The following is a 120,054-nucleotide window of genomic DNA, read 5'->3' on the forward strand; positions in this document are numbered from 1 at the left end:
ACCATGACAACTAGATGACAGATGCCCTGTGAAGACCTTGTCAAATAGATAGCCATCGGCACAAATCCTCAGCAAAGACCATGAGATAAGTCCAGATAAGTCCTCTGCCTAGACCCTGTGGCCAACTTCGACTCCTTCACTATGTGATGTAGTCAATCATCAAACAGAAGGAACTGGATGGATGTTCTGAGTATTGCCAGCCTACAGTCTGACTTGTGACAGCCTGGAATTTAACTACATTGTGTTGGTTCACCTGGTCAGAGGAAAACTGGTCTCCTGACTGAGCCTGGTTTCTCCCAAGGTCTTTTTCTTCATTCAGTCACCAGAGTCTGGGTTCCTTGCCACTATCACCTTTTGACTTGCTTTCTTGGGGAAACTTAATATTTGACAGTATTATGGACTCGACTGTACAGAGACTATTTGAAGAGAACTGAGCTGGATGATGCTATCACTGAATCAACGATGAACTGACTTTAACTGGAAAATTGACTGTTTACTATTGTCCTCTTTTTAGAGCTGCTTTACAGCAGATTTATTTTATTTTATTTTTTTTGCTGCTTTGACACAATCTATTGTATAAAGCGCTATAGAAATAAAGTTGACTTGACTTGAGAGTACAGATACCTACAAGTCAACAATTCCAATACAACTTGTGAAAAAGTCTTAAGAGTATCGGATTTTAACAACACATAAGACTAGGGATGCAGCGATTAACCGGTTCCGCGATTAACCGCACTTTAAAACGTCACGGTTAATTAATCGTAAAGGTTCCACAAAACCGAGTGTTTTTGTTGCACGGAGCTGAACTGTTGCAGCTTGTGCAAAATGAAAACAAAGTCACACCAGTGGTGCACCAGTTTAAAATTACGTGCTTATCAGAGACACGAAGGCTACTACACGCATTAGATTAGTGACAGAGGGACTAAACAACGAAGCTTTATTTCCACCAGAGAAATGCCTGTCGAAAGTGTGGGACCATTTTGGGTACACCAAGAAGTCATTTAAATATTGCCGTAAAAAACTAATGCTAAAGAGCGAATACATATGGGATAATGCACGGCTAGCTGTACATTGAATGATTTTAATGCACGACATGAAGGCAAGAACCACCTGACGCGAAGCTACGGCTCGTTAGCTCAGCATTCTGCCCGCTTCAGATCAGAAAGAGATTAAATAGTGCGGTAAGATCACATTTATTTGAATTAATTAATTATATTTAGCTACTTGAATTAATTATTCGAGAGAGAAGGAGAGAGAAGTGACAGTTGCCTGTGTGAATTAGCCTACCTGTGTCTGTGGCTGTTTCTCAATTCCAAGAACGCAAAGAACGGACTTGGGTTCTCGTGGAGATTGGTCTTGCCAAGCTTCCTTGGAAGATCGAACTCAGAAGGACGTGAGAACACAGAACGCACACTTATGAGAACTGAGATGTACTGCGTTCTTGCTTAACTGACCGCATAGTCTCAGCATAAGCAGCGGCCAATGAACAATATTACAAAATGTCATAACTTATTAAAACATTTCATACTATTATATATATATTACTTTCATATAATTGTATTGTGTTTTATTTTACAGCATTATAGGTTTTATTGTTAAGATTAATTTGAATATGCCAATAAAAATACAGACTTTCTCCGGGTCTTATAACTTTATTAAAATTAACCAAAACAAAACGATAAATGTTTACTTTCAACTTCAAGAGCCGTCAAGTATTTGCGAGAGCGAGTTTAAAGCTTACAGGCTTCCGTACACCGGCCGCCCACAACGTCTTCTGGGATTTCTAACGGCTCGATTCCCTCTGCACTCGATGCATCCTCAATTTCAAGAACATATCTGGGCACTTTCATGCATCATCTATACTTGCGTTCTTGAGAATTGGAACTGAACTTCGGCAGTTAATGATGACGTAGAACGAGAACACAAGGACGCAAGATCGCTGAAGAACGCATATTGAGAAACAAGGTGTTTCTCAATGTCAAGGATACGTCTTTGGCAGGACTGGTCCTTCCAAGTCACTTCCTTCAGAGGCTAGGCGAGGCTCCTCTTAAGCATTCGGAGAACATGTAAATGGAACAGGCTAGCAAGTGCACGTTATTGCGTCATTACGTCAGTGAAACGGTCCGCTTTTGGCGCTGAAAAATGGAAGTGCAAACATTACTGGTTTGGTTGCTGTACAGCATTTTTTCAGATATGGAAATGGAGATGGTGAGGCAGCATCGGCGTCAGGCTCGAAGGAGGAGAATTTTAATTTGTCGCCACCTCTGCCGACGTGGGATGGTAAGTAACGTTAACGCTCTTATCATTCATTTAAAAATAATTACATCCATTATGTCAAATTGACCCGCACTGGTTAAACACACTTGACAGTCAAAGAATCAACATGATTAAAAGGAGTTTATTGATTTAAAACGATTACATTGCCTGAGTGAACAGAACTGCGTAATATTTAAAAATATTTATAATTTCACAACTATTTGTTAAAGACTTGTCCTATCTCACAAACAAGTTGTGCAAATCAGTTGAGCTGATATGTTTAATAGTTTAATAAACATTAAATAAATGGCAAAACTGAAATTATACTTAAACCTTCCTCTCTTCTACATGTTGTACAGGCTCGGCACTACTGTGTACTCAATACGGTAGTAATACTTTTTAATACAAAAATGTTTTTTAAGTAATTTGTAATTTGTAAATATACTTACATTTGAACGCATATTGCCCCGTTGGCGCTCCGACTCCGCTAACGTCCGACATTTAGAATTTTTGAGCAAGATAGCAAAGCTGCGCGCATAGGATTGTGGGTGATTTTAGCGCGCGAAGAGCGCGAAGGCTACACTTATGCATCCTTTCCTGTGTATGGGATATTTTTCGAACGAAGGACTCAGTCCTTGGTTGAAATTACGAGGATCCTCGACATTGGAACAGTCCTTCGACGGATGTCGATGACGTAGCATCCTCAAAATTCTGGCTTCCGAGGATCCTTCCTTGACATTGAGAAACGCCTACAGTCTCTCCACTAGGCTATTTCATTTATTTAATTAATAAAAGTCACGGGCAGCGTTCTCAAGACATCTGTGTCCTCCTGAATGAATCTCCGATCTCACAAACCAAAACAATAGACATGATTTTCTCAGGCTACATGTAAAATCATATGAATTATTATAAAGATTATTAAAATGAATACGTATGGATGACAGTTGATTACAATAATATTTCACTTTATTTCCATCATTAGTAACAGATTCCCCTGTGGGATAAATAAAGTTAATATTAGTTGTATATTAATAATACTTCATTAAATTTATTTACTATTCCTGTTGTAGTATTATTCATAAGTAAAAACCAACAAGATTTTTTTTTCACCATGTTTCCAAATTCTCTACCCCAGGTACAAAAGAAATGTAAAGAATGTACAAACTGAAAACATTAAATACTTTTGTGATCTATTTCCATTTCTTATTTTCAAAAGAGAAATACTGTCATGGATGTTTACAGAGCAGCGGTCACCTTTTTTAATTCTAATGGGAGAGATGGACTTTTGTTTGTTGTTTGTTTATTATTATTTTGTGCTGTATTGTTGGTTACTGTGTTATTTCTGTTTCAAAAGCCAGTAATCAATAACACTTTAACATCTAAAGAGTGTTCATGTGATTTTATACATTATTAAATGTTAGGAAATGAATAAATGCATAATAATTGTCATAATCGTAAAACCGTGATTATTCATCAGACAATAATCGTACCAGCAAAATCTATAATCGTTGCATCCCTACATAAGACTGTACTTGTACTGAATGTAGGCTCAGAGATACACTAGTCCTCAACACCTAAGAGACATTTCTAGGCAATGCCTTTCACTCACTGATTTAGCTGTTATCAGTTTCATAAATAAAGTAAAGATGACTAAAAGAAGGTGGTTTATGGAAGGTAGGTATTAGAAACACTAAATGCCATGAGTGATGGAGAATCTGATGGTGAAGTTATGCGTCTGGGTCGGCTTAACATCTGATGTCTCATCTGACAGTGATCCAGACATCATATTTAGATGTTTTAGCCTAAGGTTCCTCATAATTGGTCAAACTTTGGTTTTATTATTTAATTTTTGTCTTGCCATATCGTTTATTGTTTGCTACTGTGTTGCTATTTATTCTAGTCTGGCCATTTCCTGAATAAAAAAAATGAAAAAATCTGATCTATGATGTAATGAATAAGACTTTTTTTTTTTTTTTGATTACCTTAAGTTTATTGGTGTTGTTCTCTTTTTTCAAATTATAAATGATATAACTAAACAAATTAATAATTGGGCCTAGGTGAAGCTGTGCACTTGAGTTTGTCACAGCATCATCATATACAGTGTGGTGAATTATTATTGCTCATTATTGTCTATTAAGGAGACTGAATACTATGTAATGAATATCTACAGGCTCTCAGGACACACAACAGAGCGATTTCTTTTAATTGAAAGTGATTTGCATATTAGTCTGCTTTATTCTAAGCGTGTATAAGATGTTTTTTAAAAAAATATTAATGTAAAACGGTCTGCTTTTTCTTTGGTGATTAGCGTTTGTTTACACTGTGTGCTCCAGACATGTCCTAAAACATGGTGGCGTGACGTAGATTCCCATTCTCTATATTTAAGGTTAAATGTTTACAAACCTATTTTTACATCCTACATTTAACAGTAACCTTTGGTTGTGGTATACTAGTTTGTATCTATTTTTCTTAACAAATATATTCCCCGCCTCTTGTAATGTTGTTTCAGATAACTTATATGAAATTGAAACATACTAAGATACTGTCTCTGTGTGTGTGTGTGTGTGTGTGTGTGTGTGTGTGTTTGTGTGTGTGTGCGTGTTCTGTTGCAGCTTTACAGCTCATTCAAGTGCTCCAGTCTGGTTTTTGATTCTACATCATCCTTTGATTTTCTACTTCATCTTTAAAAGTAAGATTAAATAGTTTTAAACTTGATTTAACCAACTATTTTGTCAAATACTGACAATGAGCCACACTTCAACTGTGCAGTGTCAAAAGATTCATATCTATATTTACAAACCTACTTTTACATCCTACATTTAACAGTAATCTTTGCTATGAGATGTCATGAAATTTGTATGAAGCTGTGCTTGTGTGATTACAGGTGCTGTGAGAAAAAGCCAACACCAATACTTGTTACTTATTTCAATGTTTTTGTCTCACTCTTGTTTCACTAAGTTTATCATAGTCAGCCGGATCCGGCCGTATCCAGACCAGATGATGGACCTGCACCCAGAGATGGCCACAACACAGCCCTGAATGTCAGCGAAGACCACGACAAGTGAACATCATGACTGGACAGACATCAGCACAGATCCTCAGCAAAGACCACGAGAAACAGACAAGACCCCTACAGCCAGCAGTGAACGTGTCTGGAGCCAGGAGCTGCTAGGACTACAGTGCAGTTTTATCATGCTTACAGTCACTGTTAAACCAGTCGTCCACTACTGGCTAAACGGCAGCCCTGCTGGAAAGACTACAACTTCTCCTCTGACCAAATGACAGCGTGACGTATTCTGATCTTCCAGCAGTAGGAGCTGGATGAAATATTGTGAATGACATCAGTCCACAATCTCACTAGTGATGCAGCCTGAAATCATAATCACACCATCTGTGTTCATTTAGCCAGAGGAGAGCTGAGCTGACTGCTCCTGGTTTCTCTCAAGGTGTTTTTTCTTAGTTTCAGTCACGTCTGGATTGCTTAGCTGGGGTTTAAAAGACACTTAATATTCAGGAATAATACTGATTTAATTGTATTGCATGATGACAAAACTTGAACTGAATTGTTGGATTATGATATCACTGTTTTCTCCAGAGCTGCTTTATTGCCGAATCCACTTTGTTTCATAATGTATTAATTTTGCAACATTTTTACTTGATATTGAGTTTTATTAAATCAACATCAAGCTGACACAAGGTGAATAATGAAACTTTTGTATGCTATAAAATTCCTTATAGCTGAATTGATCTAATTCATTCGTAAAGATTAACTTTACCAAGTTATTGAATTGAACAGATAAAACATGAATTAAATAAAACAATGTTTTTGTACAATTTGTGGTTGCATTTTATGTTTTATTTATCTTCGTGTAATACCTACATTCTATAGAGCGTTTCATTGTTATTGGCCAAGGAAAGTTTAGATTTTTTCAAGTTTTGAACAATTTTCTGGTTTATTAATATTAATAAAGGGAGACAAATGGAATATTTAAGCTTTTATAGAGCATTCAGTACATTCAGAACATTTGTTAGCTCTATTGTAGGTATTTCCATAGTTTTGGCCAGATTACCCATTTAAAAAGCCCACTTAATGAACAGATCCAGTTCAGATCTGGGGTGGGGTGGGGGTGGGGGCGAGGGTCTCAAATTAGACGCTCAGGCCCTAGCCCGGCCCGTGTCCGAGAGCTTGACAGAATTACCAGCCCGAGTCCGACCCGAGCCTGTCTTCTTTCCAATTCTCCCAAATCAGATTATACTGTTTCAGCTATTAAAATAGTTCAGTTTTGTATGTAATGGCAAAGTGATTAGCCTATATTTCGTTTCTTTTTTTAGAAGTTTTTTTTTTTTTTTTTCGTTAAATAAGCTTTTTTCTTTCTTAAAGTAACGACCAAGCGGCCAGCGGCAGACCAGCAGGCTGATCGTAGCCATGTTTGATCAATTTAGCCTTCTCAAATCATCACGACTTGCCTAAAATAAAATCTATAGATATACTTAAATAGTTCAAGCATATAACAATGTTTAAACGTTAAACCTAGATAAATGTGCGCTGCATCCTAGTTTGTGTGGAGAGTGGAAGCTAAAGCGCAGGACATGGAGGCACCAGCACAATCAATTGCATTTTTTTCAATGGAAACAACTTAAGCCGTAATTTTTGCTCATAAAAGTAAGAGTAATACATCATTCGGAAATGTAAATGGTCTACTTTTATTTGTGCACTCACAATATCAACAAAACTTTTTATAAAATATATAAAATAATTTTATAAAATAAAGAAAACGATGCGCTTTCTGCCATCTCGTCTTGAACAGGAGCGCTTCACAAAAATGAACCGAAAGTCACCAAATACATGCCTCACAGACATGATAAATATATCTATAGAAAGCTTTAAATTACTACTTAATGAAATAAATCAAATCAAAAACAAAAACTCTTTCATTATAATCCGTGAAGATGTGCTTCTCTCCAGGGCTGGACTGGGGTTAAAATTCGGCCCTGGACAAATCTGGCCCATCCGGCCCACGAGTTCCTCGTGAATTATTTTCTGGGTTATAGGGCCTTAAATTGGAGTAAATAAATGAATAAATAAAACAGGACAGAAACAAATAATGACAGATATTAATGAATTCTTAATAATGAACTTAATAATGCATTTTTGTCACATAGAAAGGAACTTGACAGTAAAGCAATGATTTTGAGCTAAAATGCAGAAAATGTACTGCTATTAAATTCTGTCATAATTTCCTCACTCTCACGCTGTTCCAAACATGTATGACTTACTTTCTTCTGTGGAACACAAAAGAAGATAATTTGTAGAATATTATCAAACCACTTTGGTTACCCTTGATTTTTACTGTATTATACTGTTTGTATACTGTACAGAAATTTGAATGACATGATGATGAGTAAATGATGAGCATTTAATTTTTTTGGGGGGTGAACTATCCCTTTAAGAACTTTAACATTAGTAAATAGTTAACACCTAATTTATATAAGACACCATTTAAACATTTAAAAAGAAAGAAGCTATTAAAGCTATTCTGTTAAATTATCCTTTGCCCTAATGAAATTTAATATAGTTCATAAAATCCAGAATTTAACTGACTCTATTAGTAAGATGGTGGTCACAACAATTAAAACCATGGTCCTCATTACCATATGGTTTTTAAAATAAATAAATAATAATAACAAACTATGGAATTTGTCATAAAAAAAAAAAAAACTAAACATGTAGAAACTACAAAAACAATTTCTCCAATTCCCCAATATTTAATATAACAACATCAGCTAAAACACAGTAGGCTATTTGTACAGCGTTAATGTCTGCAAGTTAAATAGTGCTGTATTGACAAGTAATTATGAATCGGCGTTTTACCGGTTCTACTTCGCCTCGCTCCGAGCGGGATTGGAACCGCAGTCTCCGGCGCGGGAGGCGGGCGCTCTAACGAGGAGGCTAAAGGCCACGGCCTTTTTAAGGGTTCTTTTGATTGAACCCTTAAAAAGGGTTCTATATAGAACCTTTTAGGGGTTCCAAATATGTAGCGCTTGATAGAACCTTTTAAGGAGAAGTGAGGGGCTGTATCCGAAATCGCCCCCTATACCCTCATTCACTATTCCCTACATTAGTCCACTCATACAGTTCACTTGAAGGAGTGAATGAAAACGAGTGAGTGAATTCGGACACTGTGCACCGGAAGGACTGCCGTGTTTGCATAGTTTGCTTGCTGTTTAATAATAATTTGATACGGGTAGCTCCAGTAGTAATATTGAAGGATTTATCTTGAACTCTGTCACGGAAATTATGTATAAACCCTAATAGTCAATTTACAATTAATTTGTACCTGTGCAATGGATGGATTATTCAGCTGCGGGCGCCATCTTCTGGCGAGACGCGGGATTTCATTCGGCGTGCGACTCTCACAGTGCATTCTGGGGATTCTCTAACCGTTGAGTGTACATCGGTTGTACACTCGTTTTTGCGGTGCATTGTGAGATTGAATGAGTGCACTCAAGAACATCCACTATGGTTTCGAACACCACTTAAAATGGCTGTCCCCTCAAATAGTGCACTATTTGAGGGTATAGGGGGCGATTTCGGATACAGCCAGGGATCGCCCCGATCGAGCGGGACCCGAACCGCGGTCTCCGGCGCGGGAGGCGGGCGCTCCAACGAGGAGGCTAAAGGCCACGGCCTGTAGCGTCAGTCGCCAGAGCGCCTCTTTTTGAGATCAGGGGAGTGAGGTTTACACACACCAGCACACTTGCCTACGTCTGTTACACTGTATTGACAAGTAATTATGAATCAGCGTTTTTTGGCAGTTTACATAGGCCGTTTCTCAATACCAAGTTCGCAGAGTCTGGACTTCCGTCCTTTCGAGTTTGGACTTGCCAAGTTCGACTCAGAAGAACGAACTCTCGAGGACGAACTGAATTCTGGGTTATGGCCCGTATCAAGTCCGCACAAGTCACCTCTCGATGCATCCTCGGTAAAAGGGGCGGATCAAGAACACATCCGGGGATTTGAACTGGACTTGGCTAGATGTGAACTTTGAATTGGAACAGTACTTCGGCAGCGACTGATGACGTTTCACAAGTCCACAAGAACACAAGTACAGACAAGTACGCATATTGAGAAACGGCCATAGTCGTGGCTGTTTTCAGCCAGCATCACTACAGAACCTTTAATGTTCTCATATCACTCGACTATAACAATTTGATGTCACATCTGATCTGAATGGATCAAGCGACTTGTGCCATTTATCATTTTACATTCGGAAGCGCAGCGCACATGCTTTTAAGCACTGCTGCCGGATGCATTGCGTAATTAAATATTAAGGCTTAAACAGCTCATATACCTAATTTATCACTATAAAAACTGAAATATCCATAAGCATAACACATCAAGGTTTTGTGTGATCATTTAAGACATTTTTATTAGCATTTACTGTGACAAGCAATATATAACACAGCAATTCATAGTGCAACAGTTACAGAGATTAACATAAATCTATGTTTCTTTATTTATTCATACTTAAAAACAATTTTTTTTACTTGTCTAAATAGCACTCTCCATTTTAGAAATGTTGTTTTTTCAACAACCTCCACCTTACTCACCCATCCAACATGCCAGTCACAAATATATGTTGATTGCTAAGAAACAAAAAAAAAAAAAAAAAAACAACAACAACTGAATGGAATGTTAACTTGCACAAATAAATAAACTTAAAGTTAACTGGTAAAACTAAGTCTTTGAACACATTGCCAAAGCTCCACACGATGGCGCTAAGAATTCACTTATTCACGACTATATCTATATATTGAAGCACTGAATATTACACACAAATTAGTTTATTAAGAATGACTAGGATAAACTACAACTGGTTTAGTTTATTAAGTATTTCCTTAAGAGTTCACTGAGTGTCTGAGCTGAGGCAGCCACTCACACTAGCTCGATCCTCGAGCACATGACGTCACGTGAACTTGGGAGCTCTTTGCCCTGCCAAACCTCCACTTTACTGCACTACTGAAGTCTCGAGCTGAACACACACGACTGCAAGACCGCAAAAGTGGTTTTTGGAGTTTAGAGCATTTTAATTTTAATTTTTCGAGGGAAAAAAGACCACGCTGGAATTATGCAGTCAGGAAAACAAGAGTAGAGAGCAGGATTATAGTTAATCTTCACAAAGAGGTATGCTGCATTTCTTTATAAATCTTTTAAAGTTTAGGTTCGAGCACTTGCTATTCCCACTAGAGAGTTACGGTAACGATAGCGCGCGTGATGAATCTTGTGTACACGATGACGGGTGTTTGTTTTCACTATTTTTCCAAATACTTAGCAGACTTATGCATCCACCAGCAATACTCAGCAATGTTCATTATTCAACGAAGTTAAAACCACATTAACCTGTACATTTATAATCGTGGATGATAAAACTGTGCATCCTCGCGCACAATTTATATTTCACCATAAAGTAAAAATACTGTCAAAGAAAAAAACAAAAACAACAACAAAACATACGTTTTCCAAACTTGTATGACTTTCTTCTATGGAACGGATACATGCTATGCTAAATGCTAGTGATTGACAGCTTATCACTAAAGTCTTTTTTTTATTAAATACGATGAAAGCGAATGCAACTGGGACTAATCTAATGTTCTTTTTTTAAGTAAAGAAAGTCACAAAGAAAGTTTGGAAATACATGAGAGTGAGTATATGTTTATTTTTTAGAGTGAACTATCCTTATAAGTCTCTTTTTTAAAGTTGATGTTATTAAGTGATCTGTATAGTTTCAGGGCACAGTTCAACTTGCAATCATGTAACATTTTCCTCTCCCTTTCGGTTCAGACAAGGGTCATAATGATTGCTGAGTGACATGAATGGACTTATTATGGATCTTGGCAATGAAGTGGACCTGTCTAATAACAATATCACTCCTCTCTGGAAAAGGCGGAATGAAAATGACATGAAGCCCAAGCCCAGACCGCTCAGTTACCAAATAGATGGAGTTCTCATGACAGACTTTCCTGTGGATGATAGGTGTACTTTCACTCTCACTCAGCCGGCTGAGAAGATTAGCACCACTGCGCCAAACACTACAGTGCTGAAACACACTCTCAACAAACCCATGAGAAAGACTAGGGTTGTTCGGAGCATCAGTTTTGGATATTTATCGAATGGACGGTTTTCGCTGTCTAAGTTCTCGAAATCGCATGATGAAAAGGATGAGGAGGCTACTTCTTCCCCTAAAACAACAATATTGCCCACCAAGAATGGGAATGGCCTCAGTGTTTGGCATGACATAACAGAGCCTTTCAAACGTCTCTCCAGTCAGTTCACTCTCACCTCTCAAAGAGATCAGATTGTTTTTGGGAATGCATCTCCATCGCCAGACACTGTTTCACCAAAACATATTGTATCACCTCAGAACTTCACATGTTCACCTCCACTCCAGTCGCAGGATGCCCATGGGTTTCCCATCGACCTTCGCAGCTCCCCATCTCACAGTTCCACCTCCAGCATCCCCTCCATCTCCTCCAACCTCAGCCTCCCCTCAGACCCCCCCACACCCCGCACCCCATCCCCTGCTGAGAGGCCAGTGGGCATCTTGTTGCAAAGGCAGAGTTCAGAGTCCCCTCAGGGTCTAGAGGGCAAGCAGCCCTCTTCCCCAATCATACTGAGCACCCATAGTACTGCAGCGCAGAAGATCGGCACCCAGCAGATCATACCCAGGGGTCTGGTCTCCGACACACGCCTCAGCAAGCCCTCTCAGAAGTTTTTGGACACTGGTAAAAATGCCTTCCGACCGCGAAGCATGTTTGAGACTGGGTCTTCTTTCTCCACCAGTAAGGAGAATGAGCTGGATGGAGATGAGAACGCAGGACTGCTGACAAGAGGCCAGCGCTCCAAATCGTATCGCCGAGCAATGGTCAGTGGCGTAGATATAGATGTGCCATCTTTAGACTTAAAGGCTAAACGATTGTCCCAGCCTGTGCTGAAAGGAGTCGCTGAGGAGAGACTGTTTTGTGTGAGTCCATCCAAGAGCAAAGTGAGTTGAACACTAAATGTTGAGTAAAAGTTATTTTACTTCTTCCTGCCACTGGCTAATGGCTATGATGTCTCTGTAGTGGTTAAACTTGAGATAACAGGCTAAAAGTATTGTGTGATATTGACAAACAAATGATATTGAGATTTTGTTTACTAATACTAATTAATTTACTTGTTGCTGAGAAGGTAGACTTTATGGAGGGCTGTCATGAAATCATTGTTAGAGAATTAGATCAGTGCATTAGTTATCCAAGACCATATGATAATTTATTTTTTGAGTTATTAGAATAGGCACTGCATTCCCTGGGAAACATAATAATGCGTTCCTTGTGTGCCATATAAATCTGGAGAACACAGGACACTGCGAACATAGTAGCAGTTTAACGGATCATAGTTGATCCACAATCCATACAAATCAGGGACCTGTACCTTGAATTCGGTTTTTGTTGGCTAGCCAGATAATTTTCAGTTTAGTTTGCGCCAACTCTGGGTTTTAGGCACCATGAAAGTGGTTTGGCTTTTAGTTGTGTTCATTGCCATAGCAGCTTAAGCCTGGACTACACTACATGATTTTTGCCCCGATTTCCGCTGATTTACAGTCTAGGGAAGTCGACACTAGTTGCCAAAAGTCAGAGTCAGTCTGCAGATTTGAGTTGACAGATTCCATAGAAAACCGCGTAGTGTATGAAAGCTTCAGACTTTGAATCCATCCATTCAGAGGATATCAAACATGTTAGATTTTTTCAGCTGATTTTAGAACACATATTGTTTTCATGTGTCAAGCATTCTCCTAGCAACAAGGTGCACATTTCTGCGTAAGTTTGTTGTGATCAGAACGACTTCAAAGTCTGCTAGTGTATCATCCTCAGTCATGTAGTGTGTGATGGCCAATTTTCCTCTACGCTATTCGTTAAGTGTATGATGCGTAGTGTTTTAAAAATCTGTTCAGATTTTAAAAGTTTTGTAATGCATTCCAGCCTTTACACTCAGTAGCTAAGCTGCATATTCTGGCTTAGAGATCTTAAACTGAATTTTGACAGCTTTGAGCAGAGTGACGCATCTCTGACACAAAGTCACTCCCCCAGTTTCTGTTGCTCCAAATTAAAGGACACGATAATTAAAACAATTTTTACAGATAAAATTGTCTTTTAATGATAATTAATTATTATAATTATTTTATATGACTTATACTCTTGATCCATTAGACAAGCCATTTTAGATTAATAATAATTAAGCTTTTATCTGAAATGAATATAAATATATACAGATAATATGCAATACAAATAAACTTTAGCATCAATAGATAAAGTTTTAAATATTACTACATATGACTTTGTCGTGAGAAGTGAATCACACTTTCAAGGCATGTGATTGGCTGTTCATTACTGATGTCACACTTTCATGTGCACACACTCAATGAGCTCAGGATCAAAGCCTGAGTTGACAGAGGAAGTTGATGATCAGTGTCATCGTACAAACAAAGCCGGATTGGAATGGTTTAGTTTGTCAACTCAAAACTAATACTGTAACCCTGTAGTTTCTTCAGCCACCATCATGGTACAAGCCCCAGGCCCCATGGATTTGTAGATTAGTTGCAAACTTTAACCATCATAGAGATAAAGTTTATAACTTGCATGTGTTTTTAAGTCTTGCCATTTTTAACGTTCACGTGATTTTAAACTATTCAAGAACAAAGAGTCTCCGTGCACCTGAATGGATAGATGCATTCAAAATACCTGTCACAATAACCCATGCATACTTGTAAACACAGTCGGTTATATCTTAGGTGAAGTGAAAATTAACAAAAAGTAATCAGATGTGTAAAACTGTGTTCGGTCTTAAAGTGACAGCAGCATAATTTTAAAAATAAATTAGCTAAAAATATGAAAAGTCACGAGTCATTATGCAGCTGCTTTTTTTTCAAACTACTAATTCATTCATGAAGCAAGTAACTGTCTTATGTATTGGTCAGTTGTTCTCTAATGTATGGACGAAAATAATGACAAATGTCTTTGAAACAAAACAGCACGTTGAATTGCACTAACTGAAAAAATTATGCATTGCATTAACAGTGCTTGCATTTTAATGCCTTGTATTTTCAGGGCTTGCATTTTTATGGATTAAAATCCAACATAGTTGTATATTTAAGGTGTGAATATTTCAATTCAAAACATCTCACACACATTTTCATGATTAAAAATTCAATAATTGTTATTCACCTTCTAGAGTTCACTTCCAAAATATTCAATCTGTTTAAAAATGTGATGTATAATATTTGATTATTTTGATATAATACTTTTTTTTTTTTTTTTATTGTTGCAATTTTCGGTCCATTTTATTTCACTTTACAAATTCACTTCCACAAATTCATTGGTTCACATTCGCCAGAAAATTTGGCATTGCACATCTGGGAAGTAATACACATTGACCACAATTAATCATTTTTCATTAATCATCACCTTTTATTCAATACTTTTTGCAACCTCTAATTCCTGATGAGTTTGGAGAAGACAAGAGTTCAGAGACCATTCCTTTATCCAGAATCTCTCCAGACCCTTCAGAGCAACCCATTTTTGTTTTGATTTTGATGTTTTTAGATCATTGTCCTGTTGGAAGATCCAGCCTCGATCCATTATATGATGTCTAGCAGGGACAGTCAGGCTTTGATTTATTTATTTTATATCTGTTTGATTTTACACATGGTGTACTTTTTTATCTCTGTGTGCACCATCCCAACTTGAGTGTTTGCTGCCAAAAAGCTATTTTTTTTTTTTTAGATCCATCTGACCGTAGAACCTGTACTTACCTGACATGAGTGGCACCCGTTGTGGTCTTCTGTTGCTGTAGCAGCCCATCTTCTTCAAAGTTCAACATGTTGTAACTTCTTGTGCATTCATCGATTGTAATGAGTTGTTAATTGAGTAACTGGTGCCTTTCTATCAGCTCAAAGCAGTCTGACCTTTGGCATGCACAAGACATTTTTTGCCCCCACAGAACTGCCGCTCTCTGCGTATTGTCGTCTCTTTGGACCATTCTTTGTAAACCTGTTTGTTGTGCGTGAAAATCTGAATAGATCAATACTTAAACCAGCCCTTCTGGCACCAACAACCATGCCATGTTCAAAATCACTTAAATCACCTTTTTTTTGCCATTCTGATGCTCGGTTTGAACTTTGAAGCAGTTTGTCTTTAACATGTCTACATGCCTAAATGCATTGCTGCTGCCATGTGATTGGCTGATTAGAGATTTGCATTAACAAGCAGATGAACAGGTGTACCTAAAAGGGTGTATACTGTATACTTTATTTAATTAATTAATTAATTAATACATTTTTAATTAAAGTGTGTTTTAAGGACCACTGTTTCCTATAAAATCCCATTTGTCAGTCCCAACTAATCAATCACCTGTGTTTCCTGCAGAATGTGGAGAGAAAGAAAGGCCTCCCGACTCAGTGGACATTTGACAGTGAGGGTAAGCATTGATCATCCTCCAGACCTTTCTGTGTGTTATTTATACAGAGTACACTCAACAGAGACTTAGGTGAACATCCTCAAAAAAAAAAGTTCAGTAGTTCAGACTGTCCCACAAGGTGACCGTTTCCATGGATGTTTTCATAGTCACAGTTTCACTGTGTTTCATTTTTTTAGAGGAAGAAGTTCTGTACCAGAATTACCAAGAGAAAGCCCTTCACAACGATTCCGATGAGGACGCTGAACATAAAGAACCTCAGCCAGATGAAAGCATTGTGGTCCAGTACAAACCCATCCGTACTTCTTGGAGTCAACTCAGTGTGGTGAGGAACTATAGAGGCACATAGGCACTTTTTTTGAGTTTTGATAGACACAATGTTGTTTTTGAATTTCAACACACCCTTTCAGCGTTCAGCAATGCTGATATCGTAAGGAATGTCATACAATTCTGTTTTGCTGAGTGTCCCAGCCCCGGTTTTGCTTCACACAGTATGAGAGAATGAAAGCAGGTGGTTTTTATCCAAATGTGGGAGGGAAAGAGAAAGAGTGGGCTGGGATAAGCTCATCTTTTGGGAAATGGTCAGGCAGTGTGCCAGTTCCTTGGCAAATACTGGAGAATTCTTCCCTATGGAAAAATTTTATATGTAGATGGAAATGTAGAGTGACTCCAGTTATGGAATTATGTAATCCAGTCTGGATAGCTTTAATGCTATTTTCCATTTAGGAATTCAGTTCCCCAGTGCATTTGTTTACTAACATCCTGGTATTTTATATCAGAAATGTTCTGATGCAGCTAAGATTAAGAGGGAAGCTAACTGGATCACTCTAGATTGCCATGAACCAAGAACCACCAGCAGAAAGAGAGAGCAAAAGAATGAGGGATGCTAGAAAGAAAGAAGTAAACATAAAAAGTGTGGGAGGCAAAGCAGAAAAATATATTTCTAGGGAAACGATAATAAAAACAAAAAACTGAAATATTGTGGAGTGACATAAAAAAGAGGACAAAGTGTACAAACGGAAGAAGGGAAAGTGTATGAGACTGGAGTAGAGGGTTGTATGGTGGACTGCTGGCTTTGGCAGGAGGACATGCACTTTTAAAGTATGGTGATGCATATGTATCCATCTGTAAAATAGGGCTGACATGCACTTTTAAAGTATGGTGATCATATGTATCCATCTGTAAAATAGGGCTGTGCAAATAATCAAATGTGATTATCATGCGCTAGGGCTGGGTAAAAAATATCCATTCTCCGATTTTAATCGATCTTCAGTTTAACGCAACGATATCGATTCGGGAAATCCCCGAATCGATTCTTAATGCGCGTGCTTCACGTAAGAGGATATGAATATTCACCTCTCGTCCTGAAGGTGTCACCATCTATAGATATACTTACCTGGCAGGGGAAACACCATGATCAAGAAGGCGGTTCACCCTGTGTGCACCCTATTATTAATGTAGATGTGTATTTCAGTAAAAAACTTAAGTAGGAGAGTTTCAGTTACCAGCATTTATATCAAAATATGGATCCCATGTCTGCAAAACTAACATTTTAAATGAAATATTGATAGCTAATCGATATCGAATCGAATCGAATCGAAACCATAAAAATAAGAATCGAATCGAATCACAGAATTGGTCACAATACCCAGCCCTATCATGCACATCTCGTCAGTGAAGCCAGTTTTGTGATTAGTAGTAAATCTCCATCACATGCTTTCAGATGGAGCAGCATTTAATACACAGAGCCGTAGTTCACTGACAAGCTACGCAATATCGCGTTCATTATCGCAGGTGATATATTTACTGACGAGATGCGAATGATAATCGCATTCAATTATTTGCACAGCCCTACTGTAAAACCACCATCACATACATAAACACATACAAGTGCAGATAAGAATTTAGATGCATACTAACATTAGTACAACTATAAATAGTTGAGCTATTATGCGATTTTATTTTTAATTATTGCAAATTATTGCAAATTATTAATTATTAAACCTGTAACTGTCATCCCTGTTACTTTTCAGGGTAACAGGTTTTGACATTTGGGTAACAGGGATTACATAGATTAGGTGTCACACTCTTTTTAAAGATTGTCTGTATAAAATGCAAACATTTTTAAAGGTCACCCTGGATATAAAGGTCACAACTTAAAGAGATACTCCACCCCAAAATGAAAATTTTGTCATTAATCACTTACCCCCATGTCGGTCCAAACTCGTAAAAGCTTCATTCGTCTTCGGAACACGATTTAAGATATTTTGGATGAAAACCGGGAGGCATGTGACTGTCCCATTGACTGCATAGTAAATTGCACTGTCAAGGTCCATAAAGGTATTAAAGCATCGTCAGAATAGTCCATCTGCCATCAGTGGTTCAATCTGAATTTAATGAAGCAACAATTCGTCTCCTCTGCTTCAGCGTAGCACCATTTTAGAGAATATCCACTGTACGCAAGCAGTGTACATTCTTGATTAATGTGATTTAATGACAACATTTTCATTTTGGGGTGAAGTATCCCTTTAAGCTAATGCATATATCATTCAGTGGCATATGAGCATGAGTTACGTTTTAGTTAGTATTATTAGGGGCCAAGCACCGAAGGTGCGTAGGCACCTATTGTATCTGTTAGCGTTCTTTTTATTTTTCTTCTGCTGTGGAAGTCTATGGCAACCCATAGACCGATTGCGGTAAAGTTGTAAAATTTGGCACACTGATAGAAGACAGTCTCAATACTAACTACAGCAAATTTGGAGTCTCTAACTAAAACTCGGTAGCGCCACCACTTGTCCAAAGTTTCACTCATGTTATGCTAATAACTTTTGAACCGTAAACCACAAAATTAAACTTTTTTTCCTCTGAATCCTTGGCTCAAGCAGGGTCGAATGAAATTCAAAAATCGCTAAGTTTAGTTTTTGCGCTATTTTCAATTGTTCGTGAAACCTACTTTTTAGAACTAACTTCGTCCGATTTTCACCTAAATTGGCTCAGATCATCTCAGATCAATGCTGGTAAAAATTTATGGATTTCAAGATGATTCGCTTAGCAGTTTTCAAATAATGCGCGTACAAATTCTACGAAAAGCACGCAAAAATGGATGCGAGGTGATATCACCGCAACAGTTTGACGTATTGAGACCAAACTTGGTGTGTGTTATAACAACCATGACCTGAGGCTACCTGCAGTGTTTCGGCATAGTGCCACCTAGTGGTCAGCAGATACGAAAAATGGCTATTTTTGCTTATAACTTCTCAGTGGTTTGACCAAAAATTCCCAGTTGCCAAAATTTTTATAGTAAGTGGCACAAAAATGCAAACAAATTTGACAGTCAGTAATTTTTCATCTACTTGCATACAAATGTCCATAACTCCAAAACAAAATGAGATATGTTCACCAAATTTGACACACATATCTATGGGCACACTCTAAGCACACATAAAACATTTGGTAGGATTGTGCCTCTTGGTGGCGCTATAATTGAACAAAACATGAAATTGCCATTGACTACAATAGAGTTTTATGATATAAAATTATATATTTTACAAATGTATTGGTGTACCATTACGAAACTTTATTTGTACCATGGAGACCATGACCTGAAAGTACTCAAAAAGTTTTGAGATAGTGTCACCTTGTGGTCAAAAGTTACAATGAGATGTCAAATAAATGCTCATAGATTTTTGTGAATTTTGCCTATTGTAATGAGACTGATATTAATAGATTCCTTGGGTCATGCTGAGAACAGTATGAATGAATTAATGAATGAATGAATGAATGATGCATTTATATAGCGCATGTATTGTGTATTGCCGTACACCCAAAGCGCTTTACAATCATGTGGGGGTCTCTCCTCAACCACCACCAGTGTGCAGCATCCACTTGGATGATGTGACGGCAGCCACAGTACAACGGCGCCAGTGCGCTCACCACACACCAGCTACAGGTGGAGAGGAGAGAGGGTCATAGAGCCAATCAAGTGAATGGGGATTACTAGGAGGCCATGATTGATAAGGGCCAGTGGAGGGAATTTGGCCAGGGCAGTAATACCAATGTTGCCATAGTCAGCCAAACTTCCTCTCTGCCCTTTTGATTTTCTTTAAAAACCTGCTTTTCAAACTCCTCTTAGACCGTTGGTCCGTTTTTCACCAAAATCGAATCATACCATCTTCAGACCATTCTGAAAAAAGTTATGGATTTTGTGTTGATAGACAAAACAGTTTTCACATACCACAACAACGAATTTGAGGCATGATGCCAAAACGACACCAAACTTTCTGTGTGCCATTGTCACCTCACACAGAACACACCACATCGATTTGATAACGGTGCCAACTGTTGGTCAAACGTGATAAGCCAATAAATCATATTACCAGAGGTTTATGATTTTTCAGCCGTTTTGAAGAAAATAATCCTAAATGGCTTCAATTACACATTTCTGCAGTTGGTCTGATGCTCCATGCTATGCTTAGCTCCTCATTTTGCCGCTAGAGTGCTTGGCCCCGTCATTGCTGCTTGCAGCTATATTTACTATTGCTGTTGTTGTTAATGACCAGGATAGGATGATCAATCTCAATAAAACAAATTTTTTTTTTCTCAATAATTCATTGTCAATAATGTATCCATGTAAATTAGGGATGTAACGATTAACAGCGAGCCGGTTGAAAATCGATTCAAATATGTGACGATTCATTGGTTGAGATGCTAAACAAATCACGATACAATTAGAAGTAGGAGTTTATATGAATGTATGTACGAGGGGAACTTACTGTCTTTAGAAAAGTTTAGATGGTATTTTTTCTTTTCATCTTGCCTCTGTATAATGCATATTACAGCTAATAAGTGCAGTCCTGCTTTGTTTACAGCGGAAACCAAGGAAACACTTTAAGTGCTACGTGCTGGCAGAGAGTGAATCTGCGTTTCATTCAGCTCGTCTGCTGTTTCTTATGCAGATATTTTTTTTATGTATAGTTTCACAAAACTGAAGTCAGACCATTCTGTTTTTGCTTCAAATTTCAAAATTATACAATCTAATTTAGATTAAAAACTGCTCATGTTGAATGTGTGTAGCATCTTTGTTTGGATCATGATTAAAATCACAGTCTCTTTAAGACAAGTCATGTCACTCTGCGGCCATCTTTGAAACGCCTCTCAGGCATCCAAGAGCAGCTCCTATCACTTTGTATGGGGAAACATCAGAGCGTTGACTGTTTCTATAGCAACCGGGATTTCTAACTAGTGATCGACCGATATTGATTTTTTATTACGATACCAATTATTTGCATGTTTATGTGCCCGATAAGCGATATGCAGAACCGATATTTATTTACTGTTATAAAGTAAATAAATGACTGCATGAAGTAAGTCCATACTTCACTTTGGTTTTTCCTCCTGTCAGTCATCTTAACAAAAAATGTTTTGAAAATTAGCAGTCTTTCATTCAGGGCTCTAGACTCATTCTTCCCACTGATCTCACTTTTGCGACTAACTTTCTCAGTTGGTCGCATGAGCACATAATTTGGTTGCAATTTGTTTTTTTGGGGGGGGTTATTTTTTTGCTACAACATTTGATTAACCAATGCATGCTGATGAACTTTTATCATAGTTTATTTATATGGTAATGAAAGTGTTCAACATTCAACTCGTTCTTTTTTTATCAGTATTATTTGTAATTTAAATTTTGTGAACAGGAATTCCTTTTTTCGTGCGCTTTCACTTTCAAATTTGCGATCTTGGTGTCACATTTTACAAGAAAAGATAATTGTCTGTTTTGCTTATCTACACACCTTTCACTTTTTAAGACTAAAACAAAAGATGGATTCATTGTTATTCTTAATTAAAAAGCACAACAACAATAAAACAGTAGGTTACAATGACAAACTAGCTTACATAACATTTATCAACAAAAACTAATAAGACCAGGCATGGCAGGACACATCACATGCTGTATTATATACATCTAATAAATTACAGAATGTTTAGCAAACACTGAGGAATCAAATAATAAAAATATAAAAAAATTAAGGAAAGCCTCCATAGCGTAACGTGGGGTAAACAGAAAAGATAACAAGCTTCTCAAAACGAAAACAAAAAGAAAAGTAAAACTAAACTGGCTGTCTCTGACTTGCATGTTTTTTTTTATACAAGAACACCAGCATGTTCACCTTCTCTGGTTTAAGAAGTGGTCTTTTACTTTAGTTTGAAAACCGTCCGTTGCGCTCCGTCCGCGACGCGCACCTTCACGCTTGTGCTGACGCGGCGAGTATAAACCAGGCTCTACCCACGAAGCGCTCGCGCTGAAAGCACCTCTCTTCATGTGATCAGTGTAATCTGACTCCTGCTATTATGTGCTGCGGCTGGCAGCGCGCACTGTATGAAGCAGACGCTTTGGAGCAGCGCAGACCATGCACTCGTACAAATGCGACCACGTCAAATTTTAACTCGCAAAAAATTACCATTTTGGTCGCAGTCTAGAGCCCTGTCATGTTAAATTTAATCTTCGTATTACAATAATAAAAAACATTTTATTTATAAAAAGCTTTAGCAGCAACACTAATATTAGCAGTAAGCAAAATAAACGTAGAATGTCTAATGTTTTGAAATGGAGAAAATAAATAAAGGACAGGAGTCATATCAACTTCATTTTTAACTACAGTTTTAGTAGGTTTATAAGCTGTTTAATAGGCTAAAGAGTGAAGAATAATTCACTGGATAATGTTAATTCACGGAATAATATTCTCTGGAATATTAGAATATAACAAGCATTGTATTTTATTGCATTTCTCAACTGGCATGCTCTAGTCTAAATTATGCTGCTGACAACGTGGTTTATCTGTGCATTTACACAGAACTATAGGCTACTCAAACTGCGATCGATTGCAGAGAATTTCCATAGAGTTGTATTAATTTAGATGTTTATAAACAAAATAATGGTTATATTGTAAGTGTTAATACAATTTAGGGTGCTTCAAAAAAGTGAATCTTGTTAAAAGTTACATGCAGTGGCCGTGCTGGAGCATTGAGCATCAGCCCACTGAGTGAACTGCAATATAAAAGCAGCTTCACGAGACTAATGATGAGCATATACAACAGAGAGAGAATTAAATTCAGCGTTTTTATTTCCAACATGCAATCATTCATGGCTGTATTATTTAATTCATGCAAAGTTACGTCTTTATTGGGAGAGGACTTGACTGATTATCTACGTGACTCCGACTTCACGAGACTAATAGACCACAGAGAGAGAATTAAATTCAGCGCTTTTATTTCCAACATGCGCTAATTCATGGCTATGTTATTTCAGGCAAAGTTATATCTTTATAGGGACAGGGCTTGACAGAGTATCTTATTTATCGTATTTCTTAGAGCCAAGTTGCATAAACTACATATCAGGCATTTATGTAATACATCTAATTTGTGCATTAATGACTGTAATATTAAATGGTTTACTAACTACAGCAAATCAAGTACCTGCACGCTGTTGTTGTTGTCTCGTCTCCCCTCAGATTCGCTGCAATTGCGATCCTGCGCGCAATTCTCAAAACGGTGTTTAGCGGTGAATCCATTATTTCAAAACCGATATCCGACCATGGAAAAATACTTAAATATCGGGAAAATATCGGTAAATCGATATATCGGTCGATCTCTACTTCTGACAGCAGCTGCAGTGACGCGCTGACTTTACCGATTAGCAATTGGCTCTTTCATTCAGAAGGCGGGGCTTCCTGCGATTGAGCGGCCATATTAATTGTTGCATTTTTCCCCATTCAAATCTATACGAGTGACACGTCTTGTGTATTCTATAGTCTTTGTTAAAATGCAGTGGTTGCCTCTAATTTTAAATGGAAAGAGCACAGACAAAGCCTTTGTTTATATGAAGAGATTTCCTTTATTTGTGTTATTTATTTAATTTGGGGTTTGTTTTAAAATTTCAATTTAGTTTTGTTATTTACATTTACATTATATCTACGTTGTGTTATTTAGCAGACACTTTTATCCAAAGCAACTTACAATTTGAGGACAATAGAAGCAATCAAAACCAAAAAAAGAGCAATAATATGCACGTGCTATATTAGTATATTATTATAGTGTTATATTTCAGTTTCACAAAGAAACGTGCAGCATTTTGTTCAAGCAATAATAAAAGGACACATTTCATTTATAATTTGTCTTAAATCTCATTTTGTAAAAAAAAAATTGTGAATCGAATCGTGAGTTGAGTGAATCGTTACATCCCTAATGTAAATTAAATTGCAGACCCTCACCCCAGTCTTGCAATGTTTAAGAAAGTCAAAATCTAGGTCTGGTTTCAGATGATCACAGAAAGACCAAGATCTGATCATCTTCCTTGCCTAATAATTGAACCAGATCAGTATATTTTAACCCTTTTAGTGGTAAGTTTAAAATATTCTAGCAGTCCCCTCAGAGTGAGTTTTTTTTTTTAAGGCGACCGTTGTTTTAGAACGTTTCCCCTTACTGTTTCCATGGCGACGCATCATGCTTGTCACGTGACACACCGTGGCCACAGTAACACTGTATGACAGATGGATCGCTTTTATTTCGTTTTTCCTTTTTTATTTAATATATTCGCAGACTTGCTAACCATGTCGTGGACAATCCGATATTCCGGTTCACATATGTTTAAATGAGTGTGTTTTGTCATTTAAACACCTTTATAAATGATCTTGATCGTTATCTGTAACGTGAGATGGGCGCCACCATGTTTGTTCGCGCTGCAGTTCAGAGAGTCCTATCAGTCGCATTTACAGCACGTGAGTTACATGTAAGTAAGTGGCCGGAGAACTGGGAGAAGAATAGAGTAAACTTTATAGTTACTTGCACTGTGTATCTGATATGAATAAAAGACATCGGCAAATTAAATTTGAATGGATTGTTATTGTTACTTCCATAGACATCTATGTGCATTTTACAAGCTCTAAATGTATTGTTTTACTAGTACTTATGTGTATTTAAATGTCTGAAACCTAAAATATGTACTATGTGGTTAAGAACACTGTATAGTTGTGATAATATGACAAGCACAGTGCACGTCTCTCTCTGGCTTAGCGTCATCAAGGCATCAAGTAGGGTTGTGACAGTGAGGAAATTTTCCCACTGGTTAATCGGCGTGTGTCAACACCTTACCGGTATCACCTCGGTGTATGGGGGGTGGACGTCGTTTGAGTCTTCTCTCTTTTCCTCGCTTTCCTTTGCTTTTAAATAGCTTGTAAAAGAACTGTGCGCATTTTATTTTCACTTTTAAATTAACGGCAATTCGGCATCAATTGCTTGAATTCAATTCAAGCACCAACAAAATACAACATAGAACATATAGCTTACTTTTATTAACAAAACGAATAAAAATACACCATGCTATATGCCTAATATAAAATAACAGATAACTTACAAATTTTAAATATGGTAGGCCTATACAAAACTGAAAATCAGTAAAGACATAATTATAAATAATAATTATAAGAACAAATAATTATAAAACGTAGAACGTTTATTAGTGAGATGGAAAGTTGAGGCACGGACTGCATACACCTTGATGTAAAATAATGGGAAAAATATCACAGTTTAAATAAAATGAAAATCAGCAAATACTGTGGAACCAAATAGGCTAAATGAGAAACGAATGTTTAAAAAATAATCCAATATCACCTTAGATAAATGGCAGGTCAACAGGCTTTTCAAAATCCAAAAATATTTTTAAAACAGGTGCTTTTACATTTCGTTTTGAAACACTTCTGCCATCGTCTTGTCTTTTTTGACTCACTCTCCTCAGGTGATAAATGAAATCTGATCTGTGATGCACGACTGTTGTTCGTTCACAAAAATGAACCGAAATACTTGCCTCACAGACATGATAAATATAACTAAAGAAAGCTTTAAATTGCTACTTAACGAAATAAATAAAAACAAAAACTATTTAATACAATCGTTATCCGTGAAGATTCACTTCTCTCTAAAGGCACGTCTAACGAGGAGATGGCGAATCCTTACTATTTCCCCCGGACACATTCATGGTAATTACTTTTGCTGGGGCTTTTGCTTTATTGCATGTATTTGAAGCAGAACTCTTCGGCTGTGCTGACGGCTCGCTGCTGCTGCGGGACACTAAACACCGTCGAGTCGCTCTTGACAGTCGCGGCAGCACGGACTCATGTTGTTTCCACCAGCGCGGCAATTTTTTTTCCATCAATAATTGATGGATGTCTAAAATATAAAGATAAGGAGAAGCCTAAAACAGGCCCGAGGCCCGGCCCGCGTCTGAACTATGATGTTAATATTGGCCCGAAGCCCGGCCCTAGGGACATAAAAAAGTAGGAGCCCAACTTTAAATTAAATAAAAAAAAATTATAATAATAATTGGGGGCTAAAAGTGTGTTGTAATGCAAGCCTTACTGAACATGTACCGAGTAAAATATTACTGAAAATTGATTAGTAATGCCTTACACTACTGCGTTACAGCAAAAAGTAATACGTTACTGTAATGCATTACTTTTGTAACGCCTTACTCCCAACACTGCTTAAAGACTATATAACTTTCTCATCCTCGTGCACTAAAAACGTTGAATAGATGCATTTCTTTATGCATGAAATATTTGAATATAAATTTGTTGTTAATGAGTTGTTAATTGCAGTTAAACCATAGTTCTGTCATAATTCTGTTAAACCATTTCTGTTACAAAGTGTTGTGGTGCCTTACACAAAAAATAAAAAACATTTGAAGAGTCAGGACTGATGTTTGCTATAGTTAGGCCAGAGCTACTAAAATATCAGTTTAATCAGTGAATCTTAGATTTTGTATTCTCCCGGGTGCACAAACTGCAGATTATATGAAAATTATAATATAAAAATATGAATTTATCGGCCATGAGAAGGACTTAATTATCGGTTATCGGTATCGGTTAAAATTTTTCATATCGTGCATCCCTAATATATATATAAAAATCTGAAATTTGAAACAATCACAGTTAAAAGAGGCACTGAAATGCTGCTCATATATGTGAAAAGTATCACATACTTCTAATAAAACTATAGTATCTATTAACGCTTGTTATTGTTATGTTAAAATTTTAAAAAAAATGTTGATTAAACTTATTTTATTTTTTAATTTTTCCAATTGGAAAAGGCACCGATTTTGTGGAATGACCCTTATGCTTTTAATCACATATAAACATTGATCAATGGATCATGAAATATGGTAAGCTCAATGTTTACTCAACCCTCTACAGTGTGATCAGTGCTGGGTAGCACTGTTACAAATTACAAATTGCAAATCAATTATAAATTGTATGGCGACAAATTTATAGGGACAAGATTATTGTAAAGATACCAGAGTCAATACTAATATTTGTAGAGAGGGTTTTAGTTTACAGAATAAAGCCATAGTGTCAGCAGTATTCTTGGAGTGTTTAAAGAGTTATGGTGGCATGGGATTGTGAAATTACAAAATGTGTTAAGACTTGTTGACTTGGCTGGATTCCTTTTGTAATGCACAGGTGTTTACAATAATAAGAGCATTTTATCATAAATTATGTAACAGTCATGAGACTTCTTTGCTGCTCTCTTCCATCCATATTCCCTGGAAAACTGGTGGTAAAACCTTAGTCCTCTGCTGCTTTTCATTTCGGTTTTCCTTGGTTTCTCAGAAATATTTCAATTCCTTACAGCAATTCAGAGAGGTGTTTAGAGATGGGAAGGTACATATTCTGAGGTCATGTTACATCACGTCATCTACTTATTTTAGTGCCTCTGGCAGCTTTGTACAGGAACCTGGACGAGAGAAGTCCAGGTGGAGTTGTTATCAGACATTTCACCACTCCTAGTTCTGTCTCTCACTGTCACATTTGTCCTTCAAGTTTGCTCACTACTCTCAAAATGCTTTCCTTTTGTGTGGCAGAAATATATATATATATATATATATACACACACACACACACACACACACAGTGGTGTGAAAAAGTGTCGGCCCCCTTCCTGATTTTTTATTTTATTGCATGTTTGTTACACTTTAATGTTTCAGATCATCAAACAAATTTAAATATTAATCAAAGATAACACAACATGCAGTTTTTAAATGAAGGGTTTTTTTTAATGAAGGGGAAACAAATCCAAATCCACATGGCCCTGTGTGAAAAAGTGCTTGCCCCCCGTTAAAACATAACTGCGGTTTATCACATCTGAGTTCAGTTTCTCTAGCCACACCCAGGCCTGATTACTGCCACACCTGTTCGCAATCAAGAAATCACTTAAAAAGGACCTGCCTGACAAAGAGAAGTAGACCAAAAGATCCTGCATGGCAGAGTTCCAAGACGAAAACCGCTGCTGAGCAAAAAGAACATAAAGGCTCATCTCAGTTTTGCCAGAAAACATCTTGATGAACCCATTACTTTTGGGAAAATACTCTGTGGACTGACGAGACAAAAGTTTAACTTTTTGGAAGGTATGTGTCCCATTACATCTGGCGTAAAAGTAACACAGCATTTCAGAAAAAGAACATCATACCAACAGTAAAATATGGTGGTGGTAGTGTGATGGTCTGGGGCTGTTTTGCTGCTTCAGGACCTGGAAGACTTGCTGTGATAAATGGAACCATGAATTCAGCTGTCTACCAAAAAATCCTGAAGGACCATGTCCGGACATCTGTTTGTGACCTCAAGCTGAAGCGAACTTGGGTTCTGCAGCAGGACAATGATCCAAAACACACCAGCAAATCCACCTCTGAATGGCTGAAGAAAAACTAAATGAAGACTTTGGAGTGGCCTAGTCAAAGTCCAGACCTGAATCCTATTGAGATGCTGTGGCATGACCTTTAAAAGGCGGTTCATGCTCGAAAACCCTCCAATGTGGCTGAATTACAACAATTCTGCCAAGACGAGTGGGCCAAAATTCCTCCACAGCGCTGTAACAGACTCATTGCAAGTTATCGCAAATGCTTGATTGCAGTTGTTGCTGCTAAGGGTGGCCCAACCAGTTATTAGGTTTAGGGGGCAAGCACTTTTTCACACAGGGACATGTGGGTTTGGATTTTGTTTTCCCTTCATAATAAAAAACTTCATTCAAAAACTGCATCTTGTATTTATCTTTGATTAATATTTAAATTTGTTTGATCTGAAACAAAGTGTGACAAACATGCAAAAAAAAATAAAAAATCAGGAAGGGGGCCAACACTTTTTCACACCACTGTGTGTGTGTGTGTATATATATATATATATATATATATATATATATATATATATATATATATATATTAGTAGTTTCTGTAATCTCTGATAGAAGGGTAAACTGTGCCAAATGGCTATGTGGATAATTCTTCAGTGGCGACCCCTGATGGTAGCAGCTGAGAGAGGATGTGGGATAGAAGGGTCAATATTAGTGTGAAATAAATTGCGCTACAATGCTTTTATTACCTTTTTTTTTTCCTGACCTGAGTAAGAATTATCAGATTGTGCCTCAGGTGTTTGTGGTCTTGCTGGAGGAAATGCAATAAAGTCAACTGGTTTAACTGTAATCGACAGTGTCCTCGAGCAAGACTCAGGACACTTTTACTTTACAGCTTTTCGTCCCGACATTAGTCCATTTGATGTATCAAGATTTATCCAAGATGTATTCAGCCTCGAAAAGTTGGTCTGTGGGTGACAGGGCCGAATCTGTGTGACAATGTAATTGGTCACAATGCTTACCAGAGCTGAGTAGATTACTTACAAACTGTAGTTCATTACTGATTACAGGTTACATGATGAAAGCTGTAGTTAGTAACCTACAGTAATCAAGATTACTCATTTTAGGTAATATAATCTGACTACTTTTTTTAGATAACTTTGTATTAAACCTTACCATTAAACATACCATATTGATATTAAAAAGAAAAGAGAAAGAAAATACATTCCATTTTTTTGATATCAGCATCATATTAGCATTAAACCTTACATTACATCAGGGTTTCCCAAACTGGGCTTAATTGGACTGGAACTATAGTGGGTTTGTAAGTTAATAAAAAAAACAACACAACTAATAATTAATAAAATAATAAAATAAAATATATAATAATAAATAAAAAAAATTAAACACTTGAACACTAAAAATATAAATATTTGATTTGTTTACCTGCATGTCAATATGACCATTAACCAACATCAGAGAACTGTAAACATTGAGAATGTGATGATAAATCATTTGAAATATTAACTTCCTCAGAGATATTTGACTTAAATATTTTATTTTAAGAGGTTTGGCTGACGAAAATGTTTGGGAATCACTGTTTTATATGAACAAACAACAATGACATTACATGCCCAAAGTTTTCTAGGTTTGAAATATTTTTGTCCAGACTTCATCATATCCAGTGACCTTCAGTAACTGTTGATTCTGGATATGATGAAGACATTTCACAGCTATAGTTAACCAGTGTTTGGTAACTTGAATAATTATTTGTTTCATACATGGTCTAATTGCTTGAGAGGTGCGTTTCCCCCCTAAAGTTCAGAAGCATAGTTTGCATACATACTCTCTCTGCACTTAGTTACAAAACATTTAAAGCTGTTGTTGGATATTTTAAATTTAAATAAACTCAGGGTTCGGTTTGATTCATTTATTAAATAACATGCTGTCAGTTGAAACAAAAGTTGCTGGACCATCTTTTATTCTGTTGCTATGGTTACCTGAGTACAGTTGTGACTTCAGCAGTTGAACAAAACATTGAAACACTCACACCTGTAAGCAAATGCTGTTTTCAGTCTGAAACAGTGACTGTGAACTCAGCCACGTTTTTTGCAGTTGTTATAAAAGCAATCTGTCCTAACCACTGGAAGAAGATTAACCTTGACTCTCATGCTTAGGACCAGATTTACTATCAATTTGCCCCAGCACAAACCCTCTGTTGATGTTAAAATACTATTGTCAGGATTTGCTAATGACATGCATGTAGGACTTTCAGACACAAATTTTACGGGAAGAGAGTTTTTAAACAAATTATGCAAAGTCATTTACTAAGGTTTGTGGTAATTTTCAGGTATTTGCACCATTATTTAATGCCCAAAAATCATGTTGTCTTAATCATTTTTGTGCCTGTGTTGTTCGTAGATTACCAGCACAGATTGTTATCAGATTTGCTTGTTTGAGACCCTACGCTAATTTGTTTTGCTCTTGGTATATTGGTGTTGTTCATTATATCTGGCAGGCTCTGTGTTCTTTAACTTACGCTTTGTCAGTAGATCACTCGCAGAACTTTCCACTACCATCTGCACTATTGTGGAACTGCATTAATTTGCCCTTTTTAGTAAATCTGGCCATTAGTGTAATGCATTCTGAAAGGTGTTTTTTGTGTATAATTAATACATTATATCCTCAACTCTGTATTCCAGGTTAAAAAAAGTGGAAAGTTTGAGACGTTAAGTCAAGAAGAACGAAAGAGACAAGAGGTAAGGTTCCACATGTCAGCCTTCTTGACTTTTTCATTCTCTCTTTTTTAATCTTGCTCGTATTAAATAAGATACATATTATTTTGGATGGAATTCTCTGCTGCTTCTCTGGAGCCTGTCACTTGCCAGTTTGAATAAACCATTGAAATATGACCTTGCACAGGTGTATCCCTGAACTTTTTCTGTTGGTTTTTCATTAAATTCCACAAGTCATATTTGTTCCAAACACATTGGGCTGATAAAGGTTGAACATAAAGGAACTTGGACAAAAAAGACATTTAAAAGAAAAACAAAACAAAAACATTATTCTACAAAGTGAGATTTCATTTAGATTTTTCTTTTATTAGAAATTAATACTTTCATTCAGCAAGGATGCATGAAATTGATGAAAAGTGACAGCAAAATACATTGTTACAGAACATATCTTCTTATTGCTGTTTATGCTGGTTAAATGTTGTTCTTCTGAATTTGTATTAGTCACAAGAATAAATTAAATTTTAAAATATATTAAAATAGAAAACAGTTATCTTAAATTGTAATGTTGTGTTTCCCAATATTACCGTTTTTACTGTATTTTTGCAAATACATGTTTGTTATAGTAAATGTTCATTGGCAAGTACAGTTTAGATATGTAAAAAAAAGTTCCAGATATGTAAAAGGTACTGAGAATTTGACAGTTCCTTTCACTTCTGTGTCAGCTGTCACCTGTTATTATCCTGCTTTTTGTCAGCTAGGAGAGATCCTCAGGAATATGAGCGTGATATGTGTAATAATTGAAACTGGACAGTTGTAATGCAATGCCTAAATGACGTTTCTATCCCTCAGGCCATATTTGAGGTCATTTCATCAGAGCACAGTTACTTACACAGTCTGGAGATCCTTGTCCGTCTCTTCAAGAACTCAAACGAGCTCAGCGAGATCATTAACAAAACGGACCATCACCACCTCTTCTCCAACATTGTTGATGTCTGTGAGGCCAGCAAAAAGTAAGAGATTCTCTTGACTGACCTAACCTGAGATAAATTTGTGAAGTTTGTTGATGGACATCTCTTTTAGCTCTGACAGTTTTCTGATATGGTGCTGCTGTTATAGGGCCTTGGAAGATTAAAGTTGCCATTTTCTCAATGAATATTGGGAACCTGAGTGTGCTGACATCATATACTGACATGAGTTGATAATTTTGCCTAGTTAGGTATTAAGTCTTGTCCTGGCATGTTAGGTTACCTCACAATTTACTGGAGTTTCTCGAAGTGCTCAAGAGAAATTGAAGATTGCCGGTGCATGTTTAATATATGAAAGTTTTGATATGTGAAATGCTCAAAACTGTTCTCACTGAGTTTGTAAGAACCTGAACTAGGTTGCTGGTTTTATTGGAGTGGTTTAACATCAGTGCAAAATGTTAGTATTAATTATTTCCAACACCTGCTTGTAAATCGGAGCGACATCCTGTCCACCTGATGCTTCAGGTAATGAAGGAAGCTGAAACAGAGACCGATGTTATTTGCTGGGCCAAGAGTCTTATGCTCTGAATGCATCTCCTGGGAGCCTCTTACTTTATCTCGCTCATGGCCATTTTCTATTGGTTTACTTTAAAGGCATAACGGCTGCCTAATGTTATCGTTGCTCAAATGTTTTGGGCCACATTTAAGATTGTTGATCGAAAAGTTGGATTTTGGGTTTTTGTGCAGGAAGCTTTTGGCTGAGAGCTTTGATGATTAATGCAAACTGTTTAAACTTTTATGTTAACATTGATTGAATTGAGCGGTAAGTAGCGCTGACCAAAGTTCAATTTATATGGTGATATAACTCCGCAAAGTGCTGATAAAAGAAACACAGGCAGCCACCGATAGAAGTTTGTATTTCTGTTGCCCATTCAGTTTGCCTTTTGGTAGTTTATTTTATTTAGTTTACTTATCGTCTGTTAATACATAAAATTTTATGAGCTATCTAGTATCCTGTGAACTTTTTCAGCACTTGGGTTATTGTTTGTGGCATCTAGTGGCATTTTCATGTTTAATGCCATTAAGCTTTCCCCTGTACCAAAAATTAAACTTAATTTGTAGATTGGCTTTTCTCTTAATTTCTCGGTTTTAACTTTTTCACTTTCAGATATGTCACATTACTGATAATTCTTAACTAGATGCACATCCAAGATTGGAAACCTCCATTTACCATAGATCCAGCATCGTATAATCATAGTTCCACAAGGGAACATTAAGCCCGACCCCTGTCTTTCTTTCTTTGGGACCGTTGTTTTTTTTTATGTAGACATTGTCTCAGCACTTCACCCATCCAGTCAGTGTGGAGGAAGAGGAATAAAATGATAAAACTTGTGTTTGTCTGTGTATTCTGTTTGAGTGCATATGTTCTTCCCATCAGTGTTGTCCATGTCACATTCCGACACTCATAAGGCCCTGATCCCTGGTGCTCTCACTCATGAACAAATGTTCTGTTGAGCCGTAATGCCCTGCAGACAGAATGACCCCGCTGATCCCTGGCGAGGAGCACAGAGCTGTATTATAAGAAATGGTTTCATTTACTGAGTTTAGCGTGCTCTCCATCTGTGAGGAACGGTCCAGCTGGAGAGTCTCATTTACGAGAACACACACTCATTCCATGCTAATACTGCTCAGTTTTCCTTTTTCATATAGAATGGGGAAAAATTGTGGATTCTGGGACCATATTTATCAAGCCTCTAAGAATTACTCTCAAGAACACTGCTAAGAATTGACTTAAGTGAAAAAAAAATTATTGGCTCAAAGCTGCGGTTAAAAGTTAGTTATCAATAATCTCAGTTGTAATTTAAGCGAAGTGTAGGACTAAATCGGAAGTGTCAGTCTTAGAGATGATTGACAACACTTTGCTGTGCCACAAACGGGATTTTGGATGACGACATACGCATGGACCAATCACTGAATAGATTTCCTTAATTAAAAATATTCTTAGATAAATTCACATTGAACGGTTAAATTCCTAATAGGAGTTTACATTCAACACAAATTTGACAAAGAATTTTCAAGAGAATACATTAAGGCAAGGAAACGAAGCGTCATCACAACTCAATTTAGGGTGCTGATAGACGATAGTAAGCTATAGTGTATTGACGATAGTCAAAGATATCGCCTGTTGCTGATGGCTTTGATGACAGCGAGATGATTATTATTATTATTATTATTATTATCATCTGTCAAAAATAGACTAGGTGCCTGCCTATTTTTAGTGATGCAGTGCAGAGAGCCGCTTCAGAAACTTGCCACGGCTGTGGTTGTGGAGCTGTAATGCACCGCAGACGCGTGCAGTATAAATGAGGGGTAAGAGATTTATTCATCATACAGTGTAGATCGCATATAATACTCGCACTAGACTGAATTCAGTTATGACGTTCTTTGCTCGTTTTGTATAACTGAGGAAATGTATGTAACCGTTTGATTAACTGTTCGTCACCAAACATTTCAAGAACATTCTTCCTCTCCTGAAAGATATGTGCACGTCTGTCTCCTTAGCGCCATCACAAGCCCCTACTGGCAACTCCTAACCACTTGAGAGACCTCTCGAGCTGTCTTAAATAACTGGGAGAGTAAGAGTGATTCTTAGCTTTAAGAAATTTGATAACTTGCCTTTATTCTTAAGTTTGAAAGTAGGAGTAAATTTCATGAATTCTCAGCACTTAAGACTAAAATGGCACTTTGAGAAGCTTGATAAATACGGGCTATGGATTGATAAAGATTGAGTTTGGTAAATTTGGCAAGAACGATTGTCACATGATACAATTTTCTTTGCCTGTTTTTCAGCAACACAATTCATATGGGCTGAGTACTGCTGTTCCACATACCTTATGAGAGTTACATCATGCTACTTTCTTTTTGAACTCACGCACACACAAACCCCTCTATGTATTCAGGAACAGCATGTCTGCTTGCACGACCATCCATTACTATGGGTTAGCTTAAGTGAACAGCTGTGTGTTTGTGTGTGTGTTAGAGATATGTCCTCGTCCAGAGCTCTGATGTTGATGACAGTATACTCGTCTTCACAAATATCCCTCAGACTCGTTCATAGCTGTGGCAGGGCACGTCCAAACCCTGCAATCAAAGTCCATCTGGATGGAATGACAGCAATAACCACCCAGTGTTCACATACATGGATTAAATATTCACTAGCTGTACTCAGTGGAGGGGTGTCTTAAGGTTGAGCTTTCAGCAGACTCAATAAACAGGAGTATGAAAATGGGTCAGGCTCATTTGCGTGGACACTTACACATTTAAAGACATCTGGCAGTGAGAACTGCTCCAGTAAACATAATGAACTTGTGGGATAATTGCATTTAAAACAATGTTTAAGCTTATTAAACTTGTGTTGTGTTTGAGAGAGGGGTTGTGGGATTCTTAGTCTAACTAAAATAAGTTTTGCGCTGAATGCCTTGGCAAAACTACATATTGTATACATGCTCAGATGTTTATCATATGGCTAATTTTGTTGTGCTTTCAGCTATCAGTAAGAGTGTAGTACTCTCAGAATGCATTTTACCTTTTTGAAATGTGTTGTGTAGATTTTAGTAGTCAGTAATCTGACTATTGTACAAGAGCCTCAGTATGCTTTTTTCAGGGACATCTCCTCTGGAGCAACCTGAGGTTTAAATGCCTTGCTCAAAACCTAATGTCTTTAATAAAGTTATAATTTTGGCCTTCTATACCTTTCATTGGATAGGATAGTTTGGATGAGAAATGTGAAGGAGAGCGAGGGAACAGGATTGGCAAAGGACCATGAGTCGGGACTCGAACTTGTCACCTGAGGTGGCCCACAAGGCAATAGGTGTGTTTGACTTGAAGCGGCGCTGCGCAGAATGATCAGTGTATGACATCAAAGTACCGCAAGAGCGATAAGAGAGCAGATGGATCCTTATGCTTTCGAATCACTCTCGCAGTACTTTGATGTCATACACTGATCATTCTGTGCAGCGCCGCATCAAGTCGAACACACCTCCTATGTCTTTGGAATAACTATGGAATTGACATCAGGTGCCACACGTGAGCCTCCTGGATAGGAGGCAACAAGGAAAGGCACATAGAAACACACAGCCGAGCAAAAACAAGCACCAGCTCATCTCAACAATGCATATGTCACCAGCACAATAACATAAAATACACACTTCCCACCAAAAGTTTGGAATAATTAAGATATCTTGCTCACCAATACTACATTAATTTGATCAAAAATACTGAAAGAAAACAGTAATATTGTAAAAAATTGTTACTATTTACAATTCTTTAAAATGTAGTTTATTCCTGTGATAACAAAGATGAATTTTCAGTGGCCATTCCTGCAGTCTTCAGTGTCACATAATTCAAATTCTAATATATATATATATATATATATATATATATATATATATATATATATATATATATATATATATATATATATATATATATATATTAGTGCTGTCAAACGATTCCAAAAGAAAAATCCATAATAAAAGTTTTTGTTGACATAATAGGTGTACTGTGTATATTTATTATGTATATATAAATACACACACATGCATGTACGTATATATTTAAGAAAAACATGTAGATATGCTGTTTATATATGAAATATATGTAAATATTTTCAAAATGTATACTGTATGTGTGTGTGTATATTATAGAAAATAGAAAACTTTATTTTTACATGCTAATATTTTACAATATTACTATGAGGGTTACAAATTATAAATAATTGTTGTTACCACATATTTAGGAACATAATGGTTTAAGCCCTTAGGCCTAAGGTAGGGAGATATGATTCCTTGAAAGTTCAGCTATCAGGTTTGAAATTGGGGGATGGTATTACACAGTTTCTAAGAATTGCCCAATGACACTTGCAGCCTTGGGTTAGTCAGTTTTGCTCACTACATGAATTTGTCTCTTTCAGTGTCCATATCTGCCTTGAAGTTTGTAAAATAAAATCACCTCCCCATTGACCATTTCTCAGACACAACAGCATTTCTCGCCTGAAATAGTACACGCTGCAATAAATCTGATGCTTACGTCCTAAAAAGCTAGTCTCTCCCATTCAGAGGTATGATGTTGATTAAGTATAAATTAGGCCCAGCAAACAGAGAGAGACAAAGTTACAGAGAGACATTCTGAACTGTTTTGTAATTGCTTTCCTCTTTTACTGGCATAATAAGAATCATAAAGTAGTGTTTCAAATAATACTCATTTACAAACAAACATTGGTGGAAACCTAAAAACAAGGACAACCGAGAGTTAGCTCTTTTGAAGGAATTAGTTGATATGACATTGATGTCATTTACTGTGTCCCTCAATCTGGTTGAATATATATTGCACAAAATAGAACTTCCATTCTGGACCACCATGATTCCGGAACCTGCTTTGAACAGGCCTGCTATAAATGACAGACGAAATGCCCTGCTGCAGCTGCATATGCGTCCATGTGAGTGTGGATTGTATTGTGTGATGGTTTGCTCAGATTACTCCGCTGTGGTTCCTTTTATTGCTGTGGACTGAGAAACTTTTATAAGTTAAAAATTTTTTTTTGCCCCTCAAAAATACGAGCCGTTTTTGTAGGCATTAAACTACTATAATTTTAAAAGACAATATCTCCGTTTGCACTGAACTTCCAGCATCATAACTGCAGATATTGTTTATGCTCAAACGGCAACATTACACACTAACTAAAGTAAAAAAAGTGAAATCAACCACCCCTTTAACTGTTTAAACCCCCAAGAACAGAAATAGATGTTTGTTTCCAAACATTGATTTTTCTGCCGAGTATGTGTTTAATAGTTGCCCTTTGTACAAATTTATTTTTAGTCCTATTCATTTGGACTGCATCGGTTAACTCTTGTCCCTGTAAAGCTGCTAGGGCTCCAAACACCTGTAGGAAGGTCCTGGGGTCACGGCCCTTGTGCTGACAACCTGACTGACATCACTTCCAGATTTAGCATTCAGGTTGTGCCTTTCTCTGGTCTGTTGTGAACCAGAGGTCATGCTGGGTTCCAGCACAGATGGCTCTGAGCTGCATCCTCTGTATTACTAAATTGTGAATACCCTGCAACTGAAGTCATGAAGTGTGTGGCCTGTCAGGAAGAGCATGTGTGTATGATTTTCATGCTGCCATCCCTGCTTGGTCATTTGAGGGTCTTTGGGACATCCTGTGCTCTGATGTGATCATAGGCCTAGGAAAGGAGGTGTTAGAACACCTTCCTGGCTGTGTGTCATATGTGTATGTGTGTGCGTGTTTGTGCATGATTAATGACTAAAACAGGGTGCTCCCTGCATCGGCTTTGACTCGTGTTGATGTTATGTGAGGCATGCCATACATGTTATTGCTTTCATGCAATTGTTTACCTCCGGTTTCTCTCTCCAGGTTCTTTAAGGAACTTGAGGATCGGCACCAGCAGAACATTGTAATTGATGACATAAGTGACATCATTTTAAGGCACGCCCAGTCAAACTTTGACCCCTATGTGACATACTGCTCGAATGAAGTGTACCAGCAGAGAACCCTGCAAAGGCTGCTGTGAGTACAGCACACATACACACAGACTGTCATTGCTTCAACTGAAAGTCACGTCTGGCTTTTATCATTTAGCCCTGAAGATATGAAGCTTTTTCTACACAGAGATCAGATTTCTGTGGAAGGTATATTCTGCCTCAGAGTAAAAATAAAAAGGGTAGTTATGAAATTAACTTTAAAATGAGAAAAAAATATATTAAATAAGAGATAAAATTAAGAAGTTACAGTAAAGGAGGCATATCACTCTGTCCCACAGGCAGCTTTAGGACTCTCTGATCACTGTTTGGTTAATCTTATACCGACCTACAGGCAGAAACTGAAATCAGCTAAAGCTGTATTAAGGACTGGAGTGTTTTTGAGGCTGCTGCAAATCTGGATGAGCTCACAGAGACTGTAACATCTTATATCAGTTTCTGTGAGGATATGTTCATTCCTACTACAACCCTCTACAATGCGAGTAAATGACTCGCATATGTGACTAAATCTTCACTCTGGTCGACTAAATGATGTTTAATATTAGCCAATGGCTAATAAATTCTCAATTTTTTCTCGCCAGTGTGTGAGTTGGAGGCCAAGTATAAGTTTAGCACAGATATATTCACTCGCGGAACACTGACTGAGCACTTCAGAGTTTCGCTCTCAGTCAAGCGATCTGTGCTGTTTTTCAGTTCATCTCAATGGATGTGCAGCGCACCTGTATTTGACCTACCGTAAATTCTAGGCACACGACTCGCCATCGCTTTGTTGAGAGCAAAGAGAGCAAGAGAAAGTCTTACATACATGCAGAATTGACACGCTACATGTAAACGATATTCTTTGTTGTATTTTCCTGTCAAAATAACGGAGTTTCTTTAGATTTTTTCAGCTTTTAAGAACTGCCGGGTTTTCCGGTAGTGGGCGGAACTAATGCGCAAACGGCAATCTCATTGGCTGGTGCTCACCTATTATCATCCCTGTTTTGATTTCAGCGAATCAATTAGAGTGAACGCACACAGCCTGATTAATATTCATGAATACTTGATTATCATAATGTCATATTTTAATGCTTGACTGACTGATGTTAAGAGTGTACTTTCAGAGATTTAAAAAAACTGTACCATTTTACAAACATATATATATATATATATATATATATATATATATATATATATATATATATATATATATATATATATATATATATATATATATATAGTAGTAATATCTTTATTTGTCCCTTTACAGGGCAATTTAAGCGGCTTCAACCCTCACAAACATACAAATTTTATAAAAACATCACAACCCCCGGGCATTTACAATAATTCTTCATATACTATTAAAATTCACGGTACACCTTTATCTTTGTTTCAAATGAGTATTTACACTCATAACTGCATTTGAAACAAAAGACGTAGAGGCTTTAACAATCCTCCACTTGGGCACTCTGTATCACCTGCCTGAGGGAAGCAGTTCCAATTCTAAATACACAATGTGAGATGTATCATCCAAGATAGCCAAAGACTTCCTAAGAACATTCCTCTCACACAGAGCAGACAAACCAAGCTGTACAGAGCCTGTAATCTTTGACCCTAAATTAACGATGCTCTGCAGCTGGGATCTACTTCCAGAGATCAACAGATCATAGCAAAGGTCAAAATAGTTTCAATAAAAGATCTATAAAACATTATCAATATAGATTTATCCACATCAAAGGACTTGAGCTTCCTCAATAAATGTAACCATTTTTGTGCTTTCGATTATAATCAGATTTGTGTTTTCCACCCAACTAAGCTTATCATCAATTAATGTACCCAAATACTTGTATGAACTGACCTTTTCAACTTCTTTACCTGCAATAACTATTTTAGATGGAGTTTCAACAGAATTATTAAATTATATCATAATATCTTTAGTTTTGGAGACATTCATTTGTAAATGAGAACTCTCACACCAATCCAAAAAATAATTCAAAATGGGCCCATGCTCTGTATCACCTTGCTTTAACAGACTTAGCACCACTGTATCATCCGCATATTTAATAATATGTTTGTCTGGGTATTGACTTCTGCACCTATCTGTATATAAAATAAATAATAAAGGTGAAAGAATACAGCCTTAGGCACAGCCCACTGAAGAATAAAGTTCCCGGGAATGTTCTCCATTTACCCATACTATTTGAGATGATCTGGTCATAAAATCTCAAATCCAGGCCACCAAACCCTTAGGAACATCAAATTCAGAAAGCAAAAGTTCAGTTAAAAGAACTGGTTGAATAGTGTTGAATGCTGATGAAAAATCTATAAATAATAAACGAGCATGACGCTTACCGATATCTACATGTTTATATACAAAATTGTGAGTGTCAGGGTGGCATCCTCCACACTCCTATAGGCAAATTGTAGCGGATCAATCAACTGACTAGTATGCTCTACAAGCCAAGTTTTAATAATTCTCTCAAAACACTTCATTAATAATAATGTTAAAGAAATTGGTCTAAAATTGTTCATTTGTCTGGCATTGGTCTTTTTAGGAATTGGTACAATAATGGATTTTTTCCACACTGAGGATACTCTCTGTAATTTCAATGAGGTCTGAAAAATGAAATGACTGATATTGCAGAGCTGATAAGCACAACTCCTTAAAACTCTCCCACTCACTTTATCAGGCCCAGGGCTTTTATTCTGTTGCGTGGTTTGAAAAACCCTCAAAACAGAGGCTTTATCAATCTGCATATATTCCTCTGTTTTCAAACTAGAATAAAAATCCCTACTCATTTCATTAAAATCCTGTGTATCAAATCGCCTAAAAAATCATTAAATGAATTAGCTATCTCTACCTTTTCTATCATAGACTCAAAGTAATTCAAATTGATTCTTTATATTTTGCACCAGCCATTGCTTTTATTCCTTTCCATGCTGTCTGAATATTTCCCTTCATAAACTTATCCTCCACTGATGCCTTATTTAATTTTTGCCCTCCTAATTTCTCGTTTTACTTCCTTATTAACCTGCCTCTTTTCCAAATCTGTACCTTGATAAAAACAAAACAAAAAACAAACCTGTTTCTTCTCATTTAAAACATGTTTCAATGATTTTGTCACCCAGGGCTTATTATTTAAATAGATTCTTGCATATTTCTTAGGTATCACAGAGTCTTCACAAAAGTGAATATAAGAACTCACAACATCAGCTAGCTCATCATTGTCTACACAAGAAGTTTTAAAAGTATCCCATTCGGTGCGATCAACTGTAAGATGTTATCATCACAGTCCATCTTTGAAATGACCTAATGACTGGCCCTGCTCTCAGCAACACTGGTTTATAACATGATTGCAAAGAGACTGCATTATGGTCTGCACAACCAATTGGGGGTCTGGAAAAGGATCTATATGCATCCGGTATTGACCCATAACATAAATCAAGTATTTTTTGATGACTCGTAGGACAGTCTATATATATATATATATATATATATATATATATATATATATATATATATATATATATATATATATATATATATATATATATATATATATATATATATATATATACTCCCTCCAAAGAACATTTGTTAAAATCACCGATAATAAAATGGGGAGCATCCGGTGAATGCAACTGATACCGCTGAACCATCCGACTGATGATGTCCGTTGCCTTCTGAACATCAGACTTCGGGTGAATATACACCATTGAAATAAAAAGTTGCTGAAATTTTCTTGGCAAATAAAAATAGATACAGTCAATAGTTCTATATCAGCAGTACACATTTCCTCACGTACAATCACTGTCTTTACCCAACGATTGTTCACATACAGACAGACACTTCCTCCTTGAGACTTCCCTTTAACTGAGGGGTCACGGTCCAGCCGTAGAGGTGCCCCAAACCCGTCCAAAGACAGTTCGGTGTCACAATCCATCTCGTTTAACCAGGTTTCTGTCAGTACAATCATACAAGCATCTCTGTACTCCCGTAGACAGCGCACATTTTTTTGCAGTTCATTTATTTTTCTTTGTAAGGATTGCACATTCGCGAGAATGATACTGGGCAGTGGGATGCGCTTAAACCCCAACTTTTTTAACTTCAGTTGAATTCCGCCGCGCTTCCCCCTCTTCCTCGCCTTGATATTACCTTGTATTTCCTTGCAAGTCCGTACTCCAGTTCGCCACAGTCCTTGGATAATTTCCACGCATTTGGAGCAACAGTTCCCGGCTGTATTGTAACGTTGGATAGCATGGAGATTCCTGAGCACTCCAAACAACCCAGAAAAATATCCAAAACATCAAAAACCAGAACCAATCCATTCCGTTTAATGAATACTTCAATATATTAAAGGAAAAACAATGCTCCGGGTAACAAAAACATGTAAACGAGACAAAAAAAAAAAAAAAAGAGACAACCAATTTCGTACAACAAATACAATATATATATATATATATGCACCTAGTATATCAGTCTGGCGAGTAAACAAAAAAATTTACTAGCCAATGGCGATTCAATTGCCAAGAGGGTTGTACCAGGACTCATTTAACCTACAACAATGACAAACCACGGTTCCCCGCAAAACTCAGACAGCTCCGTCAGGCCAAAGAAGATGCTTACAGAAAGGGGGACAGGAAGTCTTGAGTCAATGGAAAAGGAGATCAGAGTGGCAAAGAGGAATTATTCTGGAAAAATAAGGATTCAATTCTGTACTGTACTTATCCAGAGTGAGCAAAAGGGCTAGCAAAATCACTCTGGACCCCTCACATCTAGCACACTCCTCTTTGAACTGTTGCCATCTGGTCGACACTACAGAGCTCTGAGCATCAGAAAGGCCAGGCACAGGAACAGTTTCTACCCTCAGGCAATCCATTTCATGAACACTTGACAATAATTGTGGAACACACACTATTTATACACTTATACACTTATTTATCTAAGACACATACTGTCTACATTTCAATTGCACATAATATACCTGTACATACAACTGTCTATTGTTATATACCTGTACATACAATTGTCAGTTTGCATATTGTTATTCCATATTTACTTGTTCTATTTTTTAATTCTTCTTTTTATTATGTTTTTTGTTCTGTCACTTTCTTATAATTGTGATGTCTCAAAGTCAAACTGTAAGATATAAAGTCACTATTATAAGGAATAAAAGTGGCAATTACTAGAAATTAAGTTGTAGTTACATTTTTATTTGTTGCGTAGTGATATAGGTTTTTATATCATGGGGATCACATGACACTCTGCAGTCAATCACTGGTTTAACAGTCCATTTATCCCTTCAGAAATAAAAGCCCCTCTTTTAAGGAGGTACTGACAAGGATCGAGGCCCACCCAGACTGCCGGAACCTTCCAATGATCTCCTTCCTCATCCTTCCCATGCAGAGAGTCACACGGCTGCCCCTGTTGATGGATGTGAGTGACATTATCCCTCTACTTCCCATTTAGACCCAGCCTGAGCTCTGCTACTGACATAAACATCTGCCTATCTTGTAACTGCATTTTCAGTCTTCTGACATGCATCTTGTGCTTTGATTATGTGGTTTAATTTGACATTCACTGTTACATAACACATCAAATTAAGCCAAATACAATCTCCTGCTACTTCTTGTTTTTCTTTTTTTTCTCTTTGTACTTTGCTCTCAAATTTACACTCTCTTCTGTCCTTTCAGTTTCATTCAGGTTTTAGATTTCAGGTTTTACACCTCCCTGTTTAACAATAGCAATTCTGTTTAGATGTATTTATTATTGTTTGAGACTTAGTATTATTATTATTACTTGAGACTTGTTAGTATTTCAGCATAAACAAATGAGTTGAGTTGGTTTGAGGCTCTTTTACTGTATTTCAGGCATGCTTTTAAAAGGGTTGGTGTTGTTTCCTCTCTATCATCTTTTTCCTCTCAAGAGGATTGTGTTTGTAAAATGAAGTGAGGGAGTAAGCTGCACTAAAGATGACCTAGAAACTTCACCATGAAACTTCACCACTTCGTCCATGTCCTCACAACTCTTGTTTTCATTAATTGCCATCCTTCCCTCCTTCCTGTAGACCTTTTCTTGCTTTCTCACCCTCTCACCTTCCATCTCTTTGTCGCTTTGTGGGTCCCCTGAGCTTGGCAGTGGGTTTCCTAGTTTAGGATAGCTTGGCTGGCTGACTCTGAGCATGAGAATGCTGGGTTTGGTTTTCTTCCCACAGCTCGGAAACAAGTGAAACTCTAGCTGGAAACTCTATCAGACAAGCGTGAGAATTTTGAGAGCCCTCCATTAGAGATAAAATGTTTGAAAAGCTTCAGGAAAAATAAACCAAAAACTGTTGTACAAACAAAACAAGTTCTGATGCAAGTCTGTTTTAGATTTACAGCATATTAAACTGTGTACTCAAGCACCAACAGTTCAAAGGTCATTTTGATTCAAAATGTTTTTGTCTTGTAGACCATATGCCAGAAGACGCCCAAAGATTCAGCCTCTTATGAGGCATGTAAAAAAGCTCTTCATGTTGTCAGCAAGGTGAGAAATGCTGAGAATTACCACTGTAAGGTTTTCTAGTGTTGTTTGAGAGAGCCTTAGTTAATAATCATCTTTTTTTTCTGTATGTGTGTATATGCAGCTTGTGAGGAAATGTAATGAGGGTGCTCGTACAATGGAGAGAACAGAAATGATGTACACCATCAATTCCCAGTTGGAGTTTAAAATCAAGGTAAGAGAACAATACAACCTGTGAAAGGAATTTAACTATTCTACTAAACAATTCCACTGCCTTGATGATCCTTTTAATACTTCTTTTTTTTTTTTTTAAGAAAGCACCCATTGATCCACACTGTATACTAAAACTGGGCTATATAGTGGACTATACCCTAATGATTTATTAATGAAAGTTATTTTATTATCCTATAAAAAAGAAAGTTATTACAAATAAGTCTTCTGAATGTGTAATTTTCAATGTGAGTTTCTGCGCCAAATATAATTTTGAAGCAAGTTTCAAACATTTTCTGTTGGTCTGATCAAACAGACACTTTGGTTGAGTCGACGTTTTGGTCTAAGGCCCTGTTTACACCTGTCATTAAGATGTGTTTTGGTTGATTGGATCACAAGTAGAGAATGGAGACATTCCTGTTTACACCTGCTTTTTTAATCCGTCTCTTTTGTCTACTTTCAACCACTTTCCAGTTCGATATGGGCAAGTGTATGTATGGGCCTTTTCTGATCTTTTGAACTAATTTCGCAAAATAAGCGCTTGCAATTTACTTATGAACATGAAAGGAGACAACGGAAAATGATACAGAGAGCAGGAGTTTTGCTCTGAAAGGATTGTGTTAAAATCAGGAATGGTATAAGAACATAGTGCTTTTAAAAAAAAAATCACTTTCACACCAAACTTATGATTTCAGATGATTTTAAATCGTTTAAATAACAAATTTTAAATGGCGTTTGACTAGTACACTTCAACAACGTGTCCCATGCTTTTTAAGGATTAGGTCAGTAGGCAGAGAGGAGGTGGTTTTTAGTGGCTGTTCAAAAGCATTCAACCACATGAGTGTCTACACCACGGAAGCTTTCTGATCTAAAGTATTTTTGACTACCTCTGGATGTGGTAATCAAAAAATTGGACAAGCTCAACAGTTTCGAACCCTGTTTACACCTGTGTTTAGCATTGTCCATTCATGATCAAATTGCTAAAAAAGCATCTTAATACCAGCTGTAAACATTTCCATTTTGATTGCTAATCCAGTTACACACACCTATGTCAAATCTTGTCAAATGAACAACCATTAAATCATTACAGTTTCAATGCCAATTTTAAAATGTTTGTTGTGTTTGAACTTGCTTTGAAGATGGGACACTTGCATATTTTTGCATATTTTCTCAGGTGTTCTAAGTGAGAGCGTGGTATGTTTAATGAGAGTGACGAGGCTTTGTGAAAACCCTTTAATGGAAATGGTTTGGCCATGTTTTGTGCAAATTACCACATGGTTGCTAACCAACATTAGAATGAAATTAAAAGAACAAATTGTGAACAAAAAAAAAGTCATCATGATCGATTATGAAAACAATTTCATATTTTGATAAACACTACATGCATTTTAATATTTTGACAACGATACATTTGAAAAACAACTAAGTATGGATATTGTGTAAAATTTTTAGCTTGAAAAACTCCTAGATGGAGCAAAACTAAGGCAATCACAGCTGTATTTGGTGTTCCATTTGCTGCCCGTCTTCTTGCCTCCAAAGCCAAGCTTCTTCAGGGTTTCCGCAGGGTCTTAAAGGGGACCTAACACACACAGTTTCACCCATATTAATCTAGAGGACCCAAAGAGTAGTACTGCATCCTTCATATCTCCAAAAAGTCTTTAGTTTTATCATTTATCATTAATAAAAGAAAGATACAGCTTTACGATTCTCTCCGTAAAAAACCGCGCTCCTGGAGGCTGCCGTATGGGCGGAGCTAAAGAGTGATGAGTACTTGCACCGATCGCCAACAAAACACAGACATTTGATGCCGTTTCACTTACCATCTGCAGTTCTGAATCATGACCGTGATCTTTTATAGCTGGGGCTGCTCCATCTTTCAGTATTAAACGATGTGCAAATCCAGCGTCGAACTGGGCCTTGTTTAAAGTAAAGTAAAGTCGTGACGTATTGTCAAGTATGGTGACCCATACTCGAAATTGGTGCTCTGCGTTTAACCCATCCAAGTGCACACACACAGCAGTGAGTAGTGAACAAATGCACACACACACACACACACACACACACACACACACACCGTGAACACACACCCGGAGCAGTGGGCAGCCATGCTGCGGCGCCCGGGGAGCAATTGGGGGTTCGGTGCCTTGCTCAAGGGCACCTCAGTCGTGGTATTGAGGGTGGAGAGAGCGCTGGACATTCACTCCCCCCACCTACAATTCCTGCCGGCTCGAACCCGCAACCTTTCGATTACGAGTCCGACTCTCTAACCATTAGGCCACGACTTACCCCCCGTTGAACGTTCGTCAACAAAACACTTGAGAAACTCCATTGCTGCCCCAGATAAACAAACTATATCCACTGTTCACGTAACAGTGGGTTCTTTTGGGAAGCTGAACAAGGTTATCTTTCCCTTACAACCAAAAACGCACTTCTTTAGAGACATTCTTCCCGAAGGAGTCCTGTGCAGTGCTGCCGAATGAAACGCTTTGATGGGCTCGCTCTTGCTCTCGCTCTGGTCAATGCGTGCACGGGCACATTCTTCTGGGAGAAATGGCCATATAAGGAGTTCCACCGTCGTTTACGTCAGCAAGAACCATGATCAAAACAAAAACTCTCCGAAACTTGTACGAACCCGGAAGTGAGATTTTTGGCACATAAATACTGTTATACGTCCAAATTGTTTTTTGAAACTTTGTCCATGCTTAGCATGAGAATCCAACTCTTTAACAGTGTAAACAACTCTGAATGCATGAAACCCCAGTCAGCAAATTTCCTTTGGTGCCGATCTGGCCCAAATCATCAGCTAAAGTGTGGTCCAGATTAGTTTGTGTTCGCCAGCCCAAAACCGGTCCATATCTTTTTAGCCAGAACTGAACCAAAACAGTGCCATAACCCAACCCAGAGTGAGTCAAATAATAAAAACAGACGTGGCTGATATATGGACCTTATATGGCATTCTTATATGGCTGAGTTCTGTAAAGGGCTGACGGGCCTTATGTGGCCCACATGTGGGCTGATACACCAAAAGCCATTATTCAACCATATTTACACCACACCTATCTTTTTCATTTAAAATACCCATTACACAGTAAATCTTAAACACAAAAGTCGTGGCCTAATGGTTAGAGGAACTAAGCAGAGAGAGCCTATCACACCACCTAAACAGAAGGTGCACCACCTAAACATTTCCCCCTCCCTCTGCCTAATGGGGAAGTCGTGGCCTAATGGTTAGAGAGTCGGACTCGTAATCGAAAGGTTGCGGGTTCGAGTCCCCGGCCGGCAGGGATTGTAGGTGGGGGGAGTGAATGTACAGCGCTCTCTCCACCCTCAATACCACGACTGAGCAAGACACCGAACCCCCAACTGCTCCCCGGGCGCCGCAGCATGGCTGCCCACTGCTCCGGGTGTGTGTTCACGGTGTGTGTGTGTGTGTGTGTGCATTTGTTCACTACTCACTGCTGTGTGTGTGCACTTGGATGGGTTAAACGCAGAGCACCAATTTCGAGTATGGGTCACCATACTTGACAATACGTCACGACTTTAAAAAATTTATTCACACTCATTTTATAAAAATGTTTATAATGTTTTAATAACAGAATTACAGTACATACAATACAATAACATAACAGAAGTGTGCTATTTTGTAAATATCAGATGAGTGAATAAATGTGCAAAAATTTATACTCTTAGTAAGTCTCGCCAGTCACGCACAGTCTGTCAGGAAAAAGAAGAGAAAAAAGAATGTTACTATATCATAATTAGTTTCATACATTAGATATTATTTGAAGACAAGCACATAAATGACTAAATCAGCACTGCACACATTCTTTTCTACCACCCAAGACATGAGTGCTGCTGGGAAGTCCCTTTTTAAATTTAAATTTTCTAAATTATTTAAATTTTTTAGCTACTTTAATAACAAGCTATTTTTAGACATAATAATAATAATATACATAATATTAATGAAAATATTAGGGGTGTAATGGTACCTCCGTTTTGAAGTCACAGTTTCAAACATTTTTGGTACAGCTGGGGGAGAAAACATAACATTTTTGTATTTTTTATTTGAATAAAGGTGGTTTACTGAACAATTTTCTTAAGGATAAAAAATCTATCTCAGCTGAAAGGGCTATTAGCTATTAGAGCACATTACTAAAATATTAAAGGCTACAATTAACAACAGATCCCAATCTATTAAATTCAAATATTTTAGATACAATGACCAACACTACAAAAAAAATTAATAAATCAAAAGTATGCAAACATAATTTCCACGTTTGCACTTTGCAATTTTCTAGCAACAAGCTGTGGACACTGAATGACTTGCCTGAGATAAAGGTATTGCTGTGTTATTGGCGTTTTTCCGCAGTTGCAAAACTGATTGAGATTAAGTGACATGAGCGTGTTTATATCGCTTTATAACCGGTTGTAACTAGTAGAAAAGAGGATTAAAAGGAAGGGATGATTGCGTTCACGCGCTCTCCGTCCCTCAGGCCATATCATAGAGCGTCAAAACGGCATTTATGGATTTAAATAGACATAATTTTAAAGATGAGACTTTGTTTCTTATCGAAAAGAAAACACAAACCTTGCGATTACATGATGTAATGTATAGCCTAGTAATAATGAATAGTAATAATGTATAGTAATAAAGTGAGGATTTATTCACTGATATGAACTGAAACGGATTAAGTTCCGCACGTGCTTTGGTTAAAATGACACTGTATTTGTTTGGCACAATTTTCTGTACGAATAAGTGTACCATTACACCCCTAGAAAACATTTAAAACACCAAAACTGCACTTACCTGAATAATATGTGTCTGGGCAAAGGCTGTTGTTGTAAATATTGAGCTGTCCATTTTTAAAGGCGGTTGAAAGAGGAAGCGGAGTAGGAAATAACGGATACATTTTCAAAATTTCAGTAATCCACCAATAGGAATAAGGGAAGACACAAAGTAACCAATAGCATTGTTGAATGGGCTGAGATGTGGACTGCCACTAACCTGCCACACATGAATATAGCAGTTTGTGTTTTTCAAAATAAAAGCCAAATGTTAACCATACGTTAACACATTCCATGGTGTGCCATAGCCAAGCCATAAATGAATGAATGAATGAATGAATGAATGAATGAATGATGCATTTATATAGCGCTTTTATTGTGTATTGCCATACACCCAAAGCGCTTTACAATCATGTGGGGGGTCTCTCCTCAACCACCACCAGTGTGCAGCATCCACTTGGATGATGCGACGGCAGCCACAGTACAACGGCGCCAGTGCGCTCACCACACACCAGCTACAGGTGGAGAGGAGAGTGTGATAGAGCCAATCAAATGGATGGGGATTACTAGGAGGCCATGATTGATAAGGGCCAGTGGAGGGAAACAAAGTCTCATCTATACATTACATCATGTAATCGCAAGGTTTGTGTTTTCTTTTCGATAAGAAACAAAGTCTCATCTTTAAAATTATGTCTATTTAAATCCATAAATGCCGTTTTGACGCTCTATGATATGGCCTGAGGGACGGAGAGCGCGTGAACGCAATCATCCCTTCCTTTTAATCCTCTTTCTACTAGTTACAACCGGTTATAAAGCGATATAAACACGCTCATGTCACTTAATCTCAATCAGTTTTGCAACTGCGGAAAAACGCCAATAACACAGCAATACCTTTATCATTGAATAGAGAAAATAGCAAGTCATTCAGTGTCCACAGCTTGTTGCTAGAAAATTGCAAAGTGCAAACGTGGAAATTATGTTTGCATACTTTTGATTTATTAATTTTTTTTGTAGTGTTGGTCATTGTATCTAAAATATTTGAATTTAATAGATTGGGATCTGTTGTTAATTGTAGCCTTTAATATTTTAGTAATGTGCTCTAATAGCTAATAGCCCTTTCAGCTGAGATAGATTTTTTATCCTTAAGAAAATTGTTCAGTAAACCACCTTTATTCAAATAAAAAATACAAAAATGTTATGTTTTCTCCCCCAGCTGTACCAAAAATATGGCTCTCAGTTGTGTGCTGTCATCTGGATCATATACCTTAAAACACATTGTCATCCAAAAGAAAATTGGATGACATATAACAGCTCTAAAGCTATGGCAATATATGGGGGATATATTGGGGAAACATATATGGGGAAAGTTAGGCCCATATGTGCTCAGCCATGCCATACCTAGGCCAAATGTGACAGCTGTCAGCCACATTTGGCCCAAATGTTCTTGCTAACTGGGACAGCATTGTACCCCCCCCCCCCCTTTAAAAAGTCTTAAAAAGTCTTAATTATGATTTCAAGAGCTCTTAAATTTGGAGATGGAAAGACCAGAATCGCGATATGGCTGAATATGACGATTAAACTTCAAAAGGCTATGATTTAATTTCATGGTCTGTCTTTACCAGGAAAACTGTTATATTTCAGTCATAGTTCTAGTTGTATTTTTCTTGCGCGCCCCTACAACTCCCCTCTCACTGACAGAATTTCATGTGAAATGTTCTCGCCATATTACCGTCATTTTAGATTCCGACTTGTAAAATGATTCATGTCCTCGTCCTTTTTATGAGCCATTTTCCAAAGCTTTCTCGCTCCTCAAGACAGCCACTGACAATCACATATAACAGCTCTTTAACTGCGCTATAGTTTCTAGTCAAACACGCTCAAACCACTAGCCTAATCATTAACTACACACACGTCATAAACTCATTTTAGACAAGTACCATTTATCTTACAATATATTTTAATAAGACTGAATTTGTATTTAATCTGATGATCACAGGTTTAATAAAGACACTTTAGGTTTCTAATTATAACACCGCCACGGTTATTCAAACAACAAACAAATTATACAGCAAGCAAGAAAAGAACATTTACATAATCAAATAATAATCACTGAGTCTACCGTGAGCGTAAGCACTCTAAAAAAGCTCCAGTTATAATCCGTGATGCTGTATGCAATGTAAAAAACACTTTCTTGTTATTGAATTCGCCAGAGTGCAGAATTCAGTCAGTGAGCGCGCGCTATGACCAACATTCCAGCGTTCCAGCAATGAGATGACTCTCTGAACGCCTCTGACTTACCAAAATCAACAGAATCGTGTGATTGGTTATAATGCGAATCTCTGTAAAAACTCTTGAAAAGAAATGCACCATGCACAGATCTAAATTTAATGCTGCAATAGACTTGACTTTTCATTTAATTTTCACTTTATTCGCAGGTTTCTAAGTCATAAGTTTACATTCAACTTGCAGAATCTGCAAGATATTAATAATAGCTAGAAAAAATAAGAATAAGCTTTTTCACAGGCGTTTACACACAAATTAAGCAGTTTAAAAGTTTACATAGCTAAGCTTTTTGTTTAATCGGTCAAATATGTTGTATTAAGAACTGTATTTAACGAAAATAAAGGCAATTATCCTGTAAACATGTCGTTGTATGTAATATAAATTTTGAGGATTTATTAGCCTATCTGTAAGTACTTATATACGAAGTAAAAAAGCTAGTATTTTTGTAAACAATCAAACAAGAAAGAAAGAAAGAGGAAAAAATAAAGAGAGAGAATTTGCCATTGTTCCACACTGCTGCTGTTTCGGGCATTGCCACAGCTGCCTCTTTTAGATGAGTATGCACTGTATATCAGTGTGTGCACATATCAACTTGATTATAAGCCTATACATGACATGGAGGCACCCGTGCAATCCCTTGCATATTTTTTTTTTTCTGCGAAATAACTTTTTCTGATTTATGTACACTCCCGATAACACCAAAAGGTTGTGCTTTAGGAGCGCGTCACAGCAATGAACCGGCTAATTGCCTCACAAAGAAATCAATAGAAAGCCTGAAATGTCTATTAAACGAACCAATAATAAAAAAAAAATTCTAATTATATAGCTGGAATAAAAAGGTGCATTTCTCTATTCAAGACACGTTCATGTGGAGATGGCGAGTGCAGCATCGGCATTCGGCAACTTCATCTTTTCAGCCGACACTGACTGAGAAGAAACCACAAGTTTATTAACAAATAATTAAAATGCTCCCCCCCCTCCCCCCCCCCCCCCCCCCCCAACACATTCATAATCATTACTTTTGCCGGTGCAAGTTTTATGGGCGCAATTGAGCGCCGAATAGGCTATACCCTACGCCTATGTTAAAGAATGGTTAGGTTATTATATTAATCAATTTAATATAAACATGTGACTAGTTGACTAGAAAAATCTTTAGTTGGGGGCAGGCCTACTTGGCACAAGAAACCGATCCGTTTTTAAAATAAAATGCTGTGACATTTCGAAAAGTGTGCCTGCTAATTAGGTCACGTTATATTGCAATGCACGCGTTATGCATGCGTAATGAGTTAAATGTTTTTAATTTATTAAAAAATGTTATGTGTGGGGATGGTATGGGGGTGCTTTGGTCTTTCTTAGGGGCGCTGGAGCACCTGCTAGACCCTCCCTAGCGCCACATGTTTATTAAGATTATAAAAAATAATTCTGCATCTATTTTTAGGTGCCACCGGCACACCCTGGCACACCCGTGGCTATGCCCCTGGAATGATCACATAATTTAAGATATGGGGGCAGAAAATGTATAGCCTATATTTATACCATTTCATATAGTTAATATCACACGAAGAGTGCCATTTTATTCCCCTCCAAATATCAGAATGATTACAAATGTGATATTTTATACATCAATAAACAAGAAGTTAATATTAAGAGACTTACGGTTTAGACACCATATTTTCTGCTTTTGCTTTATTTCTACAACAAAAATCATTCCAAACACAGCCACAGCGCTGTTTTGTGTCTCTGAGCAACATGACGGTGATTCGTTCCTGAATGAATCAACCGATTAAATGATTCGGTTCAATCGCAATGGCTCACTTATTAGCGCTGACTTACTGCTACCTATTGGCTGTTTTAATTTCACATTTAAAGTATCTTAATTTTTTTTTAATTACTTCAAACATCAGTTTTCAACGTTTTATGTTTCAAATATCAAAACATAATTTATGCATTTGTAACTGCAGGTTAGCATTCTGTGTCTTTCCGAGCTGCAGTAAAGTGTTTAAATACATCTAAATGCCACTTCATATGCATTGCAAAGATACATTTTGTTGATACTGATTTAATTTGCTTGGTAACAGTCCAAATGCAAGAATTTGACTCAAAAGATGATGCACACTTTTAGAAAAAATGGCTTAAAGGTAAACATGCCCATAAAACTGGTTGGAAAAGACTCATTTATATCGCTGCTGTGAACTGACCACACAGAATATGTCAAAAAAACGCAGGAGCCAGCTGTCCATGGTAATCTTTAAGATATCAGCACAATAACACACTCAGCAAGATATCGTCTAATTATCGTTATCAATAAAATCCCAGAAAATATCAAGATATCATTTTTTTGCCAATTTCACACACCCCAAATTCATGTTATTTAATTTATATAATAATTTATTGATGATAATTGTTAAAATCAATATTATTATTACTTTGACATCCATTTTCTTAAAAATGGTTTAAAGGCTGAAATGTAAAGTTTATCATTTTACAAAACTTTTTGTTTTTGTGAAAACTTGTATCTGAATTGTAAATTATGCTTTTTACAGTTTAATAGCTTACAGTTAAATACTATAGACATTGCCCTACCCTGCTCATATGTTATTAATTTTATTTATGCAGATCTTAAAGGTCTTAAAAAGTCTTAAATTTGAGCTTAAAAATCCTGCTGAAACCCTGTTCTTAGCCTTGTATTTCCTCTTGAGACAGAATTTAAGCAAGTGGATATATTTTTATTGTTTAGCAATTAAAAATGACCAAAATGCACATCCCTATCTAATTATTTATTTCACTGTTCTTAATGTCTTGTTATTTGTTTTAAAAATGAGGTCTTTTTAACTTTCTTCATGTTGATCGTGTTGCATTGAAACATTAATGATTCTGTCTGGTTCACATTTTTTCCTTTCACACTTTCTCTCTGCAGCCGTTCCCACTGGTGTCGTCCTCCCGCTGGATGGTGAAGCGTGGTGAGCTAACAGCTTTTGTTGAGGAAAATGGCATCTTTTCCAAAAGAACGTCTCGCCAGCAGGTCTATTTCTTCCTCTTCAATGATGTCCTCATTGTCACACGAAAGAAAAGGTGAGCTGGAGACCACAAATGAGATCTCTCTTACTGTGTCCAAATGTACCTCTGTTCTTTCCCTGCTGTTATTGTGCCCTGGGGATACTATAGGGAACAGGAAATTATTGGGCTAACGTAAGTGAATGTGGAGGTAAAGTTTGCATGTACATGTGGGTATGGATTGTTAGCTACATCACTCATATCAAAGAAAAACAGAACCCAAAAATTGTTATAACGGCTCCAGAATCATTCTTCCCACTGGTCGCACGAGCACATGATTTGGTCGCAATTTTTAATTTTTAATTTATTTTTGTTTTTTTGCTACAACATGGGATTAATCACTGCACATTGATAAACTATAGTTTATAGTTATATGGAAATGAAACCTGTTATTTTTCATCAGTAGTATTACTTGTGATTTGAATTTTGTGAACGGGAGTTCCTCTTTTCCTATTTCCTGTAAGCCGCGGGCTTCGGATGCTTTCACTTTTTCACGAATTCGCGATCTTGTTGTCAAGTTTTACAAGATAATTGTCTGTTTTGCTCACATACGTCTATACACCTTTCACTTTTTAAGACTAAAATAAAAGATGGATTCATTGTTATTTTTAATTAAAAAGCACAACAACAAAACAGTAGGATACAAAACATTTATTAACGAAAACGAATAAGATACGTACACGTACCACTTCCTGTATTATATACGACTAATAAATTACAGAACGTTTAGCAAACACTGAGAAATCAAATTAAAAAAATAAAAGAGCCTCCATAGCATAACATGAGGTAAACACGTGACGAGAATTGTCCTTTTAGAGCATAAAGAGTCTGCATGAGAGCCATCACACAACCCGCCACAAGACACACAAGCATCTGCACTACCCTTCAAACTGTATCTGTGATCATCTTTCAAGTATAATATACAACTATGTTGAGCGGGATTTTGATAGTTTACTGTTGGCCAATGCTCAATTTTGATTTAGAAGATTACTATAAAATAAAATATCACTCTCCTGATTTCATCACTTTCACTGGGCACTGCAGGATTCTCCGGCTAAACCCTTCGTTTTGTTTGAGTGAAGAAAGACTTTGCAGGTCTAACTTCATTCTGGTTCAAACTATAGCAGATGGCACACTAAACTTGCAATGCTCCTCATTTTGCATTTTGTGTTTTGTGCATTTTCTGTCAGCATTTAAGATTGTGATATATTGTTTCCCTCGATACTGATTCCTGTTTAAATTTACGTTGCCAGCTGCCACTGCGACTCAATTTGAAGCTTCTGTTGTGGTTGTCCTAGACAAGTGTTGTGTTTTGTGCTACGTGGCACAAACAACAAAAATAGAAACCAAGTGATCAAACATTATTTTCGTCATGAAGCACTGCTGATAGTGGTGTCCGGTGTTTGTATGTTCATTTGAGAATATATCAAATGGTGTTGTTTCAATATATAGAGTAAAAATGGTAAGATGGTATGAGTAATCTGTTTTCGTGTGTTATAAGGTTTTTCAGCCCGTTTGTATAGTGCCTGCTCCCTGCTGCTACACAGTGCCAGTCATTCTGTGAGTGAGTCATATAGTTAGCAGAGCTCACTTTGTTCTTTTTTTTTTCCTAGTAATTTTTGGGAACATTCTGCATGCTATGACAAAGGGGACCACCTCCAAGAAAACAAGATGGTTTTCATTTCTACTCCATTTTGGCAAATACGGCCTACAAACGCTCTGTTTGGAATTTAACAGAAAAATAAAGAAAAAGGAAATAGAAAAGGTTTATTCAATCAACGGGTGATGTTCATTCTTATACGCGGTCTGTATAGTATGTGTGGGGAGTCAGGCTACTCGCTCAGATCTGAAGCAAAACAAACCCGTGCACGCCATCACGGTCTCCACTCTGTCCCTCTTCTCATTTCCTCTCTCTCACTCACTCTCTTTCTGCTCCACTGTTTTTTACTCATTTTCTCTGGTTATGTAACTTGCTCTTAAAAGCAGCTGGTTATTTTCCCTCCTTTTCTCTTCATTTTTGAATCTCTCTCTTTCTCACACATACACATTCACACATGTATGGGCAGAAGTTTATTTTGTCATGTCCATTTTGGAGAATAATAATGTTTATCAGCGTTATGAACAACAGAAAAGGACATTATGTTCAGTACACTGTTTTTAGGTGTCGAATGATTAAATTATTGTACAAGTACACAAAGTACACAGGGATGGTTATCAAAGTGCTAAGTGTACAAAAAGTTTAACAAAAGATTCAGTATCATACAGCAATGACATAATCCATCTCTCAGATTTGTAATTCCCGAAATACAGCATTCTTTTCATACCAGCACAGGGGCTTGTGTGTGTGTGTTTGCATGAAAGTGTGTGAATGTTTTGTCCTGGTGCTGGAACATTTCTTGGCTGCTGGAGAGGATGTCATTACTGTGGTAGGAACATCTGATTGCTCAACTGATAGAAGCTTCCCGTTGGATCCTGTAATATGTAGTTGTAATATGTGATATGTCAGGAGCAGATGGTAGTGTAATTGTCCAGCACTTTGCTGACTGAAAGCTGGTTAAAATTGATTAGTGCCAGTCCAGGTGGACTGAGACAGGCACAAATGGTCGGTGTCTCTTGACAGATTGCCAGGGCCTAAGCCAAATAGAAATTTGCAGACAGCAGGATTGTTATACTTTTTGTGTGTACACATCAGCAAAAACTGATGAACGTGTGGACACACATGCCCTCTCCTAGGGGTGGACAATATGATCAAAATCTTATTTCACGATAATGAAATATATCGCAGTATAGTTCTTTTATTTATTTAACTGGACAAATACAATAAATCAAAGATACAAATGATAAAAACATTACTTATTTTTTCAGGTACAGTAAGTCTAGCATTCAGATAAGAAATACTGCAGAAATTGGATAATCAAATGTAAAATAAAGCATAGTGTTCACTGTTTTCAACAGTGCAGGTTCTGGATAAAAGTTTATTTTTTCCATAGGGTTTTTAAAAATGTCTTTGTTAAAGCCATGATCAAAGTCAACCAAGTTACGAGGATAATGACAACATTACAATGTTTTCATTTGAAACAAAAAGGTCAATTAAAATCGGACAAAAAAAAAAAAAAAGACAGAGGTACAAGACCGTGTACCTAATGGCTTCAAGTCAAGTCACCTTTATTTATATAGCGCTTTTAACAACACAAATTGTGTCAAAGCAACTGCACAATGTCAAAATAGGAAAATAGTGTGTCAATGTAAAATGACAAGATTAAACACTCAATTTTCAGTTAAAGGCATTTCATTATTGAATTCAGTGATGTCATCGTCCAGCTCAGTTCAGTTTCAATAGTGTCTGAGCAATCAGGTCGACGATATCACTGGAAATGAAGTGTCCCCAACTAAGCAAGCCAGAGGTAACAGCGGCAAGGAACCAAAACTCCATCGGTGACAGAATGGAAAAAAAAGCCTTGGGAGAAACCAGGCTCAGTCGCGGGGGCAGTTCTCCTCTGGCCAAACGAACCAGCAGTTTGTTCCAACTGTAGCAAACTCAGATTGTAAGGGCTCAACTGGTTCCAGTGGTCTTTTCCCGATGGCTGTCTAGGTGGTGGGGTCCTCACTGGGGATCTGTCTCTGGGGCTCATCTAGGTGTCCTGGTCTCTGCTGAAGTTCAGGGCTGTAGAGGTCGTCTCTGGCTGCAGTGACCATCTGAGCTGGATACGGACCAGATCGGGTGGCTACAGTGACCTCGGAATAAGAGAGAAACAGACTAATATTAGCGTAGATGTCAATCTTCTTATGATGTAACAAGTACATTGTGTGTTATGGGAAGTGTTCCCAGTTCCGGTTGACCTAGTTAATGCAGCCTAACAATCCTTTAACGGATTTGAATATTAGAAGTGTATTAGTGTGTTATGTGTACGCCAGGTTAAAGAGATGGGTCTTTAATCGAGATTTAAACTGTGTGTCAGAGTGTGTCTGCCTCCCGAACAGTGTTAGGTAGATTGTTCCAGAGTTTGGGGCGCTAAATAGAAAAAGGATCTGCCACCCGCAGTTGATTTTGATATTCTAGGCATTATCAAATGGCCAGAGTTCAGTGAGGGAAAGAACTAAAAAAGAAGTTATGAGACGAGATGGGCTCTGTCCTGCTCGTGTCCCACAGCTACTCAAAGCTTAGAGTAGGATTGTCTTTGTGGGGAAACATAATTAAACTTCAGTTAGTTACTAAACTTCTATTGTTTTCCATGTTTTGTATTGGACTTTGTATTGATTTAATGCACCTTTGAAAGCATAATTTGCATATTGTGAATTATTTGCACAAATAATGAATTAAAAATTTGTTTCACAGTGTTAATGCAAAGGACAAAAGAGTACATTTTCATAAATTGCTGCTGAAATGGAGAAAAGTACTGCTTCACTGACTAGAAAGAGCCCAGAGTTTGCAGTGAACATTTTTTGGAGGAAGATTACATTGAGGAGAAGACTTTTGAGTCATTGCTCACAAATCATCAGAGGAATTTGAGTAAATGTATTTGAGTAATTACTGTACCTGAGTATCTTTTTGGATACTTTGTAGTTTTACTGAGTATCAAAGATATTAGCAATTTTTACTCTCTACGTCACTGCACTTTTGAACGAGTGTCTGTACTCTTTACTCCACTACATTTGAAATGAGTGTTGAAGTTACACATTACATTTTGCATGGCACCTAGCTTTTCTGCAGCAGTTTATTTCTGCTACAAAAGATGTGATATAGTATTTTCAGTGCCCTGTAGTTGGCAATATATTGTGCGTTTTGCCCTTACTCACCCAAACTTGTCAACGAGGCTACTTTACATGAATGCAAGCTCCTTAGCAAGTAGTTGTGAATCACAGGTGTTTTATATATGAGATGAGGACATGACTGAAGCTGCCAATGAGGCTGAAACCAGCACATCCAGTGCAATTAGAATTTGACTTTTTTTATTTTTAACATTATTTTATTTATCCGTTATACCGAAGGGACCTTTTAGAAGGATATTGACATTTTGAGGTGTTCAGTTTTATTTTGGTTTTAGAAAATAAACATGATTACTCTTCTCACAAATCAGCTATTTCTTGTTTTTGTTACATGTTCTCTGTGCCTTGTTTTGGACTTTTGTCACTTCCTGTCTCCCGTGGCATTTGTAGTCAGTTTGTGTATATATACATACACACCACTGTGTGTGTATATATATATATATATATATATATATATATATATATATATACACATACACATACACACAGTGGTGTGAAAAAGTGTTGGCCCCCTTCCTGATTTTTTTTTTTTTTTTTTTTTTTTTGCATGTTTGTCACACTTTAATGTTTCACATCATCAAACTAATTTAAATATTAATCAAATATAACACAAGTAAACACAACATTAAGTTTTTAAATGAATTTTTTTTTGTATGAAGGGAAAACAAAATCCAAACCCACATGGCCATGTGTGAAAAAGTGTTTGAAAAAATGAGAAAAAGAACAAAGGCTCGTCTCAGTTTTGCCAGAAAACATCTTGATTATACCCAAGACTTTTGGGAAAATACTCTGTGGACTGACGAGACAAAAGTTGAACTTTTTGGAAGGTGTGTGTCCCATTACATCTGGGGTAAAAGTAACACAGCATTTCAGAAAAAGAACATCATACCAACAGTAAAATATGGTGGTGGTAGTGTGATGGTCTGGGGCTGTTTTGCTGCTTCAGGACCTGGAAGACTTGCTGTGATAAATTGAACCATGAATTCAGCTGTCTACCAAAAAATCCTGAAGGACAATGTCCGGCCATCTGTCCGTGACCTCAAGCTGAAGCGAACTTGGGTTCTGCAGTAGGACATTGATCCAAAACACACCAGCAAATCCACCACTGAATGGCTGAAGAAAAACAAAATGAAGACTTTGGAGTGGCCTTGTCAAAGTCCTGACCTGAATCCTATTGAGATGCTGTGGCATGACCTTAAAAAGGTGGTTCATGCTCGAAAACCCTCCAATGTGGCTGAATTACAACAATTCTGCCAAGACGAGTGGGCCAAAATTCCTCCACAGCGCTGTAACAGACTCATTGCAAGTTATCGCAAATGCTTGATTGCAGTTGTTGCTGCTAAGAGTGGCCCAACCAGTTATTAGGTTTAGGGGCCAAGCACAGGGCCATGTGGGTTTGGATTTTGTTTTCCCTTCATAATAAAAAACTTAATTAAAAAACTGCATGTTGTGTTTACTTGTGTTATCTTTGACTAATATTTAAATTTGTTTGATGATCTGAAACATTAAAGTGTGACCAAAAAAAATAAAAATCAGGAAGGGGGCCAACACTTTTTCCCACCACTGTGTGTGTGTGTGTGTATGTGTATATATATGTATATATGTATGTATATGTGTGTATATGTATTTCAACTTTTGGACTGATTTTTAACATTCAGCTGCCTAATAGCTTATCTTAGTTGGTCTCTGTCTCTCTCTGTCACATTGACTCTGTCTTTGTCAGCGTATTTCTTCCAGACTTCAGTTTAATTGTAATGGTCCCTCTCTGTCTGTAGAATCTGTTATCCTCTGCCTGTGGAATGTAAATGGCATTGTAATTGTGTCGGGCAGAGCACAGAGGTTGTCCAGGAACTGAACAGGAGGATCTGACTCCACTTATTCAATTATCTCTACACAAACACAGTTAATTATCAGCTGAAGACATGCTGAGTAATGCCACACCACTAGCATTTATTTGCTTTTATAAATAGCACGTGCATTCACATGAATGTTCTAACTCAAACAATCAACAGTCAGTGTTAGAGAACAAACTTGGTTTCAGATCATTGTTTAATAGAAAAATATTTTTGCTTTACTGTAGACAGAAATACAGTTTAATATACTGTACAGATGTGTCAAAGGACATATAATAACAATAATAATAATAACAACAATAATAACTTAATATCTTCTGTAGTGTTCACTTATATTCTCCACATGCTCTATAAATAACTTATTTTATACAATAAAAATGCAAAAGTACAATTGTGTGATTTAATCTTGAATATTTCTTTAATCTAAATCTCTGACTCTCTCTGTTTGTCTTTTCTCAGTGAGGAGAGTTATACAGTTATAGACTACGCACTGAGAGATCAGATAGATGTGGGCTCATGTCAGGCAGAAGACCTGAATCTCTCTCCAGTCCGTGGCACTGCGGGAATGCTGACTTCACGGCAGAACGTTGCCAGCCACCTGTTCCAGATCAAATTCCGCAGCAACCACTCTGGAGACAAAGTCACCATGATCTTGGGGGTGGAGCTACTGTAAGTCCAGCAGTTTAATAATAATAATACTACTAATAAAAATGTCACACTTTAGATTGTTGATCAGTTCTCACTAATTATTAACGTGTTACCTTATAAGCAGTGTTGGGAAGGTTACTTTGGAAATGTAATGGGTTACAGATTACAAGTTACCCTACTTATGTAATAAGTGTAGTGTAACTTTTCAATTACTTTATTAAAGTAATGTAACTGATTGCATTTGATTACATTTTGATTACTTTTTAAAATTTCTAATGTTTAAACTGTTAATAATTTTCAAACATGTAAACCAGGCAGTGTTAACCTTACAGTAGTACTCAACACTGATAACTGTCAGACTTTCAAAGTCCTTCATCACTTGAATTAAGATTATAATATTTTAATTTTAAAGCAGACATTTGATGCAAAATATCTTCATTTGCATATAAATGTGTCTTAGCAGTGTGTGGACACAACCACCCTACAATGATAAAGATTCACTCCTTTTTTCCAACCAAATACCTAAACAGTCTCAATTATCAAGCCATTTTGATTTTGGAGTGAATAACTAGCACTCTCTTCCTCCTTCAATACCATGACTGAGGTGAGAGCCTTGAGTAAGGCACCAAACCCCCAACTGCTCCCCAAAATCAAGATGGCGCCGCTGTGTTCGGACGCCGTCCGGGTCGCTCCACTGAGATTTTGCTTAAACTTACTTTTTTACCTACTTTTACTTTCTCTTTTTACACATTTCACGTCGGCACTGATCACCTACAACATAGAAACACTTTTGGACATTGGACACCGCTACACCAACCTGCTTCAGGACACTTTATCCACGAATCCTGCGTGGCCTCTGGAGATTCTTCGGAACGCGGAGACGAACAATAACCCCCCGAGGCGACGGATCAAGAAACACCGCGGGAAGCGCGCTGGAATTCGAGTCAGACTCAGGAAAAGGGCTCACAGTCCTCCTCTTCCAAGCATTCTCCTTGCTAATGTCCAATCCTTGGAGAATAAGATGGACGATCTTAGAGCCAGGATTAGTTTCCAACGGGACATTAGGGACTGTAACATCCTTTGTTTGTCAGAAACGTGGCTTTCGTCCTCGGTCCCGGACACTGCTGTAATGCCGAGTGATAACTTCTCTGTCTTTCGGACGGACAGAACAGCAGAGGCCGGTAAATCCATGGGTGGAGGAGTATGTTTCATGATCAACAAGAAATGGTGTGATCCCAGGAATATCTCCATTCTGTCGCGTTCCTGCTCGCCTCATCTGGAACATCTTTCCATTATTTGCCGCCCATTTTATCTGCCCCAGGAGTTTTCATCGATCATTGTTACTGCTGTGTACATTCCACCACAGGCGGACACCGGCTTGGCTTTGTCTAAGCTTCACGATGTGCTCAGCGGCTACATTAACAAACATCCTGACGCTGCCTTTATCATCGCGGGGGACTTTAACAAAGCCAACCTCAAGCAGGTCATGCCGAACTTTTATCAACATGTATCCTGTCCAACTAGAGGACCAAACACACTGGATCATTGCTACACTCAGTTCAAGGATGCCTACAAAGCCCGCTCACTACCGGCTTTTGGCAAATCGGACCATGCCACAATTTTTCTAACACCGGAATACAAACAAAGGCTCGTTCAGGAACCTCCGGTGCAGAGAGTAGTGACGCGCTGGTCCTCCCACTCAGAGACTATGCTGCAGGCGGCGCTTGATGACGTCGACTGGGACATGTTCCGGGCGAGTTCCTCTGACGTCAGCGAGTTCACGGATGTAGCATTAAGTTTTGTAAACACGCTAACCGAGCAAGCTACAGAAACAATAACGATAAGGACATTCTCCAATCAGAAACCGTGGGTGGACAGATCAATCCGAGCCGCGGTTAACACACGCACTGCCGCTTACAATGAGGCTCTTCTGTCTGGGAATACGAGCGAGTACAAAGCATCGTGCTATGCTCTCCGTCGTGCAGTAAGAGCCGCTAAACACAGATACAGAGAGAGAATTGAGTCTCATTTCCAGCTCAACGACTCTCGACGGGTGTGGCAGGGACTGAGGACCATCTGTGACTTCGGAAACAAATCCTCCGCGGAGGTGAGAGCAGATCCGTTGCTGGCCGACGAGTTAAACATCTTCTACAGCCGCTTCGATGGCAACGGCGGCGGCGCGTCAGGTAGCAGCAGGCAGAGCAGCGATGATCCTGTAATCACCGTATCGGAGGATGAGGTTCGGAGGGCGTTAAAGAGAGTGAACGTCAGGAAAGCAGCCGGTCCTGATGGGATAACCGGCCGTGTTCTGAGGTCCTGCGCCGATCAGCTCGCTGGTTTGTTCACTTCCATTTTTAATGAGTCCCTTGCTACCTCCGTGGTTCCCACTTCATTCAAAAAATCCATCATTATCCCTGTGCCAAAGAACAATAAACCCTCTTGCCTGAATGACTATCGCCCAGTTGCCCTCACATCTATAGTCATGAAGGTTTTTGAGAGACTTGTAAAGAGCCACATCTGCTCCTCCATCCCTGATACTTTGGACCCTCTTCAGTTTGCCTATCGCCCAAATAGATCCACGGACGATGCCATTTCTCACGTTCTCCACTCTTCCCTCACACACTTGGACAGCAACAATGGGAATTATGTACGGCTGCTATTCATTGACTATAGCTCAGCTTTCAACACTATAGTCCCCATCAAGCTGGCATCTAAACTCACAGACCTCGGCCTAAACTCCTCACTCTGTGACTGGATTCAAGACTTCCTCACCGGCAGACCTCAAGTGGTGAAAGTTGGCCAGTTCACCTCAAACTCCATCACTCTGAACATAGGAGCCCCACAGGGCTGTGTCCTGAGTCCCCTGCTCTACTCTCTCTACACGCATGACTGCGTGTCCTCTCACAGCTCCACATCCATTGTCAAATTCGCTGATGACACTGTGGTTCTGGGCCTCATCTCCAACAACGATGAGACCGCATACTTGGATGAGGTAGAGAGACTCTCATCATGGTGCCAGGACAACTGTCTCTCTCTGAATGTGGGGAAAACTAAAGAGCTGATCATGGACTTTAGGAAGAGACAGCAGCAGCCCTACTCTCCTCTCAGGATCAGTGGGACCCCTGTGGAGAGGGTGAGTAGCTTCAAGTACCTCGGTGTAAACATCTCCGAGAACCTGACTTGGACTACACACATCCAAACACAGGTTAAGAAAGCCAGGCAAAGACTGTACCATCTGCGACAGCTGAGGAAATTCAGGGTCTCACCAGCAATCCTGAAAACTTTCTATTCAGGGACCATAGAAAGTGTATTGACTCAGTGCATCTCAGTGTGGTATGGAAACAGCTCCAATCAGGACTGCAAAGCACTACAGAGAGTTGTGCGCTTAGCTGAGCGCATCTCATGGTCTGCTCTCCCCTCTCTGCAGGTCATCTACCTCAAACGCTGCAAAAGTAGAGCTGTTAAAATCTTCAAGGACTCTAATCACCCTGGTAACCATCTATTCACTTTGCTTCCATCTGGTAAGCGCTTCCGTAGCCTGAAGGCAAAAACTGAGAGACTTAGGAGGAGCTTCTTCCCCCAGGCCATCAGGCTCCTAAACTCTAACTCGGTGTCATAATATCACTTGACTCCATGTAATATCACCATATCAATAAGTTATTCATAATTTTTCTCCATGTAAATATCATATATCAATAAGCTATTCATAATTTTTCTCTACCTCATATTGCTGCTATTCAAATACCCTGTACAACTTTTTGCACATTATTTTTTGCACATTCCTCTCATTACTATTTGTCAACAACATACTGACCTGCACATTTATATTTATATTTTTTTTATCTTATCTTATCTTATTTTATCTTATCTTTTATTTTATTTTATGTTTGTACTTCTTCTTAATATTTGTATTCTTTATAATTGCACTGTCCTTGGAGCGGACCTGACCTACATTTCACTGCTGGTTATACTCTGTATAATTGTGTATGTGACAAATAAAACTCTTGAATCTTGAATCTTGAAACCCCCAACTGCTCCCCAGGCGCCGCAGAAATATGGCTGCCCACTGCTCTGGGTGTGTGCACTTGGATGGGTTAAATGCAGAACACAAATTCCTAGTATGGGTCACCATACTTGGCCACACGTCACTTCACTTTCACTAAATTCGTTTATGTCTGTCTGCGCAAATCATTTTACTCGAGACTGCTTTCTGAATGAGGGACAATTCAAGGCAGAGTTTTGTTAAAAAGTTCAAACTCAAGGATGGATCGGTACCCATTGTTCATGATCCAGCTGTACGTCAAGAAGAAGGAAGTCTCACTCGTTATAGCTATTTGTTGTAATTATTTTCAAATCGCCTTTGCTCTTCCACAGAAGAGAGGGGCGGGGTGAGCAGAGCTCATTAGCATGTAAAGAGATATGCACTGAAACGAGTCACTGTGAAAAGAGCTGTTTTTGACAAGGTAAAAAGGGTGTTGTTTTTCACGACCACTGAGACCATTTCGAGACGACCCTAAATCATACCAACTTGTGGAAAATGGGCATCCGATGTCCCATTTGAAACACAGCCACCACAAAATCAGACTTACTTTCAAATCATTCTGAGGTTAAATACAGATTTAAATGTATAACAAGAAATAGTTTAATAGCTATGATACTGTTTTTGAAATCAAATATTTGCATAGCTATGACAGGAAACACTGAAATCTAACAATGCCTTAGAAAAAAACAATTTAATCTTAAAAAATAAAGCATATACATAAACCCATATAGAAAATATAAGCGTTATCGGATAAGCATGTTATAAACTTTTGAAACATTGGTGTTTCACATTTTAGAGCAGTCACTGCAATTTATGAAAGAAATCAATTAAATCTGTATGTGAGAGTGTGTGTAAAAAAAAAATCAGATGTAATCCCCTTTGTAATCCTTAACATTTTCATAAGTACACTAAACAAAATTATAAACGCAACACTTTTGTTTTTGCCCCCATTTTTCATGAGCTGAACTCAAAGATGTAAGGCTTCTATGTACACAAAAGGCCTATTTCTCTCAAATATTGTTCACAAATCTGTCTAAATCTGTGTTAGTGAGCACTTCTCCTTTGCCGAGATAATCCATCCACCTCACAGGTGTGGCATATCAAGATGCTGATTAGACAGCATGATTAGTCAAGTCAAGTCACCTTTATTTATATAGCGCTTTTAACTATACAGATTGTGTCAAAGCACTTAACAGTATCAAATTGGAGGATAGAGTGTCAGTAATGTATAATAATAAGATTAAACACTCAATTTTCAGTTAAAGGCATTTCATTATTGAATTCAGTGATGTCATTGTCTAGCTCAGTTTAGTTTAAATAGTATCTGTGAAATCAAATTGACGATAATCTCTAATTATTATTGCACAGGTGTGCCTTAGGCTGGCCACAATAAAAGGCCACTCTAAAATGTGCAGTTTTATCACACAGCACAATGCCACAGATGTCGCAAGTTTTGAGAGCGTGTGCAATTGGCATGCAGAATGCAGGAATGTCCACCAGAGCTGTTGCCGTGAACTGAATGTTCATTTCTCTACCATAAGCTGTCTCCAAAGGCGTTTCAGAGAATTTGGCAGTACATCCAACTGGCCTCACAAACGCAGACCACGTGTAATCACACCAGTCCAGGACCTCCACATCCAGCATCTTCACCTCCAAGATCGTCTGAGACCAGCCACCCGGACAGCTGCTGCAACAATCGGTTTGCATAACAAAATAATTTCTGCACAAACTGTCAGAAACCGTCTCAGGGAAGCTCATCTGCATGCTCGTCGTCCTCATCGGGGTTTCGACCTGACTGCAGTTCGCCGTCGTAACTGACTTGAGTGGGCAAATGCTCACATTCGATTGTGTCTGGCACTTTGGAGAAGTGTTCTCTTCACGGATGAATCCCGGTTTTCACTGTACAGGGCAGATGGCAGACAGCGTGTATGGCATCGTGTGGGTGAGCGGTTTGCTGACGTCAACGTTGTGGATCGAGTGGCCCATGGTGGCGGTGGGGTTATGGTATGGGCAGGCATATGTTATGGACAACGAACACAGGTGCATTTTATTGATGGCATTTTGAATGCACAGAGATACCGTGACGAGATCCTGAGGCCCATTGTTGTGCCATTCATCCACGACCATCACCTCATGTTGCAGCATGATAATGCATGGCCCCATGTTGCAAGGATCTGTAGACAATTCCTGGAAGCTGAAAACATCCCAGTTCTTGCATGGCCAGCATACTCACCGGATATGTCATCTATTGAGCATGTTTGGGATGCTCTGGATCGGCGTATACGACAGCGAGTTCCAGTTCCTGCCAATATCCAGCAACTTCGCACAGCCATTGAAGAGGAGTGGACAACCTGATCAACTCTATGCGAAGGAGATGTGTTACACTGCGTGAGGAAATTGGTGGTCACACCAGATACTGACTGGTTTTCAGACCCCCCCGGACCCCCCCCCCCCCCCAATACAGTAAAACTGCACATTTTAGAGTGTCCTTTTATTGTGGCCAGCCTAAGGCACACCTGTGCAATAATCATGCTGTCTAATCAGCATCTTGATATGCCACACCTGAGGTGGATGGATTATCTCGACAAAGAAGTGCTCAATAACACAGATTTAGACAGATTTGTGAACAATATTTGAGAGAAATAGGCCTTTTGTGTACATAGAAAAAGTCTTAGATCTTTGAGTTCAGCTCGTGTAAAATGGGGGCAAAAACAATAGTGTTGCGTTTATAATTTTGTTCAGTGTAACTGTAATTTAATTACACATTTTTTCTTAGTAATTGTAACTAATTACAATTACTTTTATTTTGTAATTACATTATGTAATTCTGTTACATGTAAGTAGTTACTCCCCAACACTGCTAATAAGGCATAAATATGTGCTTCATAAGTACTAACAAACAGCCAATATGCTTGTAATATGCATCCTAATAAGCAACTGGTTAAAAATGAGAACTGGTCCCTAAACTAAAGTGTTACTAGTAAAGATAATGATTTTTTTTTTTTTTTTTAATTGAATATAATTTTGAAAATAAATAATAATAAAATAAAAATCTGAAGTCATTCTAATATGATGATGACACTTATCATTATTATTATTATCAATGCTATTAAAGAAAATAAAAAAACAGGAGGATTCTTTAACTAATAGAAAAAGAACAGTATTTATTTAAAATAGAAAACTTTTATAACATCAGTGACTTTACTGTCACTTGTTAATGCATCATTGCTGAATAAAAGTATTATTATTATTATTTATTTTTTATTTATTTACTTTTAAAAACTTTTGAGTGGTTGTGTAAATTCGTTGGTCAAAGATCTGGGAACCATGACTTGTTGCATTTAGTTTGCTTATGCTCGCATCAATATGCTTACGCGTTAATTTGTCATTTGAGTAATGTAATTCTGTATCTGTCTGAGGTTACTGAACTAGACATGTACTGACATAACCTTTAATTTAAATGACAGATTTTAACTGCTCTTTCAAAGGGAGTTTCCATGTATTTTACCAACCCATCAGTCATCACACTGCAGGGGTGAATGTACGGTACCAGCACAAGCCTTTCAGGCATTCGCCCAGTGTACTGAACAAACATGAGCGGAGATATTGAGTACTGATTTGCTTTCCAGATCTACTTTACCCTTTGTAATAAGTAGTTGGTGGTTTTGAATCAGGGTTTGTTTAAAACTGTAGCTGTAGGTGATGTGTTTAGTGCCAAGAACTGCTCATTAAATACATTAATCATGTTGAACAGAGACATTAGCACATTACAACACTTCAGCAGTGTTTTTCCTATTGTTTTGAGGTCTGAGGTCAAGAATAGGGATGCAAAAAACCCTTTACTCATCCATTTACTCTCCATCTCTCAATAAATAAATAAATAAGAACTTCACATGATCATTTTCCTCCCCTTTTCTGACCTTTAGAAATTAAGACCGTCATAGCTTCTGTACCTTTAAGACTTCTCAGGGTGTCCCTCAGGGGTCAGTTCTGGGTCCTGTTTTATTTAGTGTTTACATGCTACCTCTTGGGCAGATTATTCAGAAGTACGGCCTGGGTTATCATTGTTATGCGGACGACACCCAGATTTATTTTAGCACTCAGCCTGATTCCACTACTTCCTCTTTGACTCTTTCTGCCTGTTTGTTGGAAATCAAGGCATGGATGAAACACAACTTTCTAAAGCTAAATGGTTCTAAAACCGAAATTTTAGTAATTCGCACTCCATCTAATGTTAATAAATGCAGTAATTTTAAACTTTCAGTTGACAATACTCAAATATCTCCTCATGCCCAGGTGCGTAATTTAGGCGTTATTTTTGATGATGACTTTTAATTCTCATTTCAAAAACATAACTAAAGTTGCTTTTTTCCATCTTCGTAACATTGCTCGCATTAGACCCTTTCTTTCCAGGCCTGATGCTGAGAGGCTTATTCATGCCTTCGTCACATCACGGCTTGATTATTGTAATTCTCTCTTTGGGGGTTTACCAGCAAGTTCTGTTAAGAGATTGCAATATATACAAAACTCAGCTGCGCGAGTTTTGACTTATACATCTGCACGCCATCACATTACCCCAGTGCTCCAGCAACTTTATTGGCTCCCGGTTCAATCGCGTATTGATTTTAAAACTCTGATTTTAACCTATAACGTGCCTAAGCTATGGAACGCATTACCTGCGTTCATTAGGAATGCGGCTTCCTTGGATTGTTTCAAGAAACTTCTTAAGACGCATCTTTTTAGTAAAGCTTTTAATTTGTGATTATTTACTGTGATTTTATTTTGATATTATGTAGTTTTGGTTGATTTGTTATTTTGTTTGTACATGTTGTAGCGCTGTGAGTTTAAGAAAGGCTTATTACAAATAAAATGTATTATTATTATTATTATTCTCTATGTAAATAACCTGTTCACTTAAATATAGTCTGTCAGGCTCCACTGTGTCTGATTTAAACCTATTTGCTTTAAAAGCTTGAGGAATGGTACAGACCTTTAAAGAGCAGTTAAAGACTTTTGACATCCAGTTAAATATGCTTTGGCTCCATGCAATTTTATCATAAGTTCTCAGTGCTGCGTTTGGATAGAAGAAGGCCTAGAAATGACAGTTTAAAAAGACAAGAGTCGTAGCGAAAGACCAGAATATCAGAGAGACTTGGACAGTTCTGTTGACTTGAGCCAGTAAGTGACCGCCTAGCAACCACCCAGAACACCCTAGCAGCAGCATAGCAACATGAAAACCACTCAGAACACCTAATCAACCATATAACTCCCCCTTGGCAACCACTCACAATGCTCTAAACATTGTAATGCTGAGTTTTGCATAAGCCATCACCGCACTATCTGCAGAAATTTTACTTTAAGTCTTCTAAGGCTGATGATACACGGGGCAACTTTTTAGAGCAGTGTTGCTTGGGCACTTTCCTCACTGAGAATGGGTAACTAATTTCTATCTGGATACTTTAGATGGGTCGTGGGCCCTGTGTCTCACCTGGTTGCCCATTGACGGCAACATTGCTCAAAAAGATCATCCATGTATCATCAGCCTAAGATCGTATTTTTGCCTCTCTATTCTATTTTCATTCTCTCTTTCTCTCCCTCTTCTTCTTCCCTCTCTTTCACTTTCTCTCTGATAACATTGTATTCTGTTAAAGAGATTACATTTTTTATTTTTTTTCAATTGAGCTTTTCAATTTTGAGGATCACATAAACCTGAGCAGAAGTTAGATCATTACTTTCATTTATAAATGCAAATTTAAATGGAAAAACGCTTTTATAATAGTTGCTGTTTTAATAGGCAGCTCACTAAGTTTCAAAACACAGCCATAGATTGACTGTGTTCATGTAAGTGAGATAACATGTTATCTGTTGCTGAGAGTGTAATTATAGCTTAGTATGTTGCCGATCCACTTACATAACAGAGATGCCTATCTACTGTTGTTCTTGGTGAAGAGTCAAGATGATTGTAGTTCTTCTGAGCAAACTTCGTCAACCAAGACAAGTTCTCGCACATTTCTGGACCTCTGTCAGGCTCCACCCAGTTGAGTGTCTAATAACACAGCTCGATACCGCTAAACCAACTTTTCTCTTGAGTGTGAGTGGCACAATTTTCCCCCATGGCAGGTATGCATGAGTGTTATTGTTATGGAAAGCCCCTGACTCTTCATTTCTGAGAAAATGATTTTGGAGTCCATTGTGATGTCATCAGCTACGTCGATTTGTGCTATGCTCACTGTAGAAACGGCATATTGTTCCATCCTTAGGTGGCCAAACACTTTTTCAGGAAATTGAGTTGTCTCGATGCAGTGGCCCCTGCAGGCTCACTAAGTGCCTCATTTAGTATTCAGAAGGAGTTACCATCGATATTGTGTTTGAAAGGCCTCTCTCTGCCCACTAAGCGGGTAGTATAAATTATTAACATAATGCATTGGTTTTGTCTGAATAAGCCTCATTCAAGATGCCTCATTCATCTTCATGTTTTTTAGATATTCCTCTGTTTCCTTATTGTGCCTCAGGGGCGAGTTTGAATATTTACTTCCAAACGTGCCTTCTACTGGTGCTCTGATGCCTTCATTGACTTTTCACCTCATGTAAAATAATCTTTAAAGGTGATAGGTGTGGAATTTTGGCCTTCAGCTGTAGTAAACATGTGGGAGCTTGCTGAAGCAGTGCAGCATGCAGGATACCAGACAGTGGAGATGTGAGGTCTTCCAGGTGCTGCTTGCCTTTCTGGTGTTTGGAAAATAAGGCTTGGTAGATTCAAGTTGTTGAAGTTGGCATGAAATGTAAAATCACCCTATCTATTCTTTAAATGCATGTTACGGGATTGGGAAATAGACATTCATAGACATTCATACAACTTTTGAGTAGTCTAGTGAAATTTCGTCCATCAAAACATCTGCCAGTTGTTTCAGTGTTGTTGAAGGAAGCAATCTGCTTCCCACTCCTCTCTCCAAAACTGTTCCCAGTGGTTTGATATTTTCAAGTCAGGTGATTAAGCTGACCAGGGCAGATGATGACGTTCACGTTGAAGGTCTAACTGTCCAGGTTTTATGATCATGTCTGTGATTTTTAAAGTTTTAGCAATTGCAGCTCTTTCGTGAATGTTGATTTTATGACGTTTTTATCATTATAGTTGTAGTGTGGACTTTGCTAGTCTTAGAGCCAACTTCATAGCTCTAGCTACAGTTTACAGTATTTTTTTACCACTAAAATAAATTAATTTTTTTTTTTTTTTTTTTTTTTACCAATAAGGAACGTGAAGTTATTGTTCAAGAAAAACTTTTTTTTAACCACAATGTTCAATTAATGTTAAGAGCATTATGTAGGGTGGAAGTGGAAGCTGTCATTTCTTTTTTTTTTTTTGCTATACTGTTCTTTCACTGGCTAGTAATTCAGCTGGTGTAATGCAGAGCAGCAAAAAGGAATTTGCTATCTGTTGTGATCATGTGTGCTCAGATTCCAGGGATGTGAATAAACAGCTGCTCTTCCCACGCTAACTACACACCCTGCAGAGCAAGGATGAGGGAGATGGGTTCAGCTGAACATATTTGTTCTCATAGTTTGCTTCTCGTATATTTAATATCTGGACATGCACAATAAATGTGTAAGGGATGTGTGTACGTGGTTGTCACGTCAATGTCCTGTCATTTCCTTATTGCGACAGTTCAGGCACATATTGATGATTTGAGTGCTGTTTTATACATAATAATAAAAAAAATCATAATTTGTTGTAAGCAGTATCTTATTCTCACAAGACTACAGTAAAATAAACAATAAAACACAGTAATACTGTTCAATATTATTACAATTTAAAATGTCATTAAAATGTGAATTTTCAGCAGATATTTCTGCGGATCACATGATCCTTCAGAACTTATGCTAGAATGATTTGTTGCTCAAGAAACTGGTCTGTCATTTTAGATACGTTACTATTCGTAATCACTTATTTTACATGTGTAACTGGAGTTCAGCCTTAAAAAATTCTCATCTTCTTTCCTACCCTTTGTCAGCGACTCTATTAAACACTAATTACTCTTTAAACACTAATTGGTCAATGAATGAATCACACCGCACTCAAGCTCATTAATGTTTCTGGTAATAGAACAAGCGAGAGGCCTTTGTGACCCCTTCAGCTTTAAATGGGACCGGAATGAGCCAAGCGTGACTCATGCAGCTGGTCAGCTCAGGCTGTCTGCTCAGATTGTAAAACCAGACTGGCATCTGTGTGCGCCACAGTCGAGCTGAGAATCACACAGTCTGACTGACTCACTTCAGGTCAGCTCTGAAAATGCCCTTATTTTCGGTATATTTCTCTCACAACTTAAAGGCTTACTCCACCCCAAAAGGAAAATTTTGTCATTTATCACTTACCCCCATGTTGTTCCAAACCCATAAAAGCTTGGTTTGTCTTCAGAACACACATTAAAATATTTTTGATGCATTCTGACAGCTCTCTGACCCTCCTATAGACAGCAATGTAATTAACACGATCAACGTCCAGAAACGTAGCAAGGAGATTGGTAAAATAATCCATGTGACATCAGGGATTCAGCCGTAATTTTACAAAGCTACAATAATACTTTTTGTACACAAAGAAACCAAAATTAATGATTTATTCAACAATTTGTCTCCTCCGCATCACCGTAGTGCCATTTTGGAGAGTATCGACTGAACGCAAACAGTGTAAGCTGTTCTGTGTCAGCTGCGTCAAGCGGATATGCTGTTTTTGCTCCAATCAAAGCGTAAACAGCGTATCTGCGTGACCCACGCGACCGTCGTTATTTTTTTCCTTTGCGTACAAAAAGTAGTCTTGTAGCTCCGTAAAATTACGGCTGAACCCCTGATGTCACATGGATTATTTGACCGATCTCCATGCTACGTTTCCTGATGTTGATCGTGTTAATTACATTGCTGTCTATGGGAGGGTCAGAGAGCTGTCAGAATGCATCAAAAATATCTTAATTTGTGTTCTGAAGATGAACGAAGCTTCCACGGGTTTGGAACGACATGAGGGTAAGTGATAAATAACAAAATTTTCATTTTGGGGTGGAGTAAGCCTTTAATAGAAAATCTAATTTAACAAAAGAGAAGTAGTTTCAGACAGATGTCACAGTCGTTACTCTCTCGATACTCTGGTATGTTTATTGTGGGATATTTGTGCTGAATTTGACTCGAGTACGTCAGATCAAATCGTCAAGGATTTGATGCAATCCCCTATCTCTTTCTTTTCCCTCTGCATCTCTCCTTTCATTCTTTCTTTCTGTAAAACTGGTGGCATGTCCTCAGTGAAACTGAACAAACACAAAGGAGCTTACAGGAATGAACAGACACTTCTTGTCCTGAATGTAATGAATGCTTCAGGACCGAGGTCAGGTTTCTCCTAGTAACTTTACCTGCTGTTGTACTGGAGTCTAGAGGTGTGTGTCTGTGAATGTCCAGAACAATAAAGGAATAGCTTCTGTGTTGTTTGGTTTTAACAGACATCACATACACTTGTGTGAGTCAAAAATAAATAAATAAATAAATACTGCATCAGTGCCTATAAGTTAATGTTGTATGTTTTCTTTGTGACAGTAACGAGAGAGCTCGCTGGATCAGCGCTCTGGGACAGAACAACAGTAACGACAAGAATGACCGAATGAGTAAGTACAGCCAGCCTCAGCGAAACAGCATCACCCTCTGGCCATGCAGTGTATTACAGCGACACCACTCTATTATTACTCTACTATACTACTATTATTAAACTTATAACCCTAAACACATATGAATGTGAATGATACCTCAAATCATGCTGCATGTTGAGGTGTAGTTTTGCTATAAGCTTATGATTTTTGTGGGTAAAATTATAAATGAAAAAATCCTAGGCTTACACTTGGGAAAGCATTTATAGGTTCCAGACTGTCATAGTGTTTAATGATTTATTCATTAATTTTTTCCTTCATTAGATACCAGGCAGGTTGATGTGACAAGGACGTACACGTCCAGGCAGCCGGATGAGCTCTCTCTACAGGTGGCTGATGTGGTGTTGGTGTCACAGACAGTAGATGGTAAGAATATCCTCCTTTTTTCACATTCTTCACTCTAAAGGACTGTTCACACCAACATGAAATTTCAGTTTGAATTTCACATTTGATTTGTCTAAATTGCCATTCACTTTTTGTCCAAGGTTTTCAAATATAATGGAAAAACAGCGAACAAATACAAAATTCAGACATAGGGATATCTGGCAATAAATAAATAAATAAATATATATATATAGTGCCACAACATGCAAACTAATTTACTGTAGTCTGTTATCAACTGGTATTATGAAATATAAGCATAGAAACATTTCAGGGTTTATGATGGTATGTAGGAATGTAGTGGATTCAGAAGTTTCTCTGGCTCGTACTGAGTACTAAAAGATGTACAACGTTAAACTGACTTTTTTTAGTTTATATTTATTTCTAATTCAGCAGAAGCACATATCTGGGCTCGTATTCACAAAACATCTTGAGGCTAAAAGTAGCTCCTAACTTGCCGATTTAGGAGAAAATCTTAAAAAATAGTGGGCGTGTCAGTCCTAAATTTAGGACTCTAAGAGTCCTAAATTTTTGCTCTAAGAGTATTTCACAAATTGTTTTAGCTCCTAAATCTGTGAAACGTTAGGAGTAGTGAAGAGGACTCCTAAGTCATTAAGACCAACTCACAACTGTCCTAAAATGGCTGTTTCTGGCAATCTGCCTCAGAGTATAAACATTTGACGATAATGAGCTTTTAAAAAGGTATCACCTTTAGGGTTTGGAGGTTATCCCAACTCCAAATTTTCCTTTTGATTATATCCTTTTCATTAACCAGTTGGGCAAGAAGTAACAGCTGTTCTTGCGTCCAGTTTGGTTTTCTTTTACGTTTGCATGTCTTACTTTCAGCCATAATAATTCTACTTTGTTAATTAAAAAGCTGTTTATATGCATATCCGCTACGAGAAGCATACATGCAAGAGGCTGACATTTAGCTGAACATATACTGGTTTAATTAATGCGCTTATCCTGCATTTTAAAATCTTTATTTGAATGTGGCAATTAATTTTATTTTTAAACCTTTGTTTGAATATGGCAACAATGTTGGCTCTACAATATTTCTAGGAATCAATCTCTGACAGAGACCCCGCCCCTCCCCTATCAGCCAATCACTGTGTCCATAGTTAGTAAGCATGCTGACATAAGCTAAGAATAAGGGCAGGGTTGACCTCATTGCTATGGATCAAGACTTCTCTCTGTTCCTTAGTAAAAGTTTCTCTCAGCAGCTTTGTGAATAGGTTTTAAGAGAAAACTCTTAGCTAAAAACTTTTACTGCTATTTAGGAGAACTCTTAGTGATAAGATAAAATGTTTTGTGAATACGGGCCCAGGTTAGATAAGAGGCCATTTGAATAGTGTCTTGTACAAAGGGGTGCCTTGGAGTCAAAAAGGTTGAGAACCACTTTTCTAAAAGGTGTTTCCTCAAGCTCATACTTGGAGTATTCTATTTTCCAAATTCTCTAAACAAATCTGACCTTTCGCTGCTTGTGTTAAAGTTTTCCAGAGAACAGTTCTGTTTGTGGTTTTTCGATGTGTTATAATTATTGTCCTGTAACCACAGGGATGTATTTTAATGTGAGGCTCAGCTGAACGTCTCAGTTTTGATGGTGCTGGTCAGAGGGTCAAGCAGTGGTCTCGCTCTGGCTGTTTCTTGTTGGCTGGCTTTCATGATGAAAGGCCAGGACTCATGGGATAAGGCTTCAAAGACCCTGTGAATCTTTTAATGACCATTAAATATACAAAAGACAGTTGAAAGCAGGCTATTTTATTTTTGAACATTTCATTCTGCTCTAAAGAGATCTTTTATAAATTCTCCACAAGACTTATCAAAGGAAAAGAAGTTTGAAGTGGACCAAGTGTTTTTTCAGCACTACTTCAGTTTAACACATTGTTAAAATTTCAAGACTCTTGCATGGTGCTTTATTTTATTCCTTTTTACTAGTTTTACAGTGCGTTCAGAAAGTATTCGGACCCCCTTCACTTTTTTTCAATTTTGTTGTTGCAGCCTGTTACTGAAGCCTGAAAATTGTTTAAATGATTTTTTTTTTTTTTTCTCAATCTACACTTCGTACCTCATAATGACAAAGTTAAAACAGAATTTTAGAAAGGTCTGTAAATTTATTAAAAAGAAAAAAAACTGAAATATCACATTTACATAAGTATTTACTCAGTACTTAGTTGAAGCACCTTTGGCAACAATTAAAGCCTCAAGTCTTTTTGGGTATGATGCAACAAGCTTTGCACACTTGGATTGGGGGATTTTCTGCCATTCTTCTTTGCAAATTCTCTCAAACTCGATCAGGTTGAACGGGGACCGTCGGTGGACAGCCATTTTCAGGTCTCTCCAGAGATGTTCAATAGGGTTCAAGCCAGGGCTCTGGGGCTGGGCCACTCTAGGACATCGCCTTTCCAAATCATGTCCAATCAATTTAATTTACCACAGGTGGACTCCAATCAAGGTGTAGAAACATCTTGGCAATGATCAAGAGAAATGGCAGGCACCCGAGCTAAATTTCAAGTGTTGTTGCAAAGGGTCTGAATACTTACGTAAATGTAATATTTCAGTTTTTTCTTTTAAATTAATTTACAGACATTTCTAAAATTCTGTTTTCACTGTCATTATGAGGTACGAGGAGTGTAGATTAATGAGGAAAAAAAATAAATAAACAATTGTAGTATCAGGTTGCAAAATAACAAAATTGAAAAAAGTGAAGAGGGTCTGAATACTTTCTGAATGCACTGTTTATGTAAATGAAGGGGGAATGGGAGTAAGAACTGGCTCAAGTTATGTTTGTGATCACTAAGTTATGGCTCTGACAGCAGATTGTGTTTCGTTGTAGTTCAAGTGTTTTTGCTTTGATCAGTGACTGGTTTGTGTACACAAGGTGAACTGATATATGGTTGTGGTTTCAGGTTGGTATGAAGGCGAGCGTCTGCGGGATGGAGAGAGGGGCTGGTTCCTGGCCGAGTGCGCCGAACTCATCACCTGTCAGGCAACCATCGAGAAAAACATGCAGAGGATGGACCGTCTGCAAGGCCTAGAGACCAATGTCTGAGAACATTACTAGAGCTCTATCTCCTTCTGAGGAATGCACAGCACATGAAGACTGGATGAATAGAACCACTACAGAACAGGAACAACTTTAGTAGCTTCATACAAAGGACAAATATACACCATATGTTTTATCCAATAGCTTTTATGTGAGCTCAGACCTCATTATAAAACAATGCATTTTGTGGAATTGGAGTCCCTGTTTAAAGTGAAGGAAAGTTTTATGGCAGCACAGAGATGTTCACTCTTTGAATTTACTCAGGGAAAATGTTAACATGAATTATGCCAGATGTAAATATGTATTAGATATCTGCAATTGTGAACTTTATATAATCTGAAATATAAATTGATATGCTGATTATAAATCTACATTAAAATATATTTCATTGCTTAAATTTTTACTATGTCTCTTAACCTATATGTGTGTATATAGCAAGATTAAGAATGGAAGCCCTCCATAGACAATTTGATTGCATCATGGCACATTTAATAAATTACTGTAAAGAAACTCTTACAATAACTCAAGCCAATTCTAAAATAAAAAGACCAAAAATCTTTCTTATTTCTAATGCTGTAGGTATTTACACAAATACCTACAAGTTCAGAGAAAGAGTATCATTGTGTTCTCACAGCTGTGACAGCAATCACTTTTCTGTATGTCACGGTTGAATGTCATTCAAATAAATAAGCTCCTATTGGTTGGTGCTCACTGGCTGCCTCTCCTGGGGCCTCCAGCAGGGGTTTCCTCAGTTGTGATGAGGTCTATTATAGCGGAGAGAACAGCACAATCTTTAGACCCCCGGTCATTCCAGACCACAGGACTTGGACTCTTTATCTTCTCCTCCAGTAACACATCCAGCTCCTTCCTCAGATCCTAAATTAAAAAAAAAACTCAAAAGTATAACTGCAACCCATCACTGAGTGCTCTGCAGCATATGATCGTAAGTTTTAAACGAATATGTCAAGTAACGCTCACCTTGACAAGGTGAGCAATGCGTGCCGGGGACTGAAACACGATCCACTCGTCCACAGCGATTGTCTCTTGGTCCTGGTCCCTCTGGATGGAAATATCTCCTCCAAAAAACAACAATGAAAATGGAGACACTTCGGTGCAGTCATAGAGGAAAATCTTAAAAAAAAAAAAAGAGGGGGATTTTGTTTTTAATCCAGAGAAGAAAAAAAACATTTACTTCATACAATTCATCTCTTTATTAAGAGGGTTTCTTAAGAATGAAAAAAAAATTAAAATCTCAAAAGCCTAATATCCTTGAAAAGAAAATATTTTAAGTAAAATTACTTCGTTTTTGTTTTAAAATATTAATAACATAATTTGTCTGACAAGTCATTTAATCAACATAACAGTAAATCATTTTGTTGTCATGACCTTAGTAATAAAGAAATATTACTTGGTTACACCACTTGACATGTTTGAGATGTAAGGCATTAAAACAACCATTTCTAGAAAAGTAGTGTATACATTTTCAAAATAGATTAAATCAAGACTAATACATTACAAATCATATATACATTGCTAACTTATCATGGACTTTGTCACTGACCAGCCTTGTTGATCATTACTCAGAAAGCTGTAAAACTAGGCCTGAATTGATCATGCAAAGGCACACATGCAAATGGAAAAATAATCCACCCCTGCAATCTTGAGATTCCCTAAAGATGTCTCAGTCCCTAAATGTACTGTTTTTTAAGGCAGTGAGTGGAGAGACAGAATGTGTTTGTGATTGGAAATGTCACCCTGTTTTATGGCAGAGTAATACTTTAACATCCACACACACACACAGAGAAACAGAATAGTGTAAATGTGTGTGAAAAGAAAGAGGAAGAGGAGCTTGTCTTCGGCTCTTGCCTCTTTATTGGCTTAACACAGTAATAAGTCCTAATCAGGATCCGCACAGGTTTACCCAGTGGGGTAACAGTCACAGGTCAGCTCTGTGGACATTGTTAGTTCTGACCAGACACAGTGTCCTTAGAGAGTGAATGAGGAGAAGACTGATGTAAGACGACAAGAACTGAATTTTAATGTCTGCATTTGGTTCATCTCAAAACACTTTCGCGAATCAATCTTTCTCAATCTTCACACATACCTTTTAGCTTCCAATCTGATTGTTGCAATCTACAGTCTCATTCTGCCCCATTCCTCAATCTCTTCATACGCTGGTTTATTCAAACTTCATTCACACCATTTCTCTTTCTCTAACACTTCAATCTTACTATCTGCCACTTTGCTTCAGGCATCTCCCTTGTCGCTCTCTTGAAAAACTTTCTCCTCATTTTACATGTAATTTTCTTCTCTCTCCCAGTGTTTCCTGCATCGCTATACAGGAGCACCGCAACTGCTGAGAAAGACTACGCAAAGACGGAAAAATTAAGCAATATAGTCAGAGTTGAGCAAGACTCCCTGGGTTATTTATTACAGGTCAACCTATTAAATAAATTAGCATTAAATATTCATTTTAGTCTAAATTATTATAATTTGAATAGCAAGAAACCACAGATTGACTATAGCGTTAACAGGTTGGTCTCACTCTCTATTTCTAGCGTTAGTCTCTATAGTATCACATTCTCTGAAAAGAACAAGACAAACATTTCACTGGTGCACAAGACCGGACTGTTCAATCTACATCACTGTGACAGAACGGCACCAAAGTTAATATTGCTTCACTTTTTATGGCAAAAAAAGACCAGCATATCTGTGCGCGTGTGAGAGTCATTGAGCAAGTAGAGAGATCCTAGGGAGGTACTCCTCGAATCAGTAAGGAGCTTTGATCTCTTTTGAGAGGGTGTCAGTTAAAAGGCACACAGAAACTGAATAAAAGATGGACTTAAACTAGAAGTGGCATTCATTTACAAACACACATCCTGTCTCGCAACTAAACAGAGCTCTTCAACAAAATGATATACAGTAGCCCTTCCCTTTGAAATGAGTGAATGAACACACTGCATGAGTGTATGTGTGTGAGTTTATTGGGGACAATTTTGTTAGCTAAAGCTGACAAAACCTCACTTTGGGGTAAATAATAAAAAAAAAAAAAATGTACGTACACTGGTGGTCTTCATCTTCAGGTGATAAATGAGCCATGTGTAGTGGAACTGAGTTTCCTCTGCATTGACAGATTTAGGGTGGATACACACTTTCCCATCAGCCTTAGTGTACACCTTCACTGGCCTGCAAAAACATAATTTCAAGATTTAATTTTCAAAATTGATGCAATTTTACAGATAAAGCCAGCCAAACAATGGACCTGATTAAAAGTCTACACACAATTTTAAGACATTTCTTCTCAGAGATCGGTTTGAAATCATTTAAATGTGGATCTATACTGGGGCTATTGTTGCATCATCAACTTCAGATTTCCCCTGCCCAAGTATCTTATGAAACAAAAAATAATAATTGTAGTAAGTCACTTTACATCTTGGTTGGATTCCCGTCCATTCCCATCTAAGTGGGCAGTTTTAGGCTAGAATTACTTTTGCTGAATTGGACAATTGGCGTAGTCTGGTCCACTTTGTACATTATTAACCTGAACTGCCCACTTAGAAGTGACCATCTGACCAATATGTCAAGCAACAAACCATATTTCATTTTGGTCCAATATGCCATTTAAGGGCAGGTTTATCTAAAAAAACAGAAACAATAAACCACTCAGGGGAGGAGGGGAACAAAATAAAAAAAAATCTAATAATTGGTTATTGCTGTTGTAATAAGTAGATGTGATTTGTGGGACTAAATCACAATCGAACGGCAATCACATTTTATATTTTTATATTTCTTACTGTGGTATTGCAATTTCAGGGAAGAAAAAAATACAAACATAATTGAAATGAGGGACAGTGCTTGCATTTTGCAGGACACGGGGACAAAGCTCACAATTTCGGGACTGGTCGCCTTACTAGAATACACCACCTCAGCATTGTAACGTAAAATAATGTAAAAACACCACTGACATGGCTAATAACTGAGCCATACAAAAACTTCTCAATATCAGTGTTAAAAACAAGAAAATAAACAAATCAAGGTTTCTTTACTGAATTTGGTTGAAGATAATACATGCACGTCTTTCATGCTGCTTCTATCATTTGAGATTGCTCTTCAGCTTTTCTACTCTTATCTTTCCCAACAGAGCAAAGGTCTGTGAATATGTCTTAATTGGGATAATGCAATCAGTGACATTCAGTAAGTATTCAGTCGGGGCTTTTCAATGAGCTAAAGAATGGAGGCCACATAAACCAAAACAACCAAAACACAAGCAATAAGAGAAATACCTGCCACTTACATTGGTCTCTTCTTACTATGGTTGGGGCGAATCTTGGCCACTTTAGGGTACAAACCCGCAACGATCACAGCCTTAATCAGCTTCTCATTCTCTGAATAATATAAGGGAGAATATTTATTGTTACAGGGGTCAAGAGATGAATTTTTATTTATTTTTTTACATTTACAATGTTTCTTAAGGTGCACTTACAATGTTAATGGTATTTTTACACCAACAATGGTCATAATATAGAAAAAGTCTTAATGTGTACTCCTTACTTTAGTCCTCTGGTTTAAACACTCCATTTAAAGGGGTGTGTCTCCTTTAAGACTTCAATGTTAAAGCTCACTGCTATGACTGGGTAGCATCATTAGGGATGGGTACCAAAACTCGGTATTAAATCGGTCTCGGGGCTAAATTATGAAAGACCAGAGTATCGATAAATATCGGTTCTGCTGTCGGTACTGGAGAAGTTAAGAAAACACACATACATTTATTGTTGCTATATATACACATTATATCGCCAGTTGTTTTTATGTGCAGTAATATTCAAACATTTGTCTATGATGCATTTTTGCTATTCGCAATTCAAGCGAGAATGCGCTCACGCGGCGCTTCAGTACGCGCAACATAAAAGCCCTGTTTATTTATGATTGAAGAGAACTAACTATTCAAACATCTGCTTACGCTTTAGGCCTGGGGCTGTTATATTAAGCAAAGTGGGTTTTTTTAGCACAATAGTTTGTAGATTGTGTTGTATGTTATGTTTAATTATTACAGCTATTAATTGTTGATGTGCCTGAGGATACACTCCAACTTACTGAACCAACAAACATTTGTGTTTATGTACCTAATTTATTTTATATATAACATCAACCCAACTTTAGTAACAAATTCATGTTTTTGTAATATAAACATTCTTAATACAGTGTTCCAAATGGTTAGAAACATGGTGTGATGATAAAAGATAAAATAATTATGTGACTATTTATATTTATATTTATGATTACAATAAAGACAGCAGGTTATTTTGGTTCTGGTTTTAATGGCAAATGTGTGTATAGAAAAGACAATATAACCTAACCCCCTCTATTCTATTGACTGAATGGCTAGATGACAGAGACCAGTGGTGCACACTGGACACTGCTGGTTTGTTTCACTCTATGATATCTGTTGTTCTATTACACTATAAGAGAGTGGATTTTTTCCTTTAAGATTGAAAGTTAAATTCAATGTCTTGCCAGGTAATATATCCTCAGGAAGGAAAGATCATCTATTTAAACTCATGCACAGACGCAAACATTGCACAGATGCGTGAAGACCTGGGTCTATGCCTTTTGAATGAATCAGGTTTTTCTTCATTTCATAAAAAATGGATGATGTATTACATGTGATAAAGAATATAATGTCACCTTGATTACCTTCCACAGAACCTCTGGATAACCTGTGCCTGGCTTGTGGAGAACAATATCCCCACACACCAGACAAGGTAGACACTTGGGTATGTTAGATTATTATTATTATTCTATTGCTTGGTGCAGTTGTTCATAAGCTTGGTAAACAGCTTTATAGAACTTGACGTTTCCCCATTCAAAGAGATATGAGCTGTACTCGCATGACTTAAATAGTTGCCCAAAAGGCATTTTAAAGATGGCTGTCGAGTGAAACGACTTCCCTTAAAGGGACTATGATTTAACTATTACACCTAGAGATAAAACTAATCATGAAAAGTGTTGATTGCAGCATGATATTTAGATCTACTACTACTGCATAAAAGGTTGAAGTCCTGAGAATTGTAGCCACTCACAGTCTGTTGGCCACATGATTGCAGTGATATTGCCCTTGCAACTAGATTCCGGCACTCTCACGAATGCTTTAATCATAACACAATGCAGACACAATGTAAATAAGAGATTAATTGTGCAGTGTGGACAACAGCATTGTTTATGAGGGGAGTTTTAGGAAGAGTGCAGAAGTCAATCCCTGAACTGATTGACAGGTCCAGGTGTATAATATTGCATTCTGCATATGAATTTACATTAGTTATGAAAAAACTAACAATAAACAATAGTAAATTATAAATTAAAGTATAAAGTTTATAGTATAGTATAAATTTAAATGATGTGATCTTTATTTTTGGGAGCAATTGTGTGACAACCTTATGTTTAGTTTTTTGGTTTAGAAAATAAATAGCTCATCTCTTTTCAAAGTTAGGCTGACCAAATCATCACACTCAGACTGCTCAAACCTTTAAAGGTCCCAACTGTAATGGCAGTCAAAATGACAGACAGCCATGTGAGCAAGTGGACAGCTGGGATAACAGACACATATTTAGTTAGATGGACAAGTAAAGTCAGAGTTACCGGAGTTGATATTCGAGCTGGGATCTTTAGGATCCTTACTATTCACAAAGCCAGCTGCCAAAAGATGCTCTGCAAACTGACCCTTCATATTTTGAAGCATCTGGTAGGAACAAGCAAAAGGGTTTTTTTGTTTATTAAGTGCATATCAAAGAGTCTAATTTTCTCTTCAATGTTTAACTCTTTGATTTGTGGAGTGAAGACTGACCTGTAGCGTGTTGGCAGAAAGGAAGTTTTCCCAGCAGTATTCCCTCTCAAACCTGCTGCCCTGTTTCTTAGAATCCTCCCAGCCCTAAAAAACAAAACAATAAACGGATTGTCAAAAATACACACACACACCCCTAACTGAGAGTCTTCTAATCTGAGAGTGACTTCTTAATGAAGATGAACTCTTTAAGACTTACCCAAAATGCATTGACAATAGTGAGATGATCACTTCTAGAGTTTTGGGAGAGCATTTTCCTCCTCTGGTCCGCAATCTTCTCCTTTCCCTGAAATAAATGAATCCATCAGTCAAACAAGCCTTCATTAGAGAACACCCTCTGGGACTGCTCTAAATGATCTGGGGGATTGATGATGGGTGGGTGTTCAGTCAAGTCACCTTTGTTTATATAGGGCCATATACAATACAGATTGTGTCAAAGCAGCTTTACAGTGTTAAACAGGAAAAAGGTGTGTTGATATTATTAAAGGTGTGAAGAATACAACAATAAACAGTCAGTTCATCATTGATTCAGTGATGTCATTGTCCAGCTCTTCAAATAGTGTCTGTGCAATCAAGTTGACAATATTGCCAGACATTGTGTAGGGCTGGTGATCATGTAAAAGGGTTTGTTTGTACCAGCGGTATGAAGAAGGGATCTTTAAAGCTGAGGCTGGCCGCAATAGTAAGCACAGGGTCCAAACAGCCCAGAAGAGCCCCGAACAGAATCATTTTTCCTATGTGAGGCTCCACAGGCATTCGGGCGAGATGAAATCCTAATGGAGTTAACTCTTCATTCCGGTCTAGAGCATTCTACAAGATACAAAAAGAGAAAAGGTTGGCTCTTCAAAAAGACATATTTCAAAATATTGTGTTGCTGCCAAGTACTTTGATTTTAGTCATTACACCTCTTAATTACACAGCTTTCTGGAATACTTGATTCTGATCAATCACAGCATGCTACTGCCATATAATTTAGCATAATTACGGTATAATGGACCATTGTCTCAGGCCATTTCCTATGTCCCTGTGTTTCACACTTCTTATAGCACTCTTAACTCTTTCCTCTTACAAAAAGCATGTTTCACTCAAATCAATATTTCATGTCCATTTAATTAGTGAATTGGTAATAAGTGGTTTCCAGGAACCTTCATCTCAGGGTTTATTTCACGATAATGACTTTAGATTATGCCTTACCTAGTTTGCAACGCTCAAAGTAATCTTTCATGTCCATTTAATTTATTTGTTAAGTAGCAACGTGGCTGCTTCGCGCTGGGTTCCTGACTACCCAATTTATTTTACGTTAATGGCAGACTGTAAATTATCCCTTACTTATGAATCAACCCTGTTTTTCAATTCTATCAATTATTATTCCCTTTCATCACTTTAGCCTCTCACCAGGTCCACCAGGTGTGTGATGGCCAGCTCTATCGCTTTGTCTGATGGGGGGTCCAAGGTTTTTCGCAGGAAAGATGCAATGGGTCCCAACTTCAGTATCTGACAGAAAAAAATGTGTATAGAAAAAGAGAGATAAACAGACCATGTTGTTAAAGAACTTCTCACAATCTAAGCAGACAAATGATTATATGAACCCCAAGGCTTCATTGCCCACTGCACTGCTGAGCATCAGAGAGAACTGGGACTGGGCAGCCATGTGGAGGTGAAAATAAGCAGTAATTGACAGAGCTAAAGGCCTCATTACACGATTACACTGCCTCTCAGATACAATGACAGTGATTAATGTCCCTTTTAATCAATTAGTTTGTTTGTGGGCTCGCTTATTACAGTCACCGGAGACTATTTGTGAAACCTATGCCTTCAGGCCCCATTAGAGCCACACAGATTCGGGGAAAGAGGTTGAGAGTGTGTGTGTGTGTGTGTGTGTGTAATGAAGAGAATGTGTGTGTGTGTTGGAGAGCATGAATGAGTCACCGGTGGAAATGTTCAGTCCAATTTCCAAAAACCACAGCAGTGAGAAGCTCTCTCTGAGAACTGCCAACAAGCATGATTCTTACGCATTTTAACAGTATACACACCTACTGCTGACACCAAACCTGTGTAGTGTGACTCAAACATAGTTAGATCGTTTGATTGATACTTTTGTTGATCTCTGAGGGGTAATTCAACCATGTATTTTAGTGAATGAAGTATGCACAGAAATGCTCAGACTGAGTGTCCGATTGAATACCTTTATTTGCAAGCAAAGCTCTTCCAGTGGAGTGCGCTGGATCTCAGGTAACTGGTAGTTATCCAGGAGGCTGGCCCTCAGTCCATTATACAGGTGATAGCATTTCCCAGGAGACACTCTTTCCAGACACACACACGCAAAGCAAGAGACACAAAGGAAACAATGTCATACCACTTACATTAAGAAAGTCTATTTGATGAATGCAAATTGCTACCGGCTAAATTTAATTGAGAATTCAGGCTTATAGTTTAATTTATATGTATTCATCATTAAAGAGACTCACCTATATTGTACATAAATCAAATCATACTTTATTAGGTTAAAATAAAATCCTTAATATTTCATTAAATGAATTAACAATTTAATGAATTCTCCAATCTCAGGTAGGGAAGGAGAAAAATAAAGGTAAAAGAGGTAGATAAGCAGGAAGGAATTACGGTAGATATCAAGAAACAGAAGATATGTAGAAAACTACATATTAAGCAGAAAGTTAGAAAGGAAAAATGGATCTAGATATATAATATATTAAGGCAGGAAGATAGTATACAGGAAATCAGTTAGATAAGGAAGATAGATACGAAAGTAGATACAAAGGAAGGAAGGAAAGAAGGAATATAGGGCTAATTTCAAATGGCTTTTTTGAACCCTTTAAGGGCACTTCGGGAAGGGGACACCATTTGTAGGGACATTCCAAACGAAAGTGAATCACTGAATCCCTTCACAAAGTGCCCTTCCTGTTATCGAAGGGAACATGCGATGGTCACTTCACGGAAGCGATTTCCATTTGTGATCATGTGATCTTCAGTTACGAGGAGTTTCAGAACTAAAAACTCTCTCATTAGTCAAAAAACAGCTTGTATTGAAGCCAGTCTGCCAAAACGTCAGTTTGTGCAATGTTCCACTCTATGATGTAACAGTGTGACATAGGGTCATTCTTCATTTGTGGTGGCAAGTGGTGTCTCTCTAATTTACAACAGTTTAAATAAACTTTAAATACCAATATATCATAAAAATGTTCGCATGTTTGTATTGTGCAGGGTAAAAACAATTGGTGCACTGTTAATAGTTACTCTTTTTTTATTTAAAATACATATTTAATTGAGTTTTAGAGATTGCATTTGTAATAAAATATGGATGCTCCCGCCTTACCTTAGAAAGGTATCATGGAATGTAATTGCAACAATATAACATTTTTAAAACAAAGTGGTTCTATTGTGAATATAGATTTGATTTAACATACAATTTTATTAAATTGTTTTAAAAATACATATTTTGTTATATTTAAGAAAAAAGTTGTGTCCCCCAAATTCATGTCTGTAGTGTTACAACAATGGATGTCGCCCCTTTAAGAAAAGGGAGAATTCTATTTGGACTACTTCCTGTGTGTAAATGTCACTGCAGGTGCTGGTTGATCTGGGGGGTGCATGGGGAGTACGTTCTTATTAATTTTCTTAAAGTTAGCTAAATTTTATTTTATTAGTGTCTGTGGTGTTATGTTGATAACTTGCAGATCTGACATATTTTAATCAAAATTTTGATAAATACATACTTATTAATATTTCCAAAATGCCCCCTGATCTTGAAATCATCATGATGGCAGCCTCCATTTTAGAAAAGTCTGGATTTAGGCTGATTTGCCTGTGGTGTTGCTGTCTGGTAACACCACAGAGCCTCTAGTAACTTGCAATATAAAATCTGTGGTGTTACTTCAAAATGACAGACATACAGGTGCATCTCAAATTAGAATGTCGTGAAAAAGTTCATTTTTTTTGTAAGTGATTTCAAAATGTGAAACTTTCATATATTTTAGATTCATTGCATGTAAACTAAAACATTTCAAAAGTTTTTTTTGTTTTAATTTTGATGATTAGAGCTTACAGCTCATGAAAGTCAAAAATCAGTATCTCAAAATATTAGAATATTTACATTTGATTTTCAATTAATGACCATGCCTACAGTATAAATTCTGGGTATCTCTTGTTCTCTGAAAACACAATAATGGGGAAGACTGCTGACTTGGCAATGATCCAGAAGATGAACATCGACGCCTCCACAAAGAGGGTAAGTCACAGAGGGTCATTACTGAAAGGTGTGGCTGTTTACAGAGTGCTGTATCAAAGCATATTAAATGCAAAGTTGATTGGAAGGGGTAGGAAAAGGTGCACAAGCAACAGGGATGACTGCAAGCTTGAAGAATACTGTCAAGCAAAGCGGATTCAAACACTTGTGAGATCTTCACAAGGAGTGGACTGAAGCTGGAGTCAGTGCATCAAGAGTCACCACACTCAGACGTCTTCAGGAAAAGGGCTACCAAGCCAATGTCAGAAGCATCTTACCTGGGCTGTGGAGAAAAAGAACTGGACTGTTGCTCAGTGGTCCAAAGTCCTCATTTCAGATGAAAGTAAATTTAGTATTTAATTTGGAAAACAAGGTCCCAGAGTCTGGAGGAAGAGTGGAGAGGCACAGAATCCATGTTGCTTGAAGTCCAGTGTGAAGTTTCCACAGTCAGTGAAATTTATACCAGGAAATTTTAGAGCACTTCATGCTTCCTTCTGCTGACAAGCTTTATGGAGATGCTGATTTCATTTTCCAGCAGGACTTGGCACCTGCCCACACTGCCAAAGGTACCAAAAGCTGGTTCAATGACCACGGTGTTACTGTGCTTGATTGGCCAGCAAACTCGCCGGACCTGAATCCCATAGAGAATCTATGGGATATTGTCAAGAGGAAGATGAGAGACACCAACCCCAACAATGCAGATGACCTGAAGGCTGCTATCAAAGCAACCTGGGCTTCCATACCACCTCAGCAGTGCCACAAACTGATCAACTCCATGCCACGCCGAATTGAGGCAGTAATTAAAGCAAAAGGAGCCCCTACCAAGTATTGAGTACATATACAGTAAATGAACATACTTTCCAGAAGGCCAACAATTAACATCCATCTCTGTCAAAAATATGCACAAGCATTAGCCAATCATTGCAGTGGGTGTTTACTTCGGAGTTTACAATCCACAACACCTATTCAAACAGCATTTAGATGAGGGGGGAGGGGTCAAAAACAGGACAGAAAATAGCCTATTACTTCTAAATTATGTTTCCTTTGATGTAAAAATCTTAATAACATAAGTAGACCTCAGAGACCAGTACAAAATAAAAAAAAGAGGCAGATCATGGCCCCTTCAATAGACAATTAGACAATATTTGAATAAAATAATAAGAAATATTTATTTCCAACAACTGATTGAACAACATTGCATGTGTAGCGTTGTCAAGGTAACATTTGGTCAGTCACTCCCTACCCCGAGGGAGTTCCAGACATTTATGAGAGAGTAATGTCCTACACCCTCCAAAGAACACACTTCAAGGGCTCTGCCGTTTGAAGGGAGTAGGGCATAGGGATGCTCACTTTAGATATAAAGAAATGTAGACAGGAAGGATGATATAGGCAGGACGGAAGCAAGGTAGACAGGAAGAGACAATGTTTTTATCCGTCATCTTGGCCAGCTGCAGTTGTGGATCAAAGTTGATGCCAACAGTCAAAGCTTTGTCTACGCAAGACTAGTCAAAGCTTGCTGATGTGAAAGTCAATTTGCTTTCCCATGAATAATGCAGCACTATGGAGTTACTGTGGTAACGGAGCGGTGTGCGTGTCAGTGTGTGGATATACACAGGTACAATGAGAGGGGGCATATATTTGGGCGTTTATGAATGAGTATGAAATTGAAATGGTGTGTCAGAGTCTGTGCTGAGCAGCAGGGTAGATTCATGTAGAAGCTAGTGCCTGACTTATTATCCTCCCTCTTTTATACAAACACACACACTATCACTCACTGTCTAAAAAGCATGAGTCACTGTGCCAATTTATCCCCCAACATGTAGACACCAGAAAAGCACTCTGCCTCACTCATACTCATACACATCACACACATACCTGAAATCAGTTTAGTTTGCCATTTCAATACACATTTAAAAAAAAAAAAATGTACATATACACAAATGCATCATCCATTTACCATAGATAGAACAAAGTGAGAGAGCCAAACAGGATCTGAGATATTGTATGTGGCATCCAACTTCAAGAAAAGCCAACAGAAAGATTTCTCTTTACTTTCCTATCAAATCACTGAGATAACAATGAAGCTATTCAAGGACACATCTTTCCTCTCTGTGTGGACTTACAAAAAAAAAGAAGAAGAGTGAAACCTTGAGAAAAGCAGTCTTGGCTCAGAGATAGACAGACCTTTCATGAACACACATACTGTTTTTAGATTCAGACTAATTGGGGTTTGTTCACACCAAATGTATATTTTTGCCCAGATGAAAATACTGTCATTATTTACTCATGCTGCACAATGTTGTTCAAAACAACATATGACCTGCACAAATTTTTTTCTTTCCCAGGAAAAAAAAAAGAGGAAAATCTCAGTGCAGGTCTTTTTAATACAACAACTGTTTAGTGTTAATGTATACCAAAAATGACATGACTTTCCTTATTCTGCAGAACTCAAAATGACAATAGGTTCAGAGGTCAGTAGTTATAATTTGTCATAATTTCTTCAAGTTAAATCAAACTTTTATTTTGATGATCTGTTGTGAAGATCTTTCTGTTTCAGTTTGTATTTGACGGTAGTTTTTTCTCACATAAAATTGTGAAAAGCTTGTGAACTGAACTCTCAGAACAGCTCTGGAGAAGAGGTTTATGTGTTCATGTTCTCATTTATTGAGAAGCCAGATGCTGAATACAGTGAGTGTGAGTTTGAGTAGTAACTGAAACTACGCCACTCTTTCACACAGAGCAACATGCACTAACTGGCTGTTTTCACATTTATTTCATATTGAGTAAAAATGATCAGAGCTTATCATTGTTATTGACAAACTTTATTGCAATCTCAATATGATACTGTTTGATATCGTTCAGCCCTATACAGTATATATAGTTGTCAAATAAAATGATTTATATTGTGATATTAAGTTGTCGTCAAATGACCTACTCCTAAAATGTTTATAGTTTTGGTCACAATGAAGTGTCAAGTCTCAAAAAATGTTGTATAGCATTGACCTGTTATTTTTCCACAAAAGAAAGTAATACAGGACTGAAATGACATCAATCCTATCATTATATATATCATGAAATGATTCGCTTTATCCCACAGCATTCCTGTAATACAAGCATACACTGCATATTCTCAGAGGTTTGATATTCTTCCAATATCTGACTGAAATTGGTTTTGATACTTGTGAATGGATTGAGGAAGAGCTGCTGATATATGGAAGGAATAACACATAAAAGAGGATGAGTGAGGGGAGGGAGAGAGGGAGAAATATCTGTACCTGCCAGCACGGCCTTTCCTCTGTTTGGCGTTGGCTAAGCTCACCCACTCTGCTGTCATGGTCCTGATATTGTTCTGGGTGTCAAAATGAGTTTCTTTAATCTTCCCTCCATCTATCACGTACACTACATCATCTATTGTGATACTGAAAGAGACAGGGATTAAAAGTAACACATTAATATCATCACAGAAATAGAGGACCAAAAATATCCTCTAAAGATTAAATAAAATGAAATAAAAACTGGTCATGTCCCTAGTCTTGTTTCATCAATTCAAATTATTTTATCAACATGATGACTGAATGTTGTTTTGCGCTACATTATGGTAAAAATTTCAATGTGACTGTGTACTAAATGTGTTTTTTACTTTTTTACTGTCATATACCTCAATCTATTTATTATCAACAATATAACAAGAAAAAAAAAAGTATATTATATATATATATATATATATAGACAAAGTTTGTGTCTACATAATGTGTGTGTGTACGGAGTATTTTTATTATTTATAAATAAATACACATGTATATATTTCAGTAAAAAAAAAAAATTGTTTTTGTATGTGTGTGTATGTGTGTGTATATATATATATATATATATATATACACATACATGTAAATATTTTAAAAATATATACTGTATTTTGTATGCGATTAATCGCGATTAATCAGCGCTAAATTATTATTAAAAAATATGAAATGGCATATGTCTTACTAAGTGTAACCTTTTACCAGTCAAGGTGGAAAAATCTAATAAATAATAATAATGTGAAGATAATATAATAATACATCGAAGTATACAAAGTATCAGCAGCACATCTTGACATGGCCCAGTGTTTTACTGCACAGCAAGTGCATAATCAAATATTCGTTTGAAGAATTTGAAGAATAAGTTGTTTGCCAACAAAATATTAATTTTGAAGATAATGAAAACAACAATTGTTTTTAACCCTTGTGCATCAATAAAAAAGAAAGTTACACTTAGGTCCATAGTGGACAAAAATGTCCATGTCAAAAAAAGGGTCATAAAAATTGGAAGCTTGGGAGCACAGACTTATGTTTGGTCTCATTTTAAAGAAGACCCATGGCAGATTATTGTTGAAGTAAAAAAGGTTTAAAAAAGTGAAACCAAACAAAAGTTATACAGGTTTATGAAAAATGATTTATTAACAATATTTTTTTTATTTTATGAATACTTTATATATTAAACATGTTGAACTCTAAACCTGCAAGCAATTCAAAGCCATTAATCTAAACAAGTTGTGTTCCAAATTTGAGGTTGATATCTCAAAAAATGAGCTTTCAGTAAAATTGTGTTTAGGCGCAGTACCACATTTTCCCCATTAGATGCCAGCAAAACTCTGCTGGTGCACACAGTGCTTGGATTTGTGATTTACAGTAGAGTTTCCCTTTCTCAAATTTTACAAGAACACACATGCACATACAATTTTTTTTTATGACACATACAAACCACATTCAGACATCCATACCAACACACCCACACAATTATAGCTGCATTATTTATCCAATTGGCTCTATAATATGCAGACGCAGAAAACAGGAATAAAGCAAGTATTTGCTTTATAGACCTTTTATAGACCAAACCTTAAAAAAATGGCACCATCTGGTAAAAAAATAAAATAAAAAATGTTGAAGCCTTGCCAACAGAATGAAAGCCTATTAACAAAAATTGCATAATTTGAACCGTGAATAAACCGTGAATAAAAATAGTGGTTTTGATGGGGACATTTTTGTCCAAAAGGCACTGTGTAAATATTTTGTGTACCTAGTGCATACAAATTTTAAACTTGGGAGCACAGAGTTAAGTTTGGTCTCATTTTAAAGAAGACCCATGGCAGATTATCATGGAAGTAAAAAATTAAACCCAAAAAAAGTTATTGAAGTTTAAGTTTATGAAAATGCTTTATGAACAATATTTTATATAATATAATATAATATATATTACACATACATATATATATATATTAATTATGTTACATGTTGAACTTTAAACCTGCTAGAAAATCTAAACAAGTTGTGTTCCAAATTTGAGGTTGATATCTCAAAAAATGAGCTTTCAGTAAGATTTTGTTTGGGCGCAGTACCAAATTTTCCCCATTAGCTGCCAGCAAAACTCTGCTGGTGCACACAGTGGTTGGATTTGTGATTTACAGTAGTTTTATTTCTCAAATATTACAAGCACACACACACAATTTTTTTTTTATGACACACATACATACCACACTCTGACATCTATACCAATACACCTACACAATTATAGCTGCATTACTTATCCAATTGGCTCTATAATATGCAGAAGCAGAAAACAGGAATAAAGCGAGTATTTGCTTTATAGACCAAACCTGAAAAAAAATGGCACCATCTGGTAAAAAAAATAGTAAAAATTTATTTTTGAAGCCTTGCCAACAGAATGAAAGCCTATTAACAAAAATTGCATAATTTTAGTCAAACGGCACTGTGGTTAAAAATAGCAGTTTTAATGGGTTTCAATGGGGACATTTTTGTCCAAAAGGTGCTGTGTGTTTCACTTTTTTGTACCTAGTGTAAAATAGATTTATTAAAGGAAATAAGGGTGGAATATTAATTCCAATAAAAATACACACCTAAGCCAAAATGTATGCAGTTAGCATTAACACAGGCAAAATTATCCAAAAAAAACCAAAACTAAAATGGACAAAATGTCCATAAGGCTGCACAAGGGTTAAAGTAACATATCACATAGTTCAGATCCCAAATAGAAGCCAGATGCTGAATGCACTGAGGCAGCTGCTCAAAACGAATCCTTCCAAATTATAACAGATACAAACAGATAATGAAATATACTTTATTTGATTTTATTTTATAATTGATATTAAAACATCAGGACAGTTTCACACTATTTGGTATACTATACTAAGTAGATCAATGCTAGTTAGATATACATTCTGCGTCACTAGACTCGAATATGTAATAATGATTGCCGAAACATTCATGTATTTAAGGGTAAAAAGAGCGGCCAATGCTGCTGTCAACGGAGTTATTATATTACATGTTCATGTAAATGCAGTGTGATTGCAGTTTAATCTCGTCTTCTTGCAAACTTTTCAAAACCATATATGATAAAATTAAATATGACAAAGCTGACATAACTGTAATGAATCTCTAATAGCTGATAAAAATCCAACAGCATTATAGACTCAGAGATGTTTATTACCATAGACCAAACATTTCAATGGCAGAACAGCATGATGATACTGAGCGCAGTTAAAAAGAGATTCACTCATGAATTTATTTATGAAACCCCATCAAATTCTGGCTGCTTTCAAATCTTTGTTGAGTTTGTTTGTACAGACGATGCTTGAAGCCTGTTTTAAAGCTGTGTGCTAGTCAGTTTAGATTTAATTAGCTGGCTCTGTTGCCAATTGGCCATCGCATGGTCTCAACTTTTGCATACTGATGGCACGAACTTGAAAAACAGTGAGAACCGTGTTAATTATTCTTTTTCACACAAAACTGACAAATGGTTATTTGAATTTTGACAGAGATTCATCAAGACATAGAAAAGCACAAAACACAGAGAGAAAAACAATTGTACAAACATGAGCGCACACACTCAAGCCCACCTGGTTTCTGCGATGTTGGTAGCGATCACGATCTTGCGCACTCCTGGGGGCGGCTTTTTGAACACCTGAGGGGAGAGAGAAGCCAGCTGTCATTCATGAACATAATAGCACTATTGAAAGTTTGAGGCACTGGACTTCACATGGAGCTTAGCAAATTCAATTCAGCAGTCAGATGGGAGGGAAAGATTGCATTTGTGAGCTGTTGCAGGAGGCAGAGAGCTTGCCACAGCTGTCTACACTTACCTGAGTCTGAGACACCGTGGGCATCAAAGAGTGGAGTGGGATGATGACAAACCGATCTGAAAGAGAGTCGAGATTTGAGCAGAGCACAAGTCAGAACACAAAGTGGCCACTAGCATACATGTCTTTGTTGTTATATCTGTGTAAAGACAAATGTAGCTGCGATACATGTAGATTCATTTTTGTGTTTCTATAACAACCAATCATAGCCTGGCTTAAAGTGCTCTCTCTATCTCTTTAATGTACACAAGTAGAGAAAGAAATGAGAGGCTTAATTACCACATAGAATTGATGTGCTAGATGTACATTTTTTTTTTTTTTGCTCTGTCAAAACGACAAAGTTTATTTGGAATTATCACCATCAATATTTTAGCCTTTTCAGTAATTCTCATCACCAGTCACCACCACCCATCCAAGTTTTGATTTTGACCAAAGTTTTCTAGCATATTTTCTTCGACTGCTCGGGAAATGTCTGGTCTGACTAATTTTAGACTTTAATTTAGCCAAGAAATGTAGAGATACAAAAATATATCTTCATATTTACAGGTGAAACTTCATATTACAAACAGGGACCAAGTGACTAAAAGACTGAAACATCTACCTGATTTAAACATCTGGTCAGCCATGAGAAAATCATTCAGGGTGCTGATGTTGTCCCATCCAGGAAGAAACACTAGAATCGCTCCATCCTGAAAGAAAAAGCAGCGTTAATGTGTCAATAAATGCACAAACAGAAAAACTTTTTTTCAGAAATTCAAAAATTTGGGGTCAGTAAGATTTTTGGAAAAATTTATACTTTTATACTAACGATACATTAATTGATTAAAAGTTACACTAATAACATTAATAATGTGATAGATTTTATTTTGAATAAATGCTGTTCTAATAAACTTTCTATTAAATCAAAGAATCCCAAAAAAAAAAAATAATAAATCCACTAAAATATTAAGCACATCTGTTTTCAACAAATGTTCTTGAACAATGTAGGATCTCTGGCGAATGTTAACCAGCCATTTAAAGGTGCACTAAGTGTTTGTTTTTTTCCCAAAAGATGTTGATATTTGAAAGCACCAAAACAAACATGCCCATAACCCCAATAGTATCTCACCCTTATTTTGAAATCTCTAAATGTAAAGCAGTAAGCTCATTGGCTGCGTATTAACCAACCAACTTGTGCCAAGCAGTTTAATGCTGTAAATATTATCAATTTGCATTAACGACACGCCAGCCTGCGAACCATCTAGTTTCATGACAGAACTTGCCATTTATTTTAAACTATAATGATATTTCAAAATATTACTGTTCTTACTGTATTTTGGATCAAATAAATGTAGCCTTTGTTGGCATAAGAGACTTTCAAAAGCATTAAAAACTAAAACTTACCAACCACTATAAACCATTAAGAACACATTAGCAACCGCATAACGACACCTTGGCAGGCATCCGCAATGGCCTAGCACCCCATGAGCTCCGCAGCTCCATGTGTCATATGATTGTTAACCACTTAAATCACTCCACACAACCTTACTTGCACACAAACACACAATTAATGAAGTGTTTTCATTATGTATCATTAGACAAGTTCAGAGAAAATTTCTGGCTGTTCTTAAATCACCACAAGGACAAATGACATTCCCACACTGTGATCTGAGGGGTAATTTCTGTCCTAAAAACGGAGCCGCCTACCAATGTCAGATAAAGTGAATCAAATCTTTTACATTAGCAAAAGCAATCTGAGAGGTTTACCCTCATAAAAATGCAGCGTTGCCGGAGGGGAGGGGGAGATAAAACATCCCAGGCGGCCCTGGTTCTATATTTAACACCCCAGCAACGTCACATCGAGGGTACATGACAAATTAAACAGAATCTTCTTACTCTTGCAATGTGTGCATGCACATGAGCGTGTCGCTGGTTGCCCATGCCAAAAGGAAGCATTTCAGAGCATTCTGTGACCCAGATTCCTCTGTGTAGAGCAAAACAAACCTGACATTAAAAAGCCAAGTATACCCAAATGTTACGATTAAGAATACTTAATCTCCCTGTTCTGCTGTGACATCCAGGACTGTGACACTGATGAGAAAAGTGCCCCTTTCGACAAAAACAAACGTGCTTTTCATCCTCCTCCCGCAAACAAAAAGAACAGCCATATACAAAAAGACTTTGAGGCTGACATGATGGGACTATTTTATACTTCATGATACAAAGTGAGTTATTTACCCACCATTGTAAGGGTTACCAGACTTTATTTCTTCTCAGACACATAAATTCTTGACTTCTTAAGTTTAGTAGAGCCAGTCAGAAGATAGTGAAGTCAACAAGTATGCTTAATCTCCAGACAACATTAATTAAAACTGCTTTTGATCTGTGATTTCATGGTTTGGCTTCTTAATTAGCCAATCGCAATAATTTCCTCCTGAAAGACAGGCCACACTGCAGTATCTGACAGCGGCCAGTAAACACAAGCTGAACTCTGATTTCTCTCTTGCTGTACGGTTCTAGTAAGGACCAGAGGACTTTAAGCTTCTCATACAGCAATTATGTAAATTTTTGACTGCATAAGACTGCAAATTTTTGTCTGTGAATTCTTTTCAGCTCTATACTTGTTTGAACATTTTGCAGCTTTTTATTGACAGCACAGTACGGAGAAGACAGGAAATGATGAGAAGTATAGAGAATGAGAAACGATCCAAGCTTAGTTCACCGACAATGGCACCAATGTGTCATAAGCCAACTCACTACAATGGAAAATGACCTAGAATAATATTATTATCTGACTTCAGGAATGAGATACATGTTTTATATTATATCAAGGTTTTACTAAGGACTCTTGGGCCCAAATAGAAATTTGGACTTGGTACCGTATTCATTTGTTCCAAAGTCCCTTTCACTCAGTGGCCATCTTTAAAGTACATCTCGGGCATGAAAGTGCAGCTCCTATCTCTTTGAAAAGGGATACATTATCCAAAAACGTTATCCAAAACCGCCCAGCTTACAATTCATGTTTGAAAATCATAAAAAAAACAAAAAAAAAAGAACAACAGTCTCATAAATGTTGTTTCTTTTGCTCAAATAGTGTTAAAAAACGTATTTTTCAAGCTAGACCAGCCAACGCTGGCTGTTTCTATAGCAACCGGAACTTCTAGCAGCAGCTGCAGTGACACGATGATTTTACCTATAAGCAGCTGGCTCTTTTATTCAGAAGGCAGGGCTTTCTTCGATAAAGCGGCCATATTGAGCGATGCATTTTCTCCCCATTCAAAACTATACGAGTGACACTTCTTTGGGCATTCTATAGTCTTTATTTAAACAGCAAGGAAGATTGCGCAGAAGCTACTGAAGCGCCCATTTTATTTTGGTGTCATATTCAGAATGTTAAATTAACCATAAAAATGGAAAATCACTTTTCAAATGGATAAATTAATAAAAATAAAGTTAAAAATATAATAAATCATATTTAAATGAAAAATTAAACCCACTGACAGCTGAAGTAAATAACACTGATTTTATCGTTACATTGGCACTTGTCAAGGGGTGAGATATATTAGGCAGCAAGTAAACAGTCAGTTCTTGAATTTCATGTGTTGGAAGCAGGAAAAATGGGCAAGCAAAAAGATCTGAGTGACTTTGACAAGGGCCAAATAGGACAACTTGTGAACCGGCATCAGGGTTATGGGCACCGAAGGCTCATTGATGGACATGGAGAGCAAAGGTTAGCCTGTCTGGTCCGATCACGCAGATGAGCTACTATAGCTCAAACAGCTAAAACAAAACATGATAAAATGGTGTCTGAAAACACAGTGAATCACAGTTTTCCATGTACAAAGTTGTGTAGTCTCAGATAACCCAGATAACCCCTGTCCATTATTGAAAGCACATACAAGGCCAACATGGTCCATCCAGCAATGGATGAAGGTTGCTTTGTCTGATGAATCATGTTTTTGTTTAGATCGGGTAGATGGCCGGGTTCGTGTGCATCATTAACCTGGGGAAGAGATAATAACAGGATACACTATGGGAAGAAGGCTGGCTGGTGGAGACAGTGTTATGCTATTGGCAAAGCTGAGCTGGGAAACCTTGGGTCCTGGCATTCATGTGGATGCTACTTTGACATGTACCTAAAGATTGTTGCAGACCACGTACATGGCATGTGATGTTCTCTAAAGGCACACGCCGTCTGACACACTGCAAACAGTTTAGGAATGGATTGAGGAAAATTACAAAGAGTTCAAAATGTTATCTTGGCCTCTAATCTAATTGAGCATCTATATGATGTGCTCTTTCCAGCACATTCCATACTATCTGACAATCCTGATCTATGGAGGCCTCACCTCGAAACTTGCAGGACTTGAAGGATCTGCTGCTAATGTCTTAGTGCCAGATACCACAGGATACATTCAGAAGTCTTGTGAAGTCCATGCAGTATGAAAGGGGGTCTACATGATATTAGGCAGGTGGCTTTAATGTTGTGGCTGATTTAAAATCATTTAAAACCAAATATTTGATTCCTGTTTAAAATGTAGTTAAATTAAACTTCTAAAAAAAAAAAAAATGCAATTGTAAATATATTTGCCAGTAGATTTCTCTGATAATTTTTCAAATGTTTTACTTTTATTTAACTACATTTTAAAACACAGAATAAACAGACATTTAAAACTTTTTAATTACTTTAAACAGATTTAATAATGTATTATTTATTCTAACTACATTTTAAAACACATTACATGAACACTTCTACATATGCCTATAAATTTCCCATTAAAAAGGGATTTATTTTCATTTGCATGCCTGAATTATTCAATGTATTCATTTTATTTTTAAGTGTCATTCCTAGTCCTCCATATTTTCTGAAGTTTTACATTTATAAATGCAAGAGTCTCAAAAGTAAACCTTATCGATCTTTTTTTCCAAGGAAGAATGATTGTGAGCCTCAAAAAAAAAAAAAAAAAAAAAAAAAAAAATGAAATGAAAGATGAAAAGGTGAGAATACTTCCCTTGTGTAATTTCTGATTTATACCACCACTGTCTGTTTGAAATGCATAATAATAAATGGGCTGATGAAATCTACAGCGATGTCTCAATTTCTATTCTGTACCATCTATTTGTTCCCTAAAAAGTGCATTTTTTAATAAAGATAAGTGTATGTTCAAAACACACTCCATAACTCTTGCTTGTAATACTGTACATAGGCAGATTTATACTAAAAAAATAAGCCGATTAAAGTCTCTTCCAAATGAACATTTTTAGAACACATTCACCCTCAAAGACATGCTGACAAGCCCCCGTGGATCTGCATTGGCTTACATCACCAAAGTGTGACTTGGAGGATAACCACAAGGGCTGACAATGTCATTTGAGACAGTGCCTTAAAGGCACAGCAGCCAATTTAAGTCTAAGGGTCAGAGATAGGAATGGTTTTAAGCTAAATCATTTCTGACATTTTAATTACACCACAACGGTGGGGGGGAAATGAAATGAGCGCTTTCAGGGTATAATAGTAGGTTATAATATTTTAGCGTTATACCTCTCATATTTGAGAATTCAGACTAATTTTATCCATGTTGGGTATGAATATATAATGATATGAAAACGATGAGAATGTGGTCTTTAAAGAGAGAGATACCAAACAGAACCTCCTATTTGGAAGCTTTTATCTCACCCTCTGAGCAATCATGTGACACATGCGCCCACATAAAAGAGCTGACTGTGGACAGAAGCAATCCCAGAGGAGAGAAGAGATGTTCATTTCACATCAGTTCAGGAGAGGATCTGCGAAGTAGTCCTATTAGCACACATTTCATGCCAACATGTTGCTGCTTTACAGGAGACTCACCATCTGTCCCTGATTCGGCCAAGTCACATGGACACACACATAAAAAAACATACAGGGAAAGCACTCACATCCTCTTTCATCACGATGTGTCTGATCAATGCTACGATAAGCTCCAGATTGATCTTGTCATCATCATCCATCACCTCCAGCGCATCAATGGTGCTGTCTGAGTACCTGCCAATCACACAGCAGAGAGGTCACGCTACATCACATCTCGGTGACACAACAAGCACTGGTAAATATTTGCTTTTAGATTTCACCTTTATAAGCTGCAAGACACACAATATAACTGCAGCCCCACCAATAGCTTTATTTTTAAAACGCATTAAATAAATTTGTCATAGTGTCTGACATGCAGGTTTGTAAATGTAATGCCTAATTCATCAAAACATTCATTAACTTTAATGTGCTTGCACATCGAGGTGTGAGATGGTGCTTGCTGTCGTTCAATATGGGAATAGATTTAGTACAGCCTGTATAGAACAGAACACAGAGATTATCAAAAAAACGAACCGATCTCTGAGCGTACGAGCGAAGCAGGGCCAGCTCTCGCGGTATTCGGCCTCCATCTGTTCTTTCTCTGGCCGTACATTCTGGCCGTGCATAAATCCCCTCCTATAGCGAGGTCTGCGGTCCTGATGTTGTGGCTTGAACCTAACAACCAAAGTTAGATACTCCAATTAGATACTCCTAGTCCTATATTCAGTGAGTCAAGCTCACTGTATTGCATCTACTGCAGTCACTGAGCTACAACATAATGGGAAAATCTAAAACGGAGTCACCAAGTTATTCCAACCTTAAGGAATAGTTCACCCAAAAATGTTAATCCAAACAGACATGGATAGTACAAAATGATAAACTGTATAGAAAAGAGCTGCTTAAATACTGAATTTTATTTTCATTTTTTTTGTTTAATCATTTTTTTAATTTGCATGTTAACACCTTGGATCAGCTTGAGCCATGTAAAAGCTGGTATCTTAAGTTCTTAATCTTAAGGAACCAGCAGTGCAGCGAATTAAAATACACTATCATTTAAAGGTTTGGGGAAAGAATGATTTCTGAATGTTTTTGAAAGAAGTCTCTCATGTTCACCAAGGATGCATTTATTTGTTTAAAATATTCCTGTGGTGAATTAGAAGAATTTTTAGTAGCCATTATATCAGTGTCAGATGTTCTTTCAGAAATCATTCTATTATGCTGATTTGGTGCTCAAGAAACACTTATTATTACCACTGAAAAAGTTGTGCTGCTTAATATTTATCCGGTAACTGTCTTTTTTTTTTTTAAGGACTCTTTGATGAATAAAACATAGAAATATAAATCTTTTAGTCAACTGAATGCATCCTTGCTGCATAAATGTATTCATTGCTCACTTCTTACTGACCTCACATTTTAGAACGACACTTTTGTAAATATTCCATAAAACTGTAAATGAGCTCACCTAAGCAATTCCACCACATCCTCCAGTAAGTACTCTTTCACTGGGTAAGTGTATCCAGGAATATGGATCATGGAACAATTATCTGTGAGAGTAAGAATCTGTCACATGCATGTTTCTTCTTGCTTGGTTGGATTTCCATTGTTCATAATATGACTTTTTCCCCTTGAATGCTAAAGCTATTATCCCGGTCATTACACTACACTAGGCATATCGTGTTCCTTTGTACAGAGCTTTATTAGGCTATAATTTATTATACATATTATATTATAAACAGAAAGTTAAACAAATGCTGCAAAACAGCAAATAAATCAATCATATAGCATTTAGCTATCTTAATTATTTGAAGACAATGTTATTTCTCTTACTGAAATATTTGCTGAATTTCTCAGCATTAAGCGTGGCACTCATGAGGACTACTTTTAGGTCCTCTCGAGCACTTAACAGGTCCTTCACGATGGTGAGAAGAACATCAGACTGAAGACTCCTCTCATGAATTTCATCCAGGATCAGATGACTTACGCTTGAAAGATATCTGAGGGAAAAAAAATGATGATCTGAAGCGACCTACTCATAACTGACACCTATGATATTTCTTGAAGGCCACACATGGTTAAAGACTTTAAGGATATAGCAAGAATCTAAAAGAATATTCATATCAGTTGCTAGGTCATACAGACAGTATTCAGGTCTTTCCTGTAAGCTTCTGTCTGCACAGGGCAATTTGAGAGTCGCATCTGTTAGTAAACACTGTTGTCAATCCCAAACACTGACTCTGTAAGTGTACCCAAAGTGACAGCATACAGATCTCGAACAGGCTTTTATCTGGGACTTCTGTGTATGTGAATATGTCAGCAGTAAAACAGAAGAAAAAAAAAAAGAAAAAACGACAGTGCATAATGTGTTTTCTATGTGGGTTGCGGTAAAAGCTGTCTGAGTGGATGAGTCAAGCTAAGAGGCATGAACGTTACTGTAGGCATCTCCCCTCTGCAGCTGCTGAAGCAGAGATGATGAGAGTGAGTCAGTCAGTCATACTGAATGTATGGGCAATTATATGTTTGACATTGCTTTGAGTATATATAAGTGCATGCTGCACCCTGCACACCGGCTGTGTACTGATTAAACACAGCTCATCTCACGGGGTAAAGAAAAGTAAAAGCAGACAGATAGAGGATGGGGGAGCGGGTTATGAAACAACAGAGTGGAGTAGAGAAAAAGAGGTGTAGAACACTTACGAATCTGAGCGGAGCCACTGAAGAATAATGCCTGTAGTACAATACAACACTGAGCCTTGTTTCCGTGGTAACCGACTGGAAAGCAGTGCCAGAGGATGAGGGGGGGTGGGTTGAGGAATAAAATAGGAAAAGTCAAGAGTAAAAATGAATTTCATTTCAATTTCAATATTAAAATAAATAAATTCTAAAATCAACATACTACACACTAAAAGCAAGAACATACCCTTTTTAAATAAAGATAAATCAATGAATGAATAGATAAATAAATACATGAATGAATTAAATTCATGAAAATAAACAAATGAATGGAATGTTTTCAATAAAGAAATGCTAAAAGGGAAAAGAAAAATGCAGAACATCCTGACCACTCGTTTTAATATTTTGTAAATTTATATAGGCCTGTCAAGCTTCCAAAAGCAACCATAAAGCATCTTAATAGTGGGCTATACAAAACATGCAATATAATACAGACTAAAATTCCTCACACGGAAACTGCTATTGCTTCAAAAGACTTTGAAATATAGTAAATGTGTCATATGAAACATTTGTGATACATTAATAGTGCTTTTGTGTACTTTTCAAATCTGCGTTGTAGCTTCATGGAAAAGATTAGCACATTCTTCAATATTTTTCCTTGTGTTGAACAGAACACACAACATTTGAAAGTCATATTAGTAATCTGAAACGACACAAGGATGAACAAAAGATGATTGAGTTTTTCTTGAGGTGAACTACTCCTTTAAGAAAAAACATCTTAGGCACATTATTACTACACAGAGCGAACGAGACTTGTTATTCTGTCATAGAAGAGGAAAAATCAGCTTAACAATGAGGTCTGTGTCAGTAATTCAAATTAATTTTCTATTTTACATAACACCGATAACTCATAAGCAATTCATAAGCCTTCAGAAGACTATGCTAAACCTCCTTATCTGCTACCACACACTGTCAGACACTCATATTAGGGCAATATGGAAAGGTGTCTGTGAGAGCCAAAAGCTTTAGATTGATGTATATGTGAGGAAGAGATGACAAAAAACAAGAAAAAGCAAGGTCCTGCACATATGAACCTCTCATGGCCTACAGAGGCCTTTCACATCTGTACTTCTCTTCACCTCTCCCCTCCTCCATTTCTTTCTCCTACCCCTCTGCCCTTCCACCTTATTCTCTCAGGTCCAGTACTCCACACTTCCTCACCACAGCAAGACAAGTTTAACAACCTATTTCTCTTTTCCCCATCCACACCTTTTCACATTATCACTCCATCTCTTTCGGCTCAGCAGAAGCAACCGATTCCCCACTGACTCACTTCTATGTACCCACCCTTCTCCCCATTTCCGTTTTCTCATCTCTTGAAGGATTTCATGTGTGTGACCTCTGAAGCTGATAACCAATCATCCAATTAGAAGATAAAAATAGCATTAAAACATTACATAAAATTTCAAGTACTAGCATAATATACTGCTCAAGTCCCCCAACAGATGCACCGTTGAATAGAAATGTGCACTACTTAAATTTAATGCCAGTTCTGTCTAGAACTTTATGCCCCTCTCTAAAGACATCTGCCGCTATCAAGAGCAACCCTAAAAGAAAAAAACAAAACAAAAGAGAATCTAGAGTCACAAATGAGAATAAAGGAGATTACAAAAAACATTCAGATGCATAGCAGAAATAAGAATTTGGGAGTAAATGTCAAAATGTCACAAGGCAATATTACATTGTGACATTTTCACATTTACTCCCAAATCATGGAAGGTATGATATGGCAGACCCCCAAAAAAAAAAAAAAATAAAAAATAAAAATAAAAAAATAATAAAAAAAAAAAAATATATATATATATATATATATATATATATATATATATATATATATATATATATATATATATATATATATATATATATATATATATATATATATATATATATATATATATATATATATATATATATATATATATATAAATAAATAAAGTACATATTTTTTTTTTGTATTGATTACGTTTACAATGTCTTTATAAAGCATCGCATTTTTGGTGAAATTGACTTTCAATTTCGCATTTTTGGTGAAATTGACTTTCAATGGAAGGACAACATGAGGGTAAGTTAATGACCATTTTTTTTTCTTTTTTTTCTCTCCCTTTCTCTTTAGAAATTTTAATGCTTGCCCGGATGCCATTAATAATAAGACAAGCTAGTAGAAATGGGGGGAAAAAAGAACAGAGAAGAAGAGTTGTGAGATGTTTGGCAGCAAGCTCTAATCAGTCTTCAGAAGAGGCAATTATCTGCTCTCGGACACAACATGTTCCAGTGACCTTGCTGCTTAATCCACTTTTCATTCTCGCTTGAATAAACGCACACACAATAATAAATAAATAACTACACTAGACTAAACGTATAATACTGGCACATTTACCCTCCCTTCCTGACAGGGAGACAAAAAACAAAACAAAAAACCAACAACAACATCATCTCTCAGAACTCAAAATGTCATTCCCAGGCCAAAATAATTATTGAATCTAAGCTGCATAAACGTCACACTCAGAAATCAGTGACAACATAAGGATAAATACACACCACCACAAACATTTTCACATCAACAACACTTCACCCAGTGTTGGTGAACTTGGAGAAAAGCACTTTCAAGGAGAAAACTAGAACAGATAGTATTACTTCTAAACACCAGAAGACAATGTTGTTTTTAGAGTTGCTATTTAGTCTAACAATATGATATAAAGAAAATGCTGTATCTTGGTTGAACCGATCTGAGGAGTATCTCCAAATAGCCTTCTCAAGTTAGAAAATTAGATTCTTTTTCACAAGGTAACGTCAGTCTGATCTTAACTGTTCAAATAACACATTTTGGCTCAGAATGTTTCACAATCCTGCGAGTAGTTGCTGTGATTCATTTCACATGTGAAGAGTACAGTCAATCAATAAACAGTGTTCACAAAGAAATCTTAAAAGGTACAGTAGATAAATATAAATAAATATTTTCTACCCTTCGGAAACACTCAGATTTGAAATCGCAACGTCATAGTTCTCTTCAAAACACCTCTTATCATGCAGAATCTTTCTAAACTAACCTTGAGAAACATAATATAAAAACCCCAAACTGCATTTCATGATCATCATGACCTTGTGATTGGTATAATATTTAAGGGCTTAAAAGGAACACTCCACTTTTTTTGAAAATAGACTCATTTTACAACTCCCCTAGAGTTAAACAGTTGGGTTTTACCGTTTTTGAATCCATTCAGCCGATCTCCGGGTCTGGCGGTAGCACCTTTAGCTTAGCTTAGCATAGATCATTGAATCTGATTAGCCCATTAGCATCTCGCTCAAAAATGACCAAAGAGTTTCGATAATTTTCCTATTTACAGCTTGACACTTCTGTAGTTACATCGTGTACTAGGGCCGAGAGGAAAATGAAAAGTTGCGATTTGCCTTTCTCTGCAAGCTATTGAAATCCCCCATTTTTTTGTCCCCCCATGACGTAGAAAGGGGATCTTATTATAATATTACCGCCCCTTAATCTACTAGTTTCCAACCAAGGTGCCGCCATTGTGTTTTCGCATGCGACAATGGGGTACCAGTTCTGACTGTGAAAGTTCAAGCAAAGCATGCTAACTGTTCTGCCTTTGGCTGCAATGACAAGTACAGACCACTATTTAGAGTCCCAGCCTCAGAGGAAACAAGAGAGCAGTGGATTTATTGATTTATATACTGTATATGACGCTGCTGCCATACAAATCTAATATAAAACATGCAATTTCTTCCCCAGCTGTTTACCTTCACAGATATAACTGACTGTTTTGTAACCATGGCCATAGCCAGGCTTTGAATATTAGTGAATTCTGGGGTATTGTGCTATAAAAACCCTTGCAAATATAACTCATTATATATACTATAAACACTTTAAAAGCGATGGCACGTAGATGCTTGTGAAAGATATTTTTGCAGTTTTGGAAGGATGATAATTTTTTAATCATATTTTTTGCATTAAAATGTATTAATACTTTACTATGGGGTGGATAATTGTATCAGTTGCTTATTATTCATGCAACAATACATATATTAATGTTATAGTTTTTATTAATAATAATTGTTATATAGATGATAACTTTGTCTAGTGCTCTTATAAATCTTTTTACCATGAATTTGTTCAAATTGAACTACAATACTGAATGACATAGCATAGACTTCTTCATGGCTACTGTTTGCACAGGCCATTTCATTTTATTCTGTAACCTGTTCTACAGATCTGAGTATTTAAATGCTAACTTTTCTGACAGATAATGGTTTTTTGTTTTTTTTATTTCCCTTACCGAATGTGCTATCCTGTCAGCAATAACCTGTTCATGGGCTATTTTGATTGCTGTCAGGTGATGCAGTGTTGATAGATATTGCTATTAAAACAAAAATCTTAAAAAAAATAAAAAAAAATAAACCAAAGTATTTCAAATGTTTTGCAAATAAGATAAAGATATCGCTAACCCTAAACTGCAACTTCCCTCTATTAACTTTCTAAAGTGTCAAATTAAGTGGAAAAGACGAGTCCAAAAACGCTTATAATAGCTGGTTGTGCCCGCACCCTCACACAGAACTCTCTCAAGACTCGTTCACTCTCTGCATCTCGCAGCTATCATTTTCATTCTACGGATGCTAAACATTCTTGCAAACTGTCTAAAGTGAATTATACATGCAGACATTCATACGAGGAATTTTAAACAGCAAATCAGACATTCAGAGAACAAATTTTATTTTTGAACATGAAAAATTTAATTCTGGACCTCATAGCTGGCTACGGGCCTGTTTGTAACTCATGTGTTTTTAACATAAACTTGTGTGTAATTGACGGTTTAAGCGCAATAAGACATGAAAGGGTTTAGTTTAGTACTCACATGACATGCATGCTTAGAAAACCAAACAGATGTTTTTTGGCAGAATATCTAAAGCTTGAGCTGTAAAGGCACTGCCCTAATCTGGAAAAGGGTGTGGGGAGCAGCAGCTCATTTGCATTTAAAGAACAACAGAGTGTTTCTGCTTCCACTCAAAATAAGCATTTTAAAAATGATATAATAAATGATCTGTGGGGTAATTTTGAGCTGAAACTTCCCAAACACATTCTGGGGATACCTGAGACTTTCCAATTCACTGTCAGAACCTGGCTATAAAAGATAGCTTCCTTAAACAAGGATGGTGACTACAAGATTAAAGAGGTCATCGGATGCAAAATTCACTTTTACATGTTGTTTGAACTGAAATGTGTCTTCGCAGTGCGTGTACACTCCGGGCGCTGCAGCATAAATGACTGCCCACTGCTCCGGGTGTGTGTTCACTGCTGTGTGTGTGTTCACTGCTGTGTGTGTGCACGTTGGATGGGTTAAATGCAGAGCACGAATTCCGAGTATGGGTCACCATACTTGGCAGTATGTCACTTCACTTCACACAACCACCCTATAATGTTGTTTTTTTGGTTTTTTTCAATCTCCCAAAATCATAACCCCTTTCTCAAATCAAGCCGTTCTCAGACCCAGGCCGCTCCCACGATTGTAGATTGACACTGGTATTTTACCTTAGACCCACCTTAAGTGAGCTGTCACTGTTTCGACACCGGCGCAGGTATAGACAAGAATGGCTCCTAAGCGATTGAGGTGTTTTGTTGTTGGATGTAATAATGAACATAGCAGTCGTCATTTACTCCCGACATCTGATCTGCTAGAGATGCAGAGGATTACTTTTAAAGGGAATGCGCCCCCCCCCCCCCCGATCTACCTTAATGCGTCTATGTTCGTGCAAATCATTTGTGATCAAGCTACTCCAGAACGAGTACAAGGTTTTTTTATGACTCTTTGCAAATCGCTTTTCATAATAATGTGCAAGTTAGCACATTCCTCGGCTAATTGAGTCTAAAGTTTATAGTCTCATGAGAACGGCTCGTCACCCCACAGAAGAGAGGGACGGAGAGAGCAGAGCTCATTAGCATTTAAAGGAAAATGCACCGAAACAGGTCACCGTGAACAAAAAGAGTGTGAAAAGGTAAAAAGGGTGTTGTTTTACACTAACATTGAGAAATGTTAACTAAAGTATGTTATAGACTTTTCATTAAGACCCTAAAGAATCATATCAACTTGTGGAAAATGGACATCCGATGATCCCTTTAAGAATGACCTGCAGATCTGATTCACTCACCTTTGCAGACGGATCTGATACCCACAGGACTTCCCCTCTCCCACAGACTCTGCCCGTTCTGCAGCCACCCTCTCTGCAACCTAAGCAAAGTACATACTCTTAGCCTTACATCGTTTCAAAAATACAGATGCTCTACAAATTATGTAGGAAGAGTGGGATAAGCTGTGCCACTTTTTACTATTAAGTTTTCCTCTAATCAAGGAAAAATAAGAAAAAGTGGCCAAAATAACTTTATTTTAAATAAATGCTGTTCTTTTGAGCCTTATATTAACCAAAGAATCTAAAAAAAAATGTATCACAATTTCCACAAAAATATAAATCGGTACAACTGACTCAACACTGATATTTCAACTGATTTTTATATTCTGAAATATATTAAAAGAGAAAAGTTATTTTAAATTCTAAAAATAGGCCTAACTCACAATATTTTATATTAAATATATGCAGACAGCATCTTGTACTTACAGATATGGCGCTGATACGCCTTGGCTGTGTGCAAACCACCCTGCAGAGAGAGCCTATGCCCCTCTCAATGAAGTCATCAAGGATGAATTGAGTAACCTGGGTGGTCTTCCCACAGCCAGTCTCTCCACTGATTACCAGTACCTGGTTAGCACTGATTAGCCTAATCAGCTCCTACAGTAAGACAAAGACAGAAAGGGGCATTAACTAAAACCCGTAACTTCTAACGGCTGATAGCTAACAGCTAACTTATTTTACACATTAATACTAAAGACTCAAAGAGGTTAAAACATACCATCCATACAGACACTGTATATGCACAAGCAGCAATCACAAAGGGTGACATTTACCTCTCTCATCCCATAGGAAGGCAGCTTCTCTCTGAATTTCTGAAAAAGGAAATGCCACAATAAAGCTAAGACGTAGGCAAAAGTGTTAAGGTTTAGTGAAATATTTTTCAGTCCGTCTCACCAGCATATCACGATATCTAGCATTATCGTTTTTCTTCTTCTGATCTTTCTTGAGCTCCTCATCCAGTGAGGGTATCCGCCCTACATCTTGGAATAAGTAATCCAGGTCAGTGTCTTTAAGTTCCTCTTTCACACTTGCTCCCAACTCATCCTCATTCTCCTGTTTCTCCTCTTTAGGCTCAATTTTTGGCACTTTTACAATGTTCTGAGGTTCTGGAGGATCATCTCCATCAAAGTAACTGGAAGGCAGACACAATTCTGTTAAGTCTGGAAAACGCAATTTTATAATTCTATGATATATCCATGATTCCCACGACTGTGAACCCTAGTGATTAATACAATATTGCATTTGCACCTGTGGCCACTGGGCTCCTCCTTCACCCTCCAGCTCTGAGATGTAGAGGGGTGCGCGTCTCTGCCTGCATCTCTCTGGACAGAGCTCAGCAGCTGAGTAATGTGCTGCTCTCGTTGTTCATCCATCTGAACAACAGCCCTCTGAAATGACACACCATTCTCAGACTTTCTCATGATCTTAAAAATCCTTTTGATTAACAGGCTTTTGCTTAAACACCTGAAATTTGTTTTGTAGACAAATAAGAATTGTGCTCAAGCATGAATTTCTTACAAAACTGACCAATGGTATAGTATACACGACCTCCTTCTGTAATGTTAATCTTATAAAGTTAAATGCTTTAATTATATTTTTTTTAATTCATAACTTGTGTCCATCTTATTTGCTATTGATAAACATGCATTACAAATGTCTTATTATGCCAGCCACTGACTTATGTTGCAGCTTTCTTATAGAACACGTTGCCAAGTACTGCAATTCAACTATATTGCATAAAAAAATAATCAATAACTTTTGCAACCGTCTCCTACTCACAGATGTCCTCTCTGCCTCAGATCTTTTGATTCCACCCCATTTGGCATACCACAGTCCTATTTCTCGACCCTTCAAATGGGGTGGATGTTTGCCTCTTCCACCTCCACCTCCACCTCCACCTCCTCCTCTTCCTCTTCGTCCCCCTCCATGTCCCTGCTCTTCCCTTGAGTCCCAGTCCGAGCTCCTCGTGTATCCTCCACCTCCGCTGGATCCAGCCCCTCCATCCCACCTGGAACCTCCATCACCGAACCGCCGACCCCCACCACGTCTATTACCATACCCACGATTCATGCCGCTGGACTGATAAAGCACCACGATCCCATTAACCAGAGCCGCTGTTGTAGTTCTGATGCAGGTTCAAAAATGATAAAGTGTTAAGATGCCACTGAATGTCATTTACTACTACGTTTATATTCCAACATAACGTTATTTTCCCAAATATCTGGACTGTCGTACATATATGACGAAGATGTTTTAGCCGAGGCGAGTAATAATGACGTCTTGGAGTCCGATTGGTGCTGGCTGCGCATGCGCTGTAAATTCAAATTCAAAGCGATGCTGCTGTCACTTGATTTTTTTTGCCTCTCCTCTCCCAAATCCTAATCAATTATAGGTAGGCTTGAGGTATAGCAAAAAATAGACGTAATTTTGTTTTATTATTATCGCTATTCATTTTTTTTATTATTTACATTAAAATAACTGCTTAATCCAGCCTAACATTACTGGTTTTAGCTAGTTTTAGCAGGTCTCCCAGTCTGACCAGCAGAAAGTGGCCAAAACTAGCCAACAGTATTAAGTATTTATTTATTTAAAATTACTGCCTAAGGCATCATAATACCATCGAAACACTATAAAGGACGTTTTGTATTTGAAGGTCAGTGGCTGCACTCATCCATGTAAGTGAATGTATTATCCAAGATCACCTTAATCTATATCATTGAAAAATCCCCCATTTTATCCCACTATCTTCTGGGATGTAGTCAGTTAACAATGTAACAAATTGTTGTTGTTATAACATAAAATCATATACACACACACACACACACAATAAAAGGCTTTCCAAAACAGCAGTGTCATGGTGAATACTTGTAATGTTCATCTCAAGACCTAGAGACATTAATTACGTTCACCCAGCATCTACCTTGATTGTGTAATCTTATAGATAAATCTCCAAATCTGAGAAGTTGTCTCCTGTTTTCCTGCTGTGTCGCGCAGTAAAAAAAAAAATTAACAAAATGACCTGTGTTTACTCCTATTGAGCGTCAGACTTCATGCAATTGTTGAATGCTTATACTGTAATTGGTCTATGCACATATTGGCATCAGTGTCTTGTTTAAAGGCAGCAGAGCAGAGGCAGGGATTAACAGGGAGGTGTAACAGCTACTGTTTTAACAGAAAGCAGGGAGATAATTAGAACCCTGTCGCGTTGTGATGGGAGAATTGTGTGGGGAAGGTGCGGAGGAATTATCCTGCAGACGTTTCCAGACCCTGTCATGAAATATGTATTAGATCTTTACCATCACAGCAAGTCCTCGTTTTTAAAATAACCTACACCCACCATTCTTTCTCTTCTGCTCTCTTTCTGGCTCTGTCCACAAACATAATTACACCTTTTACTTGAATTGTATTGTCAAGAAAATGTGTAAAGTCTCTAAATAACTATCTGTTTGAAACTAGACCTTTTTTACTCCAAAGCCCCCACTTTGTCCACAAAATTATTCAAATAAAAGTGTATATTCGTTATAAGAACTCCAATTACATTTTTAGATTTTATGAACAGCCTGCTAAAACACTAGCATAGCTGCTCACAGGCTTTTGTTTTGTTTTTGGATGCTTCTCTCTGGCTTAACCAGCTAGACCTCCGTCATCCAGCTTCACAGCAAAGATTGCGCTAGCTTACCAGCCAGTTGCTATACAAAACTAACAGCATGTAAACTCATAGCCTAAACTTATTTTTTCAAAAAAATAAATAAAAGATCACATTCTAAAATATAACATGTAGAATGTCTAGGATACTAGCATGCGTTTGGAGTGACAAAAGCAACCCTTTAAAGGAAAATGATGGGCTCCTGTGAAGAGAGAGAGAGAGAGAGAGAGAGAGAGAGAGAGAGAGAGTGTGTGTCATGTCTGTCAGTGAGGGATTAAAAGGTGTTATTTTAGGATAAATGTGGTACAGAAGCAGGAAGTAACAGGAACTTGTGACTTGCCATCACATTAGAAACCATATAAAATCCCATTAACAAATAAAATGCATTTTTCTTTTCTTTATTTATATATCCGTTCATCTCTTGCTCCATTCATTTTCCTTGTGTGTCCTTACCATTTTAATAAACACATCCCGTCCCTCAGTCAGTATGACAGGTTGTTCCACAAAATCTTTTTTATTAATGTCGTGGAGCATGTTGTTCTTTCTTTTACTCTTTAATCACCACCTCTGTCACTCTCTGCTAATTTAACACCCCTATTTTCAGTAGCCTGTCACTCTTTCTCTCACTACACAACATCTCCTGATAGCTTTAGATGTAACTCACAGTTAATTGCTTCACAGTTAATTGCTTTAAAAACACAATCTGACTGTCAGGTACTTGAAAAGACTTTGGAGGGGGCAGGGGAAATAGCTGAGATGAAACACAAATGGAGGAAAGATGAGTGACTCGCATCAGCCTGCAGTCCCTCCAATGCCCTGTGGCTGCAGAAAACGATGTCTGCAGGGGGAAATGTGCACGGTCCTTGAAGCCGTGGTTATATTTCATACATTTATGAAAGTTTTAGAGAGGCCTGTGGATAATAAAGGTTAATGTAAAAGTTTAGTCTTGCAGGGAAATTCTAAAAACTGACTGTCAAGGACTCTGAAGTGAAAAATTTCATAGGGGAGACACACATTTCTCAAAGTAGGTTTGTTTTTGTTTGCTTACCCAAAGTATAAAAATTATAGTTTTGAGGAATTCTATTTATATTCCAGTTCTAAATAAGACAATTAAAATCTAAGAATATTCTGATTAGGAAAAAACAACAACATTTGTGCAGTTGAATATAACTTTGTTTAAAAGAAGTACACTTTCTCATGCTTTGAAAAAGAAGACCTTATAATGGAAATAATATATTTGAAATATACTTTTTCTTGAATGCACACTGAACGTAATGTTTTCATGCACTTAACTGTATGTTAATTGCAATTAAATTAATATTAATTTAGTTTTAATACAACTGAATTTTGTGCTTTTTGACCCAAGTAGGACTTATCAGTTTATCAGCTTTTCAGTCTACTGCCAAATCTGCAAAGACTACTTATTTTCTTATTTCATTTTTAAAAACCATTCAGTACTCCTCAAGTTCTGTTTTCAGTTATTAGTTCTGTTGTTAATCCTTCTGTTAATACAGTGCCTGTTGCCTCTGATGTGAAAGCTTCTTGAGACACATCATTGACAAAATCTCTAATTTGAGACCCAAAGTCTGTTCTCTTCACACTGAACCCCCTCCTTTTTCTCGGCATCCTGTTTCTTGGGATGTTTTTGAAACCATTTCATTACAATCACTCAAAGACATAATTGCTAATATTAAACCATCATTTTCATACATCCTAATTTTTAAACATTTATTTCTGACACTGTCGGGCCAGGTTTGGTGTCTTTTTTCAATAAGTGCCTTTCAACGGCTCTGTTCCTGCTACTCTTAAATTGGCTACTGTCCCTCCACTTCTCAAGAAGCCTTCACTAGTACCCTTCTATCCTGAATAACTTCCATCCCATTTCTGTTTTGCAATTTATCTCAAAGGGTTTAGAAAAAAATTTCAGAGATGTATATCGGAAATTGTTCAATCTGGTTTCAAATCTGCTTACAGTACTGAAACAGGAATTTTTTTTTGTCAAATTAGGTAACTTCTCTTCCCCCATTGCTCATCTCACCCCCAAGGCTCAATATTGGTGCCCTCCCTTTTTTCCCTGTACGTGCTTCCTCTGGGTTCCATTCTAAGAAGGCATGGGGTGTCTTTTCATTTTTACGCTGACGATACCCAGATGTATTTACCTATTAAGAGAAATGATTATTCAGCACTCAGTACTTTACGAAGGTGCTTAGGCGAGGTCAAAATCTGGCTAGTTCAACATTTTTTAACGTTAAATGAAGATAAAACAGAAGTGATTGTTTTCAGCCCTACTGACCATTCTCAGGCTACCAAGCTAGATCTGGGCAGCTTATCGGCCTTCAGATCTTCTCGTGTGTGAAATCTGGGCGTCTATTTTGATGAATCATTAAAATTGGATAAACATATCTCTTCTGTAATTGGTTCCAGTTTTTACCAACTCCACTTGCTGCCTAAAATCAAACACTTTTTAAATGATACAACGTTAGAGATGGCTGTCCATGCTTTTATTACCTCATGCTTAGATTACTGCAACTCACTATATTGCGGTATTTCAAAGTCACAAATTACCCGCCTACAATTGGTCCAAAACGCTGCTGCTAGATTTCTTCAAAATAGTCGCACATGTGACCACATCACCCCTATACTGAGGGCCCTCCATTGGCTGCCAATTCGCTTTAGAATTGATTTTAAAGTTCTCTTAGAAATCCCTACATAGCCAATCCCCTATTTATCTCTCAGAGCTGCTGCATTTTTATACTCCCACTAGAAGTCTAAGATCCAGTGATCAGAATCGCCTTTTAGTCCTACAGTCTAGACTTAAACGTAGAGCGGATCGAGTTTTTTCTGTGGTTGGGCCGACTGAGATTAGAGTGGCACGTTCCCTATCCATTTTCAAGTCACTTTTAAAAACACACTTGTTCAATCTGGCCTACTAATATTCTCATTACACTGTATTATGGTCTTGATTATTACTCTGTCTTCAGAATGTTTATCTGTCATTCCTTTTTGGTTTTTAAATGATTTTTATGTACAGCACTTTTTTTTATCAAATAACATTGTCAATCAAAATAGGTGTACTTAAAAGTAAGACTTTATAATAAGCAAAAAGATGATTAAAATATAACAATTTTAAAATTTTAAATCTTTTTAATTTTACTTTATTACAAAATTTTTCTTTTTAAAGAAACAGTGATGAAAGTGTGCTTTCTTTAAGTACACTTAAATAACATTTTATTGGTATATTATCTGCAAGTGCAGTTTTTTAATACACTTAAGATTTTAAATACATTTATTACAATTAAATTCACTGTAGCAAATTCGCTCAAAGTGAGATGCACATAATTAATCATAATGGGTTGTTATCAATTATATATTCATCTTCAGGAATTATAGCATTAATAGTACAATGAGATGATTTGTTCGTCCGCAGTATGGACGGTTATAATCGTCTATTGACTCTAAGGAAAATTATTTCCCTGGCCACGAAAAATAATTTCCTCCCTAATACATTGCTCATAGAGCATGTAACAAA

General features: G+C 37.4%; 2 protein-coding genes across 6 annotated transcripts; one reads left to right on the forward strand and one right to left on the reverse strand.

Moving 5' to 3' along the window:
- The first annotated feature begins 10,211 nt into the window (after positions 1 to 10,211).
- On the forward strand, positions 10,212 to 80,328 carry LOC306843130 (rho guanine nucleotide exchange factor 26-like). 5 transcript variants are annotated; one of them, XM_079374417.1, is made up of 16 exons: positions 10,212 to 10,441; positions 10,926 to 10,958; positions 11,099 to 12,299; positions 15,718 to 15,769; positions 15,946 to 16,091; positions 31,141 to 31,197; positions 32,023 to 32,183; positions 38,572 to 38,724; positions 43,983 to 44,112; positions 45,127 to 45,201; positions 45,302 to 45,391; positions 55,373 to 55,527; positions 62,589 to 62,798; positions 76,393 to 76,460; positions 76,764 to 76,865; positions 79,790 to 80,327. In XM_079374417.1, exons 3-16 carry the CDS (start codon positions 11,127 to 11,129, stop codon positions 79,930 to 79,932), a joined length of 2,715 nt encoding a protein of 904 aa, XP_079230543.1. In that variant the 5' UTR covers positions 10,212 to 10,441; positions 10,926 to 10,958; positions 11,099 to 11,126; the 3' UTR covers positions 79,933 to 80,327. The 5 variants fall into 5 exon arrangements, with proteins under 5 accessions (XP_079230543.1, XP_079230544.1, XP_079230545.1 ...); XM_079374418.1 differs by having other exon boundaries at positions 10,247 to 10,441; positions 10,921 to 10,958; positions 79,790 to 80,328; XM_079374420.1 differs by having other exon boundaries at positions 10,268 to 10,441; positions 10,921 to 10,958; positions 11,099 to 12,179.
- dhx36 (DEAH (Asp-Glu-Ala-His) box polypeptide 36) lies at positions 80,062 to 115,147 on the reverse strand. Its single transcript, XM_079374416.1, has 25 exons — positions 114,659 to 115,147; positions 114,128 to 114,267; positions 113,774 to 114,011; positions 113,653 to 113,691; positions 113,306 to 113,476; positions 112,841 to 112,920; positions 106,646 to 106,720; positions 105,779 to 105,945; positions 105,414 to 105,495; positions 104,486 to 104,626; positions 104,041 to 104,146; positions 98,744 to 98,831; positions 98,146 to 98,201; positions 97,903 to 97,967; positions 94,283 to 94,426; positions 88,950 to 89,067; positions 88,160 to 88,258; positions 87,401 to 87,574; positions 86,964 to 87,050; positions 86,768 to 86,851; positions 86,563 to 86,662; positions 84,221 to 84,311; positions 82,989 to 83,112; positions 80,905 to 81,057; positions 80,062 to 80,802 (listed from the first exon to the last, which is right to left on the reverse strand). Exons 1-25 carry the CDS (start codon positions 114,947 to 114,949, stop codon positions 80,635 to 80,637), a joined length of 3,081 nt encoding a protein of 1,026 aa, XP_079230542.1. The 5' UTR covers positions 114,950 to 115,147; the 3' UTR covers positions 80,062 to 80,634.
- Positions 115,148 to 120,054: the final 4,907 nt, after the last annotated feature.

This window comes from Barbus barbus (genome assembly GCF_936440315.1).
Source record: "Barbus barbus genome assembly, chromosome: 23".
In the NCBI taxonomy this organism is placed as follows: Eukaryota; Metazoa; Chordata; class Actinopteri; order Cypriniformes; family Cyprinidae; genus Barbus; species Barbus barbus.

What these genes read in the sequence shown, in the direction of transcription:
- dhx36 (XM_079374416.1), bottom strand. Translation starts at nt 114,949, where the DNA reads ATGAATCGTGGGTATGGTAATAGACGTGGTGGGGGTCGGCGGTTCGGT. An exon ending in CAGTGGCTCCGCTCAGATTC is followed by an intron (nt 105,946 to 106,645) that starts GTAAGTGTTCTA and finishes TTTTTCCCTCAG; the next exon opens with ATATCTTTCAAGCGTAAGTC. An exon ending in GCTCGTACGCTCAGAGATCG is followed by an intron (nt 104,147 to 104,485) that starts GTTCGTTTTTTT and finishes TGTGATTGGCAG; the next exon opens with GTACTCAGACAGCACCATTG.
- LOC306843130 (XM_079374417.1), top strand. Translation starts at nt 11,127, where the DNA reads ATGAATGGACTTATTATGGATCTTGGCAATGAAGTGGACCTGTCTAAT. An exon ending in GTGGACATTTGACAGTGAGG is followed by an intron (nt 15,770 to 15,945) that starts GTAAGCATTGAT and finishes TCATTTTTTTAG; the next exon opens with AGGAAGAAGTTCTGTACCAG. An exon ending in ATTGTCACACGAAAGAAAAG is followed by an intron (nt 55,528 to 62,588) that starts GTGAGCTGGAGA and finishes GTCTTTTCTCAG; the next exon opens with TGAGGAGAGTTATACAGTTA.